Source organism: Glycine soja, chromosome 2, assembly GCF_004193775.1.
Source record: "Glycine soja cultivar W05 chromosome 2, ASM419377v2, whole genome shotgun sequence".
NCBI classification, from domain to species: Eukaryota; Viridiplantae; Streptophyta; class Magnoliopsida; order Fabales; family Fabaceae; genus Glycine; species Glycine soja.
Window position 1 is genome coordinate 10,919,951 of NC_041003.1, and position 144,179 is coordinate 11,064,129.

The 144,179-nt window shown below is 29.1% G+C and overlaps 10 protein-coding genes and 1 pseudogene across 12 annotated transcripts; 4 read left to right on the forward strand and 7 right to left on the reverse strand.

Annotated features, from left to right (window-relative positions):
* The first annotated feature begins 11,559 nt into the window (after positions 1 to 11,559).
* LOC114386983 (isopentenyl phosphate kinase) lies at positions 11,560 to 17,321 on the forward strand. The gene is made up of 12 exons (XM_028347075.1): positions 11,560 to 11,767; positions 12,049 to 12,273; positions 12,878 to 12,975; positions 13,885 to 13,927; positions 14,651 to 14,712; positions 14,837 to 14,893; positions 15,475 to 15,510; positions 15,592 to 15,669; positions 16,104 to 16,170; positions 16,266 to 16,319; positions 16,544 to 16,647; positions 16,730 to 17,321. Exons 1-12 carry the CDS (start codon positions 11,680 to 11,682, stop codon positions 16,823 to 16,825), a joined length of 1,008 nt encoding a protein of 335 aa, XP_028202876.1. The 5' UTR covers positions 11,560 to 11,679; the 3' UTR covers positions 16,826 to 17,321.
* Positions 17,322 to 22,961: 5,640 nt separating this feature from the next.
* Positions 22,962 to 24,877, reverse strand: LOC114387012 (eukaryotic translation initiation factor 5A). Its single transcript, XM_028347115.1, has 5 exons — positions 24,713 to 24,877; positions 24,302 to 24,424; positions 24,167 to 24,223; positions 23,620 to 23,694; positions 22,962 to 23,386 (listed from the first exon to the last, which is right to left on the reverse strand). Exons 1-5 carry the CDS (start codon positions 24,833 to 24,835, stop codon positions 23,285 to 23,287), a joined length of 480 nt encoding a protein of 159 aa, XP_028202916.1. The 5' UTR covers positions 24,836 to 24,877; the 3' UTR covers positions 22,962 to 23,284.
* A 2,688-nt stretch (positions 24,878 to 27,565) lies between these two features.
* On the reverse strand, positions 27,566 to 35,141 carry LOC114386992 (mitotic checkpoint protein BUB3.3-like). 3 transcript variants are annotated; one of them, XM_028347086.1, is made up of 10 exons: positions 34,940 to 35,141; positions 34,714 to 34,844; positions 33,406 to 33,488; positions 32,078 to 32,329; positions 31,793 to 31,865; positions 29,353 to 29,433; positions 29,197 to 29,278; positions 28,996 to 29,096; positions 28,163 to 28,227; positions 27,566 to 27,876 (listed from the first exon to the last, which is right to left on the reverse strand). In XM_028347086.1, the coding sequence occupies exons 1-10, from the start codon at positions 35,048 to 35,050 to the stop codon at positions 27,806 to 27,808; spliced, it is 1,050 nt and encodes a 349-aa protein (XP_028202887.1). In that variant the 5' UTR covers positions 35,051 to 35,141; the 3' UTR covers positions 27,566 to 27,805. The 3 variants fall into 3 exon arrangements, with proteins under 3 accessions (XP_028202887.1, XP_028202894.1, XP_028202902.1); XM_028347093.1 differs by having other exon boundaries at positions 28,121 to 28,227; XM_028347101.1 differs by lacking the exon at positions 28,163 to 28,227.
* Positions 35,142 to 36,679: 1,538 nt separating this feature from the next.
* Positions 36,680 to 39,582, reverse strand: LOC114387020 (cell division topological specificity factor homolog, chloroplastic-like). The gene is made up of 2 exons (XM_028347126.1): positions 39,366 to 39,582; positions 36,680 to 37,534 (listed from the first exon to the last, which is right to left on the reverse strand). The coding sequence occupies exons 1-2, from the start codon at positions 39,459 to 39,461 to the stop codon at positions 36,932 to 36,934; spliced, it is 699 nt and encodes a 232-aa protein (XP_028202927.1). The 5' UTR covers positions 39,462 to 39,582; the 3' UTR covers positions 36,680 to 36,931.
* A 4,649-nt stretch (positions 39,583 to 44,231) lies between these two features.
* On the forward strand, positions 44,232 to 45,612 carry LOC114372614. The gene is made up of 2 exons (XM_028330274.1): positions 44,232 to 44,352; positions 45,056 to 45,612. Exons 1-2 carry the CDS (start codon positions 44,232 to 44,234, stop codon positions 45,610 to 45,612), a joined length of 678 nt encoding a protein of 225 aa, XP_028186075.1.
* A 1,045-nt stretch (positions 45,613 to 46,657) lies between these two features.
* LOC114387030 lies at positions 46,658 to 49,798 on the forward strand. The gene is made up of 7 exons (XM_028347134.1): positions 46,658 to 46,991; positions 47,618 to 47,732; positions 48,216 to 48,375; positions 48,465 to 48,613; positions 48,764 to 48,915; positions 49,082 to 49,196; positions 49,442 to 49,798. Exons 1-7 carry the CDS (start codon positions 46,774 to 46,776, stop codon positions 49,577 to 49,579), a joined length of 1,047 nt encoding a protein of 348 aa, XP_028202935.1. The 5' UTR covers positions 46,658 to 46,773; the 3' UTR covers positions 49,580 to 49,798.
* Positions 49,799 to 50,324: 526 nt separating this feature from the next.
* On the reverse strand, positions 50,325 to 53,255 carry LOC114387040 (uncharacterized protein At5g01610-like). Its single transcript, XM_028347143.1, has 3 exons — positions 52,919 to 53,255; positions 51,871 to 51,925; positions 50,325 to 51,049 (listed from the first exon to the last, which is right to left on the reverse strand). The coding sequence occupies exons 1-3, from the start codon at positions 53,024 to 53,026 to the stop codon at positions 50,670 to 50,672; spliced, it is 543 nt and encodes a 180-aa protein (XP_028202944.1). The 5' UTR covers positions 53,027 to 53,255; the 3' UTR covers positions 50,325 to 50,669.
* A 2,758-nt stretch (positions 53,256 to 56,013) lies between these two features.
* LOC114372619 lies at positions 56,014 to 62,534 on the reverse strand (annotated as a pseudogene).
* A 2,569-nt stretch (positions 62,535 to 65,103) lies between these two features.
* LOC114387048 (chorismate mutase 3, chloroplastic-like) lies at positions 65,104 to 69,756 on the reverse strand. Its single transcript, XM_028347154.1, has 6 exons — positions 69,507 to 69,756; positions 67,999 to 68,221; positions 67,819 to 67,905; positions 67,060 to 67,203; positions 65,649 to 65,741; positions 65,104 to 65,539 (listed from the first exon to the last, which is right to left on the reverse strand). Exons 1-6 carry the CDS (start codon positions 69,677 to 69,679, stop codon positions 65,303 to 65,305), a joined length of 957 nt encoding a protein of 318 aa, XP_028202955.1. The 5' UTR covers positions 69,680 to 69,756; the 3' UTR covers positions 65,104 to 65,302.
* A 14,495-nt stretch (positions 69,757 to 84,251) lies between these two features.
* Positions 84,252 to 85,522, reverse strand: LOC114370907 (beta-1,2-xylosyltransferase XYXT1-like). The gene has a single exon (XM_028328313.1). The coding sequence runs from the start codon at positions 85,519 to 85,521 to the stop codon at positions 84,301 to 84,303; it is 1,221 nt and encodes a 406-aa protein (XP_028184114.1). The 5' UTR covers position 85,522; the 3' UTR covers positions 84,252 to 84,300.
* A 49,049-nt stretch (positions 85,523 to 134,571) lies between these two features.
* On the forward strand, positions 134,572 to 140,937 carry LOC114387055. The gene is made up of 4 exons (XM_028347165.1): positions 134,572 to 135,036; positions 136,737 to 136,963; positions 137,123 to 137,948; positions 138,429 to 140,937. Exons 2-4 carry the CDS (start codon positions 136,739 to 136,741, stop codon positions 140,621 to 140,623), a joined length of 3,246 nt encoding a protein of 1,081 aa, XP_028202966.1. The 5' UTR covers positions 134,572 to 135,036; positions 136,737 to 136,738; the 3' UTR covers positions 140,624 to 140,937.
* Positions 140,938 to 144,179: the final 3,242 nt, after the last annotated feature.

A 144,179-nucleotide genomic window follows, 5' to 3' on the forward strand; every position in this document is an offset into this window, starting at 1 on the left:
AGAGAAGTTAAATGTATGAATATAGTTATTGTGTAATTTCATGTGGTAGCGCCAAACATATGTCTATGTTTTTCATATTTTCAAGTAATTAAATTAGTATTTGACATTATTTTTTCTGACAATAATTTCCTTCAAATTTCATTATTTCTTCATATTGTGTCAATTTCATTCCCACAATTTCATTCACGTCACTGCAAATTTCATTCCCTCTCAATCTCAATGTTCCTTCGTGAGTAATCTTTCACGTTACCGACAGTTTCATGATAAAAATGTATAGAACTATCAATTGCTTACACTGTACTGGTTAATTAAAATCCTCATAAATCTTTGATAACCATTATGTATAATATAATAAATAAGATTTCAATTGGATTTCCTCATGTCTTTATTAAGCAGGAGTTGTTATCTTGAATTAGAGAAATGTTACATTCTTTGTAATATTTTTTATTTGATATTTGATTAAAAATATATTTAACATCTTGAAAACATAATATTTTTTCTTTTTAATTTCTTTGCATTAATATCTTAGAAGAAAGAAATATTAATTTTTTTTTTGGAATTTTTATGATATATTCATAAGCATGCAATAACAAATTAAAATTAATTGAACAAATTACAACAATCTTTCCTTGGAATCTACTCAAATTACATATATGTATTTTTTTCTTTTTTTCACCCCATATAAAAATTCCTAACTTTTGCCTTCCTATTGCACTAGCACTCCCTACACCCCAAGACGGTCATAGCTCTGTTTAATTAATTTATCATGTGACATGTGTATTTTTTTTTTTTCCTAATGTCCTTATCTCATCTTCTTTGTTAAGCCCCTTAAGATTTTTTTTCAGTGAATTGAAAGAAGCATTAGCAACGATTTTGACAGAAATAGAAATGAACAAGATTGTTTTAGAACCTAAAAAATAATATAATTATACTGGTAATTAATTAAAGAAAAAGAAAAAGGAATTAAAGACACAGAACCCTTCCCTCCAACAAGACCCTCTGTCATGGCCAAAGCCACAAGGTGTAGTCTCCACTATCCTCTTGTGATGATAGGCCTCAAAAATGGGCGGAGAGAATGCAAGCGACTGGATGAACAAGGTCTTCGACGATGCCGTCACACGTTGCGGTAGCGGTCAGACTGGACTGGCTAGGGTTTGATTAAACCCTTTATCGAACCCTAAAGGAAAAGTTATCGGTAATTTTTTTTTCATTTATTAAATGTGGTAAATTTTAAATTAATATTTAAATAGAATAAGTCGTAGGACATGATTCTAACGACAAAGTTGTCAAAAATTACACAACTTTTGTTTTTTGTTATTACTGTAAAAAAAAGTAAATGATTTTTTATTTTTTTAAAAATTTTAATGTGAAATTGTAAATTGGTTTATGACTTTCAAGTCTTTTAATTTTTTTAAATATTTTATTTGAAGTGGTAAATCAATTTACGATTTCAAAGTCGTGTAATTTTTTAAAATTAATTTTTAGTGAATTTAAATTAGTTTTATTTAATATTTTTTACTTAATATATTTTTTATATTATTTTATTTAATATTTTCTATATTTTTGTTACTAATGTTAAAAATTATTATTTGTTTTATAAACTAGTAAAATAATAATAACAAAAGAATTAAATTTAAATAAAAAATAAAAGTGTACTACACATTTGTTTAAGAAAAATATTAATAGTGAGATGATGTCTTACAACGAATTCTTTAGGATATATATCAAGGTTTTTCATCTTAATGAACTTGATTTATTGGTGATTGTTCTCTTGTTCTACTGTTTTTTACTCTTTTTGTTCTTGAATGATCACATCTAATTGTACTTTTGTTGTTGTTGAGTAACATCATCACCATCATCATCATCATCATTATCATCATCATTATCGTTGTTATTGTTATTATCATCATTTTCCTCCTCATCATGACCCACGGTAATGATGAATGATAACAAAAGTTTGACGATGATAAATTATATGGAGATGAAAGACTAATAAAAGTGATAAAAAAATCTTTGTGAATGTCTTTCAAACATAAGTTGAGGTAGAAAGAACTTAAAATGAATATTGAGGGACTTGAAATTATTATAAAAAATATATTAAATGAAAAAACATACAAAAATATAAAAAAATATTAAATAAAACTATAAATTAAAACTAATTTAAATTTGATAAAATTAATTTTAAAAAAAATCTATGACTTTGAAATCGTAAATTAATTTACGACTTTAAATAAATATTTTTTAAAAAATAAAAGACTTTGAAGTCATAAACCAATATACGACTTCATATTAAAATTTTTAAACTGAAGTTATTTACTTTTTATGACTTCAGAATAAAAAAAATCAAAGTTGTGTAATTTGTTACGATTTCATCATCAAAAGTTGTAGGATGCCCTACGAATTACCTATATTTGGATATTAATTTAAAATTTATCCACATTTATCAAATTAAAAAAGAATTGCCCCTATTGATAATTTTTCCAATCGTTAGCAGAAACTATTAAAGGAGAAGCTGAAATTTTTTATACTTTAATTATTTAATTAAATATTAATTTAAAATTTATCCACATTTATCAAATTAAAAAAGAATTGCCCCTATTGATAATTTTTCCAATCGTTAGCAGAAACTATTAAAGGAGAAGCTGAATTTTTTTATACTTTAATTATTTAATTGTAAATATCTAGCTTTTAATAAATAATAAATTTTATCAAATTGTTTATTAATTATATACTTAAAATTATTATTTTTTATTTCAAATGATAAAAAAGAAAACAGATATATTAATAACTCGTATTAATTTTTTGTTCAAGTTTTAACAGATTTTTTTGGTTTCACAAACACAGTAACAATAAAATAGATGATAATTTCACTTTAAAAAATAGGACCAAATTCATTAGATACAGTAATAACTAAAAATTATTAAATTTTATATCACTTATACAAAATAAAAATAAACATGTTTATAATATAATATTGGTAATTAGAATATAAATAGATAAATAAGACTTAAAATAATACACAAAGTATAGTTAGCCTACCTAATTAATAACAATTGATAAAAATTTATAGAGATATCATTCTTATTAGATGTATTAATTAGTATATCTCTTTGTGTTTTTTTTTTACAATAATATATCTCTTTGGGTTAGATTTTAATCTAGTGGCAACAAATATTATTAAAAGATTAGTATATTATTAGATTTATTAGTATATAAACATACTTTTTTTTACTCGAAATGGTATTTTTTTAAGCAAAAAAATCGTTGAATAAAATGTCTATAAGAAGCACCAGGAGTGCCCTATCAAAATAAGAATTACAATTAAAATATAAAAAAACCACAAATCATCCAAAGTCCCCTCATTGAAACAAAAGAAAATTTACAAAACAACGTCCCAATTACAACGGCAGTACCGTAACCAATAAATGACTAAAACCAAAATGGTATCAAAAGAAACATTATCCATCCACCACAAAAACTGTTTTATGATGAAAATCTCTAAACATACTGCACTTAACACTTAGCTATCCCCACTTATAATATGGAACTGTTTAATTGTATTTTTATCTTTAAATTTTTAATTTTTTATGATTTTTATCTCAATTTTTTAATTTGGCATATATTTTATTTTCAACTTTTAAAAAATTTGCAAATTTTATTTCAATCATGTTTTCGTTAATAAACCCAAAAATTAGAGGTAAAATTTGTAAACAAATAAAAAAGTTGGAGTAAAGTTTATCAAAAATAAAAAGTTGAGTGTAAAAATTGTAAAAAAACAAAAGTTAAGATAAAATTTGTAAGTTTTTTAAAAGTTGGGAGTAAAATATGTTAAATTAATTTGTTGGGGATAAAAAATTTTAAAAATTAAAAAATTAGTGGTAGAAAATATAATCAATCCTTATTTATACTCAAGTCCTGCAATTTATTAGCATATCAATTTGTTTTTTGGTTTTAAAGTTATTTTGCTCTTGTATATTTAAAATTTGTATTATGTCATGATGTAATGATTATTCATTAAATATAACCAACTAATTAGTTTATTAAAATATTAAATAATCATGAATGAATTATTTCATGATTATCGTTGTTTAGGTATATGTTTTGTTAAACTTTGGTCTTATATTTATAGTAATTATTTTTTATAGATATAATTTCAAAAAAATTAGACTTATTGAAATTATGATAAAGAAAAGGAATAACTAAAATTAAGCTTTTATTGTATTGTATAATATTCGTCGTTAATATAATTTTTAAAGATGTGTAAATTAGTTTATTAAAGTATTATTTTATTAATTACCAAAAATCTAATCAAAGATATTATCTCCGTCCCCATTTAAGACTCTTAATTCAGTTAATAACGTTAAATTTACTAAAAATTTATATTATTTTTCTAAAATCATCCTTGGGACATATTATATCTCTTTTCACTTAATTATTTTTCACCTAATTAATTAAAGTGTTATTGAATTCTTGTTCAATCCTCATAAGAGAAAAAAATAATTTATCTTATTAATTTATAACATTTATTGTAAAATAATTAAGAATATTTTAATTAAAAAATAATTAATAATAACTTGAAAAAGTTTTATAAAATAAGACAAACAAACTGGAAAAAAATTATATTTAACGACAAAAGGTAATATATAGAAACAAAAATATGATAGTAATTCGTAACATCCACATGCATAGTTCACACACATAAATGCACCAACTACTATATTTCAGATTTTGAATGAGAATTTCTAACAATTAATTGTGCTTCCTGTCCCGAAAAGACGAAAATTGATAAATGGTTACTTTTCAGTTTTCACACATAAATACACCAACCACTATATTCAGATTTTCAATGTTCTATTTCTAACAATTAATTCTGCCTCCTGTCCCGAAAAAGAAAAAAAAAGCAGGATAACTCTGCCTACTGCCCAGAAGGGACGATACGTGTCTGTCTCCCGCAAGTATGCGTAATATAATGCTGTGCTCCATAGTCCCCACTTCTGCTTCAACCTGAAATTAAGATATTTTTTTTTATTAAAATAAGTTATTTCGTAAAATTAATTATCAATGTTTTATAAAATTGGTTAAGGATAATTTTTGTTACCTATATGTAAGAGGTGTCATTTTGAGTGACTGACTTATGTTTTGTTAATACCTGAGATGTTATTTTGGTATGCTCTATCCCTTTTTATGAATCAAGAAATTTAGTGTCAGTCAAATTGACTCTAAGAAAAATTGATTTAAAAAAATAAAAGTTGACTTGTGTTTTGAAGATTTCATAGAGTTGGTTTTTCTTTTTTAGAGTAATCTTGATCGATGTTAAATACTTGACTTATTATTATTGACTACACAGGAGTAATTAATGTCTTTTATATTGATAAAATTTCTTAAAAAAATGAGTCAATCAAAGTAATTTCTCATTTTGCATGACAAATGAAAAAACATCACTTAGAGCTCCAAAATTTTAATTGACAAAAATCACTTCGACAGATAAATAGTTCTTTAAAACATCCATACTAGTAAAAAGTTTTGCAAAATTACTCATTTTGATAAAAAAATATGAATTAAGAAAAAAAAATGTTAATTAGTCCTCTTAAGAAACTAAAAGAGAAAAAATATGCGTAAAATTACATTACTAATGAATTTTTTTACATTCTCCTACTATTTTTACATCAAATATTTTTTTTATTTTAATTTCTTAATAATACTGGTTATAAAAAAAAGGATAAATATATAAGTACACTTAATTTTATGTAACTCTCATAGGAAGGAAAAAATAAATAAAAAAAATAAAAATAAAGGTACATTTTCTTTTCTTTGGATTAAAAGAAAATGAAAAGGAAAAAAATTACTTATGAAAACAAAAAAAAAATTATTTTTATTTTCTTTTAATTTCAATTTCAATTTTTTTCTTTCCTCTCCACCCTGTTTTCCTCATTCCAAACATGGGATGAAATAGAAAATCTTGGTTTTAGCCCTGTCTCTACTTATTAACTTATCATACTCTAATGACTTTTACGATTGGGAAGTAAAATAAAAGTTATTTGCGTATAGTCATTTTAATTTTTAATTTTATTAAATCTCTGTTTTAATATCTTTTTATTACTGCCTCTGTTTTAATATCTAACTTTAGAAGACATTATTTACGTTAGTCTTGTTTCAAAATCATTAGAAATTTTGAATCAATTACTCTCATGATAATCTATATCTATGATCCAGATCAATTTGACCATCTAGAAATATGTTGTTTACTTTAGAGTCAAGCCCTAAGTGACATAATTAAACCTACATGGTTGAACCCCACACAAAACAACGTCGTATATGTTGCTTACTTTCAAAGCATTTTGCACTAGCTACAACTCCTCATAATCCCTCTTCTCGCTCTCCCTCTCTAACTCCTTCTTTGTTCTTCCTTCTTAATTGTGGCATTGGCTCCATCTCGAGCCTCACTCTCCAACATTAAGTTCGTTATTCACCAAAACCATACCCTCAAAGATCAACAACCTCGCTAGCTTCTAAAAGCTTTTACATTGGAATATTGGATACTACACTAATTAACCACAACAGCAGCATCATAGTTTCATTCACTAATGTATACTACTTCATTTTGATGAAATTACTTTTCCACCAAATGGTGAAGAGCCATGCATTAGAGGTAGCTAGGCATACGAGTTATGGGTTGTGGGCGACCCATTTAACCACAATTCATGTAGGCTATGAGCATTATAATACGTGATTCATTTAAGCAGGCAGGCCTCAGTTCCATTGTGCTATTTCCACCTCCATGTTCTATAAAAAAAATATCCTCAAAATATTCTTTTAATAGAATCATATTTTCCTTGCAATATACAAAATGCAAAAAAAAAAAAAAACTTGCAACGCAAATACATTTGTGATGTATATTTTGTACAACAAAAATGTATTTCTGTTGTTAGTTTTCTGCATCCTCTATACTACAATGGAAATACAATATCATTGTATAAAACATACAACAAAAACATATTTATGTTGCATTGTCGATCTTCGTCACATTATATTGTGAGGACATATTTTCGTTGACAAAATGAAATCATGATTCTGATGTATTTATGAACCAAAAAATAATGGAATTGTTTTGTTTTGTCCTTTAACAAAATGGAATCACAATTTCATTGGATCTAAATTTGAAAAAACATATGCCTCACTCCACAAACAAAATGATGATCATGCCCCTAAATCCTTATCAAAGCATGAAAGTTGGTTGCTTAATGGGGTGTGATGCAAAATGAGGAAGGGAGAAGGGTGGGGTGTCATGCAAGATTGCCTAAGGTAGGGGGGGGGGGGGTGTAGAGAAAGGTTGGAAGTTAAAATTGTCTATTTAAATTTTTTTAAAAGGTTGGGGTGAAAATGGAAAAGATGAGATGAGAATAATAATTTCTTTGAATTTGGTCTACCTTACACGTAAATTTAAGAAGTTTTGATTCGTTAGGATATTTGAATCATGGACTCCCTTATTTTGTATTATGCATATCCTATTATATTCTAGAATATAAATTTACATTTTGGAATTAACTTTCTGAAATAAAATAAGAGGTGTTGGATACAAATAAAGGAGTACATAAACAAATACCCATTGGTCAGGCAAGTTAAAGCTACATAACTGTTGGAAGTTCTATTTTTCACTATACATTATCGGTTAGTGCTTAAATAAGACTTTTTTTTTATTTGATCTTTTCTTTTTAATATTTGTTGCTGTATTTGAATTTTGGTTAGCTTACATTAATTAATAAATTTTTAATGTTTGGTTAATTTTTTTGTATTCAATTTTTTGGTTTGTACTTTATTAGTATTTTTCTTATATTATGAAATCTAATCAATTATTGATAAATAACAACCTAAAAAAAGGAAATTGAAAAAATCACAGACGTCCAGATTTTTTTTTTGTAGTTTTTTTCTGCTTATTTAGGCAATTTTACATTGTTTATAATATATATATATTTTTTTTTATCTTTAGTTTGCGAGCTAGCATATTTAACCACAAATTACATGGGATTGCATACTAGAAAATGGTACCTATTTTTCATCGTGAACCAAGTTAGCCTAGCCTATTACAATTTTGGGCCAATGCAGGCTAAGTTAACCCATGTACCCCACTCTACTTGGCATACATTAACTTGTCAACGCAATTGCTTCATGTACTTCCTATATTGCTTTCATGGTCATTCCGAAAGCAATATAGGAAGGGGAGAAAAAACACCCTAACTTGGATTATTCAAAATTTGAATTCTACTCATGTCATATTCCTTGAAAAGTAAAAGTGTGGACAAAGTATTCTCTTACCAATGGTAAAAAAAATATCAATAATAACAAAAATTGTCTAAAATAAAAATTACCAATGATCATGATCCTATCAATAATGACATCATGAGTAAATATTACTTGAGGTCATTAAATAGTTGACAGTATTACCAATGACTATTCCAACAAAGAACCTAAAATGTTTGGCAACTAAGTATTTTCAACATAGATATAAATATTCTTATTGACGAGAAAATTGTTATAATTTTACGATAGTATAATTTTAGTCTCTAAAGAATTTTTATTGCACATTTGTTCTCTCATAATTTTTTAAAAATTAACAATTTTTATTTATTATACCTTTAACTTTTAACATAAATTATTGATGTGACATTTAAGTGATGATATATTAATGTGACAAATGATTTGTGAGTTTGATACATATGTTCACTAATATTGTTAATGTGTTCACATGATAACAGAAATCAAAATTTGATCTCTCAAGACCATGTTAGACTATTACATCATACATCACTTTAGCATGTCAATATCATGTAATTATTGAAAAGCCACATCAATGATTTCTACTAAAAAAAAGTTTTAAAATGTAAAGAACAAAATGTGCAATAAAACTTTTTGAGGGACCAAAATGCCACAACCTCAAAACTTACTCGGTGAAATATGCTAATCAAGCAATTATGTCCAAGCATATAGGTCTTAAAGGAGGATTTTTTGGAAGAAAATTGCTTGATGGTACAAAAGCTATCATACACGAAATGCACGAAAACTTCAATTAAACGATTTTGGATTATTTCCTCCAATCTATCTTTTATTTTATCCTTTTTTTATTTAATAGTCTTTTGTACTTTTTGTGCAGTATATATTCCGTACTACATAGCATTGTTCTTTTCAAAAAGAGGTAGTAAAAGGTGTACCCCAAAGATGCAAATCTGCATGGAAGCTAGCGTTGGACAGTATACCATTTCTTCAAAACTTAATACAAAGAAACTTAATTGAATACAATGTAGGGGTGTGCAAGGGAAGTGGAAAACACAACACATTTGTTCTTTGAATGTCAAGTGTTAGCTAAAGTATGAAAGACATGTTTGAGTTGGTGGGGAATTAGCTAGTGTTACACAAAACGATGTCTAAAAAAAATTCTTGCAATTTAGGGGATTGGTCGACTGTGATGGGAGGGACAAATGTTAGTATGGTTTCAAGTGGTATGGTCAATATGGTTAGCTGCAATTCTCACATCTTCACAAAAAATGTTAACTATGAGGAGCAACTAATTGAGTCTATCAAGATTCATTCTAGGCAATGGAACAATGTATAAACTAGTAAGAGTTATCCATTATTAGGATGGATAATGAATCCTAAATCATGCCTTGGGATTAAATGAAAAAATCAAGAGCTTTTTTGGGGTCGGAGAAGGATTGGTGTAATATAAATAATGACAAGAAAGAAAGAGAAATTTAATGAAAAGGATAGTAGTAGAGATTGGAAGAATTTGTAGTATATGCCAAACACAGATAAGATAAGTGTAAAAGAAATAAAATGGTTTACCCCTATGGAATAAGAATTGACTAAGATTGGCAATGTATCCAAGAATGTGTGAAAGAAACAACTTCATTGGGCTTTCAGTCAGGGGCGTGGGACACAATTTGGAAACGAGTGTTGCTAGGTGCACCCAACATTATTGCTGGTACATCCATCATTATTTGAAAATGGCAAAATTACCCTTATTAATTTCTCCCCTTACGGATCAAGTTGATCCATAAGTCTTAAAAATAAACTTACGGATCAACTTGATCCGTAAAAGATTTACGGATCAACTTGATCCGTAAGTCTTAAAAATTAACTTACGGATCAACTTGATCCGTAAGGAATATTTTCTGTCTTTTTATGGTTAGTGCTGGTGCACCAGCAATAATGCTGGGTGCACCTAGCAGCACTCTTTGGAAACAAGGAAGATGCTGAAACAAGAACAATTTTGAAACCTAAACGCTAACACATGAAAGTGGACTTGGATCGTGAAATTTGGGTGTTATGATGATTATGAACCCGAAGCTTGAAGAGTTAAATAACCAGGCCAATCTTGGTGGTTAAACTACTTGGGTTTTGTGTGTAAAAGGGCAAAGGGCAATGTACTACATGCATGGACAAGTTTTATTCGATAGACCAACCCTTTAGAACTATTTGTATTTTGGTGATGAGTATGTCTTATGTTTTATTTAACATCAACAAATTAAACTTTAGCTTATAAAAAACACAATAGTAGTTACAACATCACATCATCCCATATCAGATCAATAAATTTTGTTAAATATTTAACAAAAAAGTAATAAAGGAACCCAAATTTTACTATTACCAAAAGGATCTAATTTGTGAAATTGGAATTTATGAACCAAAATCACAATGATACCTAAGAGCTTAAAAGTACAATTAAGTTTATTTTTTTTAATGAAAATAAAGTGTGGAGTAATTATAAAAGAAGATTTAAGAAGAAAAATAATAAACACAAGGAATAATTATATTTTTCTCTCTAAATTTTTACAAATTTTACTTTTAGTCCCTAAATAAAAATTCTAACATTTTTTGTTCTTGTACTTTTCTTCTGTTAATAATTTTTGTTTCTGTTTTTAGTAACATCATTAATTAATGACATAACAATTATGTTAGCAATTTAGTGACTTTGTCACCATGAAATCTAATGTGACATATATGTGTAATTTTTTTGGCCAGTAGAATATATTTTTAAAAGATCATAATAAACACTTAATTGATGAGGTAACCATCACCTTAATTGATTGTCCTAAATCCTATACATTGTTAAAGTTGTGGATGATTAGGTTTAACATTTTTTGATTTAATTACTCATTTAGTCTTTATTATTTTTAAACTTATTCTTTTTAGTTTCTTTACATTCTAATTCTCAAAATGTTCATATTATTAAAATTATTTAATTCTATTAGAGATTTTTTGAGAATTAAAATGTAAATTTTAGGAGTTAAAATATTCACTTATTAAATTTTAGAGACTAAAAAATCTATCTATTAATTATAAAAACTAAAATAGATAAATTTAAAAATTATATAAATTAAATAGATAATTAAACCATATTTTTATTAAAGTTTTTAAATAATTAATACTTTTTAATTAATTTAATAATTTCATTGATCATAATTTTAATTAATAATCTAATCAAAAATCAAAATCCTCAATTTATAAAACTTAAAAGAGAAACAAAATCTTTGAGAAACTAGGAAAGAACAAACTTACAATTTAACGAAAGCTAAAATGAAGTTAAACGATGAAAAACATAGTTAACTTATATGGTCATCAGTTTCCGAAAGAACAGCCATTTTTGATCGGTGAAGTTGGGGCGTTGAGAATCGGAGAAGGGGAATGGAGCAGCACAAGAATGAGAGCCATACACAAACGTCTTTACCCCTTTCTCCTTTCACTCAACCAATCCGTTGTATAGTCAAACTCGGTATCTCTCTCTCTCTCTGCTTTTGCATCTAAACTCCTTTTCATTATTTCCATATTTTCTTTCCAAAGTTTGTTGCTTTACAATGCTGGTAGCCTAAGTAAGCATTTTCTCTTGCATATAAGCATCTGGGGTGTCTCTTATTGAACAATCAGATCCCAGAAGAGTGTCTTCTGTTCTGTAAAATTTGGATGAGACCCATCATTAATGTTGTACATGGAGTGCTTCATTGTGATGTTTTTTCATCCGTGAATAAAGTGAAATGCTTTTGGTGGTGTGTTCAGGAGGAGCTGCAATCACTTCCAAAAATGAATTAGAGATGATAAATGAGGAGATTCTTCAGAAGGTTTCAGAGCAGCTGAGGGAAGCAATGGTTGCATCTTCTGAGAAGCCTCCTGGGATGGATTGGAGCAAGAGACCTGGAGCTTCAGAGATTTTCTGTAACCCAGAAGAATTTGGGGATCATTCTGCTATTGACTGTAGCCCTTTCATTGTTGTTCATGGAGCAGGTTCCTTCAGTTCATTCTTTTTGTCTTGAAGTAGTAGTAGTAATAATAATAATACACTGACAGGAGAAAGGCTTTTTGCGCTGTCATCTAATCATAGTTTGTCATATATGGTAAGTTTGTTGATTTTTACATTACAACTTTAAAAGTCATACCTGGCATGATTTCTGATTGGTTGACGGTGTAAGAATTTTTGTACTGATAGTGCATGAAAGTTAAACTCTAAAAATGTTTGGAAAGTTAGTTTTTTTTCAATATTTCAATGTTGTATATTTTTTTGGTGAAAATTCAATGTCGTATATACTAAGGAATGAGCATACAACATTACATTGGTCTTCCAATTATTAATGATACCAAATTAATCCTCCAATGATAATTAATGTCATTCGAATTGTCCTTCAAGGACCAATTTGATGGCACATATATATTTGGAGAATCAATTTGATGTATTTGTAAATGGAAGACCAATTTGATGTTTGTAATCTATTAATTGTTATAAATTATTTTTAAAAAAAAACTGTTATAGATATGATATTCTCTGTTGCCTTGGATGGATGGAGTTAACAAAATTAACAATTTTTTGTTCTTAAACCTGTGGTGCTCTCAGGTTCTTTTGGGCACTTCCAAGCTAGCAAATCTGGTGTCCACAAGGGGCAACTGAATAAACCTCTTGTCAAAGGTGGCTTTGTTGCTACCCGAATATCTGTAAGTAATTGTTGGCAAGATCTCTCTTCATTTTGATTGTTGAGGTTGTAAAGACAGGTGTGAAATTTTGACTGTTATATCAGTGCAGCTGGCACTTGGGAAATAACTTCTTGTCCACACCCAAGTTTATACTAGCAAACTTAGTCCTGAAATTCACAATGAAACCCAAAATCTTTTGTTTTCAAATTCAGTTTATATGCTGATGTTATAGATTAATTTTTTGTGGTGGTGGTTGGGGGGGGGGGGGGGTGGGGGATTTTCTAGTCTAATTTGTAACTATGAAATGCTTTGCCATTAATGTCATGAGTCAAAATTCTAGTATGTACTGTTGTTGTATAAATCAACAAACATTTGTTAAAAGTTGAAGTACTGCTCCTCAAAATTTACCAATCATTAGAAAGAAGCCTTCTGAGTCTAATTTGTGCACCGAAGGCATAGCTTTTAACTTCAAAGGGAGGAGATCAGGAAAATTTGACTGGTGGCATCATCTTGAATCTGGTTTACGATGAATATATTTTTTGGGATCTGTCATTGCCTAATTCTCAAGGTTTAGATTGTAAGCAGTAGATATATTTCCTAACTATAGAGGAGATTAATCAGAAATTTGAGTGGAACATATCAAAAATGATAATTGGTTGGTGTATTCTTGCACATCGCAATTTAAGAAAAAAATTGGGGCTCCATCAGCGCCTTATTTTTCTCTATTAGAAGAAATTGGCCAAATGGCATCACTCGACTTCTGATAACATTAATTATTTTTATTTTCACTCATATATATGGCTGAAATTTTTATAATCCTTAAATACTATGCAGAACATCTTTTTGAAATAATAATAATTTTTTCTATGCAAATTACTTTCAGAATGAGGATCTTCTCCATGCTTATCATTCAGTTTATTTTAATTTCAGGTAACCACTCTTAATCTTGAAATTGTTAGAGCACTAGCCAGAGGTAGTTTTACAATTATTGCTATCTATATATATTCTTCTTGTATCAGAGCATTGGGTATTTAACTTTTGTGTCAAGCCTTTCTGCTTTTATATACATGATCTAGTGGGTCATCAGTAATTTACTGAATGATATCATGGTAACATGTTATAAATTTAACCTTTTCAGTCATATTGAGATTTGACTCATATGGTTGTTATCTATCTCCATCAGTCTCCTATTCATGTTTGGTCACTATTTTGAGTTTACAAAAGTGACATCTTCCTGGCTTCATTATTTTGGGCTGGCTCATATTTATTAACGTGATACTCTCCTAGTCTTCTTACCTTGCGACTTAATGTAATGTGGAAGCACAAACTCTCTCTCTCTCTTGAATAAATGTTAATCTTTGTTTTTACAAAAACTTGAAGGTGAACAGAATAAACTTGTGCAAGTAAAAAATCAATATGAAATTATGTATGTCTGCGGAACTCTTTTTGGCTTATACAATTAATAGAACACCAATGATCCACCAAAACTAGAGGTGTTTGTGGCATTTCCCTTTTCATCTATTAAATGAGGTTTTTATTTGTAATTGAAATGTTCTGTGTAAGCTATGTGCTGCATTTGTAATAATTATACTTCAGCTGAAACTTAATACTTGCTGCTATTTTGCTCCCTTGTTGGCTTCATGTTTTTTTCAAATTAATGGATTTCATACTAAAAGATATTTCTTTCTCTGTGCAGAGGGCATTCCTTCAATTGGAATGTCACCTTTCTCATGTGGATGGTTCACTAGTGAGAGACATGTTAGTAAACTCCCAACTGATTTTTTATCAGATCATATTCATCATGATAAATTGTAGATTTGTTTTGTTTTGTCTTCCTTTTCAGATAATGTTACTCATCTAAGTTCATTTTCAACATGTACAGATATCTTCAGCTGATTTATCTTCAGTGGCTAAGGCAATTGATTCTGGTTTTACACCTGTAAGAGTGAATTTTAATTTATTTCACTACTTTGAAGTTTTTAGTCGTTTTTCTTCTCTTTTAACCTTTCATCATTGTTAGCTGTGAATGGTCTTCTATTGTTTCTATAAAGATTTCTAAGAGAAGTCATTTGGCAGTACTTAAAATGTTAAAGCAGCTAAAAATTAGTGAAAGCCTGATTTATCAACGATCAAGATTTCTTCATGGGTGATGCATGTAGAGAAAAAGTAGACTAGAATGTTGGATCTGCCTCACTATATGCTATACTCACTAGTTGATACACACACGGGTCGCTGGGGTATAGGGTATTTCCAACTGAATTGACATAGAGTCAGTTTGGATAATCTCCTCAACAAGTGCTTATAGGAGAAGAAAATAAACTAAATCAAGCATCACTAAATTTAGAAAGAAAAAAACTTTCTTTCTATATAAAATCTTAATTAAAAGTTAGGTTGTATGATTATACACTAAATTTTTTCCTTTGACCTTTACTTTGAAGGTTCTAAATTGTACAGTTTTTTATTTTCTTTTCCTTTTCTTCTTTACTTTGAATAACATGGGGCTCATTGTAATTTATCTAGGTTCTGCATGGAGATGCAGTGCTTGATGAGATTCAGGTAGAGACTCAGTGTATTCAGTTTTATTGTTCATTATTCATTAACAATGGAAATGGCATTTTGAAGTTAGTTTGTTTTCAGGGATGCACTATTTTGAGTGGAGATGTTATCATAAGTCATCTGGCAGCATACTCAAAGCCTATATATGTTGTTTTTCTGGTATCCTTCATATATCAAATATGCCCATTTTTATTCTTGAATTTCTACAAAAATAAAGCTCTTTCTGAACATTCCAAACTATTTGGTCTTCTATTTAGTATAGAATATACTGCTCCCTTCTTATATTCAAGTGATGAATAGCATGAACATATTGATAATAACAACCTCAACTCATTTAGCTAAAATAGGTCTGTTTGTTTTAATTCCTCTCAATGCAAATCCCCATTTGTGAGGGGAAAAAAATCCTCTTTGCTGCAAATAAAAGTTCCTTGAAACATGTGCAGAATGACATTTGTATTGATATGCAAGATAGGTTTGCAAAGCCAAAATTTTGAATTATCTTGGAACCAAGTATTTGGAGCAGACTATCACATTATATATCTGAAATTTTAGAATACATTACATGAACGTTTTCCATTAAGCATAGCTGAAAGACAGATGTATATGGGGTATATGATCGCCCACCAACAGAACCTAATGCAATACTCTTAAAGGAGATTGGTGAGCATTTGTTGTAAACTTGATCTTCCATATGGACATATTGCTCTATTCTCTTCCTGGTTGAATGTTCCATAAAAAAATTTCAACTATGACAGCTGTTGCTGAAGATGGAAGCTGGTCAGTTGTAAAACCGAAGTTGCAGAACTCAAGTAAGCAGACTTAGTAAATCATTATTCACTTCTCTCTCTCTTCTATTATTTGGTCTCATTTTTTGCAGTGTGACATTTTTCTGAAATTATTAGTCCAGTAATGTTCTAAGAAGACTTGTTAGACATTCACAATGGCTTAGTTTTCATTTCTGCTTGTCTCGTTTGGGGGCTTAAGTTGAGCTGAAATGTGTGGATTGCATTTTTCTGGCATATGTTTTCTACAGTTGAACTAACTGTTGCTGCTCATGATACAACTGGTGGGATGAAAACAAAGATAGCAGAAGCTGCAATGATAGCCAAACTTGGAATTGATGTCTACATTGTAAAGGTATTGTTTTTTTTGTTACATTTGATCTGTTTGTCTTTTTATCCCAGAGCTCCTAATGATGAATCCTGTTGCTGCATTTCAGGCAGCAACAAGCCACTCATTAAGGGCCTTAAATGGAGATCTGAGAAGCAGCATCCCTGACGACTGGCTCGGGACGGTTGTTCGGTCCTTGAGATAAATCTTCTGTTTCAAGATATGTTACATAGCTAAGAATCATCAATATGAAGTAGTAACTTTTGGCCACTGCAAGAATGTGACAGTTAGTTGTATTAACAACAATTACAGATACGTGTCTTCCTGAGTCAACTCACAAATCCCGTCTCAAATGCTAAATGAATTACTCATGATCATTTGACATTTGCTATTTTATCCTAGAATTTACCTTGATGTGCAATTAAGGTCAACTACATGTATTATGCGGTGTCAGTGAAGTTGGGTAAAAACCAAAATTTCAAAGGATATACAATTGTTCTGCAATTTTTTTTAATTGTTTATTTTGGTTTTCCAAGTTATGTATGGCAATTTTGATATTTTTAAGTGCTTCTTAGAGTTCTATAAGTTGCAAGTATGTTTTGCAATTTTACATTGGATTATTGGAGAAACTTATACTTTGGGTTGTGATTTAGAAGTTAGCTAAAAGTGCTTTTAACAATATCAGAAAGGATACTCTTAAGATAAACAAGCGGTATTGGATTGATGTATGATGAGCCAGCCAATTATGTTCCAGACTTGCAACTTGAACAAGATTCCAATAATACATTTCTTCCTGGGTTGTCTTAAAATACAACAAATTTTAACGTTGTACGTGCAGCTTGTATTTGTTTATGTTTCTTCCAACTAGTAGTTGCTTCCATGAAAAGCGTCACAAATTAAAACGAGGACTCAGCCAATTATGTCAGAGACTTGAAACTTGAGCAAGATTCCAATAATACATTTCTTCCTGGGTTGGTTGTTGACTTCCCAAGTGACCCTAAAACGTTTCCTCCTCTTGTTCATCTTATCACTTGATCATATCAGTGGGGTTGCCATTTTCTGAAGCATATATACAGCCCCTGTTGCATATCCATTTTTTGAGTTACAACTTAGAATATGGCTGAGGCTGTACTCAAAGGTGTACTCGGAAATTTGAGCTCTCATTCAAAAAGAGTTGCCACTGCTTCTGAATTTTAATCAAGACTAGGAAAGGCTTGCTAGTTTACTCACTACTATCATGGCTACAATTGAAGATTCAGAGGAGAAACAATTCTCTAACAGGGCTATAAAGGACTGGCTGTGAAAGCTAAAAGATGCAGCTTATGAGCTGGATGACATCATGGATGAGTGTGCCTATGAAGAATTGGGGATGGAATACGGAGGAGTCAAGTGTTGTCTATCAGAAATGGTACGAAGTTCTTTCTTATCCTCTTTTAATTCCCGACATGTTTTTTCCCTTTACAAAATTGCTAAGGAAATGGAAAGGATAAGTGAGAGATTAAATAAAATTGCTGAAGAAAGGGAGAAGTTTCATTTGACTGAGACAACTCCAGAGAGAAGAAATGCTGTCACTGATCAACGCCAAACCAACCCATTCATCAACGAACCACAAGTCTATGGAAGAAATGCAGAGACAGAAAAAATTGTAGACTTTTTGCTTGGTGATGCCTCTCATTCTGCAGACTTATCTGTCTATCCCATCCTAGGGTTAGGAGGACTTGGAAAAACAACACTGGCCCAACTCATTTACAATCATGAGAGGGTAGTTAACCACTTCAAGCTAAGAATTTGGATATGCGTATCAGAAGATTTTAGTTTGAAGACAATGATAAAAGCTATCATGGAAGCAGCATCTGAGCGTACTTGTGAGGATTTGGATCTGGGACTGCTACAAAAAAAAACTTCAAGACCCGCTTCAAAGTAAAAGATATTTGCTTGTTTTGGACGACGCGTGGATGACAAGCAAGATAATTGGCAGAAGTTGAAATCTGCACTGGTTTGTGGGGCAAAGGGTGCTTCCATTTTGGTTACAACTCGCCTTTCAAAGGTTGCAGGAATCATGGGAACAATGCCTCCTCATGAATTATCAGAGCTATCCAAGAATTATTGTTGGGAATTGTTTAAACACCGAGTCTTTGGACCAAATGAGGCAGAATAGGTAAAGCTTTTGGGCATAGTAGGGAAGGAGTTAGTGAAGAAGTGTGGGGAGTGCTGCTTTCAGCAAAAGAGAGAAAAAAGAGTGGCTCTATGTTAAGGAAAGCAACCTATGGAGTTTATCTGGCGATGCAAACTCTATAATGCCTATGCTGAGACTGAGTTACTTGAACTTACCGATAAAACACCTAAGGTACTTGAATCTTTCTGAAGGTAGCTTTGAAACTCTTCCAGAATCGCTATGTGCATTGTGGAATTTGCAAATATTGAACTTTCAGCTTTTTTAGATGTCTAAAAAATTTGCCTTACAGTTTGATGCGCTTAAAAGCTCTTCAGGAGCTATCTTTGATTGAGTGCTCAACACTATCAAGCTTGCCTCCTCAAATAGGGAAGTTGGCAAGGAGAGAGAGTTCCCAATTCTTGATCTCAAGATATTCTTTAAGCTTCAATCTTCCCAATTCTGCCAAAAGAGGCCAATATGTCAAGTAAGCAACTGAAAGTTTGTTGGTTGTCATGGGACAGAGATGATGAAGAGTGGGAATTATAAGAAAATGTTGAGGAGATTCTTGAAGTGCTTCAACTTGATACCCAACAATTAGAAGACATTATACGAATGTTTTCCATTAAGCATGGCTGAAAGACAAATGTATATGCGGTATACACAGATCGTCATGGGTGAAAGACACATGTATATGCCATATACCATCGTCTTCCAACAGAATCTGATCATGCAGTACTCTTAAAGGAGATTGGTGAGCATCTATTATAAACTTGATCTTCCATATGGTCCATTCTCTTCGTGATTGGATATTACATAGAAACATTTTCAACAGTGAAAGCTGTTGCTTAAGATGGAAGCTGGTCAGTTGTAATACCCAAGTTGCAGAACTCAAGTGAGCAAGCTTAGTAAATCATTATTCATTTTTCTTTCTCTTCTATTATTTGGCCTCATTTTTTTTGCGGTGGGACATTTTTTTGAAATTATTAGTCTAATAACTGTTCTAATAACACTTTTTAGACATTCACAATAGCCTGAAATGTATGGATTTCATTTTTCTGGCATGTGTTTTCTACAGTTGAACTAACCGTTGCTGCTCATGATACAACTGGTGGGACGAAAACAAAGATATCAGAAGATAAGCTGCAATGATAGCAAAACTTGGAATTGATGTCTATATTGTAAAGGTAATGTTTGTTACATTTGTTCTGCTTGTCTTTTATCTCAGAGCTCCTAAGAGCTTATTTAATGGGAGTTCTTGAGTTCAAGAATTCATGTGTACTAAATCTATTATTATTTTTGTTTAAGAGTTCTCCATATTGGAGATAGAATAATAGGGGAATAACTTTCAAGAATTTTTTTTCTTCAAAAAAATATTATTTTTTAATGTAAGTGAGGAAAACGAGAGGTTTTTTTATTATTTTTTTCAAGTAAAATCAAAGAACCAAAAATGGATTTTACCACTAAAGCAAAAAATGACAAAAGTTCTTTCATCTTATGTAACGTCATGGGACCCACAAAAAGTAATCTAAGAATCAAAAATTAATTCTTTCACTAAAGATGTTCTAATGATGAAATCAAATATTATATTTTAGGAGAAATTATTTGATGGTCTACTCTAATGATGAAGCCAAATATTACATTTTAAGATAAATTATTAGATGGTTCAGGACTACTATGTTATCTGGAGTTTCAACTAATAATTGTATAATATGTGAACAATTAAAAATATTTTCACTAAATTAAAGATATACTCATTAATAATCTAACAATAATTAATGTTGTTATTCCTAATTTTAGGATCTTAATTTCTTTGAAATATTAAATTATCTACATGTCATATAAGTATTGGTTAAGAATGAAAGAGAGGTCCAGAATCACCTAATAATTTCTCACATTTCAGGCGGCGACAAGCCACTCATTAAGGGCATTAAAATGGAGATCTTAGAAGCAGCATCCCTGACGACTGGCTCGGGACGGTTGTTCGGTCCTTGAGATAAATCTGCCATTACAAAATATTTTGCATAGCTACCAATCATCAATATGAAGCAGTACTTTTGGCCACTTCATGAATGTGACAATTAAAAACCAAAATTTCAAGGATATGTACAATTGTTCTGTAAAAAAAACAAATTATTAGTTTATTTTGGTTAACTAAGTTATATATGCCTGACAACTTTGATTTTATAAGTTAGCTAGGAGTGCTTTTAACAATATCAGAAAGGTTCTCTTAAGATAAACAAGCTGCATTGGATTGATTCATATCACCAACATATCATGAATGTGTGGGAGTACTTGTGAACTTCTCTTGCTTTGGTGTAAGCAAATACAGCACTCACTCGGTCATGTACATAAGATCACGAAGAAAAAACATTATGCCAGTGAAGATATCAAATACAAACTAAAAAACAAAAAGTTGCTGCAAATGTAAAAGACAAACAGAAAAATAAGGCTTTCTTTAAGACTTTTCAGGCAGACGGCTCTGCCTGAAGTATTCAGCAGTTGACAACCTCGTCGTCCCCAGGACAAAATGGTCTTCCAACATGAGCCAAAACCCTCTTTGCTCAGAAGAGAATCCCACAGACAAACACCCTCAAAAAACTCTAAATTGCTTGGAAAATTCACAATAGGAAAACATCTTTTTCCTACTACTCATTCCCATGTTCTTCATCTCCCTTTTCTTTTTATAGCTTCAAAAAGGTTTTCTTTTAAGCCATTAAAAAACAACCCAGTACTGGAACAAACGAATCATGAATACATTTGAAACCATTCAAGAGCTAACGTTCAAAAAGTTAACGTCCAAATTCAGTCATAAAAGCTATTGATTTAAATGTAGTTTTTTTTTTAAAGAAAGATTTAAATGTAGTTAATCTTAACACCAAGAACGTTGGTGGCGTGTTGGTAAATTAAAAACTTTTGTAACTCAAAGATTTCTTTTTTTCTTGTTATCTCCGGAGTCCTAAAATTTTATTCTTAAAATATTTATCTCTCAGACTCTCTCTGTTGGGTGGTCTTTAAAGTAAAAAAGAAGATTCCTATGATAAGTAAGCAGTGCTCTAAATTTTAAAAAGATAAACATTCTTTCTACAACAAATATAGTTAAGAGAATAAAGCATAATACTTCTAAGAGGAAATAGACTATTTATTTTAGTTTAAATTGTTCATGTAATAGAAATTTAATATATCACATTTAAAAATTTAAAATACATTTTCCTATAATTAAATTTCTTCAATTTTTTTGTTTTAAAATAATTGCTTCATTTTATTAAAAAATCAGATTTTCACCCCTATTCTGTTGTACTACACAATGTGCTTTATTTAGAAATTAACTGAAAATTATATTTTTCCTTGTGATTAGAAGTAGAACTTAGCCACTTGAAGATCCAAAGTTTCAAACTTTCTGCAGTTGTATTTGAAGATTTCAGTGTTTCTTCCTTTCATTCAAGTTCACAACATAATATAAGCTTGATAAACATGTAGCTGTACAATGTTCAGAAATTTGTAGTGTTTGCTCCTGTAAATTGGACCTCGTACGATCTTTTTTTGTCAATGTATTAAAAAGTGAAGCCGAGGACATGCAGTAAAGTAACAAGGTTTAAATCCACCCCATTACCGGGCATCATTAAAAAAATGTACTAATGTGATGAATGTGTATGGAATGTATAACGAATAAAACTTTTCTCAAACACCCCCCAATGTGGTGGACGTGGAGCTTAATTAGCATAAACTGTTATTACAAAACAAACTTTGTATTGTTTGCACCTCCTACAGTCTTTTATCAATGTATTAAAGAGTGGATTTGTATTATTTACTGTCTCCTTGTGATAACAAAGTTGAAGTTTTGAGTTTAAATAATTAAATTGTAAATTGCACCAAGACAGCTTGATGTGTTTGTTGATCAAAATAGAGGTAAAGAATGGCTCTATATATGTAGAATTTACAACATGAGAAATCAGTCATGTCTGCCTTGAAATTATTTAATTGAACATGCTAATGAAATTAAGCAATGTTTTGCCTTCTCTGCTTCATTTCCCAGAGTTGAAAAAATAAGTAAACAAATTCTATCATGAACGTGTTATTGCCAATCATACGATTACAGAATTCAAGAAAAAGAAAACAACGAGTACAGAATTCAGGGATCAAATTTTACTTTTCCCTGAACCAAAGCATAAACTTCAAATGCAATTAAGAAACATCATAATGAAGAAAAATTTATTATAAAGGTTATAAGGTCTTCTAAGCGTATAAATAGATTTAATGGCCAGTGACCAATATAACTTCACACCATTTAACAGAATATGGTTCTAGCATTGATCCAACACGTTTAAAAATATAGTAGGTCAAGGACTCCCAAATAAAGCCATTCAAGTTTGACCACATCTTGTAAGAAAGGTACAAACTTTGGCTGATTTAGTATACAAACCCACATAAAAGTGAAAAAATAATAATAAATACTATTTATCATCTCAGTTTCAACTTCTGCTTTCCAGATATTCAACTGACACAACTCTATTACTTGGGGCCAATGTCCTTAAGGGCACAAATCTGCTCCTCCCCCATGGAAGACATAACAGACACAACCAGATCTTTGCCCTCAGCAAATCCATCCTTGATCTGCATAACACGCATTCAAATCAGTGGAAGATTGAGCAAATTAAAAAAGTTTAACAGATGATCGAGAAGATCATGCCAGTTTAATTACTTTGTAATTGGACATAAGTCAACAAAATCACAAGACAAACATTGTTATCATCAAATGTTCATAAATTGTAGTTTACAAGAATTTCCTTCAACATAACAAGCAGAACCAATCCAGTTTATGTAGAGAAGGTATCAAACAAACTAACCTGCGAAAGCAGATTTTCATCGGTTGGAAGCCTAAGGTCATCCTTAGTACCACCAGTCTCAGTCAGCAGACTCACCTAATATATTCATTGAAAAATATCCTTAGTTCACCTTAAAGAAAGAGTCGTACTATCCTAATTAAGTTTAAGTACAGGGTAACATACATTATTGATCAATTGTCAAACTATATCAACCAAATCATATCAGGAGAGAAAGTGAAAAATGAGGCCAAGCAACTATACATGGATGTTAAAGATTAAATTTAAATCGTATATATTATTTTAACTACAGATTCATTAACTTGTTAGATTCAGATTTTTTTATAAAATTCTATCAACCTCCCCCAACCAAGAAAAAAACAAAAAAATTGAACATAAAACATAATAATCCAAAGATGCAATCAAAGAAAATAGTGCAAATAACTATTTATCTTGCCTAAATAACCTTAGTTATATCACATCAAATCACTTAGGGGTATCAATATCTCATAGATGTAGCTTAAAAGAAAAGGGGAATGAATAAGGGACACAAGTGCAACTGAAATCTTACAAATCCATCCTCTGAGATGTCAATGAGCTGGTAGTCAATGCGATTAACATGGGGAACCTGTTGTAACCACATAATAAGCATAAGTGGCCTAATAAAAAGAACAAAACCAAATCCAAAAAGCACTCTCATACATACATCACAGTTATGGGAAGATGGGACAATATCCTCAAGCTTTTTCCCAGTGAAGATGTCAATTGCAACAAAGTGACACTTTGCGTGTCCATGCTTGCCAGTTTTGGAAGTTGAAACCTCCACAACCTGTCCAACCAACACAACCCCAAAAATTCAAAATCAAAACTTTAACCTAGCTTTGCACAAACATCCCCCCCATAAGTGGAAAAACCACAGAGAGACAATTTTCACATGAAACTAAATTTCATAAAAAAAATTCACCAAATGGGGTCTGATTAATCACATCAATTGTTACAATCCACTTACCAAAAAGAAACCTTTAAACAAAATTCCGTGCAAACACGATCAAAAGTCCAAAATTTAAAGGGATATCATAATTTTTGAAAAATAAAAAGAGAAAAAAGAAGGAGGAACCTTGCATGGCCTGTTCTTGATGACAATGTAACCGTTTTTGCGGATGGTTCCAGCTTGCTGGGGAAATGTCTTTGATGCTCCAGCATCAGCCTTTGACTCGAAGTGGTGCTCCTCGTCTGACATGGTTATGGTTCATCACACGCAACATAATGTGTGATGCTTCTGGTTTTCCTTTTATAAACATACACTACTAGAGAAGAACATTGTAACATTTTTTTTTCCACATTTTTTTTAATTGGTGATAACTTTTTTTTTTAGAGAATAATTTGGTGATAACTATTCGGCCTTTTTTAGGTAATATTGATCCCATCACCAACCTTCGAGTTTATCATTTTAATTTCGGTAGGACTATAGTCTTTTTGAATTTTTCTTAAACTAGATGTTTTATAAATCTACAGTCTCAATAATTATTTGTTCCCACCTTTTTCTCCTATGTAATCCTACCGAAACTATAGAAGATATAATAGAAAAATGAAAAGTTATAAATGTAGGCATAATTAATTTAAATAAACTATATGAAACATAGATTAAAATTATAAAAGTGATATGTATAATTTTTTGTACATAGTGTTATATCATTAATCATATGATAAGAATTCCAGCAATTTAAAACAACTATCTATTTTGATAAAATATTTTAGTTAATTTTTATTTTTCTATTAATTAAAAAAATTATTTAACAGTTTAATAAATCAGTTTTTTTAGTAGCTTTTAATTTTTATACGTTATTTAGAGTAGTATTTTTTTTTAAATATTAACTTCTAAATTCTAATTTTTTATTTTTATTTTCTTGTTGTCTTTGAATATTTATTAGATTTCTTTTTTCATCTTTTTTTCTATTTAATGTAAAATTTTATAATTTTTACCTTTTTTATATATAATAGGATTTCCTCATTTTTACATTTTTATTATATATGATATTGATAGTGATATAATAAGTATTTACAATTAATTTAATATTAAAATTATAAATACTACAAAATATATTTTTTTATCAAGAACATAAAATAATTTTTTTATAAAAATATTACATAAATATGTTCATTTATATAATTTTATATTTTTCAACATAAATTTTATCAAACACTCATAATATAATAACATAATTTTTTAACTTTAAACTTACAAATAATTTTTCTGTTTTTAACTGAATTTTTAGCTTTTAACAAGATGACAAATTAGTTTTGCCAAAAGATAACTTTCTATTCAACCTTTTTTTAACCAAAAGCTAACATGATTATTTTGACTTTGAAGCATAAACAATTGTTGATTGCTTTTTAGTTTTTCTTTGCCCCGAAAGCTATAATCCAATCATTATATGGAGTATATCATATTTTGTTTTTAGAAAATGGAGTATATTTTATCATACACGTCTCCTCCATCTTGCATTCGAAAATTATCCGTTTCTGTTTTTGTCGTTTTTTCTTTTATTTTTTCCCATAAAAGTCGTCATTCAGTGCAGTGTTGAATTTGCGTTCTTCGAACGCCACAACACGCGCCGCCACGTGTGGCTTCCTGGGGCCCACACTACATCAAGGTTCTTTCTTCTTTTCTTCGCATTTCAGAATATTTTTATCAGATAAAGGAAGAATTAGTTCTCAACCGCTAAATTTGCATCTAAATATGCACATTTTCGAAGCAATGATTAAAAAATGTTATGATATCTATATAGTATCTAGAAAGGGAAAATAAATACTGATCTGATATTGTAAAGAGAATAAGAGCACTAACTTTCAAGAATGATAACTTAGTTTTTTATGTATAAACAACATTTTTTTTTATTTGTAATAATGGAAGAGAATGTTAATGAATTTATAAGACAATACATGATTATAGTTACTGTTAGAATCTGTATAATGACAACAAAATAAAACTAATTATTTATACAACATATTAAATAAATACAGTACATAATTTTTGGTACATAGGAAAAGAAAAACACAAACTAAACAGCAAGAACAGAAGCTCACATAATTTGATTTCAATGACAGGTTTTTCAATGAACACTTGTACTAATTAACATCCGGTTTCATAACAATCCATTTTGACCTGCTAAAACTTATAATACGTTATATTATTACTAATAATAAGTATAAGCATCTTATACATTGGAAGAATTTACAACTATATAAAACATAAAGTATAAATTCAAATATATTCTTTTGGTAAGAAAATAAGTCAAAAAATAAGTTTTCAAATTTTTAAAAATCATTCAAAATTATTTGAATTGTTAAAAAAATTAATAATGTTTTATAAATAATCATTATGTAAAATATTGACTAAAGAAAAATTAAGAAAATTAAAAAAACAAATTTATTATATAAATTATTAATATTAATTTAATTTAATATAAAATTCATATCACAATAAAAACACGTGATTAGAATATGTTAAAAAATAAAAAAATCAATTTTTTTATATTGTGATGAATATTTAACACCTAAAATATACTTCCTTCCTTGGGTCCTTATGCGATCTAATTGATCAATCTAATTAAAAATATTAAATTTATCTTAAATTAATATTTTTTTCAAAATTACTCTTATGAATAAAATTAATAAACAGTAATGAATTATATTTATCTTAATATTAAGTTATTTTAGAACTGACTTTAATTAAAAGCATTTTAGTGAAATAAATAATTAATGCATAAGAAATTTTAGGTTGAATTTTATGAAAAAATCAAATCACATTTTTATTTAGACATTATAATAAGATCAATGAAAGTAATTCATTTCATGTTAGATTTTTACATTGATGAGTGTGAACTGGCACAAAACATGGAGCTAAAGGAGTATATTCCTTTAACTTCGATTGAAATGTAAGTTTGTCACTTTCCTGTTTAGATGCCGATTCCTTTCAAACAAGACATAAATTAATTTTTTTAAAGTCGTGATACATTTTGCATCAAGAACAGCATTGTCGAGAATAAAAAAAGAACAGCCCTACCTCACTAGATGAATTAGGTTACAAAATTACACTGCTATTAAACACCACTAAAAATCAAAACTCCTAATACTATTTATCGATCAATCTCTTTTAATATTTAGCTCCAATATTGTTCTTGATCTCCCTGTTTCCTTTTTTAAAGAATTAAAAAACTATTGCATCTATTTTTTTCTTCACCGGTGCCTCCACTTGTGTCTCCGACGATGTACACAAATCTGTTGTTAATTGGTCATATTTGAGTCATTATGGCAAAAACCATTGAGTTAAATATCCTAAGTAAAACTAAGAAAAATACAATATTATACCTAAACTAATAATGGTAATATCATTTTCTGGTCATTCCATGAAAGGAGGTTTCTCATGTTTGTTAGGAAAAAAAATTATGAAAGCCAGGCAAATAACCGAGTGGGAAAAAAAATCCCCCTTTCAATAATAAACAGCAAAGGATTAACCATATACCTTCGTTGGCAAGCATAGCATAAGTACTTTAACTTCTCTTACTAGCAGAAATTGATCCAATATCAATGCTGTCCACTCTATGGATGAATATACGAGGTGGTTTTTCTCTATCAGTAGCAAAGATGCTATAATCAGATTAATAGAATAAAGGCTTAACTCAATATTTTCATGTTTAGCTTCAACTAGCAAGGCCTAGTTTTGTTTCTTGCCTAGCTGTTTATGAAGTGATTAAATCATTTAATAGGCAACGTGACACTGCAGCTATCAAGGCCTTTCTTAGTAAGTGTAGTGAGATGAAGGTTTCTCATAACTTAAATATACAAAATTACAAATACCAAAGCTTATATTTGAAAATCAATAAAATAAATGCACATACTAAATAACAATAGCCAAGCCTTAAAAAAAAAAAAAACCATAGCCAAGACAAGCTATATCTCATGACTCGTGAGAGTAAAAGAGTGGAAGAAAAACTTCATGATTCATAAACAAAATAAATAAATTATAACCCATTTTCATATTTTAGAATATCCTGCATATATATAGAAATTCCAACAATTCAAAGCATATAATGGAAAAAAAAAAAAGAAGCAAAGATTCAGGTGTTGGAAATACCATATCTCACTCTATAATACATCTTAGGCATTTTCTTTCAATAAAATATTAAATTTAGCAGCTCCAACTTTCAAGTTCTTAATTAACATTGGGGGATGTTTATGCAAACTTAAATGAGTAAAATAATATGAAACTCATTTTCTCATTCCTTTATGATTGTGGGGCAAGAAATACTATATAACAATGCCAATGGTAATATTGGAAGGTTTCATTCACATTTGATATAGAAGAAATGAGCCAACGACAAGATAAGAATTACTCACATTTCCTTTGCTTCTTGGTAAGTATGGCTTGATGCAACTGCCAGAAGCTGTCCCGTGTGGTTGTATGATAAGGATGCAACACTATTTGGGTATCTGGGCAACTGAAATTGAGAAAAGTAAAGCACGGAAACTAATGAGCTGACTACAATTTACAAACACCATAAAGATTAGAAACAATTATGAAACTTAATAGACAAATACCTCAACTAGTCTTCTCCTACTTCCAGCATCCCATATGGTAACATAACCTTCATTATCACCAGTGGCAAAAGCACCGGATACACTACACAGAAATTGCATTAATTGAATTTCAAGTTTTATAATTTATAATGGCAGCCTATATGGGAAGGAACATACAGTGGACTGAATGCAATGTCATTCACTGATACCAAATAATGCCTTCCATCCTTTGATTTTGGATGACACCGGAATATATATCTGTGAGGATTTGATAAAGCAAATTGTTAGAAACTGTGGTTGTCATTAACAACAATCTGCAAACTCAAATCCAAATCAAACAATAAATAGATACATAGTTTAGGATATCTGTTAGGCAGGTATCTAATTCTAAAGAAATTTTGCAAACAGATGATTCATGGTCAATGGTATAGCTGAAATCGAGAAGATAAAAACAAATTGCAAATGCTAGTTTTATCAGTGTTGCGCTAACAATTAGTGAACACCACACGCTCACCCCGTGACCTCAAAATGGGAATCAAGCACCAACGATTTTCTGTCCCAATGTGTTTAATGGTCATGAATACGATATAGAACATATGATTCAACACAAACACAGGTATATATGACAAATTTTAAAATTTATAAGACACAACAAAGCTATAATAATGATATTATGTAAATTAGTATAAGATTAACATAAAACACAAATCTTAAATAAAAAGAGATAATCGATGTTTTAATAGTGAAAAATTGTTATTGTAGACATTATAAAATGCTATAATTTATCTAATTGTTGTGACGCTCCCATTTGTATAAGCATACAACAACAACAACCAATCTTTTTCTCACTAGGTGAGATTGACTGTAAGGATTAAACGACACCATAATGTTCTGTAATAAATCATATCATATCTATAAACAAATTATTGACCTTTACGTCTTTTTACATTTGGCTAATAGTTTTTCTCGGTCTACATATACCTCTAGCAATCTAATCTGCTCTCCTTATTGGGACATCTACAGATCTTCTCCACACATGCCCAAACCATATAGGGTGCAATTCTATCTTTTCTATAATAGGAATTACCCGCCTTTCAAAAAAAAAAAAATATAGTAGGAATTACCCCAACTTTTTCTTTAATGCATTCATTTCTAATTCAATCTTGTCTAGTAGTCCATTCACCCATCGCAACATTCTCATCTTTGCAACTTTGAGTTTATTTTCTTGTTGGCTTTTTATTGCCCCAACATTCTGTTCCAAACAACATCGTAGGTTCTGTAGTTGTGCGGTAAAATTTTTCCTTTAAGCATGAGTGTTATAAACTCCTCTATTTTATTCATTTTAGTTGAATCTTATGATTTACATCTCTCTCTATTTCTCTTTATCCTATATGATGGACCCTAGATATTTAAATTGTATGTCTTGTTGTAGAGTATGCTCTCCAAGTTATATCTCTACACTTGGCTTGTTTCACCTCTTGCTAAACATACATTCTATATAATCTGTCTTACTTTTACCTAAGCAAAGCCATGATCTTTCGAAGTTTGTCACCACATCTCTAACTTCTCATTTATATCCTCAGTTGATCCTCCAACCAGAAGTCTAGAACTATATTCTATAAAACATGCACAGTGGCACTAGCTCTTGGATGCTTGGTAAGAACGTCCAAGAATATAAAGTAAAGACACGGGTTCAAAACTAGCCCTTGGAACATTCTTATGGTTATAGGAAAAACTACTGTGAAACCATATTGTATTCTCACCTTAGTCGTTATCCCCTCATAATATGTCCTTGATTGCTCAAATATATGAAATACAATTTCCTTTCTTTTCTAAGGCCATCTTAAAAGCACCACTTCACACCCAACCGTATGCTTTTTTCAAGTCAATATAGACCAAATAAAAATCTTTTCAATTCCTCCAATATCTCTCCATTATGTGTCACAACAAGTATATTGTTTCCATGGTTGACCTCAAGCATAAATCCAAATTCATTTTCAATAATGTGAGTTTCTTGTCAATTACTTTTATATAATTGGATGGGTATAAAAGTTTTAAATAAGAGCAAAAAAAAATGTAAAATATAGCTACGCATATTTGAAGTGTCTATAAGTACCTTTTCCCATAATTAGATAGGTATAAAAGTTTAAAAAAAGAAAAAGTGAAAAAATTGTAAAATATGGTTACAAGCATGTGAAGTGCCTATACAAGTACAATGACATGGTTAATATTTTGAAATGTAAATTTTTCATGACATGAAAACCATCAACTCCAACCCACAATCAGACCAAACCAACAATTAGCAAAGACATCATGTGCCTGTTAAACAAAATTATAATATTTAAATAACTTTAGACTCATTCATTCTTAAATTTTTCCTTATTGTGAATTGAATGCCTAAAAGGTTAGAAAAGGAAAATTTAGGTGAGTAATAACTATGGAAGTTAGGTTATAAAATTAAAACAACTGGAGTGAACTGCATCCTTATTAGTCTTTCAGCATGTGAGCGAGTCCTTTTGTCAGCCACGACAGTGAAAAGGGAAAAAGGAAAGCCAAATAATGTATCAGAGTTTTAAAAAATGCATATTAAATTGCAAAAGGGTTATCTAAAACTGACCTAATTTCATCTGAACCGGATGGATAGGAAATCTGCAGTGATACTCGTCCATCTACAGACCCAACTGCAAATCCTGCAAGAGCATCAGACTTAATATCTGCCTAAACTCTGATTTCTGATTGCCTATGAACATGTGGTTTAGCAGTTTTAAATCTCAAATATCAATGGTATCTGGAAAATCAATAACAAAATATGAAGAGAAATGAAAAAGTTCTTAGTGGCTCAGAAATAAGAGCAGCAATTTTCCTAAGTTTATAAGATAAAATATGACAACATAGTTCATACCTTCTGCATCTGGAATTGAACTGACACATCTTAAGTGTGTTCCATTGAATGCCTCTTTTGACTCAACTGGTTGGTCAAAGTAACGTAAATCATAAACATGCATTGATGCTCCAATGGCTATGGTAACATTAAACCCAGAGACAGACATGGAGTCTACCTCTGCATCTAGACTTCTCAAACATAAAGAAGTCTTCTTCGTATGCATGTCCCATAACAGTAACTTCTTGTCAAATCCGGATGTGACCAACTGACCTGCACTAACCAAGACCAAGGATGATATGAACATTTTTTTTAAGACAATAAAGCATGGCCATGATAAACTTTTTATTTACCCAAATCCGGCATCTCAACATTTTTATTTTTATTAACTTTTAAGAATGTGATGAAACTTGGAATGAAACATTATGAGGATTAAGGATATGTAATTTATAGTTACAACTGAAAAAGGCATTAGTAAAATTAGATTACACTTCATAGATGGCTGGCAAGTTGAAACATTTGTTTTTTTAGAAAAAAGCCAATGTTTTTTTATTTGATCTCTCACCATCGTAACACCGTCTTGGATTCCCCGTCAAGAATTTATTGATCTATATACTTACAAAATTGTGCAGATCAAGAGAGGTGATCACTAGGTTTTTGCAGCTATATGAGCATAATACACAAAGGATTGTGTAAGAACCTAACATGTATTAAGTTACCTATCCTTGCATGCCTCAAAATACATGAAAACCTGTGTTATCATAAATATGATTTGTGTATCTGATACGCCACATATCCAATATGATGATACGATTATTCTAAAAATATATAGGATAATATACATTTAAGATACATACCTATATAGTATATATATCTTATATATTGTATGTATACAAATTCATAAAATATAATAAATATATGATTGCATTTTTGCAAATTCAAATTAAGAAATACTTCTGGGACATTACTAAAACAAAAACAAAAGTTATAAATCATTGTCAACATAAGTTACTTCTTATTGTCTACAAATAGGAATAGGAATAATACTATAAATCTCACTCCTTTGTTGAAATCATCTATAAAGAGGACAAACTTCAATTTTGTTCATCAAGGGACAACAATGCTTCCATGTTTCTATATTATAGATGTTTTAATGTCTCATGTAACTGTATTAACATTTCATAACTTTGATTGAAGGCCTGGATACTTCACATGTAGAGGAGCTAAGAGTGGTAGGAAGGAAGAGTGGAGGATGGCATATTGACATCTAATATTGAAGGCCTGGATACTTCACATTGTATCATACCAATAATTATTAACAGAAATAAATAGTTGTATCAGTAGCTTACATGTTTCATTGGAATATCCAATAAACATTGCCATGTCATCGTGCCTACCCACTGTATCAACAAGTCCTGAATGCAAGTCATACCTATAAAGTTTAGCTTTAGGGGAGTCAAAAACACACTTGAAAAAATTGTAAGGCACACACCATATATCATATCATATGCGAAACTAACAAAAGCCATAGTTTTTTTTATCTGTAGAAATTGAACACACTACCAGGGGATTTATAACACTCATACATTTTGTCCAACCAATTGAACTAGACCCTTGGTACAAAAGCCACAGTTTATTTAGTTTGGAATTTGTTTTCAGTAAATATGCTTTTATGAATAATTAATGATTAAAAAAAAGTCAGCTGATTTTATTTTTTTATTTTCAAAATTCATTAAGCGGTAATAAGAGCTACATCCCCTTGTAACTAGTTGGTCAAATGGAGCAAAACAACTGGCATAGAGTTATTCTAGCTTAACCAAAGTGTAAAGGTTTCAAGTTCAAGTCCTAGTACTCAGTTATGTTAAATACTCGGAGGAGAGTTTTATCACCCTGACCCATAATGGTCCTAACTAACTCGAACAAAATTGCTCAGATACATGTGATTTATAAAAAAAAATGGAAGGAAACAAAATCTTGTTTCTAATGAGTCCCAAGTTTGAGCCTCGCTCATTGAAATGAGGTAAATAAGTTTCTCTATTAGTTTTTGATCCAGAGGCTTTTCCTGCCTTAGACAGCAACAGCCCTCTCCCTATGTTTTAATGTATCAAAAACACATTTTACAGCTTTTAGTCTTTTACCAAATTCCTCTTGTTTATAAAAAGTTTAAAAAAACTACGACAGCACAAAACAAACAAATTAAACATCACAAGTATATTTTTCTTTACATATAGAATACAACATTTGATCAATTAGTAATTATTAACCGCATGACAAACAAATCAGTATGAACCAGCTCGGTTTTTTCTCCTTCGAAAAGCAGCAAAAAGTTTCAGTTCCTCTATGTTTTAATTTAAAGATTTAATTACCCATTTAATACTTCTCGATAGTTAAGTAAATTTTTTAGTCAAATTTAATAAATGGATGAATTTTTTAGTCCTAAAGTTTAAATTTTAATTTCTAAAAGATGGTGCAGTTAAATTTTTTAACTCCACATGAATCTTTTGAGAATTAAAATTAAACGAGACTAAAAAATTTATTTATTAACTATTAGGACTGAAAAGGATAAATTTGAAAACCAAACCTAATTTAAATATCTAACCTACAGTGAGTAAAATAGAACAAAATTGAAACGGAACAATTGAAGATTCGAAGAAGACCTTCGGATTAGTCCATCAGAGGCGGCGGCGAAAGCGACGGCGTCGTCCTGGAAGCAGCAATCGAGAAGAGGAGCTTGCGAGGGAGCTTGGAGTCTGAGGAGGGAGGCGTCGACGTCGTAGAGGCGAAGATTCTGATTCAGAGTCAAATTCAATGAATTGCGAAACCAAAGCGAGAGAGAGAGAGAGAGAGAGAGAAAAGAGTTGTTGGAGTGAGATTGCTGCTTACGGAGTCCCAAGAAGAGATGAGAAGGTTGTTGGAGTGGGGCGCGAAACGGGTTCGGGAAATGGCGTCTCCGAATTCCTTCTCCAACTCCAATTCCGACCAATTTCCCTTCATTTTTTGTTTGCACTTGAAACTGAACACAAACAACTCTTTGCTGAAATTTGAATTCTCCCGCTCACAAATGCTTCTGTTGTTGTGGTGGCATAGAAAATGTGGTTTAATTTCGGATTTAAGGTTGCGTGTTCTTTTTTAATTATGTTATTCATAACAAGTATTCATTAATTTTATGGATGATTATCATTTCAATCAATGATTTATTAGTGGTCGGATGTTATTCTTTTAAAAATAAGAAGTATTTTGTGGTTTAAAAAAATTAGTTTAGGGGGGAAAAAAGTGAAAATTTGAAAATAAAATAAAATAAAATAATGATATGATTTTTAATTTATTTGAGAAATTGAATTGAATTAAAAAATTATTTCTTTCTTTGTATTTGATTGTTTTAAAAATGAAAGAAAAATAAATAAATACATGAATATCATTAGTAAAAGAATGAAATATGAGAAAATAAAAAAAATCTTTTGTTTCAAAGTAGAATAATTATTTTTTATCGTAAAGTCTCACATGCTTTCTTCGTTCTTTCCTCCCCTTTTTTCTTTGAAGGAGAAGAATCGTCTAATTTTTAACTTTACTTAATTTTACATTTTAAAGTAAAAAATTAAGTCTAAATCTAAAATATGTTGATCTAAAAATTCTCTCCATATATAAATTAGAATAGTTATACTAAATCAGAAGTATTTTTTATGTGTTATTCTTTAAGTAAAATGTTTGTAAATATTTTCTTGAATCAGAATTTTATTTTTTATTTTTCATTTCTAAATTGAACATTGTTTTGAAATAATTTACCTCACAATGTAAATTATTTATCATAAATCTAAAATGTATTTTATATTTTTAATCTATATAGTCAAAAGTATTTATTTATTATAAATTTTAATTCTATAAAATAAATATTTATTTTATGCATTATACTCACTAAAATATTAATTAAAAAATAATTGAACAGAACATTGATTTATATCAAAAACAAAGAATAAAATCAAACTAATTATAACTTTTTCTATTCATAGGAAATTAAAGACAAGTATTGAAAGTTACAAAAATTTACTAATCATTCTCAACCAACTAACTAAAGTAAATCTCCTTGGTATAAAACTAATTATAATTTATTTAGTTCAAAATTAAATAAACTAATTAACGAGCCAATTCAAACCAAATTAGAATATGTTTGAAAATCAAGTGAAAAATTACTTTTGAAGCAAAAATACTTTTGTCAACCAATCAAGACCCTTACTTTTGTTTTTATCTCTTGGATTTGCATTGGAATACATACCACAACAATTTCAACTGCAAACCAAAAATGCACTTAGTATGATTAAATTGCCATATTCATAGAACCCCCCAAGGAAGTAATTAGATTGGATAGAAAATAAGTAACATAACACAAGCACAGATCTTTGCACAAAAGCCCTATTCTAAACAAAATGCATGCTTCGTGCGACATGTCTACAGACAACAAACCACATGTACCATGACTGGACCATAGGTGAGAGCTAGTTATAATTTTACATGCAACCAGGTAAGGAGAATGGATGATAGTTTAACTATCTGATGAAGCTAAACTATCAGCTAGCTCTCTTTCGTAGGCCAATGGCAAACGACTACCAATTCCATGAATAATAATGATTCATACAATCATAAGCTTATCATAAATGCTAAGAAAAGACAACATACCAAATTTAGTTCAATGATGCAACAAACCAAACTAACAGATATAGATAGTACAAAAACAAAACTTCTCATCAAAATCTAGTGTCACCCTAATGTAAGCTTCAATTTAAAAATATATACAGAAATCCAGATTAGCTTTCACTGGTAGGCATTTCAGACACTAACTTTTGACAAAGAAATCAAAATTCAAGAACTTTCAACTCAAAATCAAGACCTTTCGTCTGGAACATAGAAATCAAATGTAACATCAACAGAACCAGAAGTCTCTCCGGTGTCCTTATACTCAACATTTGTTATTGTCCCAAATTCATCCATTTCTTGATATTCTGGTTTAACCCGCCGTACAGGCACTGTGACAGAGTAAATAGTTCCAAGATCTGTATCAGCAGAGACACTCAGCTGAACTTTATCCTGTGATTCTATTTCCACAAAATCTGATAGAGCACGCACAACATTGCTAACAATTTTTCGCTTTGCCTCATCACTTACTTCACACCGATCAGAGAACAGAATCATCTTCAAGCGTTGCTTAGCAATCCTAGCATTGGAGTTTTTTCTAGATGTTGCCGATGGGAAAATTATCTTCCAAGCCAAATTTAACCGCTCAAAGAAGTTCATTTTAACAGCATCAAGGAGAAAGTTCTCGGTTTCTTGGCTAACTGAATTTGATGTAAATTTAGGACCTCCAAGGACCGCAGCAACTGGCTTGCAATACCCACGCATATTGCATCGTACAATTGTCAGGTAAGGGCATTTTGGAGTGAATTCAGAGATGCTACAAGCTCTGTTCAAGAAACGATGAAAGTCTACCTATTTAGACAGAAAATTTGAGAAATTAACGACAAGGCATTTTTCATTGATTTCAAAATTTTGATAGTCTGTATAATATATATAGGTAAGTGTGAGCATTTATCAACAATGCAACACTCTAGAATCTACGCCACAAGCATTTGAAATCTGAATAAAAACATCTCATCTAAATAGAAAATTAAAGAACATTTTATTGATCCTTTCCCCACTCTACTGAAAAATCAGAAAACATAAATGCAGTATCGCATCCTCTTTAAGCATACTTAACACCCCAACTAAATGGCACAAACCTAAATATATATTCTATTCTAGAATTTCTAAGGCATGTAACTTATCAAGAATATATTATGCATATTTTCAATCAAATGAAAAAAGATGCAAAAATAGTTATTCCCTCCTCTAATCTTTGGTCTGGAGGACCATGAAATGGAGACACAACTTATGAATGCAGGCTATGATATCAAATTAGCCTAATAAGATCTCTTATAGCATTCAATCAACCACAAAGAGAGATGAAATAGCTATAATTCAACAATTTCCATGGACTCCCATCATCTGAAAAACACCTATAGTATTATTTTGTTTAGAACCACAAGTATCTTCCATAGGAGAAGTACTATTTGAGTCAATAGGTTGAGAGCAAAGAGCACAACCCCTCAAGGACATTTAAGAGACACAGTCAGGTTAGAGTGAGAAGAGAGAGATAAAGTAATTCAAAGAGGTTGACACAAGGGGGATTTAGGAATTTCAGAGAAAGCGGAGATTGAGTGTTTCAAAAAGGTCAAGCCACCGGACAGGCTGCTGACACTGGAGTGGAGACGAAGTGGTTGGCCACCAAGTGTCACACAAACTGAAGAAACTTGTAAGCTTATCATATATTGATAAGAACCTTGGGAGAACCACATCACAAAAGCTAACTGTTATAGTTGGAGAGCTCAAGGCCTTATTAATTCCGCACTGGAACCCATACTACCAATGTGGGATTCAAGTCCCATACCATGTAATTGGATCCTAACATAACTGTTCGCAGGTATGAATCTCTAGAAAGTTCACTAATATCACAACTTCGCAAGCAATCCCCACAATCCTGCTCCAATCTCGCATACTAGCAATCCTGGCATGAACGAGCACGGAAAAGGCAGAAAAATCATAGGATCTTAATCGAGACAAGGCTCAAAAGTCAGACCAAAGACCTTACTTAAGGAAAATCAGGCATATACCACCTAAACCAACCACCAATTAGTTGAAATACCACCTATAGTGTGTGTATATATATATCATACCACAATGGAGGCCAAACACAGGTACCACCTACAGTCAATAGACAGATGGATGCCATTGTACACTTATACATCCCTTGTCTGTAACTCTAAACCAACCACTATAGAGGAAGGTTTCCACTTTCTACTAGACAAGCTACTAGACCATCCATCATATCATGCCAATAGCCAAATGACACTAAATGTATACATAAAAAAACAATTTCTGTACTCAAATAAAAGGGCCACATCTGGCTCTTATTGCATCTTACTGTAGCAACTACATTTTTTTTATTGTTTCCATTCTGAATGCACCATAGTCTCCACTACACTGAGAAATAGATTATAAAACGCGGCTGAAGAATCAAGGAAACACCGCAATTGTAAACAAAAAAAAAAACCTAATCGAATTTGCAGAACCCTCGAATGGTACGGTTTGCGTGTAATTAGGCGTTGAAATCAGCATGAGCGGAATTGCAAGGAGAATATATGCATACTGTGAGAGAGAGTGTGAGAAGCATTTGTGCGAAGAAAGGGAGAGAGGGGAAAAGTGAGATGAGAGAAAACAAAACCTTTGGGGAAGACTGAGAAGAGGTTCGGAGTGGAGGCGAGTGGGAGCGATACAGAGGAAGTGTTGCTGAGACTCTGAGATCGCCGGAAATCGCCATTGTTGACAGCTTCGGGACAGTGGAACTTCGATATTCTCAGTCGCAATCTTCTTCTTGTTGCCCGCTATTATCACGCCTCCTAGTACGTCGTCGTTTCGTCAGCCTTTGTTCTCTTCTTTGTTCCCTTACCAATGTGATGTAATTTTTTCCAGTTCTTTTTTTAATGGGAGTAATTTTTAAATTATTTAGTAAGTCTTACCCGGTGAAACCACTTTCAAGTTAAGAGCAGTAACACTTTGAACTTTGAAGTAATAAATAATATTAAGAATTCAGTGTAATGTTTTTTTTTTTTACTTCGTCAAAGTCTTAAGTTATTTTTTTTTTTTTTTTTTACTTTGAAGACTTTGAAGTAGTAGGATATATACAACTTCAAAGTCGTCATTTTTTTTCACGCTATTTTTTTTGTATTTCATTTTGTTTTCAATTTTTTTTCATACAAAATATATTAAATAAAATAATATTTAAAAAATATATAACATATTAAATAAAACCATAAAAAATATACAGCATATTAAATAAAACTAATAACAAGTAAAATTAAAAATATTTATTTAATAATTAAATAAATAAAATTGTTTATAATTTTTAAAAAATTAAAAACAAAACAAAATAAAAACAAAAAAAATAGTATGAAAAAAAAGAAATTACAATTTTAAAGTGATAATCCATTAATATATATATATATATATATATATATATATATATATATATATATTACAACTTCAAAGTCATAAAAACAAAAAAAAATTAAAGTCATAATATATGATATCCTTTTCAGAAATAATTTAAAAATTATCCCCTTTGAAAAAAACTGAAAAAAAATTACGCCCCGTTTGTAAAATAGCCAGCAAATTGATTGGTGAAAAAAAATATTTGATTGAGAAAAATTAGGAAAGAGAGAATTTTAGATGTGTGAAGTAGGTTAGTTATTTAGAATTTATATTTGATTTTTCTTTTATTTTTGCTCACCTATTTATTTTTTATTTTTCTTAAACTATACATTCTTTTTACCAATATAGTGTGACATCATTGTAGATAATCTTATCTCTTAAATATGTAATCATGTATTTAATTATGTATTTGAAAAAATATTTATTAAAAAAGTTAATCATTTAAATGAATATTAGTATCTTAAATGATTAATCTTTAACTTTTTTCAAAAAAAAAAATTAATCACACAGAAAAATAAACTATAATTTTTTTTATTTTCACTATATTTTTCATCTATTTCTTTAAAAAAAAATATTGTTTTCATTCACCTTACTTCTCACTTGTTTCTTTCCTTCTTATCAAATTGATCCTTAAAATAATTTCATTTTTTATGTCTATTTAAGGAGTAAGGATATATCGCTTATAATAAAAAAAAAAATACTATTATAAAAATTATCTCGTGGTCGCCATGTATTGGCTAGATAATTTGAAAGATTTTTTTACACTGATTTGTCATCAACTGGTTAGTAATATTAATTAAAATCGACCAAAACTAATAAAAAATTATAAATCAAACTAATTAAATAAAAAGTAAATGTCATAAAATTACAGTACACAGTAAGAAAGGATCCGAAATTACTCCCTCTCTAAAATATAAGAAAAAAATAGACTTTTCTTAATCTTAAATATAAAAAACATCAACTAATTTTATTTTATTTAATGTTATTAACATGTATTTTTATTGCATTATCATATTTTATTGTACTAAAATTTATATATTGAAATAATATCACTTATTATATGTAAATTGATGTGCACATTAATTTTAGTTTAATATATTTTGTAATGTATATGTAATTTTACTTGTGTTTATTTGTTTATTATGATAGTATAATATTAATATATTATGTTTGTAAATATATGTTTATCTATACATAATTGATCAAATCATTTGTGGTAAATACTTAGATATCATTTTATTTTATAAATGTATTTATGAAATATTGAAATTGTAATGTTATTATGTCACTTGTTAAAAATTTTATTTTTAATTATCTTTACTCTTAGGGTGTATACATTTCAATTCTAAGGATTTTTTTATAATATTTCAAAGTGAGATACGTTGTGAAGAGAAAAATAAAAGAGATGGATAAAAATAAATAAAAAAATAAATATAATATTACGTTGAAGTTATTGTATTGGACATGTTTTTTTATAGAACATTCAAGTTTTGATGATTTACATAAATTTATTTTATAAATTTCTCTTAGAAGGAAAAATCATCTTAAACAACTTACAAAAATTCAATACAACTATTTTCTAATATTATCAATTATAAAATTCAGCAAAAAAAATAATTCCAAATACAAATCTAAAAATCAATTTCAATACAAATTTATACGACTAAATACCATAAGCATGACATGATTAAAGATAAAAAGAGAGAGATATATATCATCATGTTCTTTACAATTGTGTTCCTTTTTTCTTTTTACTTTTTCCTTTCTTATAGACTCATGGTATGTAAACTTCAAATCCATTAACCACACACAAAAATGAGAGGAAAAAAAATCAGAGCAATAAAAAAAACAAAAGGAAATTAATAAAAGGATATGTAAATAAAGTTAACACATAAGAAGACAAATAAAAAGTCTATAAGATGTAAGAGGTCTTCTTACTTTACTTATTCAATTTCTTCTATATTCTCTCTTCAAATAAAAAATTTGGTCAACAAAGCACCATACATGTTCCTTAAAGACACAAAGATAATAAGAAACAATTAAAAAACTTATAATATGAATGAGATAAGGAAAAAAATATGAGATGTTTTCTTCTTTGCCTTAAAAATACTTGGGAAGAAACAATAAAGTAAACAAAAATAATAGAGAATAAGAAAATAATTAAAAAATTATTAGATGTTTTCTTCTCATTTTTTCATTTTGCCAACACAACACCATATATATTTTTACCTCTTAGAATATTAAAAAATTATATACTCTCATGACTTTTGTTTCCTAGAGATACAAAGATAATAGAAAAGTAGTTAAAATAACTTATAGCATGTGAATAAGACAAGGGAAAAATCATTAGATTTTTTTTTACCCATAAAAACGCTTAAGAAGAAACGATAAAGTAAGTAAAGAAGAAGAATTATATATTCTCATGGTTTTCTTTTCCTATAGATACAAAGATAAAACAAAATTAAAAAAAGAGGATTGACAATAATATTCTCATGGTTTTCTTTCCCTATAGATGGATACTCTTCAATTTGACAATTATAATTTCAAATATACATTATTAATGATGCTACTAATATTTCAATTGGACTATAATTGTTTACACCATTGAATGGCAAAAAAAAATGATTGTCTCATGCTCATATTTTAATCTTTTCGCATCCTTCAAACAAGTATCCAAATCTATAAGACATTGACAACATAATTTCTGTTGAGATAGCAAATAAGGACACACATCCAGATTTGTATCAAATTGTCTCCAACCATATGATGCATGGACCATGTGGGCTGCCAAACACAAGGGCACCATGTATGGTCAATGGGAAGTGTATTAGATTTTTCACTAAAAAGTTCCACCAAACAACAATTGTTGATCAAGATGGATTTCCAGTTTATAGGAGAAGAAACAACGGACGTACGATGCAAAAGCATGGTATTGAACTCGATAATCGATTTGTTGTGCCATATAGTCCACATCTGTTACTCAAATATAGAACACACCTAAATATGAAATGGTGCAATCATAGTACATCAATCAAATACTTGTTTAAGTACATCAACAAAGGATCCGATCGGATTACAACAACTATTGTTAATGTGCAAAATCAGGATGGCACACACAATGAGGTTCATGATGAAATTAAACTCTATCTTGACTGTCGGTGTGTGTCAATCATCTGCTCATTAAATGCATATCATCTATACACAAAACCCCCTTTATTATTATATTAATTAATACATATTATGTGTTCATGTTTTATTATTCATTCACCAGGTATGTGTCACCCCTTGAAACATGTTGAAAGATTTTCGCATTCTTAATGCATGGACGTGCACCAATAGTTGAACACCTCTATTTCCACCTAGAAAATCAACAGACTGTTTACTAGAAAGATAGTCAACCAATTGGCACAGTATTATCTAAGAGTACAATCAAAGAATCAATGATTACAACTTGGATGGATATTAATAAAATATACCATCATGGACGAGATCTTACTTATGCTAAATATGTGTCCAAATTCATTTACGATGCATGCAAAAGATGTTGGCAACCAAGAAAACAAGGAAATATAATTTGCATGCTCATATGGGTACCCCCTTCCAGTGGAGAGTTGTTCTACATGAGGATGATGCTTTCCTCCGCTAAAGGGTCACAATCTTACAAAGATATTAGAATAGTAGAAAATATTGTCTACCATACATTTAAAGAAGCATGCTTTGCAAAAGGTTTTCTAGGAAGTGATAAAAAATTTATTTGTGCTTTACAAGAAGCTAACACTTGGGGAACTCCACACTTTCTTAGGAAGTTATTTGTGAAGCTGCTATTTATGAATACCATGGATAAACCAGAATATGTGTGGGAACAAACTTGGCAATGGATGGCAGGTGATATTGTATTTAATCATAGAAGACAAGATAATTTCATCAATCTTAAATAAATACATATCAATCATAGCAAACAACTCACTTGCTAACAATGTCATTGTCGTACTATTCATAGGCATTCATCTCACAGACAAAAAAAACAATGCATCTTTGTTTGACTGAAATTGAAAACCTCCTACAAACCAACAGGAAAAGCCTACGAGATTTTCCTTCAATGTCATACCCAATAGGATATGCTGCCAACCCACACGGAAATAAGCTTATCTACAATGAACTGGCTTATGACAAGGACATTTTGGCTGCTGAATTTAACAAATGCTATCATTCATTAACAGGTTTTTACATCATATTTTAGTTTTTCTTAAAACAATATTCATTCCCAACAATCCATACTACTAATACATTATGTATATATTACTAAATGTAGATGAGAAGACTTTTATTTTTGATAAGATTATGCATGTAGTTGCAACTCAATCAGGCGGAGTTTATTTTCTCTATGGATATGGTGGCACAGACAAGACCTTTTTCTAGAAAACTTTATCATCTACTATACGCTCTAATGACGACATTGTTTTAGCAGTGGCTTCAAGTGGGATTGCCTCAATACTGTTGCCTGGGGGTAGAACAACACATTTTTTCCTATACCAGTGCCTGCAACACAAAATTCTACATGCAATATTCATCAGGGGAGTGACTTGGCTGAATTGTTGCAGATGACGAAACTCATAATTTGGGATGAAGCTTCAATGTGTCACAGGTACAGTATTGAGGCACTTGACAAAAGCTTAAAAGACATCATGCACAACGATAAACCTTTTGGAGGAAAGGTCATTGTTTTTTGTGGTGATTTCCATTAAATACTACTTGTTGTGCCAAGAGGTAATCGCTCTAACATTGTCCATGCAACTCTAAATGCATCATACATTTGGGACCATTGTCAAATTCTTAAGCTGACAAAAAACATGTGATTGCAATCGAATCTTACTGCCCATACCAACTGTGAGGACCTCAAACTATTTTTTGATTGGCTCCTAGACATAGACGATGCTAAACTTGGAGAACCTAACGATGGTTATGACGAAATCACCATCCCAGATGAGTTTCTTATCAAGGACTTTCAAGATCCTATCCAGGCAATTGTTGAAGCAACATATCCAGACTTATTACAGAACTATAGCAATGGAAATTTCTTGCAAAAAAGAGTTGTTCTAGCCTCTACGAAAGATGTTATTGACAAAATAAATGACTATGTCCTATCTTTGATTCCTAGTGAGGAGAAAGAGTATTGTAGTGCTGATAGTGTTGATAAATCTTATGAACTACTCAGTCCTGCTTTCGGAGTACTAACACCTGAATTTCTAAACTCATTGAAAACATCAGGAATACCTAATCACAAGCTCAAAATCAAGGTTGGTACTCCCATCATACTACTACGAAATTTGGACCAAGCTGATGGGTTATGCAATGGAACTAGACTTATTGTTACAAGGCTTGGTTCAAATGTGGTTGAAGCAGAGATTATTACTGGACCCAATATATGTCATAGGACATACATACCAAGAATGAATTTGTCTCCTTCTGATTCTCCATGACCATTCAAGCTAATTAGAAGATAATTTCCATTCATGGTTTCATTTGCAATGACCATTAACAAATCTCAGGGATAGTCGTTGGCACATGTTGGATTGTATTTGTCAAACTCAGTTTTTTCTCATGGCCAGCTATATGTTGCACTTTCACGAGTTCAAAGCAAAAAAGGACTTCATATTCTTATTCATGATAATCAAGACACTTCCAAAAATACTACCATTAATGTAGGATACAAAGAAGTATTTGCAAACTTATAACACATGGTATGCATCCCAAATTCTTATTTCTACATATGTATTATCATTAATCAAATTCATTTTCTATCAAAACATTATTTGTTGATTTCATTTTCAATTTATCTATTTCTAATCATATAATTACAATATACTATGTTTTTTACTTTACCGTTACTTATACCGCGGTCAACATCAACACTCTATTGCAATTTCATTATCATCAATTCTCAAATAAATTTGATATAATGCTTTTATTTCTTTATTATTGTAGCAGAACATCAACAACACAAATGATGCAAATTTGTCATTACATCACACCCACTAATGCATATTCATATCAATTTACCCATTTTCAGGTTAGTATTGTTATATATAGTAGTAAACTCCTACTTGAGATTTTTAAATATTCACTAATCTTATCTACATATGCAATCAATTCATTCATTTTTGTTCATTGTGCAGCCTCTCATTCACTACAACAACATATTATTAATTATAATCTCACCAACACCATCCGAAGCATTCTACAATCCGATCAGGTTAGTTTCAAATACATACTTAAATTAATGTTTTCTTTTTTTCTACCGATATTTCAGCATTATTATTATTCCGATAAACAAAATTATCAAAGTGTATATATGTAATCATAATTTATATTTATCACTACTTAAATAGAAATATGAGTCCGGACATCAACACGTCTATCTGGTTTTTCATATATTTGAAAGTACGGGGACTACACTCCTAAATTTGTCTACTACTGCATTTGATTTTCTAAAAAACCTACCCCCACACTCATAGGCCAATGACATTTATTTTTTAAGAATAATAAAAAAAAAGAGCAAACGGAAAGGAAGTGAGAGAGAAAAATCCCAAGACAAAGCAAAAGCAATAGCCCTTAGAAGAAGACCCTCTTCCTCTCAGGGAATGGGCGGAAGATGGAGAACCCTCTCTTCGTTCTATAACCGCATAACCACTTCTTTTTCTTATTCTTCCAAACCCCATTTTCCCTCCTTCAACCGCTCCATCTCTCTCGCCGCCGCCGCAACTTCTGAAATACCCGACCCGGATCAATTCGGGTTCGTAGACCCGGAACTCGATCCCTGCGTCAAAATCCCAGTCAAAGCTTATTTCCTCTCCACCAGGTACCTCCCCAATACCCTATCCTTTTCAAGTTCCTTAATTTCTCTCGACCCTTTTGTTGTTTTGTGGAATGCGCAAATGGGTCGTTCTCTGAATCTCGTTTCTCTGCTGCTACTTATGACTTCTTTTACTGTTCCATTTAAGAAAGAGAAGATCATGTTATCTGGGAGTTAAAGTTTGTACTGTTAGCTTTTTTTGGTGATGGAAGGTAAATTTGTACTTTTACCTTTCATCTTAGATTTGGAATTTAGAGTTTTATGATTATTTTTATTTTTATATGTTTCTATTTGTCCTATGTTTTAGTGTTCGATTTAGAAGACTGTGCTGTGTTTTGTGGGGGGGACTGTAATTTTTTTTGCATTTATGATATTAGATTGGGATTTTGGACTTTTTTATTTTTTATTCTTTTTAGTTTATTATTAAAGTGGTAACTTAATGCTTGTATGTGATTTATAGGTTGAGGTTTTCTGGGTTTTTTTTAATCTTTTGTTATAGCGATGCATTGTGTTTTTCCTTGGTTTTTGGGTTGGAATTGAATTGAATTGAACCCGTTTCCTCTTACTTGTCTTTTTGTTGTCCTGTTTTTGTTTTCTATGATTTGGCTGTCTCAGATTCATAATTTTGGCAGTATAAATTTGAAGGGCATTCAGGCTGATAATCACAGAAACGTTGTTCCTCCATCTTCCCGCTCATCTTCAAACTATGTTGCTCTCCGCTTCTGTGACTTCAATTTGGACTCCAATGTAAGATTTAGTATTATTTCTTGTGTTTCTATAGGAAGTCACTAAATGCTTCTTGAATATCTGTATTGAGTCAATGCGTGGTTTATTATAAATTTATAACAAAATATAACCTTGATGTTCCTCTTGGGGCAATGTGTGGATTGGGATTATGAGCCATGAGGACTCATTTTTAATAGAATGGTATTGTGGAACTTATGCGTGCATTTGATGTTTAAGGGTAAGATTACAGGAAGTTCTTGCTCCATATTCTGCTAATTTCTCCTTCAGGAAGGGTGTCTGCTGAGCAGCCTGAGCTGCATCATAAATAGCATTGTTTTCATTGTTGATGATAATTGATAATTAAATTAATGCACTCTATAAAAAAGGAAGCAGATTCAAGTGTTCATAATGAGAAAATCTGTTTAAATAGATTAAGATTAATTGTACAATATAACAATGTGATTGATTCAACAGAGTCTGAACAACTTTAGTCATTTGATTCAGGGACATGGGTTTCACATGAAAGCAAGCAACTGTCGTTACATGGTTGTATATCAGTATGGGTCAGCTGTTTTGTTTAATATTGAGGATCATGAAGTGGAAAGTTACCTGGAATTAGTTAAGAGGCATGCATCTGGTTTACTTCAAGATATGAGGAAAGATGGTATATTTCTTCAGAGAAACTAATCAATCGTATAGTTCTTCTGAATCCTGTTGCATATGTGTAATAAGTAACATGTTCTGTGTGATTAGATTATGCAATAAAGGAGAAGCCACTGCAAGTTGAGGACATGCAAGGAGGTCCAGACTACATAGTTCTGAAATCGTTGGATACTGATGGTATCCGTATAATTGGAAGTGTATTGGGACAAAGCATAGCTCTGGATTATTTTGTCTCACAGGTTAATATGTGCCAAATGTCATCTTCTTTCCAGTACTTTGTTAGCCATTTGTTAACCTGAAGGAAAAAGACAACCCTTAAAACTAAAGCCATTATTTTTATTTTAAAAGAAGCCATTGACTTTTTGGCATTTGCTCTCTCTCATTATCAGGTTGATGGTTTAGTTGAAGAGTTTGCTGGCATAAACCGCGGAATGGAGAAAACTGGAACCTTCACTATGGATAAGAAGAAGCTACTTCAGCTAGTTGGGAAGGCTAACTCAAATTTGGCCGATGTGATTCTTAAAGTTGGTCTCTTTGAGAGGTATTTTATCCTTGTTTTAGAAAAATACACATACGGCAGTGTAAGAATATATTGAAAATTTAAGATTATAGTAATCCCTAAAGATTTCAAATATTTGATTTATCAATTCATTTCATCCTAGACTAGTGAGAAATTTTGGTTTTTTTTTTAATTGTGGATTAATCAGATCAGAAATTGCTTGGAGGGATGCAAAGTATGCTCAAATATATGAGTATCTTCGGGATGAGTATGAAGTTGCCCAACGCTTTGGAAACCTGGATTTCAAATTGAAATTTGTTGAGGTATTTGAGTTGAGCCACTCCATAAGTATTAGTCATTTCATCTAAACAATGCATTTGAAATATTCTTTTGAATCTGAGCCCATCTAAACTCAATAATGCGTGCTTAATATTATGAACAGTTCTTCTGCTAGATGCACACCATTTTCCCCTACATATTTAACTTAGTAGTTGAGGTTGAGGTTGTTCATTATCTTCAAATGATGTTGTCCAATTAAGGCTTATTTCATTGATTTGGTTGTTTGCAGCACAATATTCATTTCCTACAAGAAGTTCTCCAGAACAGGAAATCAGATTTCTTGGAATGGTGCATTATTGGTCTATTGACTATTGAAAATGTTCTATCCTTATATGAGATACTTGGAGCTACAAATACAGTTTCTTAGTAGATAGTAAGAAGTTGAAGCTAGATTAATTTCTTGTAGTAACAATTCAAGCAAATTTTGAGCTAATAAAAAAATTTCCCCTTTGTATTTAGTATGGTAAATAATATCCGCATATATCCCAGACCCATTGAACTGTATGAAATTTATTTGAAATTGTGATATAATTGAAAAACAAAAATGGATATAGGAGCATCTAGTTCCATCATTGTTGGAACCGAACTATTGTTCATATTGTAAAGTTTTATCCATAGGAGGATGGTAAATTAATCTGAATTTGTTATCATAAAACCCAAGGGACGTTAAAATTTTGCATTGTTTTCAAATTCTGGTATTCCATACCCTATCAATCCTGCATTCGAGTTATTTCCATGTATTACACGGCTCAAACAGTTTTATCGTTAGCCGTAGTTAATTTGAGAGTTAACTCGGCATACTCTTCCAACCATTTCAAAGTATACTTCATATAAACTATAAAAAAAAAATGTCAAAATAGCAGTTATCCCGCCATACGCCATAGTTTTTTTGGAGTCAACCGCGTGCCGCTATCCCTGAGATTTAAAACATTCTTAATCGATTAGACATCTTAATTTATGAAGTACTACATAGAAAGTTCATTCTTAATTTGACGCATGCAGCAGCAACAACCAAATAAAGTATTGTTCCTTGCATATTTCTAACTTTTAAACGTACTTAAAAAGATTTTAGGAGCAAATTGAACAAAAACAAAAAAAGAAAGAAAGAAAGATACAGAACCAAAATAATCATTTAGCTTAAAATTAAACCTTACTTCTGAAACCTCTGTTCACCAAACAGACCCTCCAAATCATTAATCCTCTACATGTAACCATGGGGCAAAAGAATACATTGTTTCAACTTGTATAGCATCATCAGAGTTCCATTTGAGCTTGCCAAATTAATCATGTTCAATGAGTCGATGAATGACCAGAACAGGAATGCATCCAATATTAATAGATAAATATGGAGAAGAGGATCCTAACTTATACAGCTATTGTGTAACATTTCCAACAACGTAGACTATCTATTCCATATCAATGATAGTGATGACATAAATAACCAACATTTTGTGAACTCAGAATTCTGATACTCTGACAGCACCACAAGGTGTATCGTATGCATCCTTTGTCCTTGACTTCTTTACACCAGCAGTAAACCACAACTTATCAGACTTGTAACCTTCAACTGCCACATTTGTCACCTTAACCCACACAAGAACCTTTGTTTTCATTCCATCTATCGCCGAAAGCTTTCCCCTTGTGAGAACCCCTTTGACTCGGGTTGCGTATCGCAGCACAGAGGAGTCCTTGAAGCTGACCTCACATGCTGATGGCAAGTAGACAATCAGCTTGCCCTTGGTTTCATCAAACTCATAACAGATTATGTTCTGTGGAAATAGACCTGGTGGCAAATTGTAATCTCGGAGGAGATCCGGTAGGCTTTTCTGTGGCTTACCTGAGGGAAAGTATTGAAAGAAAGTGATTATTAGTTGATGCAGTTGTTTCTAAATTGCTCAGCATACCTAAATAGATATGAGATTGATTACATAACAGATAGCAGCTACTACAACAGTTTTTATTTTGTTGGGGGCAGGGATGACTGCCCCTAATAATGAAAATTAGAATATGGATGAGTCTACAATGTCATAAACTGTACGGATACCAAAGTTGTTGGTGGAATCTATGCCTTTGAAATAATAATTGTCTTGACATGTTATTTTCATGTGTAGACAGTGGTGACAGCTTGCCACATTTGTGTAACTTATTGTGTTGTAGAATAAAATAGGCTCAAAATCAACATGTAATGAATTTTATACCATGAAATACTATAAAATATGAAGAAAAGAGCTGGGTTGGAGAAGACAAAAGAGGGACTTAAAGGTACAGCATGGCAAAAAGGAAATTTCAACTCAAGGGTGAGATTTTCTAACAGGTATTATGATCACATGATACAAGCGAGTGTGTCAGAAAAGGGGCCAAATGTGAAGGCGGCACCACATGAGAAACTTATTATAGTCAGTTAGCATTGATAAAAATGTGATGAACACAATGACTAGATTGCTATTGTGTTAATTGATTGATTCAATGTAGTGCATGTTTCTCCTAGTTTACCACGGTGCTATGTAACTGTTTATTAAAATAATGAAAGGGGATCTATATGTTTGAAAGCATGAGATTTAAAAATGACAAGCATACATACAGCATCACTCCTGATATACATTTAAATTGACTTATCGGATGAAGTAAATCTTTGTAAGGGTCAAAACACATTCACACCTTTTAATTTGTTGAAGATCCATTTCGCCTTTTCTTCAACGGTATTTGAGAAACTCTGCAAAAGATCAACATTTCTTCTTCAGCAAAAACAAGGCAGTGGCATCAAACTCCCAGTAAATCTAAAAGTCTAAACACCAAACAGGATTTGCCTGCTGGAATAGTTTTTTTTTTTATACTTATGCATAAAATTTTATCCAGCTTTATGCGTCAACACAAACAATTTGTAAAATCTTAGTGATCTGAAACTAATTCCCATCTTATCATTCAAAATACATAAATCTCTACAATATAGTTCAAGTTTATCTATTTCATTAATGCAAGTTCTTGATTGATGTAAAATTCATGGATTACCCTTATGGCCTTACAAGTCACACAAAAAATACATGTACAACTGAATTAATGACAATGCTACATCAATTACCAATTTAAGAATTAAGTGTCAATTTTTAAAAATTTGTGCTATTTCAAATGAATGAAGGCACTCACTACTCTTCCAGATCAAACAAAATACAAAAAACAACTAAGCCAGTATGGTACACCACATGGTCCAAACGGCTCCAGAATGTTCTATATGATCAATATCTAAAATTTTCTGTTCCTCTGATTAAGCAAAAGCAAACCATTTCATTCAATATCTGGAAGGAACTAGAAGAGAATCAGGAAAAAAAAGAAGCTATAACACTTTAAGAAAGACGCAACTAGCAACCATTCATTCTCCTGTATTCCCCATGTTCAACCAATACCCTTTCACACATTTCCCGTTCCCTCTCCTTCCACCAAAGCACAAACCCAAACCCCAGAAAATTTCTCAAGATGAATTCAAAAGGAAAAGCACACCCCATTTTACACACACAACCAAAGCTACAATTTTTAGTCCAGAATCAAGCATTGACCTGCTCTTTACATCATGGAAATGAATCTATCACCCTAAAATGTAGAAATATCAATACGCAAAGCTTCTATTTCAGATCTCTCAAACTCCAAAAGGTAACAGTGCTAAGAACCAAGCCACATTAATGCAAGACAAACCCAAAAAGCATATACTCACAGAGATGTCTTCAGAGATGTTAGAGAACTCCTCCTTGGCCTTCTTGGAGATCCATGAACTCCCCAACCCCACCTTCAAGCTGCTGACTTTAGTGAGAGCTCTCTCCATTTTTTGGGGTGTTTATGCCTCTCTTCCTTTCACTTTTTGGGGTGCAAAGTGCAATGTAGCCCAGACAAGAATCTCTGACTAGTTGGAGTTGTATGGAACACACAACACAATCCAACCCAATAACACAGAACACAACCCAAAGGAAGGAAAATGGAAAAGGAGTCTTTGTTACTGTGAATATGAATGTGGGTATGTGAAGTGATGATAAAGGCTTCACCTTTGCATCAGATGTCAAGCTGAGCTGGCAAAGGGTAAAAGGACAACGTACGCTGATGCGCACACTGCTCAAAGCGGCTTTGCGATCCCACCTTTCTCTTTCAAGTACATTATGTTTTTGTTTTTTTTATAAAAAAATAGTTATGAATAAAAAAACATGTTTAATAATTTATTTGTATTAGTTAAAAATTAGTAAATAATTGTGTTGATGATTATCACAAAAATATATTGAGAATATTTTTTAAATAAACTTTTTAATGTCATTTTTTCCTTGTTATTCCATCATAATTGATCTTTTATCTTATTCTCATATCAAATAAAATTAATACTTGTGTTTTCATCAAATATGATTTCTTTATAATGTAAAATCATAAAAATTATATTATCCCATTTTATTTAATATAATTTTTTTAAAATAAGAATAGAACTAAAAAGTGGTTCTTCTAATTTTTATGTCAACAAGTTATTTAAAATAAATTTGAAGCCATAATCATATAAAAAATCATTTCAAAATAACTAAGATATAAATCGATAATTATTTCAAAATATATACAATTATCAAATTTAAATTGTAATTTTCGCTGCACACCACTTGCCTAACGTGGCGGATTCGTATGCTACTCTTCTTCAGTTTCATTTTAATTTACCTGTGTGTTGCCGAACAAATTGCTTAGGAAATAATGAATGTATTTCTTTTAAAAAAATTAAATTGTAATTAAGTAATTGAATAGATTTTTGTACGTTATTTTATATTCATTAATTGATTTAAAATTTTTTGTTATATATTTTAATTTAATTAATTATCCTATCGGTTTAAATTTTTTGAATTTTAACTAATTTATCTCAGTTTTTTTGAAGAGATATGATATACATATAATAATTATGGCAAAAAAAATTGCAATAATTTTGTATAGCATCATTTTCCTTATTTATCTGTTTTAAATTATTATTATAATTAAAACTTGTCACCTTTTTTATTTAATTGTATAATTTACTATCCAAATATCATTTCTCTTTTGTAAAACAAGCTTTCCAGGCGAAGAAGTGGTGTACATGGGAGGGGTCCCCTAAAAAAAAGTGGTGTATACGGGTGATAAACTAGCTGTACAATGTACATTAAGTTTTAAAATTTTAAAAAGTAATTAATGAAAGCAGTTGATTGTCAGTTGTTACAACTAATAAAAATAATTTTTCAACAATACATATTAAATACCTTTTTCTTTTAAAAAATATCGTTTGTTTGCTTAGCTTAAATATATATTTTTATTTTTAATTTTATATATATCAAGTGCATTGGTAAAAAATATATAATAAAAATACTTATTACATTAAAAATGAAAAAAATGAATATTTAGTTTTTAAATAGTTAAAATTTTTAAGAGAGTATATGTAGTGTCATTTAATCTACATAGGATACAGATAACGTGTTTTTTAAGTGCATTTTTCAAATAAAATGAATACATTCTCCGCAAATATAATCTTAAATTTAATAGTAAAATTATATATGTGAAAAAATCATTATTAAAAAAGTAACTTCACATGCTAGAGGCTAGTCTTTTTAGTTACAAGATACAAGGATTTTTTTTTTAAATTAGCATTATTATTATTATTATTATTTTGCTTAGAGCATAACTAATAGACTTACAGTAGATGTCATTGACACGATAATGGAAGATAACTGCAGTTTTTTTTTTTTTTTTCTGTTTTAGTAAGCTTGAATACAATTCCTTTCTACCTAGTGTAAGTTTCTAGTTATCTTATTTTTAGATATATACATCTTTTAGACGCTAAGTACTTTTTTAGTTAACTTGAGTGAATGAAGATTCAATTATTATAACAACTCGTAGTACTATCAAGTACTTTTGAGCAAATTATACAATTCTATTAATTTGCTGCATTATTTTGGAAGAAGATTAAAGGAATATGTTTTGTGTAATACCTCACGAGGGAAAAGGATTTTTTTATGCATCATTAGTTAATTAGGATAAATTAGAAATTAAATTTCTCTTCAAACCTTTATGGTGTGCTACTCTTACCCTAAAATTTTGGCGACAGATCTTGTTTTCCATTATGGCTTTTCACCCTTAAGTTTGTTTACATGGGGGACCATTGAGAATGTTATGATAATATCTTAATTCTAAAAAAGTAAGTTAATGCTGAAGCTATATGCATGTGAGAATAAAAATATTTGCCAATAAACTTGGTGGGGTCAGAAATTTGTATTTTCCAGCTCAAAAGGCTAATAACACCGACCATAGCACTGTCATAAAACGATTGCATCTTCATTCTGAACGAAGGTTCCAATTATTGGGAAGAAAATGGTGATAGACCACAAATCCAAGCAATCAAGCATGATTCCTATAGTATTCTCCAGCTGTTTGCTGACTTATTTGGCTTTTGTCTTAGTACTGTGGATAACTCATTTAAAGCATCTCACTTTTTCTTCTTCTTTTTCATATGGTGAATTAGAGCATTATTCTGCATTTCATAATAATGAAGTTATGTATAATTAAATGATCAATTAGTAGATATTTATTAGATATTTTGTGAAAAAAGTGATAGAAGGAAAAGACACTTCTAATACTATGAAGTAGGATGCTAATGAAATGCTGAGTTTGAGGCTACCACTAGACCGTAAATAGTTCCACCTAATTATTATTACTCAATTAGTTCCTAGGCGCTAGGAGATTTGCTTGGAGAAGGTTACCCACCGAGTAGAAAAAAATGGCACAAGAGGGATTCAAATGCACACCTGTAGAAAAAGGTGAGAATTTGTACCGAAATCCTTATCCACCTGTGGCAACCCACATTGGCTTAATATTATCGACTGCATAATCGGGAGGCTGTGGTCAATAATATGTCATTGTTGAGCCTAAAGTTTTAGAAGCATACAATCCATACATTAAGTGATGTTTTTAAGTACATTTATTTATATGCAAGGACTCTTGTCCTTTTTTTTTTTTCTGTTTGACTTGAGCACTAAACTATCTTCATGACTGATAAGTACAAACACTCTACCATTATTCTGTTTGGATCATCTTCTGTTTGTCTAGTCAAGTCTTCTCAACAAGTATTCCACCTGCACTTCTTTTGTGAGAGGCATAACCCAATCTCTATAAAGATCTGCAATCAAACTTGGCTTGATTTTGTACACTGGACTGGCTATATAGCCTGTTTAACTGATCTTCACCACCTGGCCATATGTTCTTGCCTTAATTTCTACTCTCTTCTTGACTAATTCCTCCACTGTTTCATATGTCAACAACACCAGCAACAGTTTCCTGTCCTGTGAAGCATGGAATAATGTAGCATCAGAAAATCAAGTTTTTTTTTATCGGGGTCAGAAAATTAAGTAACACGACCATATCTAGAATCACAATGGAAAATAACATGAATCAGGTATGCAGCTTCATATTCAGAAAGAGCATCTCGAAACTTTGCCTCAGCAACAAATTTGCCATAGTGGATTCTTTTTGAGAGAGCCTGTAATGGTGCTTAAGAATTATAACAAAGTCTCGGAATTAATTTGTACTAAACTACACTGTTACATACTTGATTATGATATCAAATGTACAGAGAGTAAAAAATGAGAATTAAAGGACTACCCACTTGATGCTCACTAAAAGTACTGTGACCTGTTATTATTTTAAATTTCTTGTAAAGTTTATTAGCTGCTGTTCTTTAATAATAAACTTTACAAAGTAGAGCAAGAATATATAAAAAAAACTTTACTGTTCTGCTAGGGTACTCTTAAAATTTAGGGGGAAGGGATGATGCCCGAATCTAAGGCAGGAAAATTGAAGTCTTTGGCTCAAAGAGTACTTACAAAGATACTTATGTTTACCTCATCCCAAAGAGACAACTAAGAGCTCAAACAACGCTTTATTAGTAAAACCCTAGCCCTATTATGCTCCACTTGACCAATCCCTTAAGGGGATGGGTGTGCTAGAAATGTAACCAAAATAAAATAAAAAAACATTCATGTGCCTTCACCTAACAGCACGAGTTTTTACTGTATAGGGATTGATGTTTGTGAACATGAAGAGTGCTAGGAACACACTCCTCCTAATACACACTCTTTTATTGGTTAAAATATATTGAAAGCTACAAAATCAGAAGAGAGAGTTATTAAATGAGATGAGCAGATCCATTGTTTTTTGTAATTTTCAATAAATTTCAACCAATGAAAGAGTTTGTTAAAAAGTGTGTTCCTAGCATTTCTCTTGAGAACATTAACTTGAAAGGGAGTGTTGAGAAATTTAAATACTATTATTTAATTAGAATAATCTTATTGGTTAAGTAGGTGTTTATAGACTTGTAGTAGGCAGGTGAAAGGTGTAAAGCACAATTGTTCCCTGCTGGTCAAAGTTTTAGTATAAATGACGAAATAAATTCATGATTTTGTATCAACACTATCTAGAGCCTCTTTGGTGAACTTTATTGTAACAAACACACTTCAGCTTCTTATAGTGTTTTTGAAAATGATAAAAATTCTCCAATAACATTGGAAGCTTAGTTAGTACCTGCAAGCAAAGAGTGTCACAAACAGTAACAGATCCACAGTTATCATCATCTCCTGCTTTTACCAATCTTGGGAGGATATCCTTAAAATAGATATTCCAAATCTTATTGTTTATATTGATGGAATCAGCCGAGTGGCGCAGAACCTAGTATACGTACAAGGGAAAATGGAAGGTAGATTAGTCAAAATCCAATCAGATAAACAACACATAAGCTGAATAAGAAACAAGGTTTTCCTTTATTGACAGCTAATCAATTCAGTTAACTGAAGTGAGAAGGATTTACCATTAGGGAATAACTCAAATTTATAGACTATGGAGAGGCATTGACAATTATGTTTTATAAACTGGCTTTAATGGGCTTGGCTTAACATGTGACTTGATCCAAAAAAGAGGCTCAAGGTGTAAGTGTGTAACCCATGCAAAGTTTAGCGAATCTTTAGCAACATAGTGAACTTTCTCCTGATTTGATCCATGAAAGTATGCCTATAATTCTTTGTTGATCAAATCAGTTAAATTCTATGTTCATTTTTCTTCTCCCTATTTTATGATTTTAGGGCCATATGAATATATAATTGTAAACATATATCATCTACACTTTCATGGAGACTCAAATGCAGATATTCCTTTCTTGAGTTTTGAGAAGATGACTCATATAAGGGAAGAAAATCAATCTAGTGTTCTTCACAACATAAAACACTAAGTACACGTGGCATTCCCATTGAAGCAATATAAGAATGTAATATTTTAAATAGAAGAGGTGATGCCCCCATTTTATACAGCAGCTGGTTAGCTCAAAATAAGAATTGAAGTTGCTTCAGTTTAGATACCATATCAATCTACTAGTATTATATGCCAATTGGTATTATTGGGAAAAAACCCAAAGTCCCACATTGGCTAGATATAAAGCCAAGATAGAATATATAAGAGGGAGCAACCCTTTTTCTATGAATCAACTTATGTGGTTGAGTTAGGTCAAAACTACATTCTAAGACTTGTAATGTAAAGTTTGTTCCTCACTTATATAGAATTAAAAAACCTGCAGTTACAGCAAAGGTGGAAGCATTGGCTCGGGTAAGTCTTCAGGGAAGAAAGCATGCTCATCTGGGCTCTTGTATCTTCCCACCTAATTCCAAAGGAAAGCCAAGCAGAAACAGTTAAATCATTACTTTTTTCTATTTCATATTTTCTGTCTCAGAATTGTAATAACCTGTGCATGAAGGTTTTCAGTTTGCAAGACCATGAACTCAACCAAAGACCCATTAAAACCATCCGTGAAGAATGCATCTGCATTATAAGAATACTGAGCTCTCTCCAAAAGACTGAATATTATGCTATCCTCCTTCCTAATCAAAGAGTTCCTGATGCCATCTAAAGTCAAGGTCTTACTCTCATCCACCCTCTTTTTACCTGAATGCCTGTACAAAAAGAAACTGTTTAAAGTTTATTCACATGGAAGCAAAGTACTAATCGAGGATTTAAAAAAGTACTATTGTGATAAACTCTTATTGCTAAGGTATATGCTATAAAGAAGGGGAGGACTAACAAATGGGGGTAATTAAGGAGCACAGAATGGGAAATAAAGGGAATATTCAATCTAATAGTCAAGCGGGAGATGGAGGGAATCCATTTGTAGGAAATGACAACATAAGTTGAAAGGATAAATTTTGGGAGGTTGGAAACAATTCAGTAACTTCAGTTGTTGTAGTTTCCATTTCTGATTTCTAAAATTCTGTATTCCAATCCCGTTTTTGGTAATGGAGAAGAGGTTTTTATCCTATCGTAAAATAAACTCACTTGATCCCACAGAGGGACTTTAACAATTTAAAGATGAAGACATTTTGAAATAATAATAACAAAACTAGTCACCAACTATACCAAAAGGTTAAAACATTGACAGAGCATGAAAATTTGATCATTTATATGTTTGCCTTTTCATGTCAAAATTCTCTAGCTGCTCCGTGGATTGCAGATTACAAGTGTGTGTGTGTGTGTTTATGTGTACACACATACATACGTACATGATAAACACAAAAAGAGAGAGGCTTATGTTGCCTATGTGTTCCTTAAAGCACAAGTTTTATGGCTGTACTTTCATTAATCAATTAGAATTGAGTGAACTGAATACTGAAACAAGGTTCATTATTAGGATTCTTTAACATAGTATATATCCATTATTTAGATACACTGTTCTGTGCATCTTCGTCTGAAAACACGGGTGGATTAGAAATGACAGTGTACAAGAATGTTGGATACCCAAATTTCAAATTCAAATGAGTGAACTGAGATTGGTGGCATCCATTCCATCATACCCAAATGCATAACATTTGAACCTATCAGTGATGTCTTTCGAAAGCCATAAAATTTATGAAGAAATGCCTTGCTCAGCAACAAAACAGGACATAAAATTCATGCAGTTCTCTAGGCATAATATCACAAAATTTATCACTGACACATACAAAATAATCAAATATTTATTTTGCAGAAACATAATAATAGAAACCATCGAAAAAATGAAGCGTGTGGTGAAAAAGGTACCTGATTGGAAAGGAAGGAGAGGGAGAAGAGGAAGCAGAAGCAATGACTCGAGACCCTTATATGGAAAGAGAGGTTTTGTGGAGAGAAATGGTGGATTTCGAAGGAAAATAAGATACGGGTATGTTGCTATCTACAAACAATGACTCTCGCTGTCGCTGTCACCTGTGCAATAATAAACAATGGAAGCAGTGTTAGGTTCCATCAGCCCCGTATATCCTTCAGGCGAAATTGGAGGCAGTGGTGTTGAAATTTTAAGTCGATGTGAAATGAAAATTGAAAATCACAAAAAAAACAAAAAATTAAAAATCAAACTCAATAGATTTTTTTTTGGATTTGTTTGAATAAGTTTTTTTTTTAAAATTAATTGGTTTGGTTTGATTTGTGATTTTTATTTTTGAAATTGAACCAAATCGCATTAATTATACTAACATTTATATTATTTTAGTATTATATATTTTATATATATATTATTTAAGTTTTATAATGTTTTGTAGTATTATATATATAAAATTTATAGAATGTATACTCATTTCTTTTTTAAATGACTTATTTAAGATATATTCAGTTTAAAATAAATAAAAATTTGATAGATTTTTATTATAAGAGTTTTAATATATTAATAAATTTCATAAATTGTTAATAATAATTTTTAATGTAAATTAATTTAAAAGATTAAAAGAAAATATATAATTTTTAATGGAATAATATTTTAATAAAAATGGTAAAAATCAAACCAAATCGTAAAATATTGAGTAGGTTTGATTCAAATTTTATTATAAATAAAAATCAAGTCACGGATACCTAAAGACAATCCTACTTATGACTCTTATATATATGAACAATTTCACGCTAATTGATTTATGTGTTTGATGATATTAGAAATAATCATTAAAAGTCAACAAATACACTATAAGTTTATATTTATATATTGTAATTTGTGATTAAATAGTAGTATAAAATTATTTTTACATTTCCAATACATAGTTTATTTTTTTCATCTTGTAATTTAAGTGTTTTTCTTTTGAATATTTTTAAGTTTACATTTTTTACTATATTTATTTTTACATTTTTTTATTTACATTGAAAGTAATTTATACATTACACACCATACTGTATATGTGAAAATCTTATCCAAAAGGCATGGTAGCAAAACATGTTGGAGGTATATATATAAATATTTTCAAATCATTAATCAAATTTATAGTTATTTTATAAATTATAAATTTTAAAACTAAAGAAGTTCAACTTTGTAAGCTATGTACTGCTTTTATATATTTTCCTAATTTATTCAATATACTACTAGATAATATTAATAATTAATATCAATATTTGGAGAATAAAATTTTGAACTATTTTTTGCTACTTTCTTCAATTATTCAAGATCATTTTAAATTTATTTTTTTGAACTAGATCATTTTAAGGTAAGTTAGACAATCACGTGATAACAAAGCTGTGTTTAGAACTGAATCTAGCGAAAACTGAATAATTGATTGTCTTTTTTTTTTTTTTATCAAATAAGTGATTGTCTAACTTAACTTAATGGTTCCTTCAAAAAAACTTACCTTAGTTAACGGTATGTTTAGTTTGAGAAAGAAAGGAAAAGAAAAGGAAAAATGGGTAAAAATTGAAACAACTTTTAATTTATTTGGTAGAAGAGAAAATGAAAGAAAAGTACATAAAAAATGAAAGAAAAGAAAGATAAAAAATATTTTCTCTTGTTTGATTTAGGGATGGATCCAAGATAAAAAAAAATCAAATATAGCTATTGAGCTCGTTTGTTTAAATTTATTTATTAAAAAAATATTTTTTAAAAATAAGGTGTTTCATTAAAAATTCCATTTTTTAACGTGTTTGTTTAATCTGTTTTTACTTGAAAAAATGTTTCATATTTTTTTAAGAAACAAATTTTATTTGCTTCTTAAAAAAATTTCTTCTTTCAATTGCTTTTTTTAAAAGTTTAAACAAATTGGCTATTAAATTATAATTAGTAAAATGAATAAACTAAAAATTCATTAATAAGAAATGCTTAAATTTATATTTATATATTATATAAAGAAATATTTTATATAATTGAATGTCACGTGACACCATTTGACTCATTCTTGAATTAAATACAATTAAATCAATTCTAATCTATCTATACCTTTCATTCAAAAAATATATATCTATCTATATATTATATTAAAGAAGATTTTATATAATTGGAAATTGGCATTTGGCACCTTTTGGCTCATTTTTGACTTAAATGCAATTAAATCAATTCTATTTAATTAAATAAAATCAAATTAATAAATAATAAATGCAGATTTAATAATTTCATTCTTTCATTTTTAAATTTATTTCATTTTTCATTAAATCTTAAATTGTTGAATTCAAATTAAAAAAAATGTGTTAACACTGATTATCTAATATATATTTGAATAAAGATTAGTTTTAAATGAAAATAATTCATCTAGAGTATAGTTTGAATAAAGATTCGGTTTAAATGCTTCACCCCTATATTTCTTGTACTTCTATGAAAAATTTGTTTCTTATATCATGAATGTATCTTTATATGTTTTTTAAACTTATCTTTTTTTTAAAAAAAATGCTTGTTTCTAACTTTTTTATACTATTTCATTTTTTTCTTCTATTTTTGTAATTTGGTTAAGCATGATGCATTAGTGATGTTGTAAACCCACAATTACATGTATTTCATTTTCGTAATAATAATTTTGTTATTTTTATTACTACTAATATAATCACTTTAAGTAATATACACTGGAAAATAAATTAAATTGAAAATAATTTTAAAATCTACAGTTTTAGTTATTAAAATATATTTAAATTAATAATGATAAAACCAATGGTGAACTCTAGTTTAGTTTGGTTATTACAACCAAGAATTTGATAAGCAACTCTTGTTAAAGTTGTCCTTAGATGAATGAAAAAAGAATTTTAAAACAAATATAAAAAATTTGTGCTAATTAGAAATAATAATTTTAATCCCAGAAACTGAAGAAAGTCTAAATTTTTATATATTATATATTATTTTCTTTAAAATAAAATGATTTATTATTATTTATATTTTTGTTACAAAAAAATTTATTTAATTTTTAAACAAACTAAATAAAAAAAAATTCGCATCCATACGATACCCCCATTAAATCTCACCTAATTACTGAGAAGATAAGTTCTTTTATGTGTATCCACCAAAAAGAATTTTCTTCCTCCTTGATTTTTTGCAAAAAAAATACTGAAATTTGATTTTGTATCTAATCTTTTCTTCTCTTCTTTGTTTCTTTTACTCCTAAATCTACCAAAACAAATGAAGTGTTAAAAGGCTTAAGACTCATAACTTTGTTTGAGACTTTGAGCTATAAATATTTGGGTGAATGAGAAAAGCTAGTGCTTTTTCACCATGGCATCTTATCTTATCTAGTTACATTGAGCACTTTTTACTATGTAGAAAGATATGTTGTGTAAAAAACCTTAGGAATTGGACTTGGAACAACATATTAAGCTCATTCAACCTCTCTTCCCAAATCTTCATTCAGTCATGCATTGCACTTCAAGGTGATGTTTAAATCAATATATAGTACTATAGTTGAGAACCCTTAAAAAGGAAATTTTGAAATTGAGACTAAAATAAATTAAAATACGATTTGTATACCTTTGAGAGTTAGAGAACACACATACGATTCATACTAATTAGTGTACAAGGCCGAGCGTCAATGACATGTTTATTGGCTTTTGCTGTCAATAAGTTATCCCAATACATGCAAGCACCCCCATCCATTCACATGCAAGCTCTCAAGTGCATTCTATGTTATCTCAAGCACACCATTTTCCATGGTCTCCACCTTGTTGTTACAAGAAATCTTGATCTCAATGCATTTTGTGATGCGGATTGGGGTGGTGACAATGTTGATTGGAAGTCTACTGGTGCCTACATTGTTTATCTTGGCCCTAATACCATTTCATGGTCATGCAAAAAACAGTCCACAGGTGAATACCGCTCAATCGGAACCACCACATCTAAACTCTTATGGATACAACAACTTCTCATGGAGCTTCGAATCCAAATACCTAAATAGCCAAACATCTTCTCAGATAATATTGGTGCTACATATCTCTATGCAAATCCAGTGTTCTATTCACGAATGAAGTATTTAGCTATTGACTACCACTTTGTTCGTGATATTATTGTCATAGGTGAACTTACAGTGTCTCATGTACCTTCAAGTCACAACTAGCAGACTTGCTCACAAATCCTCTCTCTCGATCACAACATGAGATGTGGTGGCAGTGTTGCTCCTTGATTCTCTCCTTTAGCCCTTCATTCTAGCACCGGCTACTTATTCAAAATATTGTATAATTAACTGGCCATTATGGTGTTGATCTGTTGCCTTATTTTCAGTCATTTTGTTGCCTTATTTCTATTCTATCTTAATTACTAATTGCTGACACAAGCTGTTCTTTATTCTCACGTTGTAAACATGTAAAATATACAATTTGAATACACATGTTGTTATTACATTTTACAATGTTAAGGTTGTCAGAAGGATTTTATCTAAAGGATTAGTGTATAGGTCTAAACAAGTAGTTCCATTTAATCATAGTTATTCAACTAGTCTCTAGCAATTAGGAGATATTCTTGGAGAAGGTTGCCTGTTAAGCGGAAAAGTGACATCAAACGAATTTGAATCCACACCCATAAAAAAAAGTGAGAGTTTGTACCGGATCCTTAATAAATGCCAACCCACATCGACTTGATATTACATATTATCAACTGCATAATTGGGAGGCATTGAACAATATATATATCTGTTAAGCCTAAACTTTTAGATAAGCATACAATCCATACATTATTTGATGTTTTTATTTTTTAAGTACACTTATTTATATGCAGGGACCCTTGTCCTTCTTTTTATTCACTGTTTGACTTGAGCATAAACTATCTTCATAATTGATAGGTACAAACACTCTGCCATTTATTCTGTTAGGGTCATCTTCTGTTTGTTTAGTCAAGTCTTCTCAACAAGTATTCCACCTGCACTTCTTTTGCAAGAGGCATTACCCAATCTCCATAAAGATCTGCAATCAAACTTGGATTTATTCTATACACAGAATTGGGTATATAGCCTGTTTCACCGATCTTCTCCACCGCGGCATATTGCTGTGCCATAATTTCTACTCTCTTCTTGACAAATTTATCCACTGTTTCATATGTCAACAACTCCAGCAACAGTTTCCTGTCCTGTGAAGCACGGATTAATGTATCGTCAGAAAATTAAGTAACATGGCCATATGTATGTATCTAGAATCACAATGGAAAATAAGATGAATCTAGGTATGCAGAAGTTTACTCTCGCTTTAATGGCGGCTTCATATTCATGAGGAGCATCTTGAAACTTCGCCTCAGCAACAAATTTTCCATAGTGGATTCTTTTAGAGATAGTCTGTAATAATGGTGGTGAAGCTCTTACACTGTTACATACATGATTTTGATATCAAATGTACAGAGAGTCAAAAATGAGAACTAAAGGACCACTCACTTGATGCTGTTCCACTGAGTACAGTGGCCGGTTATTTGAAATTTCTTGTGAAGTGTATTAGCTGATGTTTTTTGATCAACTTTACAAAGTAGAGCTAGAATATAAAAAATCTTAGCTAATTTCATATTGTTACACAGGATACTTAGTGATCCATGTTTGAGGAGTCAATTATCTAAACATTATGTTACTGTTTAGGGTATACTCTGCATTTAGGAGGCATGACTAAACTGAAATCCTTCAGCAGAAGTGATCTTCTTTTGTAAGAAAAAAATGATACTAATGATTAAAACTTTGGATCCTTGGCAAGTCCTTTTTTAGGCTTGTGGAGTGCACAACCTTAGTATTGGGCAACCTTGTCTCCCCCTAAACTATGCACAACCTTAGAATTGGGCAACCCTTACAAATGAATTAAGTTTCTCAGTAAAGTATACATGAAGGAAATAATCTTAAGATAAAAGGAATATGTACTGATAGTAAGGTCAAGTGCTATTATAGTAATTAATACTAGAAAAATTCCAAGGGCACAACTACAATAAGACTAATAACCCAATTTAAATTAGAAAACAAATTAGGAACAACATTAAATTAGAAAAAGAACTCCTAAGATTGCTTCCTCAATGACTAATGGATATAATATAAAACCATTCATGAGCTTTTGCCTAACAACTAATAAGCTTTTAGTAGAACTAGTTCGTGACATAATATTAGAGCCTTTCTGACCAAGTGGTCTAGAGTTCAATACTTCCAGCCCCCGTTTATATAATATCATGTGAGATCGGGGACATGTTTGAGATGTAATATAAAATCAACCATGTGGCTCTTGTATGAAGGGGTGAGCTAGAAATGTAACAACAACAAAAAGAAAGAAAAATTCATGCACCTTCACCTAACAACACAAGTTTTTATGGTATAGGATTGATGTTTGTCAGCATTAACTTCAAGGGGAGTGTTGAGAAACATTAAATACTATAATGTAATTAGGATAATATTATTGGTTAAGTAGGTGCTCATAGACTTGTAGGCTTACAAAGTGAAAGGTGTAATTGTCTTCTGCTGGTTCAAGTTTATTATAAATGACGAAATTAAGCTCATTATCATTTTGTCTCTACACTACCTAGAGCCTTATCAGTGAATTTTATTGTAAAAATCACACTTCAGGTTCTTAGTGTTTTTGAAAATGATAAAAAAAAAACCTCCATAACACAGGAAGCTTAATTAGTACCTGCAAGCAAAGAATGTCACAAGCAGCAACACATCCACAGTTATCATCATTTCCTGCTTTTACCAGTCTTGGGAGGAGATGCTTAAAATACATATTCCAAATCGTATTGTTTATATTGATGGAATCACCACAGTGATGCAGAACCTAGTACAAAGTACAAGGGAAAATGGAAGATAGATTAGTCAAAATCCAATCAGAAACACAACACATAAGCTAAATAAGAAACATGGTTTTCTTTTATTGACAGCTAATCAATTCAGTTAATTGAAGTAAGAAGGAGTTACCATTAGGGAATAACTAAAATATATGGACTATGGATAAGCATTGAGAATCAAATGGAAGAAATTAAATTTTATAAATTGGTTTGTATGTCCTCCATGGGCTTGGAATGACATGTGACTTGATCCAAAAAAAGCTCATTGTGCAAACCATGCAAAGTTTAGTAAACATTCTCTCAAATCTCATATATATTCTGAATTTGATCCATGAAAGTAGGCCTATAATTCTTTGTTAATCAAATCAAATAAAATTCTCTGTCTGTTTTTCTTCTCCTTATTTTACTATTTTAATGGACATATGAAAATAAAATTGTAAACAAATTGTTTTCTTTACCCATCTATATATATATATGTTATATAAATAAGGGAAAGATTAAATATTCTCATAAGGCTAGAAGAAGGAAACTTGTCTGTTTGTCACCAAATGAATTTTTATCTTAATTAAGTAACATTAACATGAAACAAGATAGAAATCCAAAACCTGAGGGTGCTGCATAGGTGGAATCATTGGCTCAGGTAAGTATTCAGGGAAGAAAGGATGCTCATCTGGCTTTTTGTATATTCCCAACTAATTCCAAAGAGAAGCCAACCAGAAACTGTTAAATCAAGACTCATTTTTATTCCATAATTTTATGGTCTCAGAATTGTAATAAGTAGTAACCTGTGCATGAAGCTTTTCAGTTTCCAGGACCATGTACTCGACCAAAGACCCGCTAAAACCGTCCACGAGGAATGCATCTTTGTCATACGCATTTGCATTGTAAGAATACTTAGCTCTCTCCAAAAGACTGACTATTATGCTATCCTCTTCCCTAATCAAAGAGTGCCTGATGCCGTCTAAAATCAAGATCTTGCTCTCATCCACCCTCTTTTTACCTGAATCTCTGTACAAAAAGAAACTGTTTAAAGTTTATTCACATGGTAGCAAAGTACTAGCCATTTCTATGGTTTAAGTGTTAAAACTTAGAATACGGGATTTCAATTACTATTATTGTGATAAACTCTTAATGCTATGGTATATGCTATAAGGAAGGGGAGGGTTAACACATCGGGGCAAGGAGAAAAGAGTGGGAAATAAAGGGAATATTTCAGCTGATAGTCTTTTTTTTTTAAAGAACCTCAGTCCTGTTCTATACTACTTTTTTGTCAAAAAAAAAAAAAAAACAAAGATTCAAACTTCAATCTTCTATTTTAAGTGTTAATGGTCAAATGGGTGTGGTTGTGTGTGATGTTATTGTAGTGCAGGAGGCATCTGATGGTGACAAACGACGCAAAATCATAAAATGAATGAAAATTTATAAAATCTTATAAATAAAAGATATACGAATAATTAGAATAACTATGGAATTCTTTTTTTAATTAGTGAAATCATATAGCTGCAACTTAGAACTATATATGGTAAGTATGTTTAATAGAAAGGTGCACGTATACAAGGAAGCAGCATTACTGGCAGTCTGCGCATTGACTGCAGCATATTTTCCCTACTCCAACCTAAAATGTTGAAAAATGCAACTCTTTGCTATTACCATAGCATTTCTTTGTTTAACCCTAGTACGTTTGATTTGCATCATCCCATGCGTTAATGAAATTTCAAAATTCTAGAACATTTGTTTCCTATCACAAGATTCAAGTATATAAGGATATTACTCAAGTTTCAAAGTTCAAAGAAAATGTTTTTATCAGTTCCCATCAAGTGTGTGTGTTTTTATGTGTACGGTGCACACATATATATACACATGCTGACATCTATACGTATATGCATTATAAACACAAAAAGAGATTGAGAGGCCTTATGTATGCATATTTGTTCTTCAAATTAAAGCACAAGTTTTGTGGTTGCATTTTCATTAATCAATTATGAATTGAGTGAATTGAAGCCTAAAGGCAACATGCAGTAACACAAATCGTGAGATCGGTGGCATGGAAACAATCACACCCAAATGCATAATGAAATCCATAACATCTGAACCCATCAGAAATGTCTTTCGAAAGCCATAAAATTCATGAAGAAATTGCCTTATTTAGCAACAAATTAAAACAGGACATAAAATCCATGCAGTTCTATCACACCATTCACCAACAAAATTTATCATTGACAAAAATCATTGATTTTGCAGAAACATCATAAGAAATCATCGAATAAAATGAAGCGTGGGTGAAAAAAAGTACCCGAATGGAAAGGAAGGAGAAGGAGAAGAAGAAGCAGCAATGACTCGAACTTGGCACCTTTTTATGGAAAGAGAGTTTTGGCGGTGAAAAATGGTGGATTTCGAAGAAAAATAGGTTATGGGTCTGCTTCCAAATCCAAGGTGGGGCTGATGCAACCGTAACACTGCTTCCATTGTTTTCTGCAAAAGCCGACAGCGACAGTGACTGACACAACTGACACAACACTTGAAGCGGTGCTGAAAAATCTTTTGCCGACACAAAATCTGCGGGGGACAGCCTACACGCACATATATATAGTACTTTTTTTTACCAGGTTTATGTTTATATATTTTTTTAATATTGACAGTTAAATATTTATTATACATTACACATCATACTTAATTACTACTACTTACTACACCAGATCGCTAATCAACTTTTTAAACTTTGTGCTTCTTTTATATATTTTCCTAATTTAATCAACATAAGATTAGATAATATTAATAATTAATTATTTGGAAAATAAATTTTTGAACTAGTTTTTGAGTCTTTAAGTATTCAAGATCATTTAAAATATGATTTTTTGACCAAATTAAGTGAAAATGATACCTTTTATGCCTTGCATTAGGAAAATAGAAAATTACTAATTGATGTCGTGTTCTCTGATAATTCTTAACATGGTGCGAAATCTCCAAAAGATCCTTTTTATTATAAAGGATAAATGAGGATCTCATTTTAAAATAAAGTGGTGGGTAGATCTCCTTTGCCTCCAAGGTAAATCAGGGGCCTGTTCTGCTAGCAATCTTCTAAGGGTGAAGTATGAAGTTGTTAACTAACTAAGGTCATTGTTGATGATAACTATTTCAAGGAATTATGTGAGCCATAGGTGCCTTGATCATAAACTTGTTTGGTAAGAATATTGGGTATCCTACTATGCTTTTCAAATTGAAATTGTTGTGGAAAATATCCAACAAGAATTTGATTTGAGAGATGTATGGTCAAGTTTCATTCTCTAGAGAATCTTTGAAAGTCATGAGCCATGAGTCAATAGTCAAAACATGGTCACCAGATTTCATTGCGGAGATAGATACTACCGACATCACGTTTATCTAGATTAGATTTCCAAGTCTTAATATGGTGTTTTACGATATAAGCTTTATTTTTGGATTAACTCATGCTATTGGCAAATTAACCAATCAAAGTTGATATTAATACCTTGAACGTTGATATCTAGAGGAGGGTTCGCAAGGGTTTGGGTGGAGATTAATCCAAAGAAGCCAATGGAGGGAAGAGTCAACATTCAAGAACATTGGTATCATGTGGAATACTAGGGTTTACGAATATTGGGTACCCTACTATGTTTTCCAAATTGAAATCGTTATGGAAATTATCCAACAAGGATTTGATTTGAGAGATGTTCGCCATTTATATTTTATGGTCAAGTTTGATTCTCTAGAGAATCGTGGAAAGCAGTGAGTCTATAGTCAAAACAGGATCATCGGATTTCATTGTGGAGGTAGATACTATCGACATCACGTTTATCTAGATTAGGTTTCATAGTCTCTTAATAGTTAATATGGTGTTTTGTGACAAAAGCTTTATTTTTGGATTAGCTTCTGTTATTGGCAAACCAATCAAAGTTGATACCAATACCTTGAACGTTGATAGCTAGAGAAGGGTTTGCAGGGATTTCTGTGGAGATTAACCTAAACAAGCCAATGGAAAGAAAAGTCAACATAAGAGAACATTGGTATCATGTGGAATACTAGGGTTTACACTTGTTATGTGGTCATTATGGTCATTGGAGTAGCGAGTATCACCTAAAACAAGAAAACCTTCAATTGAAACCTACTCATGAAAATCACAATGCGATGGTGGAGCAATTATTGTTGAAGTTAATAAAGAAAGGAGCTTACTGAATAATTTGGAAAATAATGGCCTAATTATTAATGGTAATAATGAAAAAAATTATTTGCATGGTGACTGGTTGATTGTGCAACGAAAGAAAAAAACAAGTAACAAACATCTACAATTGAAGGATAATTATGATGACGTTATCAAAAAGCCTACGAGGTACTCCCTCTGTTCCTTTATAATAGTAATTTATGATTTTTTCACTCTAGGCAAGAAACCAATTACTCCACCATTTTCCTATTAAATTTGAAAGTACTTTCCTATTATGCCCTTCCTATTATGCCCTTCCTATTTTACTTTCTCACTCCATGTTTCTCTCTGTGCGTAATTAAGTATAGGTAGCATTGTTGTTAGCTGTAACTTATTTTTGTCTCCATAACAACTTGTTTTTTTGTTTACTCTCTCTCCACAATGACGTGTTTTTGGTTGGCCATTAGAATTTAGATTGATTTTCTTTCTCCATAAATTTTCTTTTGTTGAGAATAAGTAATTTTCGGGAGTCTAATAAAAAGTAATTTCGAGAGTAGGAGAGAAGGCATTATCAACGCAAATGATTATACTTCACTACTCTATAGTTCTAACCAATACGATATCAAGTTATCTTTCAAGTTTTTAATTAATTATTTAAAATTTAATTTTATAAAAAAATATATAAAATAACTAATGGGAATAAGGGTATAATTGATAAAAACAAATTAAATATCATTTTAAATTTTGAAAATAACATACTAATAAGAACAATTTTTTTGTTAAAAATCTGTCACTTAAAAAGGAATGGGGGAGTAGTGAATATTCCTAAGTTGGCGAAACTTCCCATAATAGTGCAATCATGGGTAGTAATGGGCAGAATAATAAAGTTTATGCTTAGGATAAAAAAAATTTACTTGTAAGAAATCATTAAATGCTTGTGAAAACTTCATTCAAGGTCATGTTTGTGTTGGACACATTTTTAGGGCCCGTTAAAGCATGGTGTTGGAATTTCCACCAGGGACATGTTAGGTGCACCCAATAATATTATTGGTGCACCCAACAATTAAGTGAATGGGCAAAATTGCCCTTGCGTTAAAAAAAATAATTCTTCTTTCGGAAGAAGGTTCTTTCGAAACCAGAAGAACCTTCTTCCAAAAGAACAATTTGTGTTACCGAAAGAACCTTTTTCCGAAAGAAAAATTATTATTTTTAGCGGACAATTTTACTCATTTACTTAATTGCTGGGTGCACCAGCACTGTTGCTGGTGCACCTAGCATGTCCCTTTCCAACAATGTCAAATCACGTGGGAAATCTCCTCAAATGCTAACTTTAGGTCCAATAACAAGACGTCATGCAAAATTGTTGATCTTCAAGATATTGCAAGATCAAAAAAGATTATTAACATTGTGGAAATAATATTATTGGTGGCAATAATTCTCCTAATGATCCAATCATGATAGAACCCGTTAAGGAAGTTTTTGTGTTTTCATAAGAAATGGATGCTAATATCCAAATGATGGAAGATTTCTTCATTTTGATCCAGGTCCCAATTAGAGTGGGATGATATTTTATAACTCATTCATTTCCATGGATATTGTACAAATTTTTCTATTGTATCTAGGAATGTACGAGGGGCCATGAATAAATATGGCTATAGATATGCAACATGTTTTATTAGGGAAATAATCCTAATATTATTTTTTGTATGGGATCCACGGTAGATTTAGTAAAGCTTAAGTCTTTTGGCACAAGTTGGGATTAGAAGCTTGCTTTTGTCTAAGAAACCAAAGGATAAGTGGTATTTGGGTTTTGTGTGAGATTGCTAGAGCTTATATCATTTCTTTAGTGGATTTCCATCCTTAGGTTATTACTTTTTCTATTTATAATAACCACTATTCTTGGAAGTGCTTGACTATTTATGATCACCTTATTCCTTTTACGAGAAATCAGCTTTAGATCGATCTTAAATATCTTTGATCAACCTTCTCTTCTTTGTGGTTGATGTTTGGTGAATTTAATAAGGTGCTTTACCTTTCAGAGTTTAGGGGAGGTGTCATCTATGCATCACAAGCTAATTACTTTTTTGATGTTCTTAATGTTTGTAATATGTAGGAGATTGAAACGAGAGGATGTAATTTCACTTGGTTTCATAAATAAATGGGTGGAATTAGTATGGGTAAAAAACTTGATCGAGTTATTGTTGATACTTTTGAGCACATTATATTTCCTGATGCCTACGCTATAGAACCTATGTGGGGTGCACTCGGATCGCTACCCTATGTGGGATGCACTCGTAACAAATTGGATAAACTGAAGGATACATCCAAAATTTTGAATCCATGTAATCCCTCTTCTGATATTGTTTCTATGGTTGTAGAGCTACAAACTTAATTTAGAGAAGTGCTGAAACAAAAGGAGATGCTCTAGTTCCAGAAATCTACATAAGATTATATGAGATCTGGCAATAGGAATAAAAAATTCTTCCATACCCAAACTAGTGTGGTTGCTCACTCAAATTTTCTTATCTCCTTTGTTGGGTATCTTCAAGCTGATGTTGATGGAAGTTGTTTATATCCATTGAATCTTATTGGTTCAGGTGGTGTATTGCATAATCACAATTCTCAATGGCTTTTGGGATTCTCATCCTTTGCTGGTACTAGAGACGCAGAGAAGGCAAAACTTATGGCTATTCTTAACGGTCTACGGTTTGCCTAGAATTGTGGTTTTGTCATCTTTGTTGTGAGATGGATAATTCTAGCATCTATGATATTTTGGAGTCTAGGGTTTGTCCTCCTTTCTATAAACAAACATCTCGATCTTGTGGGTATGATTATGAGCGTATTAACCGAAATTGGTCTTTTGTCTTTGTCGGATGTTAGTATAGAGAAGCTAATAGGACAACTCATCTTCTTACTAATTTTGGGGCAATTCAATCCCAGTCTATGTATGTTTAGATGCTCCTTCTCCTCATCCAAGTACTCTTCAGTGAGTTTCTTTTGTTATTTTTTTAATGAATAAAAAATGTAAACATGAATAAGTGACTGTCTAACTAATCTTTCAAAAAAGAATATTTTTATTTTTAATATGAGTACATTAGCAACCAATACCATAAAATTTGAAAAAAAAAATCCACAAAATTATTGGCTTTAGTCAATCTAATTTAAGAACAACATAAAAAAAATAATTTAAGGAATTATAGTAATTATAAGGAAAATGCTTAATATTACGAAACACTTTTCGCACAAAAGACACGAATGACGTAATCAGTGCATTTTTCTCTCTTTAGTGGCACCAAAGCACAGATCACAGTTCTATTTGTGTGTTTCTGTTCCTCCACCGTTAATTCTAGATTTGGATTCCAGCCAAGCGCAATGGCTCTGGTGTATTGCTTAGGACGAAGAAGAGGAACCCAATCTTGGTGGGGGAATCGGAGCTCAAGGCAGCGATCAAAGAAGTGATAAAGAAGATTGAGAACAAGGAATTGGGAGATGGGGCTTTCGCGAATGTGAATGTGATTCATTTGGACAAGTCACAGATACCTGCGTCCTGCGAAGCTGAAGGAGTTGGGGGATTTGCTTGAGAGCAGGATTGGGAATTCGGGTGTGGACTGTGGAGTGGAGGGTTTTCATTGACTTGGGTGTCTTCAAGTGGCTGGTGGAGCAGCCTGTGGGGTTTGGCGTTGCCGGTGGTTTGGGTAACATGCAGCAACTGACCCTCACGAAGGCCAACAAGGTGGCAGTGGCGGTGGCGGTGGCGGTAGCGGCAGCGGAGATGAGAAAGATGGTGAGCAAGTTCGGTGAGGGTGGCATTGGAGGATTGTTAGGTCATGCTACTTAGGGTTAGGGTTGTAAAAAAATTCAAATATATAAAATCAATCCATATCTAATTCAATCTAATTTACTTTAAATCTATTTAAATGATCTGATTTTATATTTAAATTTAAATTTTTGAATTTTAAATTCAATCTAATCAATTGAATATTTGTTTGAATTTTTAAATTCAATACAATTTTTTGACATTAGGTTTTATTAACTCAACTTCCATAGAAACTATTTTTCAGTCTAATATTTTTTGGCTTTGGAAGGGTGTGGTTGTTAGGTCACTTGCAAGACTTACTTGAGGTGTGAGGTTGATGATCCTACCATGGAAAATGATTGGGATCTTCAGGCACTGTGAATCACACCAGAGCACCCTTCCTTGGAATCCAAATGCAACCGTTAGAGAGAAGTAGTGTAGTTGTCCAAGCCTGTGAAGATCCTTGAAAGCACTGCAATTTATTGGTTCATGACTTTTTTTTATTTCTTAAAATTAAATTGAGAGAAAAAATATGCACGTGGCAAAAGACATTATCACACTTTTATGCATTTCGTGCAAATAACTTTCGTGTGATATAGCAATGTTGTAATTATAATTGAACTCAAAAAAGCTTTCTCTCTGCTATCCGACCAACATTAAATTTTAAAACTTTTACTTCTCTCTCCTCTTTTATCATCATTAAATCTTTAATTTGTCTCTCCTCTCTCCCTCTATAGTAAATCTAAATAATAAAAAAAGCATGAAATCTAAATTAAACAATTATTGAGAAATTGATTCAGATTTATTTAAATAATAATAAAAATAATTTTTTAACTTAAATGAATATGAAAAATCAACAATTTTTATGACGCGCAGAAAATCACGTGAATTGGAGCGCTTTTTTATTCGAATTTTTATTTGGTATATATAATATATCCAAGATCAGGGAAATTATAATAGAAATATATCTCTCAATCAAAAAAATATAATAGAAATAAATCAATTATAATAAAAAAATTCACAATAATTATTTGAGTGCAGAAAATAATATAATAAAAAATTAGTTAATTTAAGTTATAAAAAGGACCTGTTTAAAGTTACGTTTGATCGGTCAAAAAAAGTTACGTTTATTTTCATATTCAACATTTTAAATTAATTTAATTTACTTCCTTTAATAAGTAAATGAAATTATAAAAAAAACTATATTTTGGAAAGAAAAAACGTTTATTTTTGTAATATATAATTTTTAGACTTAATTATTGTTTTAATCCCTAAATTTAGGAGTTTTTTTAAGTATCTAAAATTTAAAATTACTTTTTTTCCAGAATTTTCATATTATTTTTTTAGTCTCTAACATAATAAGTTAACACTGTATGACAATTTATAACATTTTATGAAAAAAGTTAGTACTTTCTAACTGTTTTAAAATATAAATTCAAGCAATTAAATAATAAAAATTAACTTATAATAACTAAAAATTGTTATAAAATGTCAATTTATTACGTCAAAGATTAAAAAGAGCTATTTTTAAAAATTCAGATAAAAAACAATTTTAAATTTTTGAAAAAAAAACACACTCAATTCAAAGACTAAAATAATAATTAATTTTAATTTTTATAATGCATTCATACTTATATTATAAGGAGAGAGAACAGAGGATAGATAAATAAATTAAAAATTTAATGCTGATAAAAAGAAGATAAGAGATAAAGTTTTAAAACTTAATGGTACTCAAATAGGGGAGAGAAAACTTATTTGAGTTCAATTATAATTAGTATAATATTTTTAAATCAGTTTAATTAAAACAAATGAGTTTTTCGATTTTTTTTTCTTTCAAATTTTAGAGTGTTGGCCGGTAAAGCACGTATACTGAAGAAGAAAAAGAGTAAGAATGTATCAGCATCTTATACGTATAGGACTGGCTTAAGGCCTAAACAAGGACTTTAGGTCAAAAAAAGGTCCTAAATTTTTTTTTAGTACTAATATACCTAAAATAAATTATTGTAAAATTATATTTATAAATAAATTTTAAATAAAACAATAATAATTTTAATAAAATATTTTATAAGTAAATAAAAAATATCATTCTTAAATTTGTCTCTCAAATCCTTGAGTCCTGTATATGTTTAATCACTAAAAAAAGTTACGTTTATTTTCATATTCAACATTTTTTAATTAATTTGATTTACTTCCTTTAATAAGTAAATGAAATTATAAAAAAACTATAAACTGAAAAAAAACATTTATTTTTATAATGCATTTATATTTATATAACGAGGAGAGAGAAGAGAGGAGAGATAAATAAATTAAAAATTTAATGTTGATAAAAAAGGAGAGAGGAGAGTAACTATGAAAATTCAATGCGGTCAAAATGGGAGAGATAAAACTTTTTTGAATTCAATTATAATTCCTATAATATCCTTAAACTGGTTTGATTAAAGCAAATGAGTTTGAGTTTTTTTCCCAAATTTTATAGTGTTGGTTGCACTTATATTAAAAAAAGGTTTGAATGCATTAGCATTGCTCATATATATATATATATATATGTGTGTGTGTAACATAAATGATTTCCTCTATTTGTCACTTTTCATTCAAAGGTGAAAGAAAGTATTTGTTACATAGGACACACATGATATTATTCTTTCACTTTGCACCGTATAATTCTCTAAACATTAGAAGAAAAGACTTTATTTCTTCTTATCTCTCCATCTAGAATCGTTTCACTCTTTTTCATTGGAAACACACGTGTAAGTGAAAACAACTTTATGTAAGGTGGATCAATGTAAGTAAGACAAGTATAAGTATTTGTTTGCCATTTTTTTCATTCGTTGTTCAAGTTTTCTCTTTATTATTTTTCCTATTTTCAATTACATGTTGAATTCTATTTTCTTGGATTTCTCATTTCCCTCTAGATATTGGTAGTGAAAAATTATTTGTTACTATAAAAAGGAATTATTGTTTATAGAAGGAACAGGAACAGGCTTGCATTTTGCTTACATGTCACCTACACATAAATGAGCTCTAGTAGCACACTCTTGTTGAGTTTGGTTATTACAATAGGAGTCCATTTAGGTTTGGGCTCACGAACAACCTACATAACCTCCAACTTGCACAAAGTATGGATTTTAATTTTTGAGACCATATAAATTATGGGCTTTTTAGTCCTATCCATTTAACCCTTTAACCCGTGGTTAAATGGACTTGTCCATAGTTTCGTCCAGGCTTTAATTTTATACCTTAATTTTAAAAAATAATCAATAATTTAGTTTGGCCTTTCGAATTTATTTTGGCCTATTAGTAAATATGAAGTTGTTCATATTTGTATTGGATGCTAAAATTTTCTTTTACTTTCTATCCATTGCCATTTATTTATTGGTTTGTTTGTTTCTTTATTTTAGATCTTTCTTTTTGTTGAATTGTCTGGGCAAAACACCGAAGACAAAACTAGATATTACTCAAATTTGAGTTTAGTACATCAACATCCCCCTTGAATGAGTGGGCTACAAACTAGACACACTACTATAAAAACATACATCAACCTATATTTTGAAAATTAATCTACTAATTTATTCGCTTCACTATGAATATGTTTCAACAAGTAGAGCTAAAATTTTCCTTGCATTTTCCAAATATCAGCTACAAGCTCTTTAAAGCACACCCTCTCACCACTTTTGTCATTTAATAGTTTTATAGCATCAAAAGAATTTGTTTCCACCTAATCCCTTTGTCACAAGTCATATTCAAGCCATATAAAATAGCTCATAGCTCTGCTTCTAAAATCAAACAGTGCCCCAACCTTCTAGAGTAAGCCCAAACAAAGCTACCATTATTACCTCTTATGACAGTACCGCATAAAGTTACTCCTACTGCTGGAAGACAAGCTCCATCACAGTTAAGTTTCATACACCCCCTATAGGATTATTCCAAATTCGAGACTCACCTGTCTTCAAATTTGGATGAATTGGATTCATTACATTCTGCATATTTTGGCTACTCCCGATATCTCTCAATAGCACCAAGGCTTTGAAAAAAATTCATCTATGTTGTGTCATGTATCTTAGAAGTGATATCATTTCGTCTCCACAAAATGCAATCAAGAATAACTCCAAATGTAGTACTCCATTTGGTGTTTTCTAACATTTTATCGCTTTGAATATTAGTTTTCATCCAACTACTCATATCCTTTTGGTAGAACAAAATATGCAGTAAACTTGAAATGGCTCCAAATCTGCTTCACCCAAGTATAGTCTCTAAAAGTATGTTCCAAATATTCAATTTTTCATGGCATAATGGGAAATTGTCTTCAACAATCATATGACGTTATTTCCTTCACATATTTATGGGGAGAATTTCTTGGCCTATTTTCCAAAGAAGATATTTAATGTGTTCCAATCCATACCAACACCCAATACTTTTGCAAAGTTGGATATCTTTCAAATTGTGCGTACATGACAGTTTACTATAAGCATCACGGGTAGTAAATTGTTCATCATCCAAATGAATCCAATCCACATAATCTAATCGACTAGAGTTACATGGAGGTTTCATTTTATTGATATAGTGAACAATCTCCTCAAGAAGTTCGGTAGATATACGCCCATAGTCTCAATTACCATTAGCATTCACAAAGAAAAACACTAGGATATTTGCCCCCTCATTAGTTTGAACATAGCTATGTTGGCTAAGTTTTCTATATCCCAGGACCCAATTTTCCTCCCAGAATCGGATTTTATGACCATTACCCAACTTCCAAATCAGGTTCAACTGTAAATTTTCCCACCCTTCAACAATTCATCTCCAAAGATTTGTCTATGGTCTTCATTGATCAATAATAGGAATCACATCATTGTCACACTTATACTTTGCACGCATGACTTGAACCCAAAGGTCATTTGGTCGTGCACAAAATTTTCATCCCACCTTTATTATACTCGCTTGGTTCATAATACTATTTTTTCTAAGCCCAAGTCCATCGTTCCTTTTTGGAGTACATAAAGAATCTCATTTACGCCAATGGACTTTGTTAGAGTTTGTAGTATGACCCCAAACAAAGTTTCTACATCTTCTATCAATCTCTTCACACACCGATGAAGGAAGCGTCGTTGTTTGCATATCATAGTTAGAAAGAACTTGGATAATTGCCCTAGTCAAAGTTACTATCTTTGCCATAGATAATTGAGAAGCCTTCCAATTACTCAATCTTAGGGTAACTTTCTCAAGAACAAATTAATAGATTTGCTTTGAAACTCTATCATGGTGACACAACTAAAAAATAGGCTTTTAACATCGGTTATTAACCGATGTTGAAACTACTGATGTTAATTTATCAACATTAACATCGATTGTTTAAAAATCGATGTTGTTTTCTTCTTATCAACATCAGTTTTTGAAAAAAAAAATGATGTTGTCAGAAAACAACATCAATTTTCCTAAAAATCGATGTTGATAAGAAAACAACATCACTTATTCAAAAAACCAATGTTTTTTTTACTAACAACATCTATTTTTTGAAAAACATATGTTGTTTAATGATTTATTTTTAAATATCGTATTTTTTTAATTAGCAACCTGTAGTAATTAATTCATATCACAACTTATCGTTCAAAGTTGTATAAAAATACATAAAATCACTATGCACCAAAAATTATAAACAAAGTATATCAATATATCATACATCAAGAGTAGTTATAAACATTTCTAAACAAAATAACATATTGTAAACAAAAATTTTAAAATTTTATGTTTGAGCAAAAGTCCTCCATCCATTTCCAATTTTTGTGGTCTTCTTATGATGATTATAAACTATTCTACACTCTGTTCCTTTCAAGTTTAGATGGGTGAATCCTGCAGCTTTCATAAAGAAGTACATGATACTCGAAACATCCTAAAATGCAAAGGAAATTCATATTAGATAACTATATGATATCAAAATTTGACATACAGAGAGGAGTGCTTAATTGCTCACTAAACTGTTGCATGTCACTTTGTACTTAGTGAGGAGAACTTTAAAAGTGACTGAGTTAGGAACTTGGTGGTACAAGGAGTGTCATTTAAGGAAAGCTTTTGGTTCGTAGCTACTTTTGAAGATGATGAAGAGGAAAACACTTTGTCCATAGTGGGTCAAGGTGACTTGATGATTTTCAATGAACCCATAGAACTCTCTAAGTTTCGCTCATTCAGCAAGTAGAGTTGAGTTCACTAAATCTTGGTTATATGTGAAAGAATGCATGTTACCACTAGAATGCAGTAGATGCCAAGTAGGCTCTAGTTCACCATTCCATCTTATAGCAAAGGACCTACTCATTTCACTATAAGGCTACATTTAACAAGAAAATTAATATAAGCAAAAGTATTGTTATATATCAAGTTATGTTTATTTTAGAATAATCTTGAAATAATTTCTAACCTAATCATTAACATGAACAGTGTTGAACATTTCATCTGATTCTTTGTTAATTTTTATCATTATGTTATCCATTTCCTTCCAGTTTTTTTTATGTTCATCCATGATTTCTAAACTCTCTTTTCAATATAAACATGACATTAATATGCATGATACATTTGACATAACTATATGATACCAATAAATTTGCACAAACAAAAATTCTCTCACCAGCACAATATGATACCAATATGATATTCTTATTTTGGAGGCTTAAGGCTATGACATAATTCTCACACCAGCACAAAGTCCCATTAACAAGCACATACACATAGAACCATGCAAACCATAAACAAAATTGTGCAACCAAAGCCTATTTTCTAGTAGTATGTACATGAAGCTACTATCATATACATAACCCATAAGGCCACAACTATATACAACAAGATGAACTACCATAGCTCAAAAATACATGTATAATTTAACTTCATGGTAATAACCGCAACCAAGAAAAAATAAAAAATAAATAGCAACACTACCATAGCTTATGAACAGAAGCTTCATTAGAGAATCGTAATAACAACAATACTAGCATTTACCACCATTATCAATTTCTGAGAGCACATTTTCAGACATAAAGCAAAGGCATTGTGATGCTGTCATCACCTCACCTGCAGTTTGTCTTCTTGAAACCAAATAGGGCTTATTTGTCGTGAGGTATGGAAAAGACGAAACGCAGCTAAAGTGATGTCGACAGAACACTGGAACACGAGGAAGAGGAGGCGCAAGGAGGTGAACAGGCAAGATGAGGCAGTTTGGCGAGGAGGCAAACAGACAAGAACGTGAGGAAGAGTGCGCGCGAGAGAAAATAGGACTCGTAGAGGAAATTCATATATTTTTAAATGTAGGTTTTAACATCATTTTTTAGTAAAAATTGATGTTAACTATCATTTATTAACATCGGTTTTTTGAAAAACCGATGTTACCATTACTTCGTTAACATCAAATTTTCAACAAACCAATGCTAACTCAGTCATGTTAACATCGGTTTTTTCAACAAATCGATGTTAACTCAGTCATATTAACATCGATTTTTCAAAAAAAATGATGTTAATGAAGTCACGTTAGTTACAATTGTACCACCGTGTTTTTGTTAACATCAGTTTTCGATAAAACCAATGTTAAGGTAACGATGTTAAATCTATATTTTCTAGTAGTGTGAAGAGGAACCCCCAAGTATTTTCCAAGGTCTGTTGTCCTCTGACAGCTAAGTTTTTCTGTATTCCATCTTTAATGTTCCAATGAACATTATTAGAGAAAACAAAATTTTTGTCTTTTCAACATTGACCCTTTGGCTTGAGCTACTACAAAACACATCAAGGACCTTCTTGATCACATATACTTGATCCACAATAGCTTATGTAAATAAAAGAAGATCATCTGCAATAGGCCAAAATTGCTTCATATTCACCACCACCTCAACCTTTGGAAACAGGGTAATAAGGATATCATTAATGTCTACAATCTTAGAAGGATCATAAAAAAATGCTCCTTATAAGATTACATAATGATTCCCCCACAACATCCCATTGACTTTTGTAAAAGATAGCCTGAAATCCATTTATTCCTGGAGCTTTATAAGTTCCCATAGAGAACAATACCTTTTTTATCTCCTTATCTGACACTTTTCCTCTGAAAACTTCTATCTTATGTTAATCAATATTTGGAAAAGCACCTCTATCACAGTAAAAAGTATAGCCAAGATTGTCATTAAAAACTAGCAAATAATCAGTAACTAACATTTTTAAGATCTTAACATCTGCCACCCACTTACCATCAGGCTTCTAAATGGCTTCATAGGTGTTCCTCCTTAATATGTGTGTGTGTGTGTGACAATATAAAATAGTTTTATACTGTCATCTAATCACAAATCGTCATTTGAATTATTTAAGATAATTATTTTAAAAGTTAATAAACTTATCATACATGATGAGTTATGAGTTATGATTAGATGATTATGTAAAAAAATTTATGTTCTCAATGTATAACTCATTTTCTCTTCTTTTATTCCCAAAATCTACCAAAACAAAATAAAGTGTCAAAAGTTCAAGACTCAACTTTATTTAAGCTAATTCTTTGGCTGAATTAGAAAAGTTAGTGTTTTTAATCATGTCATCTTACATCTAGTTACATTGAGCATTTTTGTACTCGAGAAAGAAAGTGTAAACAAAATAACCTTAGGAGTTGGAACAACGTCAAAATTTCATTTTTTTTTCTACACTTTCTTTTATTGAGTTATTTGGGAATTTTAATAATAATGTACCTATTTTTATTCGGATTGAAAGTTGTTGAGAACACTCATAGACATAGTAAATTAATTGCGAGTCATAGAATTTGTTTTCTTTAAATTGAGCCAATTAACTTATTTTAAAAGATAATATAAATAAATTTAGTTATTAATTAATTAACTATTTGAAGTCGATATTACATGTCCATGCATAATAAATTATTGTTATAGATTATTATTATTATTATTATTATTATTATTATTATTATTGAAGAGATTAATTTAAAAATTAAAACAAAATGCTTGAATTGAGACTAAAATAAATTAAAATGCAATTTTTTTACCACTAAGAGAACATAAATATATACGACCGGTTTGTTATTTCTGTAAATAGACAGAGTAACAGAAAAAAAAGAGTAAGAAAGGTATGTCTCTTTTTAATTTAGGACTACATGTAGCTATCTACCTAATTAACTTTGCTAATAAATATTTTGGCCTTCTCATATGCTTTTGTCAAATACTTTCTAAATCTAACTACATTAATTTTCACATTTTGCTCCTTCAAATATACCCGTTGCTTAGACCAGTTGCCTTTATGAAAAGCTGGCGGGTCCTTGAACACCAAGCTATTAGCACCAAACCTCTCTAACAAGCTGCTTTCATTAGGTTCAATCTTGTACTCTATGTAATCCACCCCCAAGAATTTGGGTGGTTTCTCATAGTAAGTTCTTGAAGCCCAATAGAGTTCAATAGGCACCACTTGTACCAACACCGAGCCTGGCCTAAGGAACAAAAAATTTGTTAACCCTGCTCCATGCACCCCTAACAATACATCACTAGCATGAATTAGCCTATAAACTTTGGCCATAGGCGTGTTTTTTGGCTCAAACACATGCACATTGAACCCTATCTCCTCAGCCACCTTGATCACATCATTTTCGTTCAAAAGCAAACGACTCACATTGCCTCTTCTACTTATCAATGTCAAACGTGGCTTCCCATTTTCATTAGGGTACACAAATGGGGTATCATCATCTTTGGTATATACTTTGTCTAGAAATGCACGAAAATCTAGAAGGGTTTTAGGGTTTGGTAGCAATTTTGGGTCTATGGTCATGTCTCCATGCTTTATCAACCCTATGGTTGCTGATGGAAAGCAATGGACAGTGGATATGTTATTTGTGTTGATGATCATGTGGTTGGGACTAAAGGCTGATAATAATTCGGCATATTTTTTGAACCACCAACTCTTACCTTCCAGGACCACAAGTATTACATTTTGATTAGGGAACAAGGAATTGATGGTGATGAAGAGTGGGATGAAGTTCTCATTTATTTCATGGTAAAAGTTTCCGGTGTAACCTCCCACACTGAATACAAGGGCTGGGGTATGGTGTGTGACACCACATGATAGTTTTGGTGGAGCTAGGGTTAGTGTGACTTCTTTGACATTGGACATTGCTGTTTTGTCACCCTTGAGAGTATAAGGAAGGATTTTAAAAGGAATGTGGGGTTTGTCTTGTTGTGTGTGAGGACCCAAAGCAAAGAGAGTTGAGGAAGCTTGATCCAAAAGTGTTGAGCCATTAATTGTGCATATATCATAACCATTATGAGAATAGTCACAAGTGATTACAGCACTACCATTGTTGGCATTCCAATTTCGGGCCCATTCAGAAATTAATAGCATGCTCCTCAATTTCACTTTCCATATAGTTGCATCTGTGTAGACAAAATGAGCATGTTAACATAAAATAACTATTTTATTTATTGTTTGAGCTTGAATTATTGTCATTATAAACAAGGATCGAAGTCATGTATGAATCATTATTTGTTTTATATTTATGAGTTTTATAAGAAATAAATAATTTGAACCTGTGTAATGAGTACGGTTTTATATTTTATTTTGATTGTATTATGAAAGAGAATTTATAATGAAGTCCTTCCGTTAATCTTTATACAAATATATTTTTTCATTTGGATCCCCACTCTGTTTTTGTTATCAAATCTATGTACCAAAAAACTTACCAAGACTCACAGATCCAACTTAACTAACTGAATTACACCTCTCTGTCGAACCCTCACTATTTTACTCCCATAACATTATAACCACTAAACCATATCAGTGCTTATTTTTATATATTTATTATTACTAAATAAATTAAATATAGATATAAATTAATAAGTAATACTACCAATAAATTAAAAAATATAAATTAGTATATATTTATTAGTATTCAATGCATTAATGTCCAATAAATATAATAATTTAATTTATTAATTATATATCCATTGCATTAATATCCAAGAAATACATAATTTTATATTATACACATATATATATTAACTGTGCAACATTGCATACTATAAGAGTAATTAGTTACTTAATGTTATCTTATTTAGATTAATACTTATTTTTAATGATTCTTTCGAATTAATTATGGTCATTTTCTTATTTAGATTAATATATTTATTTTCAATCAAAATAATAAATATGTTATCTCATTTATTAAATAGATTTATTCTCTGTAATATTTTTCCTTAAAAATTAATTTCTCTCGTTCTGAAAAAATTAAATATTTATTTAATGACATAATTATATTCATATGTCCCGATGAATAGCAATTGATGGACCATATGGAATAAAAAAAAAAACATGTGAAATAAAAAGCATATGTTTGCTCTTCGGTGATATTTTTTTCAGAGAAAAATGTTATAGGAAACGAAGAACTTGTGAATATATATAATTATGATATTTCAAAATTATTTTTATTTTTTTCAAAAAGAGAAATAATTTTTTTAGAGAAAATATTATAAGAAATAAATTTATTTGATAAATTAAAGAGAGAGAAAATATTTATAATTTTGATTGAAAGTGAATTTATCAATCTAAATAAGGAAATGATAATAATTAATTAGAAAGAATAATTAAAAATAAGTATTGTTTTAAATTAGGCAACATTAAGTAATTAATTACTCTTATGGTGTACAATGTTGCACATGTTAATTTGTGGATTACCTCGAATCACTGTCGTCTGGAGAAAGAAGATGAAGACCAATATTCCAAAACATATAGCTAACTTTGATAATGTTGAAATCTTCGCTTCTTCCATTGATATTGCTGATTACAAGGAACATTAATTAGCATAATTTATGTCAAGGCTATATATAATCACACTCTTGCTTCAACGTTTAATTACCAATATAAACTACAATTATTAATTTCATAGATTTCTATAGAATTACTTAATTCATTAAAATTAAAAAAAAATAATTTAGTCTATAGTAATAAATTTATCTTAAATTTATAATTTTTTTAAAAATTACTTTTGCCATTAATATTTTTCTTTCTTCTAAAAATTTGTTAATATTTTTTTCTTTTTTTAAGCAGAGATATTTATAGTTTTAAAATAATTAATGTAAGAAATATTATAGATTGAATTTTATGAAGAAAAAAAACAAATATTATTATAAATAAGAACGAAGCAAAAAAATCTTGAGAATGAGAAACAAAAATTCTCAATGATATATTTTTGTGTAAGCAAATTCCTGAATGGATAGATCGCCTTAATGATAACCATAAAAAAGTGTGTATATATATATAAAGAGAGCCGGGTTTAATTCCCAATATGAATGTGAATATGAAGCAATAGCAAGTGATTGATATGGATGAACAAAATAAAAGTAAGGAATTATAATTCTAATTAAAAAAAACTGTTGGAAGTAAATTGATTATCTAATTAAATCGAAAATAGCCTTTAGTTAGTGATACTTACACAGTTTCTTTGGCTTGTCCTCTCCTCCCTTTCTATGCCGTATAGTCTTAGTCATGTTTGTGTAACTCTTAAGATAAAGAACAATGGGAGCTTAATTTGGTGGGTGATTGTTATTAGAGTTGGACACGAAAGATTTTGGAGGTATTTAACTTAACATGTTGGCTATATATATATATATAAAGCAGAGAAAAGAAAATTTTGGAAAATAAAAAGGCTAATAGTTTGGTAGAAGAAAAATGAGAGAGGATAAGAATTTAGAATTGTGGGATTCATTAGTTATTTTATTCTATTTCTCAGGTATTTTTATATATTTATTTATATTTTAATATTTATTTTTTATTTTTAAATAAGCACATTTATTTTCACTCTATTTTTTTACTTATTTTTTTCATTTTATCATTTCATGTGGTTGAACGGTTATGCGTTCTCACCTTTGCTAGTTTTCCTGCTAGTCAGCATCTCATTAATGGATTTAAAACTGTTTATAGCAAAGACCAAACTTCTTTTTATATATTTTATAAAATAATATAATTATTATTTTAAAACTGTAAAATTAATATATATTATTTGATTCGGTAACAATATATATATATATATATATATATATATATATATATATATATATATATATATATATATATATATATATATATATATATATATATATTTGTTTAAAGAAACCAGTCAGCATCTCATTAATGAATTTAAAACAGTATATATTGTAACAAAATCCAAACATTTTTTTAATATATTTATCAAATAATATAGTATTTTAAAACCAACAACAACAACGGTTAATACAAGTTATAATGATTTATATTTTTTAATTAAATGATTTAAGATTTAAATTTTGGTTGATCAATATTAGTTAGAAAAAAATAATATTTTAAAACTGTAAAATTATTATTATTTTATGGAAAAAAAACAAATATTTATTTGATTAAAGAAACTAATCAATGTCTCATTTATTTATTTGTTTAAAATAAATCCCCATTTATTACATGCTCAATCAGTTCAATTAATTTTATTAAGAGATATAACATGTACGCTGCCCAATGCCTATTTTCTTATTTTGGTCAATGTTTTAGATTTCACTCAGAGTCAATGATAGTATGCATTAATGTCCCTAGATTGTGAAGCTGTCATTCTTAACTCTGCAATTTCTACCAGTTGTGTACATCTTTTCAACTAATCTTAATCTTAACTAAGTCTACTATTTAAATATCATAAATATTTAATTTAAAACTGATTTGACGTATAGTTTTTTTTATATAGGAATTTGACGTATACTTATGAAGTTAAAATATATTTGGAACGAATTGGACAAGTTTTAGAAAAGTATTAGGGCATGTTTGGATATAAGATTATAAGAATTATAAGTATTTTTTAGAACTTTGTCGGAAAAAAAGTTCCATATTTTTAGTAAAGAAATTTTAAAAAACACGTTCAGTTTGTATACAAATTCATAACACACATGTGCCATAGAATATTAAAACTAAAGTAAAGTTAATATATTTGTGTGTTAAACTGATATCTTCAAATATTTAATGCAAATTTTGTATTCAGAATTTATATTCAAGATTATTAGTTAATTTAGAACAATTTTATATGCACTCTCAATTGTAATTTAATCATGTTTAAAAACTATTAATATAATCTAATTATTTTAAGATAGAGTAACTATATCCCTGCATCCTTCCCGACACACCATTTACGTACAGGAAAAACAACCAACCTAATGTTAATTAAATTGTTTTTTTTTCTAAGCACCAATCTTTTTTTTTACGTCTAAAAAAAGATTTATTAAATTGATGTTAATTAAATTAATTTTTTCTTGTCAAAGTCAATAAAATATAGATTTATTACTCATTTGGAGTTTTTTTTATTAATCCTTAACACGCATCTTACACCTTAGCAGGGATAACTTATTCTTGGACTGACTGGAACTGAACATTATCAGGAAGCATTTGCTACTTACTTCTCCTTTTTTTCTAAGTATACCCACAATCCCCCTTTTGTATTTTAATTGTCCATTATACCCTTTTCCTTAAAGAGATACACCCCTTGGAAACCCTTTTTCTTTTCTGAAAATATCATTTCAGAATAATATATACCTATTCTAGAAATGTATTTTTGGAATTACATATCATAATTCTGAAAATACATTTCCAAAATAGATATATGTTATTCTACAAAGACATTTCTAGTGTTAGAAAATGAATTTTATCTAACACACTCATGTTTGTTAGTTTTATTTTCATCCTATCATTAGTGATCTTTAAACCTATCTAATCTTATTTTTATTGTTCTTTAAACCCTAATTTTGTATCGCATGTTCTTTATATAGTAATGTATATTGCATGTAACATTGTATATTTTCCTTCACGTGGGACTGTGTTCCAAGGTATATTTCATCTTTATTAATATTGTTCCTATTATTACTATTTATACTCTAATTTTGAAGTCTCATTTCATTATTCTTTAAACCTCCTTTATGTACTAATGTGTTTCCCATGTGGCAATGAGTTTTAAAGTATATCCATGGTTGACTTATCTATTATACAATGTACATCATACTTTTTTTTACACGAGAAAAATAAGAATAACAATTATTAGGAATCACTGCTCACACATGTTTTCTCTTATTATTGATATTCTTATTTTTCTTGTGTATGAAACAATAATATGGATAATGGATGAAACAATAAGAGAAATAATAATAAAAATGAGACAACCTTAAAATGCACTGTCACGTGAAGAAAAACACACAATGTTACATGTAATATATAATATGGGGTACAAAATTATGATTTAAAGATCATTAATGATAGAATGAAAATAAGACTAATAAACATGAGGTGTAAAATAAGTGTTCATTTTCTAATACTAGAAATGTATTTCCAGAAAATAAAAAGGGTTTCCATGGAGTGTATCTCTTTAAGCAAAAAGGATATAATGGACAATTAAAATAAAAATGGAGAATGAGGTGCACTCAACAAATAGAGGGATATAAATAGCAATTACCTTGTCTGTTTGTATTAACTTTTAAGGCCCTTCTTGAATGTGTTACCTGTTAGGCCATTCTATTCGCACACCTTTTTTCCTTTTATTTTCTGTTCTTTTATTCTTTAAAATTAGTTTTGAAATGTATTTTAAGATTCAAAATGTAAAATAAAAATTGAGAAGAGAAGAAAGAGAGTACAAATAGAATTCTCCTACCAGCCTGAACAGATGGATTGATCCATTGGAATATTTTGGTTTTATATAATAATCTCTCGTACAAGATTGGCCAGCCCATTTCCCATTTATTTTTTGTTTTCTGGCAGGTGATATTGTTTCTTATTAACGATCCTTGGCAAATGGCAATATATCTTTTCTAATCACAAGTTCAGGAGTGTGTTTGTTTCAAATTTTACAAAATTATTCTCGGAAATGTAATACTCCTATGTTGGGTATGTTATAAAAATTTATTCCCAGGCATTATTTATTTTCAACAGTCTATATTACACATGTTTTCATCTCTTTCTATTCCATATATTCTCAGGAAATGAAAGTTATTTTCTAAAGTAACTTTTCACTTTTCTCTTATTCTACATTTTTTTAATATTATTATTTTTGAATTGAAACAAATCTAAAAATATTCCAAGAAACGATAAGTAATTACCAAATATCTTTAATCAAAATAATATTTTTAGTAATAGGACTCCAAGGAATATCATTTCCGAAATATACTGTAGTACATGTATGTTCCTTGAGTGACTTAGATCTCAAGATTCATGGAGTCTTCAATGTTCCAAAAACGTTTAGGAGTATTTTTAAATTATTCATCAACAAAATTTGAAAATCAGAAGTGAGATTTTCAAATTTGTCATTTTGAAATATTAGCTCGATTCTTACCGATAAAACCAACATTTCTTCAAGACTTCAACCTTTGTTAGAGCTAATGGCAATATATGGAAGCTTTATTTGTGGTCTCCACCTTGTCGATTGGGACACGTTTACTCTCCCAAAAAATAGAAGGTAACCTTAGCCTGTGACTCGTGAAACGAAAAACTTTTATGTTGAACATAATTAATCTCACATTTTATCATGCATCAAGTAATCGTTATCTTCAACTCAAGTTGAATTTTTTGCTTCATAAAAAAAAACTCAAGTTGAATTTTCACTCATCGCAGAAATTAAAATATGTTGTGCTCAAATGATTGTTGGAGTCAAATTTAGTTATAGCTTGCTTGAGAAAATATTCTTAACATAATTCGTACAAAAAAGATACATTTTGAACTTTATTTCTAGATAGGGCATCCTACAAAAAAATACTTATGGAAGGCTATAAGAAAGGAAAAACAAGGTGGAAGGTATTGCAAAATTTAAAATAATATGTTTTCTATATTTCATAAATTATCAACCAATCTATACTAACTGACTGGTTGAAAATAGTATTTCTAATTACGAATTCATTTTGAAGCCGAAATTCATTTTCAAGTTGGAGATCAGACTTTAATCTTAGTTAAAAGATTCTAATAAGCATCACATTATTTATGCTAACTACTTTGATAAATCATTTTTAATTATATATTGTTATTGGTCAAGCACTCGTATACATATTTGATTTCAATGTTAAAACTGTAATTAAAATTTACATGAACATTTTAATTAATGTTACCAAATGAAATAAAATATAGATATAAGATTAATTTGATGATAAATGATGAAGGGAGAAAAGAATCAACCGTGAACGTGAACTCGAATCTCTATGCTAACAAAACATTTATCGATTGAAAAAAAAAAGAAATGAAACAAAGTATGATGAAATTAACATGGAAGAGAGGCAAGAATGTGTGTAGAAACTAGAAAGTATGGTTGTCTTGCAGCATGGTTTGATCGATGAAGGAGAAGTAAATATAAGCAGACATGGCAAGTGGTTGTTATTGATGTTATGTTACCCAACACATTATTACATAAGGAACCAAGCACCCGTCGTAATCCCATATACCACGTCATTATGCGCGGTTGACATGTCTTGTGCTAGATTTGGATGGGTCCAACTTTATGCCACTACTATGATGATGATTATCAAATAACTATAATTATGATTTTTTTTTGTTATTAATTAAAAATTATATTAAAATTTAAAATATAAAATGATATTTCCATATTTTAAATTTTTAATAAATTTTAATTAATAAAAAAATTGTTATTTTTTTAGCTAACAATAAAAAAATATGTTAATTATATCATTTTATGCCTTTTTCTTGAATCAATTGCTTTGTAAGAGTCATGAAAGTGAATATGAATTTTAAATATTTCCTTCTTAGTAAGGTCTCTGCAACTTTCTCTTACCAAGTTGATATTGAATGAAAATGATTATTTTCATATATTATTTAATTAAAATTATGTTTTTTAAAATAATTATTATAAAACTTAAAAAAATATGAATATCAACATGTAATTAAATAACATGTAGAAGAAATATTTTAATTAAAAATAAATGATCATTTTTATTCCTGAAATTATAATCCGATAATTTAATATTTAAAACAATTAATCCCTAAAAAATTAACAATTAAATAATGTTATATAATTTAATATCAAATTAATCATTAAATTTTATAATTTAATATTAAATTAATTTTCAAAAAATATAACTTAATATTAAATTATTCTTAAATATTATAACTTAATGATATAACATATAATATATTTAACGTGCTTTTTACATATTTAAGAACTAATTTAAAAATTTTATTCTCTCAAAAATTACATTATTATCGTTTTATACTTTCAAGTTTCAAAAACGAAAGTTGACATTTACACTTAAATTAAATTAAAAAGATATTATTGAAACTAAATGCACCTTTTGCAGCTGATTACGTATCTGATTTTTCAAACTAATTGTGTTCACAATATTTTTATTTTAATAAAATTTATATTTTTTTATTCATTCCTAAGAGGCTAATGCAATTACGCAAGTAGATTTTCATAATAAAAGGTTGTAATTTATTCTGATTTAAACTGCAATCTTCCTGTATCTCTGCACTTACATGCACTTTGTACATGCTTTTAATGTATATTGAATTTTAATCATGAAAAACGTTATGTATAAAAGTACAATTAGAAATCATTACATTTTGGGTATAGTTCATATTTTTATTAAATCGGAAACTGTTACCCGAACAAGTCTTGAACACGTTCAAAATTCGATTAAAGTATATCAATCATATATTTAATTTAATATCATATTTTGGTCTGCTCAACAACAACAAAAAATCATAATTTGGTCTTTTTTTATTATTAGATATCATAGTTTGGTCTAAGTTATCAGCATTGGAACACTGCGTTGATAATTTGATTAATCATATTCAAGTTGAATATTTACGGATTTACCCAGCTTTTAAGGCAGTTAAAACCCAAAAAACATAAAGTTGAGATTACTGCTCTAAGTTTTTTTTAAGAGACATATGTTAATCTATAATCAAATTGTTAATTTTTTTTAGTAGAAATGATTAAATTTGTAATCTTTTTTCCTTTTTCTTCTTTCTTAATCATCCAGCTTATTATATCTCTTATTATTTAAGTTAAAATAGTTGTATATCAACAAATTTTTTTTAGTCACCATTACATTCGTACGAATATCTTTTTTAATTTGGTATCACCATAATTAGGATCTTAGTTATTGAAGGCTATCTCAAGACATCCCCATAAGCATCGATCCTTTAGATCGACGGTGGGACTAATTCTTGACCAAAACTTAGTCATACTTAAAGTTTATTGTCTCTCCACAAGAGTATATTTTGTGGGGATCAAATTCAAGTCCTTCTTTAAAAATTCAATGTGTGTTGCCAACTAAGATACACCCACTCAGTATTGATATGTAATATCTACCAGTTTCATTGATAACTAATTTTCATCGAAAAATTTATTTGGTCATCTTTAATAGGATCTCCCTTTACTATCATGTTTTGTTTATTCACAAGACTCTTACTCAAAATCTTATTTAAGATGAGTTTGGTACTATTCGATATAAGACGAGTCTGGTACTATTCGAATTTTGAACAAATAACTTGTTAGTTGTGTACCAGTTGATTTACATATTAGCAATATATTTACTTTGTTAATTGAAATTTGAATCAAAAAATATATATAATTGATTTTTAATTAAATTATAGTTGTCTCTAAAGTTGTTTAGTTAATGAATTCGTACAAAGAGCGTGACACCCTCTACCCCGACATATATATACTTAAGAAAAATATATAAAAATTCAAAATTTAATTAAATCAACTTTATTCAAATCACTTAAACAAATTCGTGTGGATAAAAGTGTCACATTCACTTCAATATTACCAAATAAAACTTATTAAAAACATCTCTGGCTCAAAACAAGATCATCCAAAATTCCAAAGATGAACTAAAGATTCAACATGTGAAACAAAATGATAAAAATTACATGTCCAGAAATTCATGCAATTAATACAAAACCTCATGTCCTAATGTCACATCTTATTAGAATATTATGTTCCGACATCCTCTAGCATGAGGTTCGAAATCATCATAGGATTCAAACACAAACAACATCCAGGGAGTGAATTATCACACTCCTAACTAATAGAGAGAAACATGACAACATAGATATACATATCATATAAATGAAATACAACTTACTTTAACACAACTCATGTCATTCCACCAGTTATCGCGTAACATCACATCTCAACACTACACGTCTCACACATTTTCATATCATTCACGTACTCAAGGATTAAAATACATTATCACTCAACCAATCCATATTGATCAATACATAAGCGTTATGCAACAAATATACTAAGACTCAATTCTATATGCAATGTGGTACCATGTTAGTGAAAAACTTCATCGAGCACCTAGGAGTATATGACAAGACAAACCACACACTGATAAGTCAAGTCACTAGGTAAAATCATAGGGAGACCAGTCATGGTCACTTTGTTTTGCGAGAATTCTTCAACCATATGGGATTAGCATAGGTTTCAAAGAACATTCAAACTGAATGTATTTACCCCCACGACCTACACTCCAAAGAGTCCGTCAGGGTCTCTCTCTCCTGATTCAGGTCCAACCCAGAAAACATTTTAGCATGCAGAATCTATCTATGAACTATACAAAACACACGACTCTTCAATTGTTCTCAAGATAATTTTAACTCATTGTGCTTCAAAGTGATTAAACTCGTCGGATCCCACAGTGGATCTCATCACAATACTCGTTGTGCATTAACTCGTCACCCTTAAAGGGTCTTACAATCGTGTGACTGTACGATTTATAGCTCACAACTCAATGCACACAATATCTCAATACACGTGTGTGATCTCACGATTTAGCATATACTCAAGTTGTCACTTACAAATAGTTCATCATACTTTCATAATTCCAAGACAACATGTTATCACGCCTCATGCATTATATACATGTCACACAATAATAATATTATTATGTTATGTTCATATGATTAAATCCCTCAAACAATTTCACATAATCATATCAAAATTAAAGGAATCAAAATCATAGGTCAAAAACATGAAAACACAAAAAGCACTCAAGTTTATCAACCAATTTGCATCAGTATATCAATTGGTCCGTCAAACACAACAATCTCGTAATTATAATCATAAAGGAATAATCACAATACTCGTTGTGCATTAACTCGTCACCCTTAAAGGGTCTTACAATCGTGTGACTGTACGATTTATAGCTCACAACTCAATGCACACAATATCTCAATACACGTGTGTGATCTCACGATTTAGCATATACTCAAGTTGTCACTTACAAATAGTTCATCATACTTTCATAATCCCAAGACAACATGTTATCACGCCTCATGCATTATATACATGTCACACAATAATAATATTATTATGTTATGTTCATATGATTAAATCCCTCAAACAATTTCACATAATCATATCAAAATTAAAGGAATCAAAATCATAGGTCAAAAACATGAAAACACAAAGAGCACTCAAGTTTATCAACCAATTTGCATCAGTATATCAATTGGCCCGTCAAACACAACAATCTCGTAATTATAATCATAAAGGAATAATCACAATACAATAAACATCCCAAAATAAATCCTAATTTGATCCTATAAGGATCCCTACACATATTCATTCTAACCTCAATTACGATAAACTCGTCATTTACCTCTAAGTGGGATCACATATGTAGTCCGGTAGTGATAACGGAATCTCTAGTGATTCCCTAATATTTCTCAAGTTTTTCCTCTGGTTACTCTGCTAGGGTTTTCAAGTGTTAGAAGAGGAGGAGAAAAGATTGGAGTCTTCATTTCACTGTCTTCGTGAGAGGGACATTTGTCTTACCACAGACATTATTTCACAAATACCAATGGTGAGGATGTGCAAAACTGAGTTTCAAACCTGGTGTTCAAATTTCACGACAATCCAAAGGTTTAACAAGTTTGGGATTGTAGTTTTACTGAGATATAGGTTTGGGTGTATGCTGGAAAAAAAAAGCTACATGCGAGGGACATTTATCTCATCACAAAAATTATTTCACAAATCCCATCGGTGGGGATGTGTGAAAATTAGTTTTGAAGTTGTTGTTAAAATTTAGCGACAATCCAATGGTTAATGAGTTTGAGATTGTAATTTTATTGAGACAGTTTTATGCGGGAAAAAGAGAAGATTTTGGAAAAGGGGAAGGAAAAACAAATTTGAGAAAAGAGAAAGCGTGGAGACGTACATGTAAAAACTGACCTAATATGTCTTTATTTTTCTATTTTATTATTTTATAAAAGAAATTATATTTTACTTTCTATCAAATGAATAAATAAAACATCTTTTTTTATTTTCTAAGAACATATATTTATTTCATTTACCTTAAAATCATCATTTCTCCTTATTTATTTAATTACAAAAATATCATTATTTTCCTAAAACTCTATTTATTTTCCTAAATCTCATAATAAGGGTTTGTTTAGGTGGTTGAGAGTTTTGTATTTTTTATCTTCTAATGTAATTTTTGAAATAAAATGTGTTTAATAAACTGAAGTTGAAATTATTATTAACTTAATTTCAAAATATTTTTATACTCTATTTAAAATCAAGAAAAAAAATATTTGTGAATTTAGTTTTTAGTTTTAAAAAATATACTTCCACTATCACCACCATTTCGCCACCATCATCACCCAATTACATCCAAAAAAGAATTGTAGTGGGGCAAAAATATCTAATATTTTCTTAGGCGAAAGATATTATAAGTTCTATTAAAAGAGTATTTTAAAAATTGAAAATAATAAAAATTAAAAAAATAAAGTGGATAAAATTAGTAATAATTTATTTTAAAGGAATAACAATTTATTTTATCATTTGTCTTTTTCAAATTTTTACATTTATCTTTTTAAAAAAATGGGGGCAACACCTATTTTTTTTATGGGGGAAAAATTATTTATTCAATATATTCAAGTAAAAAAAAATTACTTTGAGGGATAATTGTCTCCACTACTTTGCACATAGATTCTTGAGAATCATCACCATTATTATCATTAGCATTGTCACCACTATTTTCATTATTGATATTCTCATCACCATTATCATTATTGACGTCAACACCACTATTAGCGTTATATATCTTTAATATTATTGTCACTGACATGTATTTTTTTAAAAAAAATATTTACTTTTTCTGTAAAAATTTATATGTTTCAAACTTTTACTATTTTTTAGCATATTAAATTGTTATTTTTTAATTATTTTTTGTGTTGATATTTTTTATATGGCATTATTTCATTATGCAACGAGATCAGATAAAATAGTTGTCTCAATTTATTTATGTTCAATTTGTAAAAAAATTTAAAAACTATAAATAAATAATTAAAACTGATTTTGATTTTTAAAATTTTAATAAAAAAAAACCCACCCCAAATGAGGCTTAAGTTAATAACAGTTCATGATTTAAAAGTTAATATATGCGTGACATTTTTTGTTTATCAAATGCCTGTTAATTTTAATGATCGAATCTGTTTCCTCTCTCTTGATTAATCTTTTTATTTTGTTAATGAATTAATTTTTCAACTAATTATACTAAACACAGCCTAAACTTACACATAAAACCCAAAACCCAAAGGGATCTCGAACTCCTGTCTTTAAGAAAGTTAGTTGGTGACAAATCCTTTCAATAAATCCATGTTTGGACTAAGAAGTTCCAAAACGAGGTTTGCTTGGGGAAAACTCAACACCCACAACTACTCGTCACCTGGTAGTAGGTACTATTGGGTACATATATTGAAATGGCTATCACAATTCGCAAGATCATATAATATAGTTTGAATGCAATTATTGAAAAGATGCAAGTGGAAGAAGCCCAAAAGTTCAGCTTTTGTATTATAGCCATGAGATAAAGTAATCTTTCAGAATATTTAACACAATTATATAGGTAGAATTCAAACTTAATTTTTGATGAAATTAAAATAACTTTATATGCTAATTGATTTATGCATTTGATGACTATGTTCATGAGATTTTGGATTCACAAGTAGTCCTTCGATTAGTCCACTCTTGTTTTACTTTGCAAGAACAGATTATAGGAGAGACCAACTACCATATTCGTTAGTGAAATATAGCTCCAAATTATGATAAGCTGATAAGTACCAAAGCTATGGATGGGCATAGGTATATTGCATACCCAACTACTCTCAATATCCATGGACAACGGGATGCGTACACCGTCTTATTGCATCAACATCGTGGTTATTCATTCACTCATTTATTCACACATTAAATTAAATTTAAATAATGGTAACATCAATCATCAATGTATGAATAGGGGTCCACCAAATGGTGCGTGGGAAGACTGAAGTCAGTGAAGTGAAGTGAATGGCTTGGCTGAAGAACAAGAACTGCCCCAGTCGCAAGTTGTTTGTGTTTTTTTCCATAACCAGAAATTGTCTTTTTTTTTTTTTTATAATAAAACAAACTACGTTAGAAGTATTTTAGATCGTTAGATAAGATTTGTTTTAATTGTAGTGTGTTTAATTTAGGTAATATATGTTTAAATTTTCTACAAATTATTAATAAAGTCTACTTCGACTCTTGTTTAAGGAAGAAATCACCATTTTAGGAGCTAACCCTAAATAAGATGTTTCTATATTTTGATAGTGAAAGATATCTATAATCATAAATAAAGACTTTAAAGAACATTAATAATCAGTGTACAATTTTTTTTTATACACACCATAAATTAAAGAAGAATAATAGTGAAAGTCACATTACAAATTTAAAAATAATTTTATTGTGAATGAAATATTGATTATATTTTTAACTTGTGTAGGGAGACAAATAAAAAGAAATAGAGAATATAAAAATTATTTGTTTCTTATTTATAAATTAAAACACGATTTAAAAATAAGTTAACTCTTCAACTTTTTTATTTGAATAAATTAAAACTGGATTGGAGTTTTTTTATTTTATTTGGTACAATTGGAATTGGAAAAGAACAAAAACAAGAAGTCTAACGGAGGACATGCAATCACTAACTAGTTTTTGTTTTGTTTATTTTTAGTTTATCATTTCTTTTATATATTTTGACTGATTTTGAACAATAAAAAATGAATGAAGGATTAAAAATAAGTAAAAAAAGTGCTCAAAGAAAATTAATGATAGAATAAAAGTTGTCAAGTAAATTTTGAGAGATTAAAAATTATAATCTGAAGAAATTGAAAGACTAAAAATTTAATTAACTTAAATAAAAATACATTTAGTATTTTTCATGTAAAAAAACATGAGAATATTTTAGAATTTAGAATTATTATTATTCTTAATTTTGTTATATTTATGACGTGAATACTCACTCACTTTACTAATAATTACCTATAATAAAATCTCTCATAGAAATCAAATCAAATAGCATTCAAACTAATTGCATGTTAATTTAACTTAGTCTAAACCCACAATCCACGATAAACTAGACTAGCATACAAAAAAATCACCCAAATTTCAAAACCAAATGATATTAGGTTAGACCACGTAGCTGGATTTTTAATTGCACTTGGCATCAATCAAAATGATGAAATGCACGCCTACCTCAACCTCTGTCTTTCTGTCCTTCCTCGTATTAACCACTGTGTCCAAAGTCTTTATCTCTTATTGCAATAAATTTAATACAATCAATGGCAGCATCCCATGATTGGAGGTCTAATCGCCGTTGATCAACATCAAACACTTATTGCTGGACCTACATAAAATACTCACTTGTCAACTACTTTTTCTCACAATTTACACACTCTAGTTTCTATTTTTTCCTTGTTTATATTGTTGATTTTATGCATGGTTAATTTAAACATTTCACACATGGAAAAAAATTGTTAGTTTAAGATGCATTTAATTGGATTAAATTCATCTTCGTGGGATGCACTAATAAATTTTATTAATTATTATATGGATCTCCAATTATTCTTGATGATATAAATATGGTAGTAGTTCTTTTATTCCAGAATTTACTTGCTTCGTTAATTATTTTTTTTCTTATATTACTTCGAAGATAAAGTTTCATAATTAGTTTCAGCTTTATGTTTTTTCTTCCTAGTTGTTGTTTCGAGCTTGTAAGCCCCCGATTGATCAGCGAAAAAAAAAATACAAGTATAGTTGCAAAACTGCAATATTAATTTCTACAAATTTTGCGAATCAATGAAAATTATTGTGTGTTAATGATATTTAAAAAAATTTCTGAATGTAAAAAGAAAATTTTTATGTTATAATTTAATGCATAGTATGATGCTATATAATTTAATATGATTAATAATGCATAAAATGATTAATTTATTGTAAACTATTATAAAATATTAAAAAAATTATACACACTCACGTGATCGAATGGGATAAAAAATCAGATATATGTATGGATATTGATGATTCAAATTTGCTTGGACGGTTGGACCACATTTGATGAATTATTTTTTACCCACCGATTTCAACAAGAGTGAACTTCTTTTGTGCACGCAACGTTCACGGAGTGTTTGGTTTAAACATAACCAGGCAAATTAAAAAAACAAAATCATTAAACAAGGGAGTTAAATTTATTTTTGTTAATATAATTTACTTTTTCTCTAATAAAAATAAAATTATGAGTTTGAGCGTTTAATTTTCATCAAATATTAGTATATAGATTTTTACACTATACATCAATAAAAAATTCACATTAGGTATGACTAGATAAAATAGTATATGCAATAATAGTGTAAAGAGATTTTATTCTATAATCTAATCATAATTTTTTATGTATAAAAATTATCTTTTATTTCATACAAATTATAAATTTTATTGATTAATAATGTAAAAAAATTTACAAAATGCATAGGAAGTAAATTCCCTTTAGAAATAAATATTATAAAAATCCACATATTCACAATACATGATAACTTGTGATTTGGATAATAGTATACAAAAAATTAATTATATTATCAATGCACTCTAATTAAATTATTATTATAAACAAATATTATCAATGCACTCTAATTCAATAATTTAGTTTATCTTTTATTGATTCTGAATAATTTAGTTTATCTAATGCACTATTGGAGTACCTTATCGCCTCATCATTTTAATGAATAAAATAACAAAAAAGTGGTTAAATCTAATTAAATATATTTTAGATTTACAATATACTTTGATAAAAAAAAAACTAATTACAATATACTAGTATATAAATTAAACTGTGAAAATTATAATTATGTGTATATGGGAGTGAGTGAGTGTGTGTATGTATTTTTAAAGTAATATGTAAAAGTAAAACTGCCACAAAAAATGGAAAACATTATTGAATCTTTTTTTATCAGAAACATTATTAAATTGAGTAGAAAGAACAAAGATAAATAGTCATCATGATTCTGGCCGTTGCAAATGCTTTTTAGTTTTTAATGAACATCGATATTTAAGATGAATTATTAATCATTTATTAAATTTTAACAAATCTCTATAATAAAAGTACTAATTAAAAACATTCAATAAGTCACTGAGTCCGTGATATTTTTGCTAAGGAACAGAAAGTTCTAAACTCTTAAGTAAAGGAAAAAAAAATTGGATGTTTTTAGATAAGCGAAGTGAAGCCCAAGATTCGCGGACACAGATCCTCATAGGGATTTGAAAGAGAGAGATCCGCGTGGCAGTTAATGTTTCGGATCAGAGACTAGGACGTACGGACAAACCAAACCATTGTATCTCCGAATCCTTTCCCTCTCTCTTTCTTACTTAATTTACGCTAACACCCCTCCTATGTACCTCTGTTCCTTCCATTCTGCTGTCCATTTCCAATTCTCCTTCTCACTAAAATGTCATTTCAGTCTAGAGAACACTAGGCGTACATGTTAGTATTATGCTATTATCTCGTTAATTAATTTAATAGCTGGATAATGTATGAACTAAAAACTAAATTAAGTGCATGCAAAAACTAAATTAAGTTAAACTATATAAAAAAACTAAACTATATTTAAATTATCGATAATTCCAAAGAAAATGGGAAAATACTTCAAATTAATAATTTCGAATTCAAATCTTAAAAATTTAATTACATTAAAATTCATAAAGGAAAGTTGTCATAAATAATAATTGTGGTTAGCTCAAACTTAAATACAAACAATTAAATCTAAATTGTTTATTTTCCGCTCGAATTTTGATTTTAAAATGAAATAAATCATATTAAGAAAAAAAATACTTATTTTATTTTTATTCATCATACCAAATAAAGATTTGTTACTGATTTTACTGGAACAATTTTGTATCCACATCATAGTAGAAAAATAATTATAAGGATAGATAATATATTTTTTCCAAAGTATATATTTATTTTCTCACATGATAGATTTAACGGAAGGAGTTAATATATTAGAATGTGGTAAATAGAATTTGAATCGTTATTTATTAATGAAAATGTCTGCATTTAATATGTTACAGTGACTCAAATAAGTTTTTTCCTTCATAGAAATACTCATAAGAAAATAAAAAAAAATGTAATTTCTGGAAAAAAAAAATAATCCTATCTTGTTAAGGCGTTCGGAGCTCGACATAAACAAATATTTTCCATTTGGGGGCGGTGGTCCCCACAACCGGGATAGTAGAGGATGCGATAAAAAAGAAAAAAACAAATCTGTTTGGATGTACGAGAGGTTTTTGAAATTTGAATCGAACAAAACTTAGATATTTTTTTCATTTAAAATTAAATCATATTTATATCAATAACTATTAATTTTATTTTTGTAATTAAAGTTGACGATAATTATAATTATCGATATAAAATGTCGATATTAATTAAAAAAATTCCAACAATATTTATCGTACTGTATTTAAGTTAATATTGCACAATTTCTCACAATTCAATTTTGTCATTCAAGTGTCAAAATATTCAAGCACTTAGTTTTTAGGATTTTTAAGAGCCTTTTATTTGTCCTGCAAAACGAGCATTTTCGGTAAATAAAACTTTAAAAAACAATCTAATGATTTAGTTAAGTTTTTCTTATGTTGGTAAACAAATAAAATTTCTTTAAAAATAATACTATTTCACCTTATACATAGAATCATTTTAAGCATATCATGAGAAATCAAGGTAATTACAATTTACAAATAACGTTGAATTTAAAAATTGTAATTTATCCCAAAGAAGAAAAATCAGGGACGGTTAAAAAAGGAATTTGATTGTTAACAAAATTTTAAAAATAAAACATTATTAGAGTTTTTTAAATGGATTGTAAATTAGTTATAGGAGGAAAGAGATGTGCTAGTATTTGGACATGTGACACCCACCAAAACATGGCATGCTTTATGGTGTTGCAATGTGACAGCTACTTGAGGCTTGCTATAATTGAATTGACATGTCAACTTTTGTGCATGATTATTATATGTGTGTGTATTTTCACACTACACATACACGGCAAATCCAAGTATACCTAATTGGGAACTTCACATTGCAAAATTTCAAGTGTAGACCAGCTACTCTAAGACTTGTTTGGTTTAGGATGAGAGAGAAGAGAAATAAGAGAAAAATTGTATTTTTTATGTGACTCTTATGCTTTTTATTTTCTATTTCAATTTTAAAAAATATTTTATTTTTATCTTTTACTTTTTTATCATCTAAATTAAATACACTCTAATTTTAATTAAAATAAACAGTAATAATACAAATCACACACTTTTTAACATATTTTTTATTATGAGTTAAAATTTATTAGTAAAAAAAGTTTAATAAATCTTACTTCTTATTTAATGAGTTCTATTTATAATTTTATATTTTTCTTATTTTTTTTAAATAATAGAAAATATGTGTAAAAAAATATGTTACTAATCTTCTTTTCCAAAATCATTAAGAAAAGTTGTTAATATTCCTCCATATGTCATTATATTTGAAATCTTAATTTATACTATATATGCATAACTACGTACTTCAAGGTTTTGATTTTGTTATCAAATCGTTTTCAATCGTTTCTATATGAAAGATATTATAAGTTTGACAAATTCTTCTTCGTTGGCAGTGGTAAACTTATTTTGATTTTCAATCTTTTCCGTTTAAAAGTATTTACATATAATTTCACATTCTACGAATATGTGTTGACATAAGTAACAAAGAATTTTCTGTATAAAAAGAAACAAAGCATTCAAAATTAATTCACATCTTTTTTATAGATGTAAGTTTAATTCCTTATGGAGCTATTAACAAAGAAGACCTATATATGGACTACTACATTCAGTCTCAAATATAAAAAAATTAATTTTACCTCCATTTAATCTTGTTATTTCTAAAATACTATTTATTTAATTAAAGTTTTAGTTTCAATGAATTTTTTTAATTATTAATATTAAGTTCCAATAAAAGGTAAGTTGTAGAAGAAAATAGTTTTTAATTGAGATTTGTGCAATTAAATGTGATTAACATAACTTTCTTAGTTAATGTACATGTGATTAACTAACTTTCTTACTCCCTCCATCTCATTATAATTGGTGGGTAAGAAAAAAATTGTTCCAAAAATAATTATCATTTTAACGTTTCAATGTAACATTAACTTATATCTCTTTCAATATTAATGATATGAGCTACATAACCAAAAAAAAATGAATTAATGATGATATGATTAATTTTGTCAATTTATTATTCTCTTTTGTTTATTTATTATCTTTTTAGTATGGGTAAAATAATTTCGATAGACAATTGTCTTCTAACGACCTAACATACTATTAACCATCTAATATTTTCTTTGAACTCGTATATAAACAAAAAAGTTATTGTATCTTAGACTCAAATATATGCAAATTTAATGAATTTTACCTCTATTTAATGATATTTTTCTCAAAATATCATTTATTTAATTGTAACTCTATTTTTAATTATTCTATTTTATTCATATCAAATTCCAATAAACGAAATTTTAGAAATAATCATATTTTTTTAGTTGAAATTAGTAAAATTAAATTATTTTCACTAATTTTCTTAAACATTGTAAAAATAATTATTTTTGCTTATATTGAATCTTGAGAAAGAAAAAGTACTATTAGAGATGTGTCTTCATTCTATTACTTTTATAAAAGATAAGTGATACTTATACAATAATTCATTAAATAATTTATATAACATCATAATTTATCTTAAAATTAGAAGTTATGTCCCTACATTCTCACTTAAAAAATATCAGATAATTTTTAAGATAAAATAATATGAGATATTATTTTTTTTTATAGAGAAATAACGAGATGTCTTAAAACATCTTTAATAAGAGTTCTTGAGCTCAAGAATTTATCATATCTAGTATTATTCTTTCAGAAGAACTCTACTTTTTGCAAAAAAAATAAATTAATGTCATTTAGAGAAAAGAATTATTCAGTTTTTGTTTTGTTTATGTAAGTAAAATTTAAAAACTAAAATAAGATTCTATCGTTAAAGCATAAAATGACACAAAATTCTTATATCTCATGTGATATCATAGAACTCATAAAAATTATTTAAAAACTCAAAATAAATTATTCCATTAAGCATGCTTAATGTTTTATATGCTCTATATTTTATATATAATGTATGCATATTTTTTCAGTCGAACATTGTTCAATTCAGGTAATATTCAGACATTATGTTTCCTCTCACTTTACATAAAATAAAATATTCCCATGTTTAGTGTTAGTGAATGGAGTTACTGGTCTAAATTTTACAAAATATAAACAGGTGGCGTGAGTGCAAATGACTTTTTATGCATTGGAAAATAGGAAACAAAAGAACAAAGACAAAACCAGATAATCAAAACTAAGCTAAACTCAATGACCCATTCCATATAAAGTTGACCGTTGATAGAGCATCTGATTCACATATAAGATAGAGTAATAATAAACAAACCAACAAACATCTTACTATTTTAAATATTTTTTTAATATTTCATATTTTTTTTTTTCTTCTCTCTAGATGTCAACCAATACTTTGGATGTTAGTGTAACACTTTTCTATAAGATACAGTGATTGGCTAGGTTCCAAACCAAAATCAAACTATGAGTGACATCTATCAATCCAAAAGCATCTCCCATGCCCGGGTTATAAGCAAAACCAACGACCCAAAACTTTTTGTTGTCTCTAATATATGACACCACCCACCAGGCCACCACACCAATCATAGGAGGATTACCTACACAGATGCCATTAACCCTAGGGTTAACAAAGTATATTGGATGAGGATCCTATCAAGCCCACAGCTAGGTGATGCTGAGAAGAGAGAAGAACTCATCGATCTATATCCTTCCTCAAGTTTTATCAAGGATTAAATATGAACTTAATTATTAAAAAGAGAAAATAAAAAATAATTAAATGTACTAATTTTCCAATGTAGTCTATATATTTAATAAAAGTCTAAATTGTACACAAAATTTACTTGCTAGATCGGGTCATTGTCAGATTAGGCTAGAAAGTTACTAATTTAATTTGTGTTTAAAATTTAAAATCCAAATAGTATTACATTTCAATGGGTGAATTTGGGTCGGCTTGGTCAAATTTGTGTTTTTAATTATATTTTAAAAATATTAAAACTATAATTAAAATGTAAAATCCAAATATTGCATTCCAAATTGAGAGAGACAACTTCAAAAAAGTTACAACTATAATTAAAAAACTATTTTTTTTCCAAGAGTGAGTTAAAATGGGTTTAAATTTTAAGAGGGTATAACTTAGTTGATTGAGTGTGTGTGAATTGTTGTTATAAATCTTCCACTGCTATTTGTATTTAATTCTTATGGATAAAAAACGATTTTAAATTTCATTTAAAATATTTGAACCTCTTATTATTCAAAATGTTTTATTTTCAAATTTAAGTTTCAAAAAACCACCCTCAAATGGGGCTTTAATCTTTTAAATATTTGTAATATTAAGCCTATCAACTATTTCTTTATTTTGATCTGCTCTAATTTTTAATTTAAAAGTAAGACTTAGAAATAAAAATACAAGTTGTTTGCAATTTTTAATTTAAAAGTAAGACTTAGAAATAAAAATACAAGTTGTTTGCAATTTTTAATTCCTTCTAAACTAAAAAAATGTTTTATTGTCTCACATTATTTTTTTAAGATGAACGGAAGAGAGGAATCAGGTATGCAACTTTTTTTAAAACTTAGTTATACATTAAATAAGATAATACCTTATAACATTTATACAGGAGCCATGTGATGAACACAGAGAAAAATAATTACTTATATATTCTTTTACTTTCTGACCCTATCTACTTTTATCCTATCTTCACTATCTAACAAAATATAAAATGAGAAAAAAAATGCCATCTTTGATCATTTAATGAGCATATGAAACAATTATGTTAATTAGATGGTCTAAAAGCATGTACTACATAGCCTAAAATCTCAACCTATTTAATCCACGAGTCTCTCTATCTTTCCAGTTTTCATACCTATATCTCGTTTTTGCTTTTTTCATTCCTTTCGAAATTTAAACATTTTTCTTACCACATTCTATTCACTCTTAATAGCTTTATAATTAGTTTTGCTGACAATTTTAGGAATGTAAAGATCCGATTTTCAACCAACAACCAACAACCAACAATGCTCTGAATTCCTTCGTATTCTTTATTTTGTTTCCTTTCCCGTGGGTTTCCTACGAAAAATCTTGGAACCTTCACTTATAATACGATCCTTGCTTTAGAAAACAAAAAAGCTAAGATAAATAATGAATAAATAATAACAAAAGCCCGTGATCACGGGGCTGGGTTTTTTATTTAATCGGGAACACAAATTAATGTAGATTATGTATAGCATATGGAAATGGTGCCTAAATCCATTTACAAGACAGAACCACAGAGGTAGCATATGGAGGAATATTAAACCTTTAATATCGTAAGTTTAAAAATATACTTCAACCAATGCCAATTGATTTACAAAGATGTAAAATGTTAGCAATGCATTCTAAGATATACCTTCTTTTAACAAATTGAGGGAAAAGATTTAAACAATTTAGGTGTTACTTTTTACTTATTTACTCTCATTTATTATTTAACCAAATATACATGAATTTTATCTAATATTAAAACTAAGATGTAAATTAGATCACTGCAGTACAAAATGTTACTAATATATTTAGTAGCATTTTTCTCTAAATAATTTATTTCATGTCAAGGAGGAAATTACAAATTGGAGGAGTTATTAACATACATTCCCTTTTTCTCCATTACAACTTCGTTAGCTGTTATAATAGACTTTACTTTAATGGTATGTCAGTTTGGAAGACATTAAAATATAATAAATAAATAAGGAGGAAAGAAAAACAATCCATTTTTATTAGAAGAACAACTTCTATAGTTTAATAGACTAAATTATCTTCATCTTTACATACCCCATATAGTTTATTACGGAATTTATGTCATTTTACATATATTTAAGTTTTTTTCCCTTTAATTTTCTTCCTACTAAACAATTTACAAAATCATTTCACTTTCTATTATTTTTCTTTCTCTTCCCATTTTTTTTCAGTCTTTCCTAAAAAAACCATATTATAAAGCTAAATACAAGTTATATATTATTTATATAATAATGTTTACAACAGTCTTGTAATTTTTTTTATCTCTTTTCACTATATTGCATATCTTATTCTTTTTTTTTTTTCTAACACTCTTGTAATTGTAAAAAAGAAAAATATTGTCGAAAGATGCTTTCTCTAAACTAAATCATTTGGTCCAAAATCAGTCTTTTGAATGCCCACCATAATGATTCGCAATCCTTGTGCTGGCTTCTTTTGCCCAGACAGAGAGTTTAAGTAATGCCACTTTGTTGTCTCCTAAAATGAGCCCTCAAAATGCCCATTTCATGCCCCTAACATGAAGCTTTTCACACATTTTTGCGATCTACAAAAGGCATATTCCAAGATTTTCCATTCAAGAAGTCAAGAATTAAACCATTACTTTTTCTTCACATGGGTTGAATCACAACACACATGACACATCTTACGCGTCTTAATTCTAATTAAGTCCGTCAAATATTAAATATATTGCCAGCTACATAAGTTAAAGTAAAGCAAAGGGTCTATTTTTCTTAAAAATAGAATTAAGGGTGAAATTGGATTTGGGGTGTAATGAGCCAACAATGTTGTTAGGCTTAATTAGGAGTTTGTGCCCTTCGCTCTGTTTACTTGTTCGTTCGGTTGTTTGTTCCTATTGAGACAACGCATTTTTTTTTATTAAATAAGGTTTTGAGTTTGGTGGATGAAAACAAAAATTAAGAGGAGGTACTCCACTAAAATAACCAATTAGTTTATTCAATAAAAATTATTTATTGATAAAATAAATAAATATTTTATATTAATGTTAGAAAATATTTTTACTATTAAAAGTTAAAAAAATTCCAAGTCTTAGAATTTGAGTTTCTTGTCATTTTAATAATGTGACCACTGACCAAAGTCCAAGAAACAATAGTTACACAATAAATATATATATATACACACACACAGGAAGAGTTTGCTCTCCCAAATTATTAAATTTTACTAATAAATTTACCCAGTAATAAAATATATATTAGAAAAAGTGTATTAATAAGGAATCCCTACTCATTTTCCTACCTATAGGAATATGATGTCATTTTGTCTAAGTTTACCCCCAAACGCAACTTAAAACCAATGTTCTTCTCGGTGCTCTGCTTAAGTATCAAGTGATGAAGTGATCTTGGTGTAAGTAAAGTCAAGTAATTAAAACTGGCGTGAATTTGGTAATTATCATAAATTCAACCTATTACAACAATCTTTTGATGTGTTAGAAAATATGATAACGAGAATGATCGTAATCATTATAAGTCGAGACAAACTTTAAAATAAAGTAACAGCCTGTTGGTGACATTTATAAGTTTGTAGCTAAATTTTTAAATGATAGTTTCAAAACAAAATATGCGTGTTCGTTGATAAATTTGAATTAATTTTTAACTTACATTTTAAAATATTTTTTGCTTAATTCTTAAAACATAAAAAATAGTTTTTTGAAAGTAAAATGAAATTCATGTTTTGCAGTTTATTCAAATGAGCTTAATAAAAGTATTGTTTTTAGTTGTAAAAAATAAATTATTTAATTCTCTTTTCTCTCCTAAAATATCCGCATACTATTGTAATCCCAAAAAATTGAAAACTATTTTTATTTTTTGAATTTCAAAAACTTAAAATTAGTAACCACTTTAAATATACCCTATATAATGTTATTGAACTTATTGTCATTGAAAAGTTCTAATAAGGGTGTATTTATACAGGAATAAGTAAGGATTGATTACTCCTTGTACTTATATTAGTATTTTTATTTGACATATAAAAATAGAAAAAATTATACACTAATAATATAAATTATGAATTTATCAACTTTTATAATAATTATTTGAAAAATTATACTAATAATAATTAATTAATTAAAAGATTAAATTATTTTATATTATTAATGTTGGATGATTAGACACATAAAAATATCCATGAATTAGCCAAAATTAATTAAATAAAAGAGGAAGTAACGCTCAATAGCTTTAAATTTTAATGAATATGCATGTTTGGCTTAAATTTTGTTAACAAAAGTTGAAATAAAAAGGAAAAGAAAAATATTATTCATGTTGTACAGTCGTTCCATCTACTGGACACTGACCTTGATGCCACTTCGAGGGAAATAAACAAAAAAAATATTTATATAATACTTATATGATATTTAATTTTTTTCACTTCTAATGAATGGGGGATTTCACCTTAAATTTACTCTAACATTTCACATATATATTTTATATTTCATTCAATTTCTATCATATTTTTCTTTGTATCTCTCTTTTTTATAACATGACTTCTCATATCCATTATTTTCTCTTCTTTATTTTTTTTTTTTCATTTTCTTCCTATCTCTTTCTTATCTCCACCCAAAATGAGAAGTACTAATTATATCATAATTCAAAGGAAAAAATTGTGCTGATAAAGATTTTTGTGTTTTTATATTAATAAATTTAGTCTAGAATTTTAAATAATGTGGATTTTGTCTAAATTAACATGACAATTTTTTAGAAATGAGGAGCTAAATCAACATATATTTTTTATAAGTTTGAGGATATCAGTATGAATGCATAGGAACCTAGATCATGTTTGATGGAAATTATATGAAGTAAAAACATATTTTTCTCAAATTAAATGATATAAATTTAACATGATTTGTGTTTAGGACGAACTTGAGGGTGGGAGACTTGGACATATCCCCGGGAAATAAATTAAGAGCAGTTGGATAAGGAAAAATAAAATCCAATGGTTGTGATTTTTTTGTTTTCTTCTTCCTCTTATTTTCCCTGTGTCTTTTGTGTTCTACCCTTTTAGTTTCTTCTCTATGCTTCTCCCCCAAACACACCGCAAAGCTCACACCAATACACTGTCAGCTACATGCACTATATCATCTAATGGCCACACACAGTACTTTGCATATAATGATCATGAAAAAGACGGGGTTAAATCAAGAAAATTAGAGAGAAAAAGAAAAAACAAATCTTGTTTGTTCAATTCTGTTTTTCTGAAAAAATATGTTTGATAAAATGAATTAAATTTCTTTGAATAATACCAATAATAATAAGTGAACATGGGATGAATAAAATGAGAACTAAAAAGGTTAATTAGCTCAACAATTCTGCTTGACTATTGGCACTATTCAAGAACCATTGAAGGTTGCATCCATCACTGATTGAATGTCTTAGTTGGTAGCATATTAAATAAAATCTTCAAAATATCTACGGAGTGTTTTGATTTTTCTTTAAACTTACATGTTCCAAATTCTCTCGAAACTTGCAAGTGGTCCAGATGCCGAATTTTCTTTCTACCTACTAAGGTGTGGAATTTATTTTAGTATATGCTATTATTAAACGTATTTTAATCATGACCATTTATTTTACAAATTTTAATGATGGGTAGTTCTCTAATTAATTTAGTTATATATATATAAAATAGAGAAAAGGAAACAAGTGATCAAGTTTTTTCTTTTTCTTAAAAAACGAGCATGATATAATAAACTATATTATAAATAATGATAAAAAGCCATATAAATATAAATAGTGATATACAATTACCACGTCGAGCATTTTCAAGTATATATCAAATCAAACAAAAGTAATTGTAATATGGGTGATGATGAGCTGGTAATTTATATCTTCATATGTAACTGTAATTATCACATGGTACACACACAATTTCGTTTAATATATTTGCAATTTTAATTATTTTTTTTTTAATTTTCATGATTTAATATTTGAAATTCCGTATATGGATCCTGCTATATATAAAAAAAAAACTTTGCTTTCACTGTTGTGGAAATTATATATCTATTTTTTTTATGTATGGTTTATGAAAACAAGACTAACTTATAGAATCAACTAAGAAGTCACATTTTGTTCTAGAAGTTTACTACTTAATTAAAATAAACCTAAAAACATTCAAAATAAAAGAATATAAGAAATAATTAGACTATTAACTGGTTGGATTAAAAAAACAACAACGATGAAGAGTATAAGTAATTTATTTAATATTATAAGCATAAACTTTTTTTTATTAATTATTGTAAAAAATATAATAAAAAAAGACTAAAATTATAAATTCTTTCAGTTTTTTTGTACGAAAAGATATCTTACGTAAACAATTAGATAATATAGTTAAACATAATATTTCAATATATGGCCAAGTATCTAAAGCAAAGAATCTTTTTTAATAGTATACTTTTACACACAAACTTCAACACCAAACCTACGATCACACGTTAGAGTTGTATTTCAGAAATTTTGGAGTTTTTGGAAGAAAAAAAAAGGTATATATATACATATATATTCAAAGCCGATAACTTACATATTATTTTAGATAAACTATAAATTCCATCACCTCTTTTTGTTCAAACCAAATAGACTGTTAAACTTGAGAGGTTTTAAGCTTTTCTTTCTTTAATTATCCAATAAATAGTATAATAAAAAAACAATAATAATAGGTCAAATTATAGCGATTAGACTTGATTATTGAAATTTAGAACACGTGTTATGGGTAATACTTGATCAAGTTTTGTATATACTTTTTTGTTTCTAAATATAAGATGTTTTACTTGTCCTTTTTATAATATATTTTTTTAATTTTTAGATACATTAATTTTTTTTTACCTATTTTTACTTAATTATTTTATTTCTAAATATTAGTAAGAAATAAGTAAATGGATAAAGAAAATAAAATTATAATTTTAAAATAATAATAAAAATAATTGATAAATTTGATCTAACAATTATTTTTCTTAAATGACGTAAATTAATTAAAAGAATGTTATAATAGGGATAAAAGAAGTATATAATAAAATATTAAATAATATGCTATTGCAATATTTGTAGTTAAGAGTAAGACCACTACATCTCAATACCTCAACTTTCTAATAATCTGATTAAATAAATAGCTCTAACAATCTAACTATGATATTTTGTACTATATGATAATTAATATGTTATGATAAATAAGCAAATAGCATATAAGCGCGTGTTTCCCTAAAAAAAAAAACATCTAAGCGTGTGGTCCATGAGTGGCTAAACATGTGCATGAAGTCTAAACGATAAAAGAGGATTAAAATAAATAAGAGAGTACGAAAATACTAATTTAGTAAAAAAAAATATAGAGAGCTAAGAAGGGGGATGAAATGAAAAAAGAGAGATAATTAAATATGAAATAGTTAAAATGTTTGGAAATTAATAATAATTATATTGTGTTGATAAAAAATTTAAAGTTGACATAAAAATATTTTTTTAAGAACCATAGCCCTTAGAAACTTTAAGGAAACGTCTTATCTAAGAGTTCTGATAATTAATACGTTCAATTGTGTTTCTAAAATTTTATTTACAGATTATTTAGATTTATCTTATAACGTAAATACTTAAATAAATATGAGAAAAATTATAAACGTAACTTATAATATATTTATAAGTCAATTTTAGTTTATTTTAACAAATTCTTCAAAATAAATAATAATAAAATTATAAGTTATATGAAAATAGTTTAATCTTTTTTTCCAATTACAAAATTAACTTATGCATAAATACTTAATTAAATTGCTACTCTTACTCGAACATGTATAATACTCTTAAATTACTTTTAAAATAATCTTCAAGTGTTGAAAGTCAAATATTTGGTTATCCGTTCCCTTTAAAAAAAAGTTGGAGAAAATTCCCTGAAAGCTAAACAAGACAACTAGCGTTTTGGAATAAAGTTTTTTTTTGTCTAATATATTTAATATATAATAATAAAAGCATCCACGTTTTCTGTGCAAAGGCTGTATACTTAAATAATATATTAACGGTACATGGTGGGGTTGCCCTACTAGTCCTTATGATGTGTTACACACATGAAGCTAAGATCATAAATGTTTGCCAATATGGTATCACACATATGGTGGCAAAACCATGGGGGTAATTTTTTATTTTTTTTAAATTATCAAATTGGGTAAAATTTAAATTAATATTTAAAAATAGGTAAGTCTTAAAATATATCACAATTTTTTAGTTTAAAGTTATAAATTATTTTATGATTTTTTTTTATTGAAATCGTAAAAAAATTTATGACTTTTATTGTTTCTAATTACGAGTTATAAGTATTTTAATTTTTTATATTTTTATTAGAAGTCGTAAGTATTTTTATTATAAAAAATATTATATAAACTATTAAATAAAATTAAGAATGAAAATAAATATAAATTTATTAATAATTAATTTAAATAAAATTATTTATGAGTTCTAATAAAAATATAAAAAAATTAAAATACTTATAAGTTTAAAGTGATAATTAAAAAAATCATAATTTTTTTATAACTTCATAGTAGAATAAAAAAAATCATAAAATGATTTATGAGTTTAAAATTAGAAGTGGTGGAGTATTTTTTAACTTATCCACTTTTAAATATAAATTTTAATTTTATTTTCATTTGATATTGATATATGGCCAATGAGTACGTTTTGATCCCGAAAAGAGATTAAAAAAAAGTAAAATATTTAGTTTTGTTGACCGCGTCGAAAATGGCTTATGGTTGTAAACCAAAGTGCTTTCATGGTTCGCATTGGTTCATTCTTTTTTGAGATATTTGTGATGAAACCATATACTCATAGTACCAATCAAGCTGTTTAATAAAAGTGGAAATGAAATTGTTGCGAAAAAGACCACAAATCAAACCATCATAACAATCAAGCACCCCCGTGTGGAGCCCACCTCATAATAAAACCCAGTGGGGCCCATCGCATCTAGTTCAGCCAAATCTTCCACTACTTGGGGACTTTAGAAAGCTTCACCCCATTTTCCCTGAAAGTGACAAAGGGAAATTAATCAGGACCACATTCATTCAACTCCTAATTGTTCACAAAATTTATTAATAATACATATCAATCTATCTGGAATGATTATAACCCTTTTCTTAATTCACTCGCAACCCATGTTAATTTTTAGCAAAGATATTTCCTTGTTTTTATTTATAAAACTTAAATTTAAAATAATATTTTTTTATAAGATTATATTTTTTCAAAGCCATCAAACTTGACAATTTATATAAATTTATGAGAATTTCATATACTCGACTTGTGAACTCAACTTATAGACTCTAAGAATTCACTTCATATAAAAATAATAATAAAATATCTATAAATAACATATCAATTAAATATTTTAACAATATAATAAAGTAAAATAGTAAATCATAAATTTCACAATACTTAAATAATCAAGTCTAGTAATGCATCATTACTAGATAATAATTTGCATATGTTATAGTAGTGGTAGATCATTTTTATTTAGGATTTGATGTTATTAGAGAACAAGGGTTTGATGTTATTAAATGTGAAAAATTTTGTATTTGAGAATAACACATTAAATGAAGGTATGTTGAACACTAAACAGAAAGAAAATAACTCAAAATGACTTGTATTTTGATCTAATTTTTTTAACTTTTTGACTCGTTGACTCGGTGGTAAACTCAAGAGAGTTTACCGAGTTTAATTTGAGTTTATAAAGTCTATCCAGAGTCTACTAAAAAAGAGTTTACTCAAGAGTCAACTCAAAGAAGATAAGTGAACTGGTAAACCTGTAAGAATTAGTGAGTTGACTTGAGAGTTTAATAACCATGATTTCTTGTATTAATTATTTTAGATTAAAAATATTTTCCATTAAAAAAAAGAAAATATATTAACAAATCATTAGAAAAGAAAGAAATATTAATGATAAATATAGTTTTAAAAAAATTATAAATTTAAGATAAATTAATTGTTATTAATTAAATTAATCATTTTCCTTAATCTCGATAAATTAAGTAATTATATATTATATATATGAATGAAAGGAGTACCAAATTTTATTTTATTTTTTTCTAATTATTCCTTCTTTTTTTATTTTTTAAAATATCATTAAATGTGACTAACATAGTATAACATAATTGGTAGATGATTTTATTTCATAAGCATGTGATATTTAATCTTTAATTTTTACTTATTAAAAAACATATATGATATTTAATCTCTAATTTTTACTTATTAAAAAAGATATGTTGTGAGTCAACTCTTAAAATAAATTTAAATATCTTAAAAGATTAATCATTGATTATTATGCGAGGAATACATGATAGTTAACAAAAACGATTGAAGGTAAATGTGACACAATATGTGGGTAACATCTATCAGTTCCTCTCGTGATTCTTATAACATTTTCAACAAGTTTACATAGACCAATATCGCAAACAACGAACAGAAAGGAAAATGAAATGGTTCTTGTTTACACTATTATGTGCACTATACACCCCACAAAGGGAAAGAAGACACTTTCCTAGAGTTCATGTTTATATTATGTCACCATGATAAGTTGCAGCTAATATTGGTGAACGGGACCTTGTGTTAATCATGTTGTGAAAGGTGGTAATTGGCCATATATATAAATAATCATAGGATTTAAATTATTTCTTATTTTTAATAACAAAATTGCTCATGTTAAAGAAAAAATGACAAAAAAATATAACTACTAAGTTTGTAACAAATTATCACTATAAGAAAAAAATGTTTTAGTTATAGTCATTTAAAAATGAGTGTTTTTCTTTTTAATATCCAGGGTCATTCTGTTACAATAGAAAAAAAAAACCCAAATTTATTGTCACACAGTATTTTATCTATTTGTTTTTCTAGTTTGTGAAAACACATTTCCAAGTCAAACAACTTGTTATATCTCATTTATAAGTATGATTAGACAAAATTAATATTTTAACAGAGCAAAAATTTCTATTTTTTAAGTGGAAATTTGTTTTACGAATAATTTTTTAGTTTTCTTGATATCCATTTTAAGACTGATTAGATGTCAAACAAAGCTAGTTTTACTTCTTAGTGAAGCTTGTAACAGTTAGATTTAGTAAATTTTAGGTTTAATACTATATAATCTTCTTACTTGACTTTTTGTACAAGATTACTTTTCTTCCCGTGATCAACATGGATTTCTTTTAGGAGATATATATAAAGTTGATTTATTTGTTAAAAAAATCCTAAATTCGATTATGATATTGATTTGAAATATTTTTCATTAAAAATGATAATTAATCTTTTTTACCAATAAAATTTATTTTATACCTTCTGGTTAAACTATTTGATTAAGAAATATACATTATTACCACTTATATAAATCGTTTTTATCTTAAAAATCATATATTTTTGTGAGTAAATGTATTTTTAAAGAGTAAATAATAATATATGCCAAAAATATATAATACTATTCTCTAGTGAAGTTTTTACCCAAATTTTCACCCCTTTTGGCCATCTAACTCTATCATTTGTTTGACACTTTGACCAATGCTTTTTTAAGTATAATGTAAAAGCACTTGCTACTTTTGCATTGCATAGTTATATATGTTTTGATATTTGACTTCATTTTAAAAGCTGTATTCGATGCTCTTGTTTTTCGTGAACTAAAAGGCATTGGGTTCCACAAATTGACAAATGACTAGTCGTCCATTATATATCATTAATTTAATTTATATCACGAGTCATGCCCAATTATTATTTTTCCCTTCTAACACCAAAAGAATAAAAACCTAATAATAATAATAATAATAATAATATAAGTATGATGCAGAAAATGTTAAATTAAATTAGTATTTAGTTTAACTTACGTTGGCACATAATTATTTGTTTTTATATATTTTTAGAAAAATAAAAATAATTGATTATTTCATTAGGAATATTCATCAATACCAAACATGAGTAAGTTTAGAAGGTGATGCTTGATGCCACTTATTAACTATCTGTCATCTTTATAATAATTAATTCATTACTTGAAAACTAAATATTTTGTTATAGATCTAGATGACCACCGATATTAACTACTAAAACAATTTTTTGTTCTATTTTTCCATTCTAATTTAAAAATATTTCACTTTTGATCTTCAAATTGGCTATAAATAATATTTTGTTGTTGTTATAAACGGTAAAAAAAATACATCTTCAGAACTAAAAATGAAATATTTTCAAATTAGAAGAACAAAAATGACATTTTTTAGAAGACTAATTCAAATTTGAAATTTTTTAGAGAAATAAAAATATACTATACCCTTAATATTTATTTCTATTTTAAAATATATATTATATGTTAAACTGAATTTATTTAATAGAGGTATTAAATAAGTTTAAAACTTTATTAAAAAAAGACTTAGTCTACGCAATAAAAAGTCTCCATTTAATGGTTGAATTAATAAAATTTAATATATACAAAAAATAGTTATTAAATAGAATAATTTTATCTTAGAATATCTTGATCTCTTTAACCTCCGAATAAGGAGGTTCTCTACTTGCTAGTCATATATAAGTGAAGGGTTATCTTGCATTTTTCCTAATTTCTTACCAAGTACAACTGTCAGAAAAATTAATAAATATACAATAAACCAGCCAGATCTAAATCATAACAGAAGAGAGCCAGTAAAACTATGAATAGTAATTGGATCTTGTACTGAAGAAAAATACTTAAAAATCCTAAGCAAACAAGGAAAGAAGAAGGGGACAGTGTGGCAATGCATTGGTGTAGACATGCATGGAGGAGAGAAAGTGAAACTCAAGGGGAAAAGGAGACACACTATATACTCAAAACAAAGACAAGGGACATTCTGCACTGAAACATTCATTAATAATAGACAATTCATTATCTCCCCTCTCCCTTACTATACATTGGAATTTTATCTGTGATCACATTTTTTTATACGTTTTTTTTTTACCTTTTGACATATGTAATTAATATCCAACATTTATGGTATTAATTTGTACAGTAAATTTTACAACTTCACAACTACAAGAAGAAAAAAAATATATAATAGAGAGAGGAGTAAGAGACATGATAAGTGATGAGATAAAAAAATTATTGTATACATTATTAAATGAGTCGTTATATAGATAACATAATTCTTTGTGAAGTTGATAAAAAAAAAAAAGAATTCTTTATGAATCGCACATAAAAAATACTGATGAGTGTTTGGATTCTTTTGTTTTGTAATTTAAAAAAAAATTAGTTTATTTTTTCAAAAGGGTTATTTTTAAAATATATCCAGAACTCCAACATATACACTTAATGAGACATGACTTTGTTGGGATCACCCATTCCTTGATGGAATTGATGGGAGTATATTTTTCCTTCAAAGTTTTTATTTTCCTTTTTTGAGATTATAAAAAATTTAAAAATTATTTTAGTAGTCTTCATTATTGAACATATATACTTGTACCTTAAAATAAAAAATCCTCGTGTTAATCCTGTCAATATTTTTTGTAATTTTATCACACTTAACATAATGATGTAGTTTTTTTATAGAAAAAATAACAATTTGTTTTTTCAGAAAACTATAATTTAATAAAGACACAATAATTACCTTAAATAAACTAATTCAACCCCAAATTTTTATTGTCTTTTAATTATTGAATCTCGTACTTTATCCCCCTTTTCTCTGTTCTCTTAAAATGTCTCAGCAATTATTGTTTGAAAACACACATAATAGGCGCATATGTCAGAGTTAGATCCATTAATTGATTAATACTGGTGCGAAACATGCGCATTGACATAATGATGTGAATATTTTTTATGGCCTCGTAGTCGTAACACGGTAATAGTAATTAAAAGAATTTGTTTCAATATATAGTACTTAAAAAATTAACTTCAAAAATAATATTTGTTTTAAAATATTTCAAGAAAAAATATATTTAAAATATTGTTATGAGACTTTAACAAATTTCTTCTCCGGAATTAGTGATTGAGATTAAGTGAGAGATAGTATTTTTTAATTTATATTAGACAGTAGGATTAAATTCATAAATAAAATCAATTTTAAAAATTAAAAGATCAAATTGAATATAAAAAATAAATTAAAAAAATTAATTGAACCTTTATAATATTGGATGAAAGGTCATCCTATTCTTTGAGTTAGATGTATTAATGAGATGATGAATTTATTTTTACTTTTACTCAACTTTAAATTTTGTTAGTATCATATATTTGAATTTGAACTGAACCTAAAATGTTTTGAAGAAGACCAAATTAACCTAAATTATAGACAAAATATATTAATATTATTTATAATTAAATTATAAAATTAAAGTTATTATATATATTTTACAATATATATTTCATGATCCTCTAAAAAAATATTTCATGATAATAATATTAATATAAATATAATATCATGTTAAATAAATATATTATCTATTAACTTTTTAAAAATATTAGACTTTGTTTCATAAAAAAAATAAACTTTTGAACTCGGTTAAGATGACTCAAAATACAATCCAAATCCATACTTAATATGTATTGGATCTAATTTCTAAACTCAAACCGATTAAAAATAATTTTGGGATGAGCTGGCCATAAACACTCTTACTTTAAAACTTATAACTTTATGGAATTGAAATAGATTTAGTCTATTTTTAATAATTTGTATGAATCTTTGAATTAAGTATATATGTATATCTTTTTTAGTAATTAAAAAAGGTATATATTTTTTATCTGCATATATATACGTATTTACGAAGACAAATATATAACTAGACAAAATTGCTTCCTTTTATATTTTTTTTATTACAGGAATAGAAATCTTCATGAAGAGCAAAAGTTAAAATTAAAGTTATATAATTAAGAATACGAGGTTATGTCAAGTGAGGGTGTGAAAAGTGAGATGAATTAATCTTAATCATACAATTGTATACCAATAAAAAAAGTTGATTAAATTAAATTTAATTTTAATCATTCATTTGAATTATACAGTTGAGATTTTCTTATCTCATATGTCATAAAACTTTTTTAAAAAGTAGGGTTTAGTTACGTTTCTCAAGTTATGTGAAGAAGAACATTCATGTAAAATGAAATCAATATTTGAGATCGATTACATCAATATCACGATAATGACACATCAAGTTTTGAAACTCAAGTCATAAAAACATCTCCAAATGATCGCCTATAACATATAGAAACTTCAATCTATTATATATGCCATCATATTATTCATACACTTAATTGAAGATAGTATACTTTCTGAAGTGCATACGTATATTATGAACAATCCATGGTCCAAAGATTGCCCCATTCAGGGACGGATATAAGGGGCCAGCTCAGCCCCCCTCCCTCAAACTCCTCTTATTATGTATATAATAATATTTTTTAAAATAATATATATTATTATTATTAATAATTAATAATAAATATACTTTTACCGTAAAAATAAAATTAAGTAATATACACTCATTAGTATATAATAATATATACTAATTAATAATCTATATACTGAGGGGCGGAGTTAGGATATTTTTTAAGAGGGTCAATATAAAAAAATCATGACTTATAAAAGAATTTTTAAAATTTTACATGATATTTATAAAACTTTTAAGATATAACTAAATGTTTTTTAGGAGAAAAATAAATATATAATTGTGTTAAACATGAGAGATACTTATTACCAAGTGCAATTAACACAAAAGGACCAAAGACTAGTATCAAAAGAAGAAGAAACTAAAAAAAATCAATTAAATTAAGTGAAAATAAATTTTCATAGTTAAATCGTATTATTAAAAAAAATCAAAAATAGATAATTGAGTCACATGAAAAAATACATAAAAAATACTTAGATAAATGAACCACACTTGATAAATACTTAGATATATTATACCACTTATTACATATTGATGTTTTTAATATTGAAAAAATATCCATATTTTCAACTATACATGTTGTCACTAATTACTACTATAATCTAACCTCTCGCATCAATTGTTAATTTTTATGCTAATTATGCTTTTTTATTATTATAAGTCTCATTTATCTATCTATCTAATTATTAACATTAATTATTACTAACATTATATTATAAACATATTCATTTTTTATATATAATATAATTGTTAAGAAATTTGATGATTTTAACTGTTATTATATTTAATGATTTTATTTCTTTTTTTATTATGAGATTATTATTGTGAGACCAATTTAATTGTGCTTATGAGATTAAAAAGTCTTTCAAAACAACTTCAAAAAAAATTGTTTGAGTTATTTTGCTAAAAAAAACTGTTTGAGTTATAAAATATGAACACATGTATTTCTTTCTTGTATCATTTGAAATAAATAAAAATCATTTTGTTTGTAAAACTAATAAATAATTTTACAAAAGTCATTATTTATTAAATATTGTTTGTTAAAAGATATTGTAGATATTTAAATAATTAAAGTACGTAATCCGTCCATGGCCCATTGTGATTTTTTCCCTCAAATTATGGGGATAGAACAAAAAAACTATAAAAAAAAATAAAAAAATTCGTGTGGGGGGTGTTCAACAATGAAGTGATGAACACCATGGTAGACTTATATGTAGGTTGTAAATTGTAATGATTAATCATAGAGGGCACGACTGCATAATGTTTCCTAGTTTGCAAATAGATGTGCGAATTCTGATGCAGTGATTGCGGTTTAAAATTTTTATAACATAAGTTATCATCACTTGCTTCTCAATTACTATTTTTTTATGTTTTGGGGGGTAGGAGTACTTATTCATCCATGTTTAAGACTAGCTAGCATTTTCAGTAAAAAAAAAAAAAAAGGACTAGCTAGCATTAAGATTGTTCCCAAAAGAAAAACACTAGCATTAAAATCATTAATTAAGACTTATATATTGATTAAAGGTTCTAATATTTAGTATTTTTTAATATTTTTATCTTGATTATTGAGTCTCGTACCATGATAGGCTTGCATAATTTAATTACGCACTAGATATCGTCATTTGACTCATTCTCGCATTTTTTTTGTTGGAACTGTGAAACCTAGTATTTTCACTTGTTAATGATTCATGATCCATTTGTTGAAAAAATTAATAAATATAATTTTTAAAAGAGTAAGTTTAAAAGAGTCGAGGTTAAAAAAAAGAGAATTTGTATTTAGAAGTGATGGTAGATTTGAAAATTGAATTGAGAAATATGAATTGTGTTTTGTCGAGGAGATCAAATAAAATTATTTTTAAGGTATAAATATAAATTATTTCATGAATTTCATACAAAAATCAACACTTTTCCTTTTTACCGACCTGAAAAAATTGCCAAATACCCTTAAACATTTTTTTTACAGCATACTCATACCCTTGACATTGTTGAAATCAATTGTATTGACCATGAACATGTTTAATCTTTTAAAGCAAAATAAACTGATGCTAAACTGGAGAAATTAAATATGTGGTTTTCCACCAAAAAAAATTAATTGATCTTTTATGTTAAATTTAAACCTGACCAAATCATATTTAAATTTTGTATTCTTTATAATGAATATTAAATAAGTGAACTCAAGTTTTTTTTTATCTTGAATAAAAGTGAACTCGAGATGATAATTATAAATGCTGATTTTGTGATTGGTTAAAATTTTAAATTTAAAGTTTTTTAAAATTTGGAAAAAAAATAATTTTGTTTTGCTTTATTCTCTTTGATCGTATCTTTTTAATAGGATGACTCCCATAAGAATTTTTTTTCTTCTCATGGTATAACATAGGAATAATTAATAACAACTATTATGATTTAAAATAATATATACTTTAATACTTGAAATTAAAATATTTAAAAATTAAAATTTAATATAATCCTTAAATATCTACACATGTTCACCAAATAAATCATATTTTAAAATATTTCAATCTCAATTATTGTTGGTGGTGGAAGTAGTGACAGCAATGACGACAACGATTAAGGTGACAGATGTGGTGACAATTGACAACGATGGTGGGGTCATTGATGACAGTGATGGTGGCGACGACAATAATTATGATGGTAGATGCGACAGTGGTCATGGTAGAGATAACGACAATCGTGATAATGATGATGGGTTAATTGATATATTTTAAGAAGTGGTTATTGAGATCTTTATATTTTTGTTTAATTAATATTTTAGAACACACAAATACATGTATACTTTAAAAGAGAAAAAAGTAATTATTATTACATTAATATTTCAGTCAATCAGTTAAGTTTTTTTAACGATCATACAATTTGAGGGCTCATTTTTCCATTCTTTTTTATATTAAGGACCAATTTGATTGACTATTACAATTATATGAACTAAAGTGATTGATAAAGACATGCATGTGTTTTGCTCACCTTGCCTAGTTGACATTTGTGAATATGTGGTGTAGAGATAAGGAGAAACTTTAGTGATAAACACTAAACAAAAACTTATAAGTGTAATTCAATTAACTTTGCCAATTTTAAAGTTGAAGTTTAATTTGGAGGACTCAATCAATTTAAAAGGCATCACATGCATGGTGCCAATTTTCTTATTTAGTTTAACATTTCGAGTTTCACTCATATACAATTGCCATGAGTGGGAATTAATGCTCTTAGTGTCATTCTTAACTCTCCAATACTTGTTTCCTTATTTGTACCCATCACTAATTGAATGCCCTCGATGGTACCATATTACATCAAATCTTCAAAATTTCACAAATTTTGATCACGAATTCACACAATTTTCTTTAGGGATTCGTTTTATGATTGAACCATTTTCTAAAAGGGTTTGTTATCATCCGAGAATTTTGGGTGATGCTGGAACATTTTTATTGAGGGTTGTGTTCGTATGTTTTTTATTGGCCTTTGGATAGTTGGGAGTTTAGTTTTTCTGCATATGTGCTTTGGGTGTTGGGATATAAGGAGGGAAACTTTTATTTGTAAAATGGTTGTTATCCTTTATTCATGAGAGACTTGCTCCAATAAATAGATGATAACCATTGTTAGCAGGTTCAGGGCATGACGCCCCTGGTGTCAAGTCATTTGTTTTGCTTTGGCTTAATTGCAAATTTTACCATCAAACTTTTATTATTTTGTGAATTTTACTAGTTGTTGAGACAAACACATGTTATTGTCTGATTTGATTTTTACTAAAAATAGATAAGAGATATAGTAAAAAGCTTGATGAGACAATGAGAAAACAATTTTTTATAACAGACCAAAAAAAATATAAGATCTAAAAACAAATTCAAACCCTTTGTCAGTTAAATACTAAGGAAAACAGTAAAGAATAACATAAAGAATTTATATTGGTTCATCTCAACCATGGAGACTATGTCCAGTTCTTAGTAACCCACCAAGTTATACTAACTTATTAAAAGTTACAAGTATTCTTTACTACCACTTTTAACTCTTTAAAAAAACAAGTTCTGTCCCAAGCTTGAATTCAACCTAGAATTCTTTGTCCTACTAAACCACTGCTAGCTTTAAAATAATCAGTAAGATTTGTCATAAGATTGTTCAATGACTAAAAGATGATCATCTTATCGACGGATATCACACTCAACACTTTAGTCTTTTCTCTCAAAATATATAAGGTGCTTTGAGAGCTTTTTATCTATATAGAGATTTACAAAAAACTTTACAAGAAAGAATTAAAGAATATTTCGTGCAAGATGATTCGTGTTTTGTTATTCAAAGCATTTTTCTATTTATAATCTTCATCTTCAGGTGTCTCTTGTCTCTCAACGAATTGATTCTTCACTCTAGATCTTAGTCTAATGAATTATGGTAGTTGGATCATTTAATGTTTGTATTAAATGCATGTCCCTTCTTCATGCAGAGAGTCAATGCTTATAGATTGGCATGACAAGCACTTTCAGAGCAGTTTCGCATAATAGAGTGTGTTTTTTTTTACCAAGATCAACACTTTTAAACTTTGGACTTCATTTATTATTCATAAGACTTTGATAGATTCTGAGAGAATGTTTATGCAAAACAGAATCTCAAGCACAAAGTATTAAATGAAGGTTTTAAATGCAACACTTAAATGTTATATCAGATTGTGTTTGTGAGATATCGTATAAAAACATCAGATGCTATAATACAAATCAAGATCTGATAACACAATAGACACAACTTTTATCATTTGTATTTATTTACATCTAATCAAAATAATTAGGAGTCTTGATTTGTCTTTAAGATACAAATGTCTTTTGACCTAACACTACTAAATTTTTATTTTCATGAATTTTAACACCAAACTTTCATATTTTTGTGGATTTTACCACTCATTTTTTTTCTACGAATTTTACTATCCAATTTTCAAAATTTCACAAATTTTACTATCTAAATTTTTTATTTTTGTGCAGTTTACCATCACGTTGGTAATAAAATAATGTAAAAAATCATTTTTTTTCGATTATAATTATAATTGATGTAAAAAAGTAATTTTCTATATTGGTTATAATTACAACCGTTGTTAAAAGTCAAAATCATCTATTTTTAGTAAATGGATTTCGAAACCACTTAGTTTGGTATATGGTTTAAAAAATTACCTAGATGGTAAAAAAAATCCATCAATGATGGTAAAATATGCAAAAATTAAAAACTTGAATGATAAAATTTGTGAAAATAAAACTCGGATGTTAAAATTGCAAAATAACAAAAGTTGAGGGATAAAATTTGTAATTAATTCTTTTGCTTTTGTATGCTTGATTACATCCTTATTTTTAATATAAATATTTTTCCTTTGTTGAGGAAAAAAAACTCTATAAGAGAAATATTATTTAAAACAAAAATTATCACACAAAATAACACCCAAAGAATTAATTTGATTAATTCAGTTGATTGAGTAAGGTGTGAGACCGTTATAAATCTTCTACTTTTACTTTTAATTGTTACATATATAAAAACTTGATTGTTGATAAATAAATAAGTTTGTGTTTTTTTTAATTCTCAAATAACAAATAAAAAACATGCATATATATTTCGTGCAAATTTGTGCATATAGATTTTTTTAAACTGCTAAAGTATCACTTTTTAAATTTATTTTCACTATCTCTTATAGAAATGAAAAAATATAAAATTATGTGAAAAGAGTAGTTTAGTTCATATATTTATACTTTTATAAGATTAAATATATTTAATAATTCACTTAATTTTTGCTTAGAAAATGATTTACTTAATTTTATAATACAACAATTGTTTTAAAGTGGAAAAAATAATTTATAATCTTTAGTATAATATTAATTTTAACATCTATACCATAAAAAGCAAATTCAGTAAATAAATCTTACAAAACAAATTAAATAGTGACATTTCTTTTCTTTTCTTTTTTTACAATTTTTTTGGGAAACTAGCAAACTTCAAGTTTCAAAAACCAAATAAGTGAAAGTTGAATAAATATACTGTTTTGTTTGGTGGAAGCCATTAATGGAATTGATCTTTTTAAGGCAATTCAATAAATTTAACATTTGACAAGCGTTACATAAATTTTGATACAATCACCAATCCATTCCCATGGAAATCAAATTTCCCTGGTATATATTGGGTTTCAGAGATTTAAAGATATCATTGAAAATATTAAATTTACCTTTGTATTAATTTGGTTCATCTAAAAATCAAATATATTTTTGTTAGTGACATCAAAATTTACTGTTGCTTCATCTTCCTCCTCCGTGATCTCATCAAAAAATGCAAAAAAATCCCTCACAAAGTGAGGAAAACTTGTAATTTTTTTGGAAGTGTTTAGCTATCAAAAATTGGGGATTTTAACTATCACAAATTGTTAATTCATTTGTAATCAAATTACAGGTGTAAGTTTGTTAATCACTTCATATTATCGTTTAATGGAATTACCACTAAGAATCAACAAAAATATGTTTAATTTTTATAAGGATAAAATTAATATTTTTCAAATTTTACAAGGACTTTAACATATTTTACCCTTAAATTAATTTATGTGTCTTCAAATTATTTGACCATTTTAATTATTTTTTTTTCATGAGTTTTTGAACTTGTATTTGTTTTTTAATTAGGTCCCAAGACACTTAATAAAAAAAATACAAGTTCAAATATCCAATTTTTTTTAAAAAAATAATAGTTCAAAGATTTATTTAAAATTATTATAGTTCGGAGACTTGATAAAAATTATCAAGTTTTTAAATATCGTTATTTTCATCTATACAACATTGCCAGTTTTAAGCTAACTATTCTCAACTTAGAGGTGAAAATTTGGTCACTTCAAAATATTGACATGCAGAGACGTGGTAAATTTTAATTAGGTTTATGAATTATTTGAATTTTTTTAATTAAATCCTTGAATTATTATTTTTTTCAATTTGATCTTGAACTTAAATTTATATTTTTTAAAAATTAATTCTCACTAGAGATATAATTAGAAAAATTAGCTTAATTACATTTTTATGTTTTTTATTTTATTTTTTGGGACATTTTACTATCAACAAATTAATTTGGTGTATTTTACTTTTAACTTGTTAAAAACAACTTTAAATTATATATTTATTGTCAAGTTGATGTGACATGCTTGTATAATTGTACTTTTTATCATTAACTTTTTCTTTGACAACTTTTACTCTAAACTATTTCACTTTTTAACAAAATTTTTCTAAGTTTTGACTTTGTTGACGAATTTTGATTTTGTGAACATGTTATGTTAATTTGTAAGGTTTTTTTTTTTTTTGAATAAGTTAGGGATAAAATACACCAAAATATTTTGTTGGGATAAAATTTTTCAAGAAATAATTGAGGTTTAAAAGTCCAATTAAGCCAAAATAATACAGGTTCAAGACCAATTGAAAAAAAAATAAGGGACTTAATTAAAAATTCTAAAATACTTTAGGAACATGTAAAATAGTTTATTTTTTTTAATAATTAACAATAATTTATCAATAATATTTTGGTTTGAATAGATGTGAGTCCCTAAAGGTGGTACTTGGTTTGAGTTTTTATTTTTTGTTTTTATTTTTAATTTTTATTTTCAAAATTTTTAAGATTTAGAAAATATGTATTAGGAAGAAAAATTTTAAAGTGTCATAGCATTTTCACTTCTTAAAAAAACTGAAAAATATTGATATGATGTCTTTTGTTTTGGGCCTGTTTTTTTTTTAAAAAAAAAACAGAAAAATATTTTCTAATTTTTAAATAAAGATATCTTTACTCTTATTTTTTGTTTGCTTTGAAAATAAAAAATACTTAAATTAAGTGTCACTTTAGATAAGATTAAGTTCGAGTTATATAAATAGAAAGAATAATGACTGAAAAGAATACTCTAATAAAAGTAATTGTTCAATTTTTTTTAATTAAGATTAATCATTACATATAATAATATTAATTAGGATTTGTTCATATTTAATATAAAAATAAATGATTTTTTATTTATATTTAAGAATTAAGTTTATACTTTCCAATAAAAAAAAGTAACTTTTTTTATTCTTTTAGGACACTAGATAGAATTTAAATAATTTTTATTATCTCATATCCACTTTACATTTTGTATTAAAAAATTTAAATGAGAAACCACTTCAAATTTGCTTTACATTTTCCAATAAAACAAAAAAAACCAAGTTTATTCCTCCTTCGAATGATTTCATAACCTGCAAGATGATGCTGCTCTATTTCATCAAAGCTAAATCATCGATCATTAATGGTTTTCTAACCCCTATAGACGCTGAAGCTTGGGCCCTCCTCAATGTCATCATTTGGCTGCAAACCTACAAATAAAAAATGTCATCATAGAATCGGATTGCAAAGTGGTTACAGATAATTTCAACTCTTATATTATAGGCAATTTCGATTTTTATGTAATTATGGATAAGTGTAGGCAACAATTCTCTTCTTTTACCAACTTTAGAGTGAGTTTTTGAGATAAGCTTATTTTGTAATTCATAACTTGGCAAAACTTTCAAGATTTTACTCTTCATCTCATGAGTTTCATCACATCCCTAATGCATTGTTTCAAACATTTTAAATAAAATAATACAACTATGATTAAAAAATAAGAAGAAAAAACCAAATTCAAATGTGGAGTAATTAATTTCAGTTATTGTTTGGCTAGTGTGCAATAAATCCCAATTAAACCATGTAATAAAGGCTGTGTTGTGCACACAATGAAGATGGTTGAAGGCATAAAAGCAGCCACGTGTGTTGGAGCATCCCAATCAATCTGTGATGCATCTATCTGCATTTGTTTCTTTCATTATGAAACTAGATATACTCAGTGTACTCTCACAAATGCACTGAGGCAGAGGAAAGAGGATCCTTCTTCCACCAATCAAAAAGTGGACTAAACACCTCAAATGCGTGTACTCACCACACAATAGAAATAACTTTTTTTTAGTTTAGATGAATTGAGTTTTAAATGTTTACTAGATCCAACAAGTCTCAATGCTTTGCAAATATTTATAAATTATCTATCAATAAAATTCTGAATAATAAAAATTAAACTTTATTTCTTATAGAATATGAATTCATTGTTTAAGAATTCAACTTGATAGGCAATACAAGCACCTAAAATAATAGGAGTACCATTCTTGTAATTCCTTGGTACCCACAAGGGCATTTCCATTAACCTACCAATCCTTCTAAAATAACCTCATCTTTCCCACAGTTTCATGGGCCCCACTTCTCGTCTGCTGCTCTATTGGCCAATTAAAAACACTGCTTATAAATGACAATTTTTTTCAACTCTTTACTTCAAAGGCTTCCTAAGAGGATAGAAAAAAAAAAGAACACTAATCAATTAATTAGTACTAATGGTGCCTTAACAAGTACTGTAGTTTAGAAAAAAAAGGTTGGATTTGTCAACTTTATTATTGTTTGAGTCGGGTACTAGTATTCACTAACCAAATCTTATCGGAATAGTTACGAATTCCTTGAATTTAGTATTATATTCGTATTTCAAAATAGTTGCTGGTTTTTGTTAAAGACCCTTGAAATTTTATCAATGGATTATTATCCGTACTCAAAGACACTTTTTTTTAGAGAGATTATATTTTGAAAGATTTTTTTTAAACACCCAATCAATAATTTTTCTTCTTATTTTTATATTGGAATCAAACGTGGTTATGGTTGATAAAATTAATTAAAAAATTAGCTGAAAATTAAAAAATTAATTGAGAGTTGAAAAATTAACTAGTGTAGTTAGAAGTTGAAAAATTAATATATTAAATTATAAGTATTTGGTAAACGTAATTATTAAAGTAACTAAAAATATAAAATGTTAAAAAATAATAAAATTATGATTTATTTAAAAAGAATAAACAAAAAATTTAATAAATATATTAAGAAAAAAATAATTAGAAGCTAAAACTAGTGTTTTTTAAAAAATTATTTTAAATAATATTTCAAAAAATGTTAGAAGTTATTAGAAAAATCTTGTTCACTAAACAATAAAATAAACTATTCAACTAGTAAAAAAAGATAAAAATTATCTAAAATATCTTGTTGAACTTAGTCTTAATAGGCTATGAATTAGTTAAAAAATTAGTTAGAAGCTTTTAGTTAAATTATTAAATCATAAATATTTGATAATATTAATTATTGAAATAGATAAAAAAATATAAAATAACATAAATGACATATTTTTTTAAAAATGTAATAAGAAAATCAAATAAATATTTTAAGGATAAAAGCCTATAAGTTAGAAACTAACATTTTATAAAACACTACTTCAAGTAGTATTTGAAAATGTTAGAAATTACTATTAGTAAAAAAAGTATAACATAATATATATCCTTTAATATAAGGATAAAATATATAAAAATAAGTATAAAGTATAAACTTTTAATTAAATGACGCAATATAATTGTACTATTAATTTCAGAAACAAACAATGTAATTATTCAAATCTTAATTATATGATGACTCAATGATAAATGCATGTTTTATGTTAAATTTTTACGAGGCTTTATGATGTCAAAATTTAATATTTATCTAAAAAAATTATTAAAACGTTGTATAGGAAAACATATAAAATAACTTATTAACATTTAGGCTAAAATATATAAATGGTCCCTTAATTTATTTTTGGGTTCTAAGTTAGTCTTCTAACTTTTAAATGTTATAAAATGATTTTTTTATTTAATTCATGATAATTTAGTTATTTCAAAAAATTAATTGTTTTATTTTATTTTTTAACATGATTTTGATTTTTTTATGAATTCAAGACTTAATTTTTTTTTGTTTGTAACAAAAAAAGCTATAAATTATATGAAAAATGAGTCTTGTAAATAATTAAAAAATAACATTAATTTTTTAGGATTTTGGTTGATCATCAAACTTACTTTTCATGCATTTTTACATTAGTTGATTTTCATAACTTTTATGTAGATTAATCTAATAAGATAAACTTTACATCCCAAACCAATAAAAAAATTATTCAAAACCTTGTTAAAAGTTTTAAAAAAATGATAAAAATGACTAACTTGTCATGAATTAAATAAGAAGACAATATTAAAACTCTTAAAAGTTAAAGAAGTAATTTAGAAAAAAAATAAACTAAGGACCATTTGTAATATATATTAGCCTAACATTTATGGATATTGAATTAAAAAAAACATTTATGAATATTTTATAAAAATATATAAATACAAAAATTTATATTTGCTAAAGTAAAAAATTAATACGATATAATCTTTTTTTTACACCAATACGATATAATCTATTCACCTTAATAACCTAATTACTCATATTGGTAAATTTAATCACCAATGGTCATGTATATTATAGTAATTGTATTAAAATTTACCAAAAATAATTTCTAATTATTTAATAAAGTAATACTTTCTAGTTATTTAATAATTTCTTTCTAATAAAGTAAGAACTTTTAGATTTGACAGTTTATTCCTATTAATCTTATTAAAAATAAGAAGCTATTACATTTTTGACTGAAAATAAAATAATTTAAATGCATATATGGATAGTTATTATTTACTCATAAAAAATATGGATACTTATTATGAGATTTTCAGTTACCTTTTAATAATACAGATACTTCTATATGATATGATATTTGATTATTGATATGCTTAGCAAAAAGCAAGGAAGACGGAGAGAATCTAGAAATGCCCATTTGTTTGTGATATAAATATAAATATATTCTGAAAAATACAGAAGAAAAATATTTTTTTCATATATAAATGGTAAAGGAAGGGTAAGAGAGAGAGGAGTGATGGAAAAGCAGAGAATAAAAAGAGACCGGATGTTGACAAATTTCATGTCACTGTTCTTAGAAGGTCGTTTGTTTGTGTGAAGATTTCTTATCTGGGATCTCTCTCTTTAAAAATGTTTCTCTCTCTAAAAAAAAGGTCCATTCTTTCTTCTCCTTATTGTCTGTGTTCTTGAGAGAGATATAGAGAGAGAAAGAGAAGGAGGAGGAGTGGCTGGCCCCAGCAGATCGAAATCTCCTCCTTTTCTTCAACCCGATGACGATCTTAGCTCCTTCTATGGTGTTCCAACAACACCCTCTTTGCTATTTTGTCTTACAAAATTGTTATTGGTTTCAGTTCTAGTTACCCTTTTGGCCTTCAAATAGTGGGAGTCCAAAAAGGTTCTGAATTTCTCTCTCTCTCTCTCTCTGATTTTTGTTGATGCCTTCAATGGTGGAATCTCTGTGGGATTCTTGAGAGGAGGTGCTTAGAGGATGTGGGTCTGAGGTAAATTTGCTTTTACTCTCTCTGGGTATTTATTTTATTTTATTTTATGTAATTATGTGTTATTTTTTTATTTGGTAAATTTTTGTAATTTTGGTTTTTAGTGTTTTATATTTGGGTCTTTTTTGAGTGAGATAAAAATTGAAGATTGAAAACTGAAAATTCCTTGGTGTCTGTTGTTTGGGGGATTATTGTTCCAATGAGCTCCTGAGCATGACTGCTTTCATTTTTATTTATTATTATTTTTTTTAATTTTGAAAACTGAAAATTCCTTGGTTTCTGATGTTTAGTTTAAGTCTTTCAAATGCTTCTTCTGGTTGAAAGCATCCACTTTTGTGTTGGTTTAGATAATTGTTGTATTGGATCTGTTTGATTGAATTTTGTCATTCATTCGTTCCTGTGTTTGGTCCTTCAATCTTTCTGTCTCTGAAGTCTGAATTGTAGTGAGGGACCAGTGTTCCCTAAAATTGTGGGTGAATTTATGACGTGCCTTGTTTGTAACTGCTCTGGAGATTTTTCATCAACTCTTTGCAAAGATTTTGGAAATTCCCCATGCCTGAGATTATTTGGTGATGTATGAATGGGTTTCATGCATTTGAAAGCATGAATAAAACTTGAATTATAGAAAGTCGTTTACTTTGGGATGATTTATTGGAATTGCTTGAGCTTGTGCTGCTTCTATGTATTTTTCAGTTGTTGTTTGTTTTGGTAGGATAATCAGTGAATTTGTAATCCTTATTTATACTTTCCCGAAATGGGTTTGCGGATTTGGTTATGATTGCCATGGAATGATTGTTACTGGCATGGAAATGGTTGTGTTCAACTGTCCAATTTGACCCATGGCATTCTTGGTCAAAGTTCTCATTAGCAAAATATTTGAATATGCCGATAGCATTTGTCTGATGATATTCAATGTTATGAAGCGTTTCGGGGTTGGGGGTAAATGAAGCCATTTTGTATTGTTCTGACCGGTGCGTTAGGATTGACTTAAAATTTATCATTGCATCTCTAGGAAATCCGAGTTGGGGTAAATGAGGTCATTTTATATCGTGGAGGTTCGCATTTACTAGGGATACATTAGTCAACGGTTGCTGTCGAGTTGTCATAGCAATGATAATGATCCATATTATAAATCTTTTAATATGTCAAAGTAAGCACTTGCGTAACGGTAATGAGTTCACGCATTCAGCGGCATAAAATCCTCTGTTGTATAGCCAACATGGAAATTCTTGTTTCTAATTAAATCCTTTCTTAAATGCACGTCATTTGTTTCCTATGTTGGATGAAAACTTAGAGCAAGTAGGTTCCTTATATCATTGGGCATTTAAAGGCTTTTAGTATCAGTATCTAAAATTTTTACAATGCCTGAAATAGAAAGACGAAGTTCATAATTGCAACTTGTTAAGAATTAAGATACTGGCAACAAGTACAAGGGAGTGAGTGAAAGGGGTTTTATGCGCAGAGGGTTTACGGAAGCTCATTCTTTGTTGTGACACCCTTAATTTTAAAGGGGCACTGAACTGAAGTGCAGAAAGTCCAATCAATCCATTCTGTGCTATGTTCATCTTTATGCTTTGAGATTCTGTGCTATCATTCCATGTTATGTCATTAAGTCTGGATTTGTGTTATCCATTTGGCCACTTAAAATGTTATAGTTTGTGCTATAGAATACTTATTTGCATTTCACTGTGATTAATTATCAGGTATGGGAACCAAAGTCCAGAATCTTCCAGGATATAACTCAATGAGAGATCTTAATGAGGAATCTAGCAGTTGTGGCTGGCCACTATTTTATGGGGATAAATCACTAACAAATGGGCAGTACTATAATAATTATCTGCCAAGTTCTACAACAGATGCATGTTCTGCATACGATAAGGATGTTGTGAAGCGGATGATGCTTGAGCATGAGGCTGTTTTTAAGAATCAGGTAATGAATCTTCCTGTTTCTAACTTTATCCTTATCCCTGTTCCTGTAGCATGATTATGGCGTGCCTTCTTTTAACATGGTTCAAGTGATGGTTTTGTTAAGCTTAATTTTGAATGGCATGATTGGAGAACCTATTATTCAAACTGTATTTTCAAGCAGGTCTATGAACTTCACCGTTTGTACAGAATACAAAGGGATTTGATGAATGAGGTTAAAAGGAAAGAAATACACAGAAACAAGATACCAGTTGAGGCGTCATTTTCCGCTGGTCACATGACATCTCAATTAACAACTGAAGATGGACAAAAATGGCATATTTCTGGCTTTCCTGTGGGAAATTCTACTTGTGCTAAAACATCTGTGTCTGGAGTTGAGGGCATTCATTCTCCTTTGGGTTCTATGAAAGGGATCGGCAAACAAACTAGTCCATTTCCCTCCCCCAATGGGTGTAGTAGTTCAAAAGATGTTGAGGTGCTTGAGTCTAGACCCTCGAAGTTGAGGAGAAAAATGTTTGACCTACACCTCCCTGCTGATGAGTACATTGATACTGAGGAAAGTGAAAAACTCAGTGATGAAAAGACAAGTGATCCATCATTCTTTCTTCCTGATAGAAACTGTAAAAATGGAAAGGATGGTGATGCGAAACTTTTTTGTGGCAATGGTGAGAAGACTGGTAGCCAGGAGGACACTTCAAGATCTGAGCAGTCTTTAAGGAGAAGAAATGGTTTGGCTGACTTAAACGAACCTGTTCCGGTGGAAGAAACATACAATTCTCCATATGTCCCCCTTCTGAACCGTAATCCCTGTCAAGGGGCAACTGAATACTCTGATATCTCTGCCGCTACCAAACAAAAGTTGGAGTTTTTTGGTCTGTCTAGGGAGCAGTTGCTCAACTCTCATGGAACTGACAGTTGGGCTCGAAGTAATGGACATTTGGAGAACAATGGAGGTGGAAAAGGGTGGCATCAATCAATGGCTGAGTCAGGTTAGACTTCTTAATTTCCATGCTGTTCATCCCCCCTCCAAACTAAGTTTTTTTTTTTAATTTAAGTAATTAGATATCTTGAATATTGCAACTAACTTTCTAATAACTGGAAAAAATGGTAGGAAGATTATTGTTTGAGAAGAAGCTTATAATGAATTAAGATTAGGTTGTCATATTGTGATTTTGTAAAAATAATAATTTAACAGAGTCAAAGAATTACAGAGCTTGTCTTTTGTCAGTGCTTGTTAGAGATAATGGCACTTTGTTGCGTTCTTGTTTCATGTTAATAAACTATTTTTTATTAGCAATAAAAGTGAATCTCTGTGTCCCTACTAAAATTTAACAAAGCTAATCTTTGTGTATCTTTTCCTTTTTTCTTTCTTTTGAAGTACAATTGTCTTTCTTATCTGGCAGCAATCAGTATTGGTATTAACTTCTGATTAAATTGTTCCATGACAATCGTGCTGCTAATGCTGACAGGGCAAGCTAAAAGCAACACACAACCTGTTCCTCAAGTCCTCAAATCACCTTTATCTTCCCAAACAATGCAAGATGCACTTAGCAAAGTTCATAAACCTACATCTGATTATCTAAATGGTCGAAACAAGGCTGACATGTGGAGGGAAAAGACTGTCAGTGATTTACATATCAGTGAAAGAAATCATGAATACTCCATCAATAAGCAACCTGAGTCTGTGATACCATTACATAGACCTGGTCTTTTTGCAGCTGCTCCTTCCTCTGATTTTTCTAATTCTTGGTCTCATTCGGCTTCTTCTTGGGAAATGGCCAATAGCAGCCTAAGCCAGAAGTTGATATCAATTCAGACACCTCCATGTATAAATGCATCTGGTGCTTTGAGTAGGAGTTCTCAGTCACATCAAATTAATGGGATATTGGAAGAATGCTGGCCTCTAAATATCAATTCCAAGCCTAACCAAGGTTTTCGAAGTGATGCACCTATACAGAATGGATTTTACCCTGGGTCTTCATCTGGGTCCAAGGAACCATCAATGAACATCTCTTCAATTAGCTATGACTATCTCAATCATAAAAATGATTGTAAGATAATTCCTGATCACTTCATCAACAATGTTTCATCAAAATCATGTAAGGGTTCAGATTCAAATTGCAATGACATGACATCTGGAAAAGATTTTGACTTGAATGTGCTGCTTCCAAATGGTTCATCCAACAGCTTAGTTCCCCAGTCAGGTGTTAGGATAATTGATGGAGAAAAGAACAATGAGGAGCGTCATGCGGTGTTGCCTTGGCTTAGAGGGAAGACAACTTGTAAGAATGGAGAACATAACACTGCAGGAGAGTCGAGATTATTCCATGATGCCTCATTGTCCAACAAAGATGAAACTGGAAAGGGACCTAGCAGAAAATTTATGCACAATATAACTTCAATTTTGTGTTCTAATGACATTGAGGCAAGGAGGAAGGAGTTAAACGAAAGCTCTAGTAATAAGAAAATTCTTGGTGTTCCCATTTTTGATATGGCTCATATTTCTCCTAAGAAGGAGTTGTCTTCAATCACTTCTCTGTCTGTGTCGAATCCTAATCCATCTGATGTGGAAGCAGCGGGAAATAAGAAAAAACGGATATTTGATATGAACTTGCCTTGTGATGCTGCTGTCGTTGAGTTGGACAAAGAAGCATTCACTGAAACTGCTGTTGGTAAGACAAGGTCTCCTACAACAGAAGCAGACTCTAGAAATCAAATTGATCTGAACTTGAGTATGAGTGAGGACGAAGGATCTTTCACAACTATACCAAGTGACAATGTAAAAATGAAGGCACAAATAGATTTGGAAGCCCCTGCTCTTCCCGAGACAGAAGAGGATGCTGTTCTTGAAGAAAAGCTGCTTGAAACTTCTCTAGCATCACTGCAAGTCCCACAAGACACAGTTGAACTAGCAAAGGATGAACTTATGACAAATGCAGCAGAGGCAATTGTTGTCCTGTCATCTCTTACCTGTGATCAAGGGGATGATTGTGTGATCAGCAAAAGTCCATCAGAAAGTCCAAAGGTGGACCTGCTAAGTTGGTTTGCAGATGTTGTTTCCTCATGCAAAGATAATGTAGAGGGAAACTGTGATGTTTCAAGGGAAAAAGATGGCGAGGACAACGAGGGGCATTCCTCTGAAGGAATGGATTACTTTGAGGCAATGACATTGAACATGCCGGAGACCAAGGAAGAAGACTACATGCCCAAGCCTCTTCTCCCTGAAAACTTCAAATTGGAAGAAACAACTACTTTGTTACCAACTCGGACACGAAAAGGGCCAGCAAGGAGAGCGAGGCAGCGGAGGGACTTCCAAAGGGACATCCTTCCAGGCCTTGCATCATTGTCGAGGCATGAAGTGACAGAAGATCTTCAGACATTTGGAGGGCTTATGAGAGCAACAGGTTATCAATGGAATTCAGGATTAACTAGGAGAAGCTCATCTAGGAATGGTGGTGGCAGGGGGAGGCGACGGGTGCAAGTTGCCCCGTCTCCCCTGACACTGGTGGCAACCAATGAAACTAGCACCCCCCTGATCCAGCAGCTTAACAATATTGAAGTTGGATTGGAGGATAGAAGCCTAACAAGTTGGGGCAAGACAACCAGAAGGCCCCGCCGACAGAGGTGCCCGGCTGGTAACCCTCCGTTGATCCAGTTAACCTAATCACCATAAGAGGCTTAAAATTTTTAGATGAGAATTTATAGAGGTAAGCAGGGCCGGTTTTTGAATTAATGGAACAATGATGTTCTCAGGCATGTGGATTTCTCTTGTAAATTTCTTCAACCCGTATTTGGGTATATGCTTGATTTGTCAGTCTTTGGGGTGGTGGTACCAGCTTGTATTATTCTTAAATAATGTTGCATGATTTCTTCTCATTATCTCTTTATAGAACTGTTGAGATATATACCAGTTTTTTTTTTTTATCTCTTTATAGAACTGTTGAGATATATACCAGTGTTCCTTCAATTCATTGCTCACTTTCTAGGATTTTTATTAATGATTTTATGCTTAGCTGCATGAGTTGGTCCTTCATCTAGTAGGACTTTTATTAGCTTACATTATAGTATTATATATGTTCTTTTGTTATGGAAATATATGGTCATATTGTTGTCCATAATCACATCTCATTTTGTAGAGTAATTTAAGATTTTCTACCATCTATTTTGTAATTATCAAGGAATCACATTGATGTTAAATAAGTATAATTCTCCCCCCCTCCCATTATATGGCAATCCCTATTATTCTAGTGGTTTTCTTTTCTTAAAGCATGTGCAGGATTTTCTCTTCTCTATGGTCCTTTTGGAGCTATTGATCAAACTTGTCTCTCATCAATGTTGGAGTGTCTCAGGCTTATCACATAGCTTCAGGAACGCACATAAGTAAATTATTAAACTGTGGAGTATGTGGGGTAGTGCAATGTACCTGTCCCTCTGCGTTACTCTGAAAACAATGCTCCCTGCAGTGTGATACATGAATAGTTTCTTAACTTTGTTGCACGTTGGTTGGTTAAAAAAGTACTAAAATACTAACAATTTTAGCGCAAAAAATGCTGAGGATATATATATATAAAATAAGTCCATCTTTGAGGTTAAGATGGCTTCTGACCAATTTGTCCTAGATGGTAACATTGAAAGGCTATACGGTAATCAAACCAATTTATTGGAGGTACCTTCATTAAATTAAACCCCAGTAAATTTAATTCATCTTCTCCCAGAGAATGTTTGACAAAGAGGTTCATTAATTTACTCATGCGCGTTCCTGAAAACCTATCTAATTAACAAGCACTCCTAATTATTAAAAATAAAGATGGGTTTTTTTCTTCTTCTTGAAAACCTATCTAGTCTAATTAACAAGCACCCCTTTCAGTGACATAAGATGCAAATAAAACTGTACATAGCCTCAATAGCAATGCACCTGGAATATTTGATCTCAACGTTTTATTAGCTAAATCTAGAGTTAAACTCTCATCTTTTTCAAACTCTAAAGTGAGTTTTGTGAGGAGACAAATCAATCATGTTGCTCTTTCTCTTGCAAGGGCATCAAGATTTCATCTTTGTATCCAAGTTTTTAACAATACCCTACTCGTATTGATTCTCTGATTATGAAGGAAATGCTATAACTTTGTTTCTCTTAAAAAAGAAAGATAAAAATAAAACAAATATGTAAAGGGTATAAATTAAGTGTGTTTGTTGTTTTTATGTAGATATCTCCCTTCAAAGACAATTATATTCAAATTACGACGGAGGATTAAATGTGAATATATTTTAGTAAGAGTTAATCTTAATTTATGACATTGTAAGAGACTAATTCCTCCTAGAGTCAATCCCGATTAAAATTAATTTATATGTAAAGGGGATAAACTAAGGATTAAATTAGTTTTTAGTCTTTTAATTTATTTTTTAAATTTAATTTGATCCTTTAATTTTTTAGGTTTAATTTGATCCTCTAATTTTTTAAATAGATTCAATTTGGTCTTTCATACTAAATTGTTAGAAATCACACTTTGTGACGATTCAAAATCGTTATTAAGTGATTTTAAACCGTCACAAAATATATATTTCTTTCCAAAAAATTGATTTTAAAAATTAGAAGATTAAATTGAAAAAAAAAATTACAACATCAAATTGAATCGATTTTAAAAATTAAAAAATCAAATTGAATCCAAATTTTTTTTAAGATTAAATTGAAGCTAAATAATAAATTAGAAGACTAAAAAATTAATTTAACGTATATTAAGTATGTTTGAATCAATTTCATGTGATGTGTAAATAGAACAGTAAATATTGCTTTTACATTATTTTTGTATTTTTTCCTGTAGTCTTGTTGCCAAGGGTTTGACATTCTTTGAAAATAAAAATCTAGTACTAAAGATAAACAATATTTTATCAATAAAGTTCATCACACTTGGCAAATTATTGAGACAATCAATTTCACGGCTAGTACAAAGGTAAGGCTACTAAAACTTAAGTTAATTTTGGTCACTTAAGTTTTAAGTCCAACAATAAAATATTATTTGCTATTATTTTTATAAAGTAAAAAGACCATAACAAAAATACCTGAATATAGTTTTTTGATTTAAAGTAAAAAGTCTCTTAAAATTTATTTTAAGTTTCACTCAATATGATCAATCACATCAATTTGAGTGATTTCTATTAAAAAAAAAGTATGGAACTATTGATTAGAGAATACTCTCGTTGAATGCATACACACATAAAATTACATTTTATAATCAGAGTAAAAAAGGTAAAAGTAGTGCAACTATTTTTTACTGTACAACAATGTGAGTCAATAAAACAAGATAATTGAATTGAAGTGAACCTTTTACAGAAAAACCAAAATAAAGGCATGCTTGTCTACCCCTGGCCGTATTAGGAAAAGTCATTTGGATGAAGGAAAATGATCATCTTTTCTTTCTTTTACTTTTCTCTCTTTAACTCAAAAAATAGAAATAAGAAAAGCAAAGGTTGTTGCGTGGTCTTGGTTGATTCGTTTCATGACCTGCTACTTACCAGGTTTGTTCACATGGTAAAGACAAGAAAGGAAGAGTAAAGAAGACAAGATGCCAAAGCCAAACAGAATTGTTCACAGAAGTGCATATTGTTTTTCTAATGTGTCTATTATCATTTATATTTGATAAGATATTTTTTAAACTAATTTGTTTGATTGGTAAAGGAACAGTATAATATTTTAAATTAAAATAAGTTAGATTGGAATAGTCGTCATAGACACATGAAAGGGACAAGAGACACTCTCTTGTATACAAAAAAGAAGAAGAAGAAATTCATTATTATATTTTTTCTGCAATTATTGATTTAAATTTTATCATGACCACAATTTAATTTGGTATTTTTTCTTGGACGGTGTTGATTTTTTATAATCATGTCTCAATTATTATAAAGAATATTATCATAAAAAATAAAACTTAATTATATATTTTGATATAAACGATAATATTTTTATTTTTTTTTATAAATGATAGTTTTGGAAAAGAGATATGTTCCAAGGGGAAGAAAGATGACACTGACGACTTATTAGGTTTAGGAGAGAAAATGAATTTTTGACATTTTAAATTGTCTACGCATCACTTTTCTAATTTTTTTCCTTTGTGTTTTTATCTTTGGAGGTAAAGAAAATTCTCTCTCAAAAGAACAATGTAAAGAGAAAGGTACAAAAATATATATGTAATAATAATTTTTTGTTTAAGATTATGCTGTCACAC

Coding starts and splice junctions, on each gene's coding strand:
- LOC114386983 (XM_028347075.1), top strand. CDS start 11,680: ATGGAGCAGCACAAGAATGAGAGCCATACACAAACGTCTTTACCCCTT. Junction 12,274..12,877: donor CATTGTTGTTCATGGAGCAG/GTTCCTTCAGTT, acceptor TGGTGCTCTCAG/GTTCTTTTGGGCACTTCCAA. Junction 16,320..16,543: donor ACCGAAGTTGCAGAACTCAA/GTAAGCAGACTT, acceptor TGTTTTCTACAG/TTGAACTAACTGTTGCTGCT.
- LOC114372614 (XM_028330274.1), top strand. CDS start 44,232: ATGTCATACCCAATAGGATATGCTGCCAACCCACACGGAAATAAGCTT. Junction 44,353..45,055: donor ATGCTATCATTCATTAACAG/GTTTTTACATCA, acceptor ATTGGCTCCTAG/ACATAGACGATGCTAAACTT.
- LOC114387030 (XM_028347134.1), top strand. CDS start 46,774: ATGGGCGGAAGATGGAGAACCCTCTCTTCGTTCTATAACCGCATAACC. Junction 48,376..48,464: donor TCAAGATATGAGGAAAGATG/GTATATTTCTTC, acceptor CTGTGTGATTAG/ATTATGCAATAAAGGAGAAG. Junction 48,614..48,763: donor TGGATTATTTTGTCTCACAG/GTTAATATGTGC, acceptor TCTCATTATCAG/GTTGATGGTTTAGTTGAAGA.
- LOC114387055 (XM_028347165.1), top strand. CDS start 136,739: ATGGGAACCAAAGTCCAGAATCTTCCAGGATATAACTCAATGAGAGAT. Junction 136,964..137,122: donor AGGCTGTTTTTAAGAATCAG/GTAATGAATCTT, acceptor ATTTTCAAGCAG/GTCTATGAACTTCACCGTTT. Junction 137,949..138,428: donor TCAATCAATGGCTGAGTCAG/GTTAGACTTCTT, acceptor TAATGCTGACAG/GGCAAGCTAAAAGCAACACA.
- LOC114370907 (XM_028328313.1), bottom strand. CDS start 85,521: ATGCTATTAATTTCTGAATGGGCCCGAAATTGGAATGCCAACAATGGT.
- LOC114387040 (XM_028347143.1), bottom strand. CDS start 53,026: ATGGAGAGAGCTCTCACTAAAGTCAGCAGCTTGAAGGTGGGGTTGGGG. Junction 51,926..52,918: donor ACATCTCTGAAGACATCTCT/GTGAGTATATGC, acceptor GATCTTTTGCAG/AGTTTCTCAAATACCGTTGA. Junction 51,050..51,870: donor GATCTTCAACAAATTAAAAG/GTGTGAATGTGT, acceptor ACTTTCCCTCAG/GTAAGCCACAGAAAAGCCTA.
- LOC114387012 (XM_028347115.1), bottom strand. CDS start 24,835: ATGTCAGACGAGGAGCACCACTTCGAGTCAAAGGCTGATGCTGGAGCA. Junction 24,425..24,712: donor TCAAGAACAGGCCATGCAAG/GTTCCTCCTTCT, acceptor TTGGTTGGACAG/GTTGTGGAGGTTTCAACTTC. Junction 23,387..23,619: donor ATGAAAATCTGCTTTCGCAG/GTTAGTTTGTTT, acceptor CGTGTTATGCAG/ATCAAGGATGGATTTGCTGA.
- LOC114386992 (XM_028347086.1), bottom strand. CDS start 35,050: ATGAAGGGAAATTGGTCGGAATTGGAGTTGGAGAAGGAATTCGGAGAC. Junction 32,330..33,405: donor TGGATATTCCAATGAAACAT/GTAAGCTACTGA, acceptor TGGTTAGTGCAG/GTCAGTTGGTCACATCCGGA. Junction 27,877..28,162: donor TATTGGATCAATTTCTGCTA/GTAAGAGAAGTT, acceptor AATTAACAACAG/ATTTGTGTACATCGTCGGAG.
- LOC114387048 (XM_028347154.1), bottom strand. CDS start 69,679: ATGGAAGCAGTGTTACGGTTGCATCAGCCCCACCTTGGATTTGGAAGC. Junction 67,906..67,998: donor CTGAAAAGCTTCATGCACAG/GTTACTACTTAT, acceptor CTTTGGAATTAG/TTGGGAATATACAAAAAGCC. Junction 65,540..65,648: donor AAGCCGCCATTAAAGCGAGA/GTAAACTTCTGC, acceptor CGTGCTTCACAG/GACAGGAAACTGTTGCTGGA.
- LOC114387020 (XM_028347126.1), bottom strand. CDS start 39,461: ATGGCGATTTCCGGCGATCTCAGAGTCTCAGCAACACTTCCTCTGTAT. Junction 37,535..39,365: donor CTTCTCAGTCTTCCCCAAAG/GTTTTGTTTTCT, acceptor CTGTCTAAATAG/GTAGACTTTCATCGTTTCTT.